Source organism: Rhinolophus ferrumequinum, chromosome 6 (assembly GCF_004115265.2).
Source record: "Rhinolophus ferrumequinum isolate MPI-CBG mRhiFer1 chromosome 6, mRhiFer1_v1.p, whole genome shotgun sequence".
Classification (NCBI taxonomy): Eukaryota; Metazoa; Chordata; class Mammalia; order Chiroptera; family Rhinolophidae; genus Rhinolophus; species Rhinolophus ferrumequinum.
The window spans coordinates 45522901-45637596 of NC_046289.1; the positions used below are offsets into that span (position 1 = coordinate 45522901).

Consider the following 114696-nt stretch of genomic DNA (forward strand, 5'->3'; position numbering starts at 1 on the left):
GTTCAAAGCAAATGACAAAGCCAGCCCAGGTCAAAGGAGTATGTAAATAGATTCCATCTCATAATGGTTGCAAAGAATTTGTGACTGTATTTCATCCACCATAGTATAGCTGAATTATATTAGACGGGAATATCTGTGGAATGAGGGTAATATAGGAAGTAAGGTAGGTGTACCAGGCAGGCAGAGCCAGACTGTTCTAGGCATGTTTTCACTGAAGAGCAATACAGTTTAGAGTGATTTCCATGGTGGGTCCTTTGAGCTGAGGGCCCATTACAAGGTCTACACCAAACCACTGGTTCCCAGAGGCAACTTTGAGTTGAAGACCTACTATGTCTGAGTGACTTTACCTCTCTGAGCCTCAGTTTTTCTTTGTAAAATGGGTGTGATCATCCCTGCCTCAGAGTTTGACTGTGAGGCTGAAGATGATGACCGTGAATGTGCTTTATAAATTATCGCATGCCACCTACATGTGACTAAACATATCATCTGAGACTTGAGAAGGAATAATCAAGTGGGCCTGGAGGCTCAGAGAGGGCAGGAGGGAGGAGACTGAGATGGGGCTTCAAAGATAAGGAGATTCCCCCTGGTGGGGAAGAAGTGCTGCATTTTAAGGTAGGAAGCTGGGGGATAAAACTCTAAAGGCACAGAGATGGAACAGTGACAGACTGCACTGAGGACAGAGAGGAGAACAAGGTCAGAGGGGGAGCTCTCCCACTACCCTGGACTTCAGGTCTCTGGTTTCTCAGGTACTGGGTCAGCAGCCCCTGATGGTTACTCAGACCTGCAGTCAAATCCTGCGGTCCCCAGGGATCATCGATGGCCTGTCCCTAGCCAGGCCTGCAAAGCCTCCCAGACCCCAGGGGGGGGGCGATGGTGGGATAATGGCAGAGGTGGTCAGACAGCATCTTAAGAAACAGAGCATCTTCCTCTGGAGCCATCAGCATCAGGTCAGACCCCTCCCAGTGTTTCCAAGCTCTTTTCCCCTCAGTAGGGTGAGGACCCCTGGCCATAAGCTTGGGTCACAGGTGGCCTGGCTACACTGGGCTCTAAGCCCCACCCAATCCCCTGGCCGGGGGGTGGGGGTGATTGATGGGTTTCCAGTGTGTTCCAGACAGGGGCTTGGAGCGGTTATAGACTAGCCTGGCCTACAGAAGCCCCAGATGGCCCCGGCCAGGCGTGGACAGACCAGACCTGTGGCTGCCTCCCAAGCCCTGCCTGCCTGTCTGTCTGTCTATCATGGGGTCCTGGCTGAGGAGAGCAGCAACTTCCCCCTCCAAGGAATCCTGGGAGGAGGAGTAGAGTAAACTCAGATTCCCCTATATCTAGGCCTGAGCAGCTCCCAGCTCAGGACCACCTGGGGACAGGAAAATCCTTGTGGCCTCCCAGTGCTCAGCCTACAGCCTGCCCCAAATAGGAGCTCAGTGAGGGTGTGTGGCAAGGACGAGCTGACACTGGCGTAGGGGCAAGGCCACAGGGGCCAGGGATCCATCTCCAGGCCCTGGCACGAGGCAGGAAGCCCAGCGTCTGCCAGATGAGCCTGGCACATGAGGCAGGCCCGGCAGCTCCTGATGTAGTGGGGCTAGTATACCCCCTCCCCATCTTCTGCCTTAGGTGGCGCTGTCTCTGTGTGGTCCATGAGCCAGCAGCATCAGTATTTACCCTAGGAGCGTGTTAAAAATGCAGAGACCCAGGCCTCACCTCAGACCTACTGAATCAGAAACTCTGTGAGTGGGGCCTAGCAATCTGTGTTTTAACAGGGCTTCCAGGGGATTTGACAGATGCTAAAACTGTGGAACTCAAACAGAGGGAAAGGCAGGTGAAGTCCCCAAGCATAGGCAGCTGCTTACACACCACATGTGGGTAAGGCTGGCTGTTCACACGCTGGTGGACACCATAACCCAGAATCAGACACATACACACTGACAGTCCAGGCTCTCAGAATGGTCCATGCAGGGGCTCTGGGGTCCAAATGGTCACAGATAGGCACCAGATGGAAGTAGGTAGGGTCAGGGAAAAACTGTTCTTACTAGGTGACAATCCTGTGCCCACAATTCTTTGGTTCCTTGCCCCTGCTGAGGTTCTCTGAGTGTGCTTTCAGAGGCCAGAGAAGCAGAGTACTTGTCCTATTCAGACCAGGCACCCCCAGCTGAAAGGCCCGGTGGCCTGTGTGCCTGAGAGAATTTGGAGTATGGGCCAGGGCCAGGGGAATGTGGGGGATCACAAGCAAGCTTAGCAGCACACACCACCCCCTGAGCCACAAAATGCTGTCCAGATGTATAATTCCCCCTGGCGCTTTCCCAAGGCTGCCCCCAGTACCCACCCAGCTCCCTACCCGTCTCTCTGTTCTGGCCTGTGGAGCCCCAAGCCGCTGTCCACTTGGCCCATCACCAGGCCCTGCAGCAATCTTCCCTGAAGGATCTGGAAGTGAAATCCCAGCCTCTGGGAGCTGCCTGGGATGTGGGGAGGGGAGGAGAAGGCTGAGCTTCCTCATGCTCAGATCTGGTTTCGCTGCTGCTTTCCGTGGCGCACTGCCACAGGCTGAGCCACCAGCTGTGCTATATAAGGCCCAGTGGCTGGACCGCTAGAGAGAAGAAGACTTGGACCCCCAAGCTGAGGAGTCCTGCTCAGGACACGGTGAGCTCCACTCCCTTTCTCCTCCCCCATCCCTGCACCCACTAACTGGCTCAGCTATCTCTGCCCTCCCTGAGCACCCTCAATTCCCCCAGAGAAGACTCTCCTTTCTGCTTTGGAGTTCTCTTACCCCATTGGCCCAAAGTCCTCTCCTTCTCCCATCTGAGACCAGGGGCCCTTAAATGGCCCCAGTCAGGGGTCTCTGTAACTCTGGGCGCCCTGCTTCTTCCTGTGGTCAGCCAGTCTGCTTTGTCTGAGAGTTCTGAGGAGTGTAGGCTTGGAGTCTAACTGGCAGAGCATATGCTGAGAGAAAGTTCCGTGGACTGCCAGAGGGAAATGGTTTTTCCACAAAGTTCCTCAGGCCACCTTGGCCTCTCAGACAGTCCCAGAGTGGCCTCAGACTGAATGCTGTGCAGGCCGGCGGCATGCTCTGCTCCCTGCTCAGAACCCGAGCTTGGCGTAAGACACATAATAGCTGGAGACCTTGGGGACAACCCATGCTTCTGTCCCCTGGGCTGAGAAACAGCTGGTGGTGGGGATAGCAGGCTTAGAGCTAGATGGTCTGCAATTGAGATTGGTCTGTTCTTCCCATGGGACCGCCAAATACTTTTTCATCTTTCTTCCAGAAAGGAGGATCTTCCCCTTTCTGACGATATTCTGGACTTTGGCCGTTGAAGGGAAACACTTTTGAGATCTCCAGGAACTAATCAGATCGGCTTGAACCAGAGCTATGGGAAGAGAAAAATGAGCAGGAGCCTGGGCCAACCCCACGAGGCCTTGTCTTTATTGCCGGCTGCTTTCCTCTTCCTGCTCCTGCAGCCTCTAAACCCACAGGCAGCGTTATTGGGGAGCCCTGGCCTCTCACAAGGCCCTCCTCCTATTCTCCTTCAGTGTGCTCCTGGCTGTGGAACTCCCAGCCAGGCCTCCACAACAAACGGGCCAGAAATGTGTTAAGCTGCAGCCTGTGCACATCTGGGAATGTGTTCTTGGAGGTGGTATGTCTAAAGCATCTGTGCCCTCCAGCTTGCTGGCCCCCTGAGGGGCCACTGTGGTTGGGTCCGGGGTCTTATGGCCCTAGTATGTATACCCTTTGTGCAAGAGTGTGAGCCCCACCAAAGGATAGCAAAAACGTGCCCCGACGCCCAGGTTCTTGGAAATGATTACTGGGTTACCAGAGGTTGCTGGGAGTGACCCCAGGCCCTTCCTCACTGGCAAGGAACCTACTCTCCCTTTGTGCCCCATGTTGATGTGGGGCTCTGGAGCCTCAAACCAGAGTGTGAATCCAGGTCTGGCCTCATCTGAACTCAGATTCTGAGCCTCTGCACTTCCCAAAGCTGCCTGCTTGGGAAGGTGTCACCCTCCCAGAAGATTTCATTCTGTACACCCTCCCACCCTTTACAGGTCAAGAAATAGTTCTGCTCAGGACATCAGAGGTGATTCAGAAATGTGGAACCTGACAAGCTTTGTTTCTTTTCAGGTCATTGATTCTGAGAAGATTCCTGGGAGCACGTTCCAGGGGCGACCTGACTCTGTGCAGTACCCTCAACCATCTCCTGTCATGCTCCCTACAGGGCCTGGGGGAACGATGGTGGGGACCAAGGCCTGGATGTTCTTCCTGGTTCTGGAAAGTCACTTCTGTGTTGGGTACAGGCTAGTATCTGCTGTCTCCCAAATCTCCCACTTGCCATAGTGAAGTCCTGTCTGGTCTGGGACCCAAATATGCATCTGCCTTAAGCCACAGCAATGACCTTAAGACCTGCGGCTGGTTTATAGATTTATTCAAATTTTATATCCTGCTTGTTTTCCCAAAGGATTTAGATAGTTCCCAATATTAAAACTCATGGAACAGAATCTTTAAATGAGGAGATGCGCTGTCATTCAGAGGGAGGGAAAAAAATAAGAGGGTTACCACCCCTGCATTATAAATTTAGCTCGAGCTTCCTGGCAGCCAATGCAAAAAGAAACCGCAAGAGATTACTGAACTCTCAGAATCAGGTTTGGGGTTTGGTCTGTTTTTAGTTTCATGAAAATGCTTCGGCCTAAAGCTCAATTTCATTTAGACCCTGCAGCCAAATTTTCACAGACAGCCAGAACCCTGTTTGGTTTCCTTGTCCCTCTGACTCCATCCTCTGGTGACACTGAGTTCTTGAAGGAACAGGTAGAGAGAATTTTCTTGGTGCACTCCCTGAGGCAATCGAAGTGTCAGAGCTCCTAGCACTCCCTGTATGCTCTCTTCCTATCTCCCTTTCTTTTCCCGATTTCTAACCACGTGCTCAGGTAAAGCAAAAATTGCTCAAAACCCTCCTTTAAAGCTGCGTGCCCTGCAGGCTTGTGACCACAGATGTAGAAACAAAGGCTGGCTCAGCATCTTGCCTAACCTTGTGTGTGCCCACCTCCTGCCTTCCTCTTTCACCCCGACAGCTGTTGTTTTGTGAAGGTGATTACATTCAACCAGCTTAGTGGCAATCAGAGTTTGTTTGATGAAAAAGCTGCTATCACCCCATTAATGGCGTAGAGAATTCTGATTTGACTCCTCACATGAGAGTTAATTGCCTTTCAAAGCTTTTGCAGGACTCTGCTGGCCTTTCTCCTTCCCATTCTGAGCCCCCAACCCAGCCTCAGGTGGGGTGGGATTTGAAGCTTCCCAGGCCCTGAGACCTTGCAACCAAGCTCAGGGACCCTGCCACCCTGGTGTCAGAAAATTGAGGACCACTGTCCCAATGAGGTCAAATGAGTACTTTAGGGGAAGATGGGCTCCCAAAGCCAAACTTTGCCAAGGAAAGGAAATGGACATCTTTTGTCCAGGCATTGAGCTAACGGGAGTTGCTAAACACTTACTCAGCAAAGCACTCTGCATTAGACATTGTTCTAAGTGGATTTTATGCATGAATTTAATATCCCCACAATCCTCTGAGGCAGGAACTATTATTGTCCTAATTTTGTGATGCAAGAGCAAGAGTCAGCTGAGTTAAGTATTTGGCCCAACGTCACACAGCTAGGAAGTGGCAGAGTTTCTGGAGCTCACACTTTCCATCTCTGTATACTTCAGAAATGTTCATGTTGCGTTAACCTCATGGACTCTTAGGCCAACCAGACCACCTGGGGATGTGGGAATTCATATCTCCACTTTATAGATGAGGACAATAAGGCTCGGTTCTGGTGAAAGGACAGACCCAGACGCTAATGTAAGAGCCCCCCACCCCCACTGGCTGCTCCACTGCATCCAAAGATCCATTTCTAGAACAAAAGCAAAAAGAGAATGACCATTTGTTGAGCATGCACTACATGCCGGGTCCCTTTCCATTTATTATCACCCTGAACATGCCCCGGAGCTCTACGATGTAGTGATTATTAATACAGCCCTATTTTATGGGAAAACAGATTTAGAGGAATAAAGATCTTAGAAGGTCACACAGCCAGTGAGTGGCAGAGTGGGGATTTGAACCCATGTCCAGAGCTTATGCTCCATCTAACACATCACACTGCTTCCTGCGTCTTGAGAGGCTGGTAGCAGGACCATTGCTGCGCCCCAGTAACTAATAGTCCTGATCTCTCACTTCTCCTCCTGGCCCTCAGGGAGGCAGATGATGCTCACACATTCGGTGAGAAGAGTCCGGCCAGGGAAGAGGACCTTCAGTAATCTCTGCAAGCCTGCTGATCCCCTGAAGAGTGAGTTGTGGCTGGAGCTGGGAGGGCTCACCAGGAAGGTGTTTACTGAGCTTGGGTGTGAAGTCAGAGTTCCATGGAAACCCACTTTTACAAGGTTTTTGGCCTACATCTCTGCCTAGGCAGAGGGACCTAGTTTATAGGACAATCCAGAATCACGCATCGGCCCGATATGTTCTACGACTTCTGTAGGACTTGCTGAGGCCAGAGCATAGGCTAGTGGGGAGAAAGGGGAGTGATGAGGATGGAGAGATAGCAGGGCCAGCTCATGGCACCCCAAATGACTGGCCAAGGGAGTTAAAGCTGGACGCAAAGCCACATGAAGAAAGCTCACCCTGACTACAGGGTCAAGAGGGTGGGGATGGAGTCATGGGGAAGACAGGCAGGAAGCTACTGACATGGTCCAGCCAGGCGGCTGAGAGCTTGAATGGAGCCCTTGACAGCAGAGGGCAGGAGATTGGAGAGATGCTGGAGAGACAGATGTGGTAGAGCCTGAGACCAATGGAGCTGGGGCGGGTGCATGAGACATATGGGGGATAACTCCCAGGAAATGAGCAGGAAAGGGAAACTGGAACTCACCTGGGCCCCAGGACCTGCTCCTTGCCCACCTGGCTCTACCTCTCAGGTCCTGGTGAGTGGACAACATGGTTCAACATTGACCACCCAGGCGGGAAGGGTGACTACGAGCGGCTGGATGCCATTCACTTCTACTATGGGGACCGTGTGTGCGCTCAGCCCCTGCGGCTGGAGGCCCGGACCACTGACTGGATACCTGCAGGCAGCACTGGCCAGGTGGTCCATAGCAGTCCCCATGAGGGCTTCTGGTGCCTCAACAGGGAGCATCGGCCTGGCCAGAACTGCTCCAATTACACTGTGCGCTTCCTCTGCCCACCAGGTGAGCCTGAAGGGCCCCCAATCCCCACCTCCCACCAGCCTTGGCACAGGGAGAGGCCAGGACCTGCCTCTGGCCATGGGAACTCTGGATATCACAATATACTGCTTCAACTCCTTACTGCTAACCCACCAATGTCATGAATGGTCTGTGTTTCTGGATGCTCTCCATTCAGTCCACTTCACTGGGTGCATGTGGCATGGTGGGAAAGACCACAGGCTCTCAACCTGGGCTGCTTGGTCCCACATCTGAGCCTGCCAGCTGATCTGATTTCCTTAGGCAAATTTCCTGACACTCTCTGTGCCTCAGGTTTCTCACATGTAGAACAGGGTTATATTTAAATCTTTATAGGATATATATATTTTTTAACTTTTATTTATTTTTTTAAGTGTGTTTTTCCAGGACCCATCAGCTCCAAGTCAAGTAGTTGTTTCAAGCTAGTTGTGGAGGGCGCAGCTCCCAGTGGCCCATGTGGGGATTGAACCGGCCACCTTATTGTTAAGAGCACCGTGCTCTAACCAACTGAGCTAACCGGCCACCCTATTCATAGGGTGTTCCTAAAAAACGAGGATTAAATAAGATAATGAGTGAAAGGAGCTTACCCAGGTGAACGTCATTAAATGTTCGTTTCTATTTAGTTCCCACGTGGCCAGGCCTGTGCTAGTTATCTACATCACTCGACGTTTACAACTGACCTGTGAAGACTCTCTAGGCTGATATGTTACTCCAGGTTCCGAGAGGTTAGGTAACTTCTCACACAAATCAACAATCGCTAATAAGTGGAGAGCTGGGGTTTGAATCCATGTCTGTGTTTGCAGAGTCCAAGAATGTATGCTCTTTAATGCCCTCCCTGCCCGCGCTGGATAATACAGAGCCAGTTGCAGGCCTGCCCACTTTATGGATGGGCACCCTCCCCTCTTGGGGTTTCCACCAGTGCATACAGCCTGACCCTGCAGGCCCGGCAGCGGTGGTGGTTCTCTGCAGTGGGAGCTCAGGCTGGGCAAGCGCCCTGGGCAAAGTCTGAGACCCTCATTCTTGCACCAGAGGTGAGGAGGGGTGGGCAGAAGCAGGCTTGATGTCTGAGTCGCTGAAGTCCCAGGCCCTGGTGGCTGTTTCCGCACTGATGGAAAGGGCAGATGGTGCTAACCCTACACACATCCCAGGACAGCGTATCAGAGTCCTTGGCCAACCAGTGCTTGGCCAACAAGCCCTTCTCAGGGCCGCCCCTAGCCCATATGGTGTCATTGTGTGAATTGCAGACACCACTTCCTCAAGACTCTTGACTTCCATCTGTTGGAAAAATCATTGCAGTAAATATAAGTATCAGTGACATCTATGATGTAAACAGAGGCCCTGCTTTCTGAGAAAAAACAGCCTTGGGAAGATTTCCTGACAGAGTCCCTGCGGGAGGGAAGTCAGACTGTCTGCCAATCCTGTTTTGCAGGTTCCCTGCGCCGAGACACAGAGCGCATCTGGAGCTCATGGTCTCCCTGGAGCAAGTGTTCTGCTGCTTGTGGTCACACTGGGGTCCAGACCCGAACACGCAGCTGCTTGGCAGAGACAGTGTCACTGTGCCGTGAGGCCACTGAGGAGGGTCGGCTCTGCATGGACCAGGCCTGTACAGGTACTGCCCTTGCTCCTGGTTCTGGGCAGGGCATGGGGCTGAGTTTGAAGAAGGCTAGAATAGAGGGTCAGAATGAGATGGATTCACGTGTTCATTCATTCATCCATCAAGTATTAACTGAGCAGCTATTTTGTGCTCTGATGGGAGATATAGAGGATAATGTGGGAGCATAGAGCAGGGTCTATTAACATAGCTTAGGGGAATCAAGGAAGGCTTCCTGGAGGTGTCATGAGCTAAGTCTTGAAGGATGGGCAGGAATTAGTCATGCAGGCTGATAAGGACAGTAACAAAGACCTAAGGAAGAGGGAAGCATACGTAAGTCAACAGGCTGAGATGTGGCTGAAGGAGGGCCAAAACCCATATAGGCCCTGCTAATGTGGTCCCTTCCTCCACAGCCTGTGACCTGATCTGCCCATGGGCCAGGTGAATGCTGACTGCGATGCCTGCATGTGCCAGGACTTTGTGCTGCATGGGGCTGTCTCCCTCCCTGGGGGTGCGCCAGCCTCAGGGGCCACTGTCTACCTGCTGACCAAGACGCCTAAGCTACTGACCCGGACGGACAGTAGTGGGAGGTTCCGAGTCCCTGGCTTGTGCCCAGATGGCAAAAGCATCCTGAAGATCACAAAGACCAAGTTTGCTCCTATCAAGCTCACAATGCCCAAGACTAGAGTGAAGTCAGCCACCATCAGTGCAGAGTTCACAAGGGCAGGTACTTAAGTTCTCTGGGACAGGGCTGGCCTTTTAAGTAAAGGGATTACAATGCTAAGAGCTGGTTTCCCAGCTTGCCCAGAGTAAAACGCAAAATCTTTACCGTGGCCTATAAGGCCCACCAACATCATATGCCCCCATCATTACTTCTCTGCTCTCTGCTCCTATTTCCCTCTTCTCTGCCCCATGAATCATTCTACTCCAGCCACAGTGTCCTTCTATCTGTTCTTCAAACATACAGGCACACTCCTGCCTCAGGGTCTTTGCACTTGCTACATACTTTGCTTCGTGTGTTCATCCCCCAGATATTGACATGACTTGCTCTCTCAAATGAGTTCTTCCCTGGGCCACCTTACCTAAAATAGTCATTACAGTACAATGTGAAGTTTGGAGGACACAGAGAGAGAAAGAGGCTGTACGAATTCAGAAATGGTATAGAATGGCCAGAAAATTCTGCTGGAGGCAGCAGAACAGGAATATTGCACTATTTAAAACAGCCAACTCTGGTTGTGCTTGAGATTGTAGTACTTGAGAATCTTGGCTGGAACAAGGTCCCCTTGATTCTTCACTGCTTCACCCAGATGCTGCTTGAGAGGCCATTGAAGCAGGTCTGCGTGGACCAAGCCTGTATAGGTACTACTCCCGGTCCTGGACAGGGTATGGGGCTGAAGCAGCCTAGAATAGGTTAGAGGGTAAGACTGAGATGGACTCATGCATCCATTCATTCATTCATCAAGTGTTAACTGAGCATCTGCTTTGTGCTCTGATGGGAAATACAAAAGGATAATGTGGGAGCACAGAGCAGGGTCAATTATCATAGCTTAGGGGAATCAAGGAAGGCTTACTAGAGAAGGTATCCTGAGCTAAGTCTTGAAGGATGGGCAGGAATTAGTCCTAAAGAGGAGGGGAAGCATATGTAAATCCACAGACTGCAAAGGAGGGCCGAAACCGAAACCCGCATAAGCCCTCCTGATGTGGTCCCTTCTTCCATCGCTTGTGACCTGACCTGCCCGTGGGCCAGGTTGAGGGGTTAGAAGGGGTAGATTCCATTCTAGACCAGTACCCTAACTAAGACATTTAGAGAGGGGCTGGTGGGGGGTGACATTTTAACACATGTCAAAGCACCTGAGATAACAAGGCTCTGGAGAATCTGTCATAAAGAAAAACCCCAAATACCATTTCTCATCTTCTGTCCCAGAGTCTCCATACATTGTGAAGAATCCCAAGACAAAAGCACGGAGAGCTGGGCAGAATGTGGCTCTGTGCTGTAAGGCCACGGGGAAGCCCAGTCCAGATAAGTATTTCTGGTGAGTATTCTGCCAGCTACCCTGCCCAATTCTCCTCTGGGCAACCAGAGCTTTCACGCATTGGGTCTGGTCTTATTAACCATAATAATAACCAACAGAATAAAGTTACAAGAAACACCCTGATGCAGAGCCTGGAAGTTGGCACTTATAAGTGGGTGCCAGCAAGGTTGAGGCTGACCAGACAACCAGCAAACCCTGTTGTGGTCCTCTTGAAGCTGGGTCCCCACAGAGCAGCTCTGGTCTTGGGATCCTGACTTGCATGTCCTTGAGACACAGAACAAGATTCCTCAGCCCAGCTTCCCCGACAAAGGCAAACAAGGTCAGAGTCCCCAGTGGCTGTGAGTCCTTTACCCTTCATGAACATTTTATAGCCATTATCTTGTTTAACCCTCCCAGAGATTCTGTGTAGTCATCTAGGAATCACTGCTCCCATTTTATTGACCAGGAAGCTGAAGCTAAGAGAGGTGAGATGATTTGTCCAAGGATCCAGTGAGTGGTAAGGCTGAGACTCAGTCAAGTCCCTTGATTACCAGGTCAATCAGTGCTCTTAAATGAGCCGAGTCAAAGGTGGTGTTGACATCGTCAGGGACCCATCCACCATCTGTCTCCCTGGCTGTTTGCTCCTGGCACTTCCCCCTCAGGCTGCATCTCTCCATCCCTTGCAGGTACCACAATAACACGCTGCTGGACCCCTCCCTCTATAAGCATGAGAGCAAGCTGGTGCTGAGGAACCTGCAGCGGGACCAGGCTGGGGAGTACTTCTGCAAGGCCCAGAGCGACTCAGGGGCTGCAAAGTCCCAGATCTCCCAGCTGACTGTCATAGGTAAGCCTGTCAGGGACCCTTGGAGCACCCCAGTGGGCATATTTGGACAGTAAAAACTTGGGTTTTTCTGTGCTGTGCTATGCCCTCCAGGACACAAAAATGTCACAGACCCCAATCTCACCCTCATGGAGCTGCCACTCCAGAAGTGGTGAAGAAATGTAAATAAGAGACAAGTAAGGTAGAAGAATGCAGCTAAAACAGGAGATAAGGGTCCATGTACTCTATAGATGAAAGACAGAGACCTTCCCGGTGGGCGTGACCATGGATGGCTGTCTGACGGAGCAGTATTTCAGCTGGGGCTTAAATAATGGTTCTCAGTTTTGGCTGCTAAGTTTTTAAACATATGGATGTCTGGGTCTTACCTCCAGGGAGTTTGATTTCATTGGTTTGGGATGTGGCCTGGACATGCAGTTTAAAAGCTTCCCTGGGTGATTCTAGTTTGTAGCCAAAGTTGTGAACCCCTCATCTTAAAGAATGACCAGGGGCTGTGTGTATGGAGATGGGGGCATTCCAGATTGAGGGAGCAGCGTGAGTAAAGGTATAGAAGTGGGAAACTGAGGGGGCTTTACAAAAAAGGGTGACCTGATTAGAGCTGGCTTCAAGAAGTGAGCTGGAGGGGGAGAGACTCGACACCAAGACAAATTAGGAACCTATACTTGGAAAGTGATGGAGAAGGAGGACAGCTTAGTAATTGGCCTAAACAAAACCAAACACAAGGCAGAGGAAGAGAAAATTTATTGGAAGGATTCTGGAATATTTCACGGACTCCAAGAAAGTTGAGCAACAGACCTCAAGACACAGGGCACTTGGACCTTGGCAACAGTGAAGCCCCATTAGCAGTGGTTCCCAACCCATAATACCAACGCTCCCCATTTGTCACAGTTATTTGTAATACTTAAAATTTTTAACACTTTAAATTTTAAAAATGTTTTTCTATTTTGAAGTAAACTTTAGAGTCCAGTTAGCTACCTAAAATTATCTAGTATATATGCCCATGGCCCTAACTATAACATAAAGGAGAAATAAAAAGAAAATAATTGTAATACAATTTTAATTTAATTAATTTTAATATATGTATTTCAATATATAAAAGCTTTGGCCTAATAACACAAGAATGCCAACTAAGAGGTCAGACACTTGCATTTGAATCCAGTCATCAAGAAGGTGACAGCTACAAATATTGATGGATACAGAGGTATCATTTTGGTGGTTCACATTTCTTGGGTAATATTGTAGGTACATGATTTTTCTGAGACAAGGAACAATTCTTAGTATTTTTCCAACTGAACAAAGTACAATCAGGAGCATTTGCGATTTGGCTCCCCAGCAATTGTCTTCAGTTTGGGCTCAAATAAACTTGAAAAAAAAAAAAGACCCACCAAAGTACAATCTTAGCTTCATTTTCATGATAGTTGCATTCTTGAAAAATTCAATGCATGGAAAAACCATGTAAAAATTCTAGGCTCTGATCATTTTAAATAGGTTTTCCACCTACATGAACGTCTGGTGGGACATGTGAAAGTCATGCAGGATACAGAAAAATTCTTTATGTAGAACAGTGCCAGGCTTTGTAGGACACAGAGCAGCAATGCCCCCACCCACTATATGCCAGTAGCACTCCCAATTTTGGTGGTAACTCAAAACATCCTCATAGATTTTCAGGATGCCTCCAATGAGGACCATTACTCTAGTGGTCTCAGTAACCAAATCTGTTTCCCCACATATAAAATGGGCTTAGTCATACTTGTTCCATCTCCTTCCGAGGAGTTCTGTGAGAGTCAGGATCGAGGATATGCAAGTATTTTGAGAACCATAAAGCACTGCAAAGGGGTGAGATTGAGGTGCCCTTTGTGTAGGAGATGAACTTACATTTCATATCCACACCATTTCCCTCCACAGCCCCTGATGAGACCCCTTGCAACCCAATCCCTGAGAGCTTCCTTATCCGGCTGCCCCACGATTGCTTCCAGAATGCCACCAACTCCTTCTACTATGACGTGGGCCGTTGCCCTGTCAAGACCTGTGCAGGGCAGCAGGATAATGGGATCAGGTGTTGGGATGCTGTGGAGTACTGCTGTGGCATCTCCAGAACAGAGGAGCGGGAGATCCAGTGCAATGGGTACACGCTACCCACCAAGGTGGCCATGGAGTGCAGCTGCCAGCGGTGTACAGAGACCCGGAGTATCGTGCGGGGCCGTGTCAGTGCCGCGGACAATGGGGAACCCATGCGCTTTGGCCACGTATACATGGGGAGCAACCGTGTGAGTATGACTGGCTACAAGGGCACTTTCACCCTCCATGTCCCCCAGGACACTGAGAGGCTGGTGCTCACCTTTGTGGACAGGCTGCAGAAGTTCGTCAACACCACCAAAGTGCTGCCCTTCAACAGGAAGGGGAGTGCGGTGTTCCATGAGATCAAGATGCTTCGGCGGAAAGAGCCCATCACCTTGGAGGCCATGGAGACCAACATTATCCCCCTAGGGGAGGTAGCTGGTGAAGACCCTGTTGCTGAGCTGGAGATCCCATCCAAGAGTTTCTACAGGCAGAACGGGGAGCCCTACACAGGAAAAGTAAAGGCCAGTGTGACCTTCCTGGACCCTCGCGATATTTCCACAGCCACAGCTACTCAGAGTGACCTGAACTTCATCAGTGATGAAGGAGACACCTTCCCCCTTCGGACATATGGCATGTTCTCTGTGGACTTCACAGATGAGGCCACCTCTGAGTCCCTTAATGTTGGCAAGGTGAAGGTCCACCTTGACTCAAACCAGGTCAAGATGCCAGAGCACGTGCCCACGATGAAACTCTGGTCACTCAACCCAGACACAGGGCTGTGGGAAGAGGAAGGTGACTTCAAATATGAAAGCCAAAGGCGGAACAAAAGAGAAGAGAGAACCTTCCTTGTGGGCAACATGGAGATCCGAGAGAGGAGGCTCTTTAACCTGGATGTCCCTGAAAGCAGGAGGTGCTTTATCAAGGTGAGGGCCTACAGGAGTGAGAGGTTCTTGCCTAGTGAGCAGATCCAGGGGGTCGTGGTCTCTGTGATCAACCTGGAGCCCAGGACTGGCTTCTCGTCCAACCCTAGGGCCTGGGGACGCTTTGACAGTGTCATCACGGGCCCCAACGGGGCCTGCCTTCCTGCATTCTGCGATGACCAGTCCCCCGATGCCTATTCTGCCTATGTCTTGGCAAGCCTGGCTGGGGAAGAACTGGAAGCAGTGGAGTCTTCTCCTAAATTCAACCCAAATGCAATTGGTGTCCCTCAGCCCTACCTCAACAAGCTCAGGTACCGTCGGACTGACCATGACGACCCACGGGTTAAGAAGACAGCTTTCCAGATCAGCATGGCTAAGCCAAGGCCCAACTCAGCTGAGGAGAGCAATGGGCCTATTTATGCCTTTGAGAACTTGCGGGCATGTGAGGAGGCACCGCCCAGTGCGGCTCACTTCCGGTTCTACCAGATCGAGGGGGATCGGTATGACTACAACACTGTCCCCTTCAATGAGGATGACCCCATGAGCTGGACTGAAGACTACCTGACATGGTGGCCCAAGCCAATGGAGTTCAGAGCCTGCTACATTAAGGTGAAGATTGTGGGGTCAGTGGAGGTGAATGTGCGATCCCGCAACATGGGGGGAACCCACCGGCAGACTGTGGGGAAGCTGTATGGAATCCGGGATGTGAAGAGCACACGGGATAGGGACCAGTCCAACGTCTCGTCTGCCTGTTTGGAGTTCAAGTGCAGTGGGATGCTCTATGACCAGGACCGTGTGGACCGCACACTGGTAAAGATCATCCCCCAGGGCAGCTGCCATCGAGCCAGTGTAAACTCCATGCTGCATGAGTACCTGGTCAACCACCTGCCACTGGCGGTCAACAATGACACCAGTGAGTACACCATGCTGGCGCCCCTGGATCCACTGGGCCACAACTATGGCATCTACACTGTCACTGACCAGGACCCTCGCGTGGCCAAGGAGATTGCGCTTGGCCGGTGCTTTGATGGCACATCTGATGGCTCCTCCAGAATCATGAAGAGCAACGTGGGAGTGGCTCTCACCTTTAACTGCATAGAGAAGCAGGTGGGTCGCCAGAGCGCCTTCCAGTACCTCCAAAGCACCCCAGCCAGGTCCCCTGCCACCCCCAGCACGATCCGAGGAAGAATGCCCTCCATGAGGCAGCAGCAGGCAAGTAGGGATGGCCAGCGCCAGCCTCAAAGGATGGTGTCGCTGAGGTTTCCTGGGGTTGCTCAGCAGCCTCTGAACAACTAAGTCTTGTGGTGCTTCTCTTCTCCACCCACCTCACGTGACAGCCATGGTGAGACTAACACACAAACTGTCACTTGGTTAATTTAAGCACATCTGTTCTGGTGCAATTTGCTTGTTTGTTTCTTCATGCCTTTATTTACTCTTTGTCCCATGATACTGATAGGCAAGTAGCCCCCAAAATGGCAAAATAAAGACTCTTTGATATGTTCTTTAAAAGAAACACAAGAAATTGGCCATTGGCAAACTCGGTGGCTTTGACTGTTCTTCATTTACTGCCATCAATGAAAATGTCCTTCCTTTTCTTTTTGCATGGTTTTGCCCACTTTTACAATCATGATAATCTGATGTTGAAGATCAAATAATCAATATAAAGCATATATCCTGGCCTTGCTCCACAGGACGTAAGCAAAGGCTCCACTGCAGTTCATACACATAAATGGTGGTGAAATAAAGGAATAAACTATAATATTTTTACTTAAAATATAAATAACTTATTTATTTCTTTGCTGAATCTGGAACTCTCGTGCACATTCAATGTTAAGCTATTAAATATAGGGTAATCATAGTTCTCTACCAAGTCTGGAAAGAACATCTTGTATTCACAACTGCACCAGGTTGCTAATTTTATTAGCATGTTTCCCTTTACATTTGCTTTTGTTCTTGCTAGAAGCCCAGTGTAGCCCAGAGCAGATGTCAATAAATGCACATTTTGTGCTTGATTTTGAGGCTGCTGTCCTGTCTTTTAACCATTAGTGAGCCAGCTGCTCAGAGAGACACATGGGACTCTGAAAAGCGGTCACAAGGTGGCATGAGCCACAGCCCCCCTAAGTTACAGGGCTGGGGAACTAGGCACACAACTCCACAGTCAAGTTTGTTCTCATGGATCGTATTTTCCACTTGTACAGAAGAGCAGAGATTCCTGGAGTTGTGAGCATGTTCTGGGCTCCTGAGCAAAGCTAAACTCGTGTCCGATTTTTTTTCTTTCTTTCTAATACTGGGGAGCTTATACAATGGCTTGGCCCAGGGTCCAGCAAGCTGGCCAAGCGGTCCTTCAGCAGTCCCTACAGCCTGCTGCCTCCTCCAGCTGGGCTGGCTGACCTCACTCAGAAATGATGGGCTTTTTCTTTTTTCCCCCCAAGCTCTTCTAAAGACACCCAACTTTTCCAGATGCCAGATCTCTGTTGTATGTAACAGCCCCTGCCCCTTGAATAAAACAACTGGTCCAAAAAGACAGGGTTTTGTTTTTGGAAAAGGTGTTTGGTTTGAATTAGTAAATCAGAGGTGGGTGGATGGTGTCAGAGTGATCTTGGAGGCCATCAACAGTCAGGCCCAGACTGCCCCTCTCCCAACCCCTCCAGAATCGGTCAGGGAGCAGGCCACAAGGAATGGTATATAATTATATAAAGAGTATGTAATCAGGACAAAAGGCTTGCCTTGATCCCCTGGCCAGCTCAGTGCAGCCCTTTTTGGCCACCTCTTACCTGGACTGGATTTGACTCTTGGATCAGCATCTGCCCAACTCCCAGGGGTTTGGTTCAGAATCAATTAGAAATTGCTCTGGCTGAGCACCCCTTCCCCTGGACCTCTGAGAAAGTGATCACATGCAGGACTGGGACCTCGTGGCCTTGTGATTACTCTTTGACCCACTTCCAGACTATGCTTACCAGGAAGCAGCTTTCACTGACTGCTTGTCTGGGGGGGGGGGGCGAGGAGGGGAGGTTGCCCCTGCTGAGGGGTCAGTGTTTAGCTATTTGCAGCACAGACGCCTTGCTGCTTCAGAAGTGAGTGCGTGCTGCGTTACCCTGACCTCCCAGCTCCCGTCCAATTCATGGAATGGGGGCACTGGGAAAGGCGAGCTGACTGGGCTCCCTTTCTGTTCTCCACTGAGGGTCTGAATAAATGAACTCCAGCTGATGGCAGCTGGTACCTGACTTTTTTCTTCACTCACCAAACATTTATTGAGTGCCTGCTCTATGCTAAGCCATGTGTGCAGGTAGACAGACCTTTATGAGTATATGAAATATACTACACAGAGTGGCACCAGACTTGGCGGGAGTGGTAGTCAGAGGAGGCTTCTTGGAGGAGGTTACATCTAATTTGAGATCTAAATGATAGCTAGCAGGAGGTGGCTTGCTCAAGGTGTGGATGTCAGGAGCAAGGGGCACAAGCAGAAACAGCTTGTGCAAAACCAGTGTGTGAAGGCTGGGAGGGAATGTTAGATACCTCTCTTTCAGACGAGGAAACGCTGTTGAGCTCATGACACCTAATTTCTAAGCATATTGCTTCCAAAGACAGATGTGCTGCTTGCTAGCTATGTGACTTTGTTCAAGTTGGTTTCCCCTGGACTTCATTTTCCTTACCTATAAATGAAAGAGTTGGTTGTATACCTAAAACTAATACAATGTTGTATGTCAATTACATCTAGGTAGGTAGGTAGATAGATAGATAGATAGATAGATAGATAGATAGATAGATAGATAGATACAAAAATATTTTTAAATGAAGGAGTTGGTCTAGATGAGAGTCTAAACCATCTCTAAAGTCCTTTCCATGATTTTCAGTGAGGCTGAGAGCACAGTTCCCAGGATGCCTTTGCTTCACCAAACTGCTGATGATTCACTGGGTGTTCCCTTCCCCTGCGGAGACTGTACACTGGATGGACAAAACGTTCATTTCAGAAAAGCCCTGGGGTTTCTGTCTCTGCCTGCTGTATACTGGCTGATCAGTCAGTTACTGCAAGTGGACTGTATGAGGATGGACACCAGCTGGCAGGGAGGGAGGAAGGGCACAGGCTAGAAAGCAGAGGGCCAGTCAGGCTGCTTCTGCTTCCAACCATGGAAGTTTTCCAGGCAGAATGCTCTCTAAAGTTTAGAGAGCTCTAGCAGCTAGGGTGCTAGAGGAAGATGTCACGAGGCTGTCAGGACAAGAACAGAGTCTTGAAAGATTGAGAAAACATAGACAAGCCAAGTTGGAGTCAGTGCAGGGGCAGTGCAGTTTCAGACCAGGGATTGGCCAGAACCAAGGAGTAGAGGTGGGACCCCACACTAGAAGGCTTTTGGTTAGCAGTAACAGATGTGCCAGCAGATATCAGGAAGGACTGGAAGCAGGAACTGCAAAACCATGAGGATCTAGGCCATCACTATCTCTCGCTTTATTCTCTTATTCTCTTTCACACTCACCGGTTTTTGCTCTCTTCCAGTCTCTAACTCAGTCTTGCTCTACATGCTCTGTGTCTCAAATTGTCTCTCTGACTCTGTTTCTCTGTCCTCTCTGGTCAGTCTATTTCTCAGTCTCTTCTCTCTGTAGGAACCTTTAATTTCTCTTTGCAGATCAGCTTTCTCTACTCCCCTGGGTTTATAGAAGAGGTGGCCATCTTCTCAAGTCAAAGAAGAGCCAAGCCCTAAGCTCAGATTCCTTGGAGAGAGAATCTGATTGGCTCAGTTTGAACCTGGGCTCCACCTATAGTCCAATCAATTGTGGCCATAGTGGGGGTTAGAGCATAAAGGGCAATCCTATTGTACAGTCATAGTTACTGGGGAGGTGGGGGCAATTCTCAAAGAAAGGGAATCCTGATGAATTGGGGAGAGACACCCCAAAAGGTGAATACTCCAGGGGATAGTGAGCAGATCGTTGGTGGCTTACTGGGAGTGTAAGGTTTTTCATTTCCAAACATCAGGGAATTTTAAATACATCAAATGAGATCTGAGTTGTACGTGTTCTTTGAAATCTGAAGTCTTGTCTTGCTTCATGACTTAGTACTTGGTCAGTTTTTGTAGTTTCCATGTGCGATTAAAAAAAAAAAGTGTATTCTTTAATCACTGGTGCAGGACTCTCTATAAGACCATTAACTCAAACTTGTTAGTTGTTCAGTAAATAAGGAGTGTGTTGAAATTGTCCACTAGATGATGCACTGATCAATTTCTCCCTGTGATTCCTCAATTTTGGCTTTCTATATTTTGAGGCTATTTTAATGGATGCCTATTTTGTATTGAATTTTCATGACTTCTTGTTAGTTGAATCTTTTATAGTTATGTAGTTATCTGTTCCATAATGCTTTCTTGTCTTAAAGCCTATTTTGTCTATTAATATAGCTCTCAACTTTCTTTTGGTTAGTATCTGCTGAATATATTTTTTACTTTTTAACTTTATGTGTCTTTTTAAAATGTGTTTCTTATAAACAGCATTAAGGCTGGATTTTAGTTTATTTTATCCAATCTAACAATCTGTCTTTTAACTAATGAGTCTAGTAAATACATATGGTGATTAGTTATATTTGGACTTGTTTTTACCATATCACTTAGTGGTGTTTTTTTTTTTTTAAATCACTTTTTTTCTCTTTTATTGTCAGCTTTCAGATTGAGTAATATTTTTTATTTGTTTTTTTTTCCTTATATTGATCTGGAAGTTTTATACTTTTTCTATTCTTTTAGTGCTTTTTTTTGAAATTTATACACACTGATTTTAACAAAATCAAAATTAAATTGTATCTTCACCTCCTCAAACAATACTTTAATTCTTTTCTTGACCCTCAAAATAAACATTTCATTATTATTATTATTATTATTATTTAAAGATTTTATTGGGGAAGGGGAATAGGACTTTATTGGGGAACAGTGTGTACTTCCAAGACTTTTTTACAAGTCAAGTTGTTGTCCTTTCAATCTTAGTTGTGGAGGGTGCAGCTCAACTCCAGGTCCAGTTGCCGTTGCTAGTTGCAGGGGGCGCAGCCCACCATCCCTTGCGGCAGTCAAAACAGGCAACCTTGTGGTTGAGAGGACACGCTCCAATCAACTGAGCCATCCGGGAGCTCAGCGGCAGCTCAGCTCAAGGTGCCGTGTTCAATTTTTAGTTGCAGTGGGTGCTGCCCACCATCCCTTGTGGGAGTCGAGGAATCGAACTGGCAACGTTGTGGTTGAGAGCCCACTGGCCCATGTGGGAATCGAACCAGCAGCCTTCGGAGTTAGGAGCATGGAGCTCTAACCATCTGAGCCACCGGGCCGGCCCCAACATTTCATTATTATTTTAAACCATATTTTTAAAGATTTATTTACAGCTTTATCACTGTGGACCTTGCTTTTAAGGTCATTTTTCTTCTTCCTGAAAAATATCTTTTAGAAATTATTTTGGTGAAAGTCTGTTGGTAGAACTATCAGATTTTTAAAATTGGAATATAATCTACATACCATAAAATTCACCATTTTAAAGTGTACAATTGAATGGCTTTTAGTATACTCACAAAGTTATAAAAACCTCCATGACTTTCTATTTCCAGAACATTTTCGTCCCAGGAAGAAACCTTGTACCCATTAACAGTCACTCACTATCCCTCCTCCCCCAAGGCCCTAGTAGCGACTTTGTCTTTATGGATCAGCCTATTCTGGACATCTCCTATAAATGCAATCATACCACGTATGATTTTTTTATTTGGTTCTTTCATTTAACATAATGTTTTCAAAGTTCATCCATATTGTAGCATGTATTAATACCAATATTCCACTACTTTTTATGGCTGAATAGTATACTGTTGTATGGACATACCACTTTTTATCTGTTAATCAGTTCAACATTTGAGTTGTGTCCACTTTTTATCTATTTTGAATAATGCTGGTATGAACATTCCTGTACACATTTTTGTATGAACATATCTTTTTCAATTCTCTTGCAAGGTCATGTAGTAACTCTGTTTTGAGGAACTAACAAATTGTTTTCCACAGCAGCTTCCCGTTTTATATTCTCAATACTGCAAGAGGGTCCTAATTTCTCCAAGTCCTTGCCAACACTTGGTGTTTCTGCTTTTTTAAGTTATAGCCATCTAGTGAGCATGAAGTGGTATCTCATTGTCGTTTTGATTTGCATTTACCTAATAGCTAAAAATGTTGAGCATCTTTTCATACGCTTATCGGTCATTTGTATATCTTCTTTGAAGAAATGTCTATTCAAATCCTTTGCCCATTGTCATAGTGTGTTTGGGCTGCTATAACAAAAATACCAAAGACAGGGTGGCTTATAAACAACAGAAAAGGATTTCTCACTGTTCTGGAGACTGGGAAGTCCAAGATCAAGGTGCTGACAGATTTGGTGTCTGGTGAGAGTCTGCTTCCTGGTTCATAAATGCATGGTAGAAAGGGTAAGGGAGCTTTCTCTGAAGCCTCCTTATAAGGGCACTAATCCCATTCATGAGGGTTCCAAACTCATGACCTAATCACTTCCCAAAAGTCCCACCCCCTAATATCATTACACTGGGGATTAGGTTTCAAAATATTAATTTTGGGGGGGCACAACAGTCGATAGCACCCATTTTTAAAATTGGGTTCTTTTTACTATTGAGTTTTAAGAGTTCTTTATATATTCTGAATACTAGACCTTTATTAATATTTGATATGCAAATATTTTATTCCATTCTGTGGGTTGTCTTTTCACTTCTTGATAGTGTCCTTTGAAGCACAAAAATGTTAAATTTTGATAAAGCCAAATTTATTTATTTATTTATTTATTTATTTATGATTGCTTATGCTTTTGTATGTTATCTAAGAAACTGTTGCCTAATCCAAAGTCATATGTGTAAACTTACAACTATATTTTCTTCTAAGAGTTATAGTTTTAGCACTTACATTTAGGTCTTTGATTCATTTTAATTTATGTACATGTACGAGGTTGGACAATTAATTTTGTGAACTCATCCTAGAAAAAGTGCTACATACCTCATTGCTGAATATCACTACGGTCACCTTAGAAGTGACTACGGTCACCCTTGGGAAGCTATGCACCGATGCCAGCACCTTGTCCATCATTCAAAGCAATTTTGGAACTTTTCCTGGAATGGCCATTAGAGCTGTCGTATTACCCTTGATGTCCTGAATGTCATCAAAATGTCTTCCTTTCAATATTTCCTTTATCTTCAGGTAAAGAAAGAAGTCATTGGGGGCCAGATCAGGTGAGTAGGGAGGGTGTTCCAATACAGTTATTTGTTTACTGGCTAAAAACTCCCTCATGGACAGTGTCGTGTGAGCTTGGTGCATTGTCGTGGTGCAAGAGCCATGAATTGTTGGTGAAAAGTTCAGGTTGTCTAACCTTTTCACGCAGCCTTTTCAGCACTTCCAAATAGTAAACTTGGTTACAGTTGTTACAAATTCATAATGAATAATCCCTCTGATATCAAAAAAGTTTAGCAACATCATTGCAACAAGTTCGCGAATTTGATTGGCAGAACTCATAAGCATTTGGATGCATATACTTGAAGAATTTTCTTACTTTTTGTGACCACAATAATACAATAAAAAGTGTGTTTCATCCAGGAGGATCTAATAGCGAGCCCCGCAGAGTCAATAATTAAATGCATCGCTCCAGAACCAGACTACCTGGGTTCAAATATTTGTTCTTTTAGTTATTGACAGTACAATCTTGGACAAGTTATATACCTCTGTGTGCTTCTGTTTCCTCAACTACAAACTTGAGAAAATAATATGTACCTCATGCGGCTGTTACGAGTATCAGTTGAATATATATATGAATGCAGTATGTATTTGTTACTGGTATATAGTAACCACTGTATAAGTGTTTACTGCTATTACCGTGTACCACACTACTGGAAATAGAAAAGACTGAAAATTTGTGTAGATTTAACAAAATAACACTTCATTTTTGTGGCACTAGGAAATTGGATTGTTCTACAGAAGTAGTTTTCTAGAAAATTCAATTTTATTTATTTCAGCTCCAAAACTTTTAAACTTTTGATTGATTTTAGGTATAAATCTTTCTAATAAAGTATATATTCTCTCTTTAAAAGCAGAAATAACATAATTCAATCTTTTCTTGATGCCTTAGGAACACAATTATGAACAACAATTATTATGTTGGTATAATAAAATGCCAATGAGGGCTGATATAGACGTAAGAAATTTGACCAAGACCAAAGGACTTCAGATTATATATTCTTTTTGTTGAGTTCTTGCATCCATTTTTCTGTTTCCTCCTTTTTTGTCAGGATCTGAGGGAACCCTTTGGCTGTGGTCAGCATGCCTGCTTCTAGCACCTCTCTCTAATTTACTCACTTGTACGGTGGGGATCCATATGACCAAATCAGTATTTAAAATGAGTAAATAAACTCAGAGTGACATTCTGAAGGCCTAGGTACATGCAAAGTACATGAACTTTGACATGCCAACTTTGCAACATCTCTTTGGTGACTCAGAAGCCTTTTCTCTCGTTTCCTCATTATTGACTGATTTAGCAATGGTACCACTTCACACACAGCCCAGTGGGTGTTAGTGTATAAATAAATATTGCTTGCAAGGAGTACATGATTACAATTCTAACTGAAGTAACTGTCACTTTTATTATCTAATATTATGGCTAGTACAAGTTAATTGCAAATTGAAAAGGACTTACAAATCAAGGGTCCCTATCCTCTCTCTTTAATCTCTCTTTTTCAGTGTTGCATTAGAAATCAAGGAAGCTCATTTCAATGGTAAGGTATAATGAGTAGGGTGAGGTCATCAACAAGCTGGCTAAGCAGCACAATTAAAAAGGAACTTTTTACAGACATAAAAGGAAAGCCAGAAATTACACATTGCACAGTAACAAACATCTTTATTATTTAGTAAGCGTCTACTTTGTATTATGGGTCAAAGAATCATTTATTCCTCGCATTAACCTTAGGAGATCAAGAACACCCCAATTTATAGTTGAAAAAACAGGCTGACGAAGTTGAGTAACTTGCTGGAAATTACACAGCTGGTAAGTGACTCAGCTGGGATCCACACAGCAACCAGTTCTCCTACCCTGACATCTGTGCCCTTTACAAAATACTAAACAAGCATTTCATAGCACTGTCTTCCAGATTTGGTATACCAAAAGTTCCAATGGATTAGCTTTGAGATCACTTCCCTCCCTACCGTCCTCCACCCCATGGAGTCAAAGAGGAAAGACCTGGAGAGTTAGTGCCATCTGCTGGGCATCTCCCTGAACATCAGGGTGAAGGACTGTCCTCTAACTGAGGACAACCAGGGCCTTGTGCTATCTGAGGTCACCACCAGCCCCCAAGGACAGGCCCACGAGGACGGTGAACATCGTCCTGTAGACCCCTTGGTCTCCCTACAATACCAAGACTGGACAGTGACTCCCTGAGGGAGAAAGTGTTGGCAAGTGGAGGAAGCTTAAAAAAGAGACCTTGAAAAAGAAAGGCAAAGGCTTCTACCCCCACAGTGGAAACACACCTTATTCATTTCTGCAAATACACCTTAGCATCAACTGATTCTAGTAGTTTAGCAATAAAAAATAGATTCCTGAACCCACTCCAGACTATTTTATCAAAAGCTGTAGGGGAGGGGCCTAGGTATATTTAACAAACACCACAGGTCCTTCTTAAGAGAAGGAGATATGGGGGAGGGGCATCACTGCCTTCATGGAATGGCAGCTTTTTAGTCCCTGATGTGAGATATTTCTGGGTAGGGAGTAGAGATGCTGCAGACCCTTAAAATCTTACAAGCTTTTGGAGGAGGATATAGGGAAGTAATGAAAACAGTAGTGATTAGGATATGAGTCCTTGTTCTGCTCTGACCTTGGACAATTCACTTAAACCCTCTGTTATCTTGACTTTCTCAGCTACAAAACTGGAATGCAGTTAATAACAATACCTCACTTCCTGTGATAATCAGATGAGAGATTAGAGTGAAAGCACCCTGTAAAGTTCTATAGAATACTTTATTGTAGTTTTTTGAGTCTCATACTACCTACAGATATAAGCACTTGGATGTTTTTTGTTTGTTTTTGTTCTTATCTTTTAAAATATAAATGTTGAGTTCCTGATATGTGTCTGGTAGAATCAATGAACCAATGTCTGCTGATCTGAAGGATCAGTGTTCAGCCATGAAAAAGAAAGTCTTCATTAGAATGATGCCTCAATGAGAGGCTGTACCAGAATCTCTGGTGGAGGTGAGATTTTTATGGTTATCAGAAGGAGTCTTAGGTTAAGAAAGAAAAGATTGAGAAATAGTTTTTAAATCGAGACTTGGACTCTCTCTCTCTGTTTCTGACTCATTCATTATTTGACCTTCGTCTAGTCCCTGCTTTTTTATAAGCCTGAAAAACCCAGATTTTTAAATTGCATGATTCCCTGATTCTAATCTTTAAAATAATTTTCACTTAGCAACTCATGATGTTCACGATCCTGAGAGGCAGAATCAAATATAAAAGGACTAGAAGACTTTTATGTAAAATGGGGACGTGTAAAGTTACATGCCTTCAGCTATGTCGTGCACAAAAGATAAATAACTCAAGGAGTGAAATTATTTGAGCTGGAAAATTACATTTGACTTTCTTTTTTAAACACAATTAACCTGTCAGAGAAGAGCTGAAAGTAGGTGTGATGTGGAAGTATTTTGTGCCAAAGAGCCGATAAGATGTTACCACAGGTATTTGCCATAGTTCTTCTTGATAGAAGATCTATTTTATCACAGGGAAAATCTCAAATGGCTCTGTTTCCAAATCCAGAACTTGAGGCGATGGGCTGATAAGAACCTGACCAGAGGTTATCCATGCAGTGCCAAGTGAGAGAGAAGGGTCCAGTCTGGAGTCTCATTGCTCTTTGCCCAGACACCAAGCTATGCTCCATCTCATGGCTACCTGCCCACACCTGTGAATTTCAGGTGAGGGAATATATACTTGCAAAGTGGAACATGCTCCTTTGTCAAACAGCCAAAAATGATCCTTTACTTTTGAACCCTTTCCAACACAAATGTTATTTTATTTAAACATGACACCCCTGTGTGCTCAAATACCAAAAGGGAAGTCTTGGTACATCCCCATGGTACAAGTTCTCCAATTTGAACACCACTATAAGACTTACAAAGAGTCTAATACAAAGTTAGTGTCACAATCCATGCTTTTTGGGTGCTGATCCTAATAATCTGGGTATATTCTGACCTACAGAGCGTAGTTTTGGGGTATTGCATTGCAACTACCAAAATCATGTTGCCTGTGTGACGAAACCATCACCAGGCTGATGCCAAAGCCATATGACCCTTGTTCACACTGCTGAGAAAAAGTTAAACTGAGTTGTGTACAGTCCCCTTTGTTTTGTACTTCCTAGGGCAAAGTCTACTCTCTGCTAGTCAGGCATCTCTTGGGAACTCCTTCTGGGACACTCAGTCAGTTGGGTTAACCATTGTATAAATTTGTAGAATTTATGTCTATAAACACTCACTTCTTTGTCAATTTTAATTGGCTGATTGTATGTCAGATTTTCTGAAGACACCATCCTAGGTTTCTGCTAAGAAACATATTGTTGCAAGATGAGTACTTAATCAAGTGTGTACTGAATTTCTGCGTACTCAGCTCAAGTAATAAAATACCTGCCTTCAAAGAGCTCATAGTCCAGATGGAATATAGGCTAACACACAAAACATTAGCCCATAAATAAAATGAAATGCTCAATTTTCCTGGGAATAATATAAGGATATATTACAAAATATAATGATATTCTTATGTTATCATACCAGTAATAATATATATATATTACTGTCTTATATTTCCCCACTAGAATGTAAGCTCCATGAGAGGCACATTTTTTTGGTTCAATGTTATTTCCTCAGTGCTCAATAATTGGTACTCAATAAATATTTGTTGACTGAATGAATGAAAAGTCAAGTTCTTAAAATAAACAGAAAGCAAAGGCTTCATGGAGTGTCCTCAGATGAGCCTTGACTTCATTAACCTTTTATTCATCTTGTTTTATACCAATCTATAGATTTTATAAACTTTTAAAAAAAATTTTATTGGGGAAGGGGGACAGGACTTTTATTGGGGAACAGTGTGTACTTCCAGGACTCTTTTTTCCAAGTCAAGTTGTTGTCCTTTCAATCTTAGTTGTGGAGGGTGCCGTTCAGCTTCAAGTTGTTGTCCTTTCAGTCTTAGTTGTGGAAGATGCAGCCCAGCTCCAGGTCCAGTTGCCGTTGGTAGTTACAGGGGATGCAGCCCACCATCCCCTGCGGGAGTCAAACCGGCAACGTTGTGGTTGAGAGGATGCGCTTCAACCAACTGAGCCATTCGGCAGCTCAGCGGCAGCTCAGTGGCAGCTCAGCTCAAGATGCCGTGTTCAATCTTAGTTGCAGGGGGCGCTGCCCACCATCCCTTGCAGGACTGGAGGAATTGAACTGACAACCTTGTGGTTGAGAGCCCACTGGCCCATGTGGGAATCGAACCAGCAGCCTTCAGAGTTAGGAGCACAGAGCGCCAACCGCCTGAGCCACCGGGCTGGCCCCCAATCTATAGCTTTTAGCAAACAACTTATTTCTGTAATAAGAAGGAAATGTGCATAGAATTGAAATAGAAGGTAAGGTGGGATGAATATTGAAATTGGGTGTTAGAGTCGATGTGATCTGCTTAGGTCATTGCTAATAAGAGAGGTTTGTCCTAGAATCAATGGTTTTCAAACATTGTTTTAAAGCAGAACTCCATTTTCAAACAAAACCCCAATAAATGAAACAGATAAAAGCAGAGCTGTTCTGACTGACACTGGGTGGCATGGAGGAGACAGGAGAGGTCCACCTTCTTAGTCTCCTCACCCCCACCACAGAGCTATGGCTTCTGAGGAATTCCAGGAACACAATTTAAAAACACTGGATGGAGAGAACTTTAGAATCTCTCCTTTCTCAAAATTCTATTAATGGAGGCAGCTGAGGAAGACCTGGGCTCCTTCTGGTGTCTGCCATTTTAAGCTGAGGAGTATAAGGGTGCAGCTCCCCCAGAGAGAAAAAAACACAACATGCATGGCCTGGGCCAAGGTCAATGCCCCTTCTCATGGCCAGACCCAGGGCACTAGAAGCCACATTTCTCTGATCCAAGATTGATGAGGGCTAAATAACTTGTGTGAACTGATCTTGACTTTAGCTTGACCTCTTCAACATCCCCCACCTTCCCACCAAGCTCAAAACAGGCATTCAAGTTCACCTGGCAATTTCTCTGGGCTTTCGAGTTAATCAGAATCTTAATAAAATAAATACTCAGCCTGGCGCCAACCCAGATGGGTAAAGAGTTTGATTAATTTCACTATCCTCCGCCTTGTATAGGGTCAATCTGCTTTATCTGTCCACAGATGGACCAGCCATGCAGGCAGCCGGCTCAAAGGGTAACGAGAGTTTAATGAAGGAACAACTTACCAGGGTGTGGTCAAGTTTAAGGGACCCTATAAAGAATCGTAAAGCATCCAGGGACTAGCAACAGCTGGAAGAGTTATCACCACTGGCTTGAAAAACCGAGAGCTGTCATCCAACAGTTGTTGCTAGAGAAACTAGGTAAAAATACCACTTCCACATTACAAGTGAGGAAACAAAGGATAAGATAAGGAACACAGGAGGTGGAATCCCGGGTGGAGGAACTTCTCCAAAGCATCTAGCGGGAGCCCAAGGCCTTTAAAGACTCCACCTGGGCCCAGCCAAGCCACCAGTTTCACTTTGATCCTCCCTCCCACCAATGGACAATGACCCGAAGGACTCTACTGTAACGGATTGAGACTACAACTCCCGAGCCTCATCTCTCCGTGTCTGGCTCAAACTTTTCAACACTAGGATAAAGCGGCTTCCGGAAGAATTGCGTTCCGGGACTTGTAGTTCCCAGACTTAGGGCCGGCTACAGCCGCAGCGTGCTCATTGGCGCTCAGGTCTCCTCCCCGTTCACTCCCCTTGCGTCGGTGTCTCACGTACGCACACGCAATGCGTGCCCACGCCTCCTCCTTAGGCCTAGGACGCAGGCGCGCGCAAGCTCCCGGGGCCGGGTAGGCGGGGGTGTGGAGGGGGGGGGAGGCGGAGATGGAGAGGGAGGGAGAGGGGTTAGGTGTCTACTGTATTGGGTAGACGGCAGTGGGGCACCAAAAGCGCGAAGGCCTGGCTGCCAGGCGGGTGAACTCTGCACTGGGCCTAGGGTCGGCGGGAGGGTCCGGAGCCAGTTCAGCGCGCCCTGCGAGTAGGAGTCGGGTCACTGAGACTCGGAGGGCAACAGGGGGCAAAGCCCCGACCTAGGCCCCGCGGAGATGTCCGGCTGCGGCGCTTGTAGTTGCGGAGCGGTAGCTGCGCGGCTCATCACTTCCTCGCTCGCCTCCGCTCAGAGAGGTAACGAAGTAGTCCCTCACGTGAACTTAGGGTCGTAAGTGTATAGACGGTGGGGACCCTGGGGAGAGCATGAGGCCTACCCTACCACGAGGGTATGTGGGGATGCGCAGCGCTTCGCCTGGCACCCCCCACTTTCCGCGTAGGTTGGGGCGCTGCCAACAGTGGAAGCAGCTGTTTCTCAAATTTGAAGTAAAACCCTGTGCTCCCCCGCCCGCGCTCTTTCAGGCCTCCTGACTTTGGGGTTTGCGAATGTGGCCACTTCGCAGAAACCCTGAAAGAGGCACAAAATGCTCCTTTAGTTATAAAAATGTCCCCAGACCCTACTCGGAGCTCCGCCAGGGACTGCCTCCTGCTCCGGCTGCGGCTCCTCTTCCGGAGCTGGGCCGGGTTCCCTTCGGGTCTGTCGCGGGCTCAGAGAAGGGCTCGGGAGACGGGCTGCTACTGTTGGGTTCTCGGGGGCCGCGGGGCGCCGAGCCGGTGGTTCCGGACGCAGGCCGCGCAAGACCCGAAGTGTCACTGTCATTGTGCGGCCGCTTACATTGGGACATAAACAGGGATCACAGTACTTCCTGGCGCTGGGAAAACCTTCAGGCTCTTAGGGAAGCAGCAGGGAGATTGGGACAATTCCCGAAGAAATTGTTTAAGTACTGTATCAGCGGTTGTTGGCCAGTTTTTCCAACTTGACAGTCCAAGATAGTTTAAGGGTGGCGCTTGTTTACCTTTCCTTTCTGTTTATCAGGAGTTGTGAAAGTGGCACTCCAGCCAAGAGGTTCCGGAAAAACCATTTTTTCTCTTCCCCAAATTTATATCAGACTATGAGGCTAGATAGAGCCTGTTATAATCCAAACTACTAGACAGATTCGTTTTATTTTGGTTCGTCAAGTTATGATCCTTGGATAAATAAAAGCCCCATTTCCTAATTTTTAGGTTAATTATAAAAAAGTTGTACTGTTTATTCAGTGTATATTTTCCGACAGTTTATTTCACAAAGAGGGATTAAATGAAGTAATGTGGGCAGGGACATTGTGTTAAAATGAAGTATAAATGTAAGGGAGTGAATTTAATCCCAAGATCTTGTTAAACCTGAACAGATAGATGCCCCTATTCTAGGAATTTGAGTTGCAAACACTCGAAAGTGACAGATATTTAAATTCGTTTATTTGACATATATTTGTTGAAGGGCCTACTATATGCCAGGCTCTGTTTTGGTGCTGGAAATAGAGTGGTGAATAAGTTCTGACCTTCAAGTTTAAATCTAGTGGAGTAGACAAAGAATGTCTCTAGGAGTGGATAAAGTATGTGTGTGTCCTCATTGCATAGGAAAGACTTCTTTGACAAAGTTCGTGATCTGTTCCAGTCAATTGTCCCTGAAAACTGAATCATAGGAAGTGTGTAGTTATTTTCTTTTCTTTTCAAAACAACCACTGCTTTAAAAGTTAAACATATCATTAGGTAAATCAACACAAATTAATGACTTATTTAGGAATTATTATCTATTTGTTTATCAGTTAATATAAGTTTGCTGGAGGTTTTCAGAAATAATGAACCATTGCTTTCACTGTAAAAGACCAAATTAAACTTAAAATGTGAGACATTACCCAAGATCATTACAGAATTTAATATTTTTACATGACAGTGAAATAGTAAAATAGTTTTCACATTGATTTAAGACTTTCCCAAGGCTTAATTTCACAAAATGTTTAATTTCCATAGTAAAAACTGAAAAGTCTACAAAAATATAGAAATGTTTTCTTTAAGGATTTGAAAAATTCTTATTTAGTTTCCTGGAAAGAGGAAGAAAGGTGAAAGAAAAATCAGAATTGGAATTTAGTTAGCTTATTCTTATTTTTCTTAATTAATAAATGGTAGAGTTAAGAATTTCAACAACATAATGTAAACAAACAAAGAAACTTAACCAAAATCATCGTCTGACAAGAAATTGTAAAGAATTAAGAATAAAAGGGGATATTTCAGAGCTCTTCTGAAGTGCAGTGCTATTCTCTGTTTCCATTGGTCTGTCATGTTAGAGTAAAAATTTTATATGGTAGTTTGAAAAATTATTTGGTAAATTGTCATACTAGGTACTGGATCTATTGCTTTTGCTGATGGGCTGTGTGTATCCAATTTAATGTGTTTTTCCTCATTAGTCTCTGAATATGAAACCTATAGTAAAGTAGAAATTTTAAATATTTTTTTCTGCCCAAATCGCTGGTATTTTTCAATTCTAATGTATATTTTTAAAAATGTACTTTGCCTTTGTAACAGTCAATTTGCTTTCTGACTATGTGATTCAGAAATGCTTGATTCCATTTAAAAGATTCTGAATGACAATATTCAGTCTGCATTTGTGAGATCATTGTTACCTCCCTTGATTTCTGGCTCATTTTTGTCCTTGTCTATTGAAAAGGTGTCATTTCATGAGAGTGTAGTGAAGATGCAATGGTGCTCAAACATGGTGTCCATAATTTTCATAATAGTTACATAATGTTCCTAGATTTTAATTTTAATTCTCTCTCTCCCTCTCTCTGCCTCCCTTCCCTCCCCCACTCCCTCTCTCCTCCCTCCTCCCTCTCTTTATCCTTCTTTGGGTAGGTAAATACAATACAATTTAAATAAGGGAAAGTGAATAAATGATAGAACATCTTTATTGCAAACTATTTCTTAATCAACATTTCTCTCTCTCTTTTTTTTTTTTTCTTTTTGGCATGTTCATCTTCAGACCAGTAGACTAGCCTAGGTGAAAATCCATCAAACATTTTTAAACTTGAGGAAAGCTATCATAGGAGTGATGTTATTTTTTTTTATTAAGAAGTAGTCCAAATTCATGAAACAATAACTTGGCATAAAATGACATTATGAGACTAATAAAAGCAATAAACATCTAATTTGCTGGAATTGTTTGTGAGTTTTTGTTGAATTTTTTTCCAATTTGTGTTAGAGGTTAGAGGCCAAGTGTTTAAGGGAGCATTTAACTTGATTTGCCATTTTATCAATTGTTATGCACTTAAATATTGTCACTGCAAATAGATAATCTAAAATTTTTCATTAGTTCTTTCACTTTATTTCTAAAATACAAAGATCAGTTTATCTTTTAAGCTGAATCATTTATATGTTTTTGGAAAATGCTTAATTCAAGATTGAATATAGGCAGTCAAATATTTAAAAGTTGAACAAATAACTCTTCTAGATCTTAATAACCCTAAAATCAGTGTACCTTATTCTAATGTCTTTTTAAAAACAGCTGCTCTGAAACTCAGAAAGCTTTATCTGTATGACAAAAGTTTTGTAAATGGTTTAACTTTTAACTGTCTTCTGTCTTTGCTGCCAGGTACTCTTTCGAAATGTACTTTATGGAAATACTTCCCTATTTGCCTTTTAGGGTTTTTTCACAGGCCTCCAAAGGGTTCAGGGATAGAATTCATAGGTTCTATGAACTTTATTTTCACTCATCTTTCAGTGAAATGTAGCATTTCCTTCAGTTCTGAATGTAGGCAACAAATCATAGTAGTACAGTATTTATAAAGTGTCACCAGTCAAAAATCACGAATATCTTCTTATCGCATTACAGTTGCAGAGATCTCAAAATATTGTTTATATTTTTCACTACTTTGAAATCATGGTAGTTATTAAAAGAGCTGTTAGATCATACTTAATTTTGTTAATGAAGAAGAATATTTTTAAAGAATTTTCATAACTACTTTAGTATAATTGGTTTCCTTTGTTAGATATTCTATACATTTTAAAAACATTATTCTGAGAAAGAGCTTGTCCATAGGCTTCACCAGACTGCCAAAGGGGTGCTTGGCTCAAAAAGAGTTAAAAACTCCTGATTAGTTTGCTGCAATGATTTCTGTGAAAATTTGTAGTGATGGATACAATTGGTGAGGGACTGGTCATTTAAATTGTTTAGTACAGTGGTTTAAATAGTGCGGTCCTCAGCCCAGCAGCCTCACCGGGGAACTTGTTAGAAATGTATTCTTGGGTCCCACCTCAGACCTGAATCAGAAGCAGGGACGACGATCCCCTGCAACCTTTTTCTAGCAAGCTTTCCAGGTGATTCTGATGCACATTTTTTAAAATTATTGAAGGACACAATTTTAAACCAGTTTTTGCATTTGAATAAATACATATGTTCATGATGTCTTAAAAGCCCTAGCAGGTATAGAAATAAAATTTTAAAGCCTGAATTGAGAACTTTGCAGGGAATAAAATGAGGGAGGCAAAAAAATCAGTTTTTAAAATTTATTTAAGTATTAACATTAACACTTCCCCGCTTTTGTTTTATTACCTCCTGACAGCACTCTGGTAAACTGCTAGGAAACTTCCTTCTTGGCGATTCATTAATTTAGGTTAGCTTATTCAAGGTTCTGAGTAGCCCTACAGTACTGAAATCTATGGAATTTTGTTTAACCTAGGACCATTTAATTTTCTTATGTAGGGAACACTCTTAAAGACCAGCTTGGGAAACGGTGGCTCACAGTAGGCAGTATGGCTCTTTTGCCATTGCCTATCATTTATTTTGGGGTTTAGTTTGTATTTTTGTGAGAAAAAACCAGGGGTCAGCAGACAGTGACCCTGCGGACCCAAACTGGCCGCACCCATTTGTTTTCTATATTATTTATTTTTGCTTTCCTGTTACACGCAGAGTATTTGGGACTGAGTCTATAGTGGCCCACAGAGCTAAAAATATTTATTATCCTGGTCCTTTACAGAAAAATTTACCAAATAATAACTTAAGTTCTTTTTAAGAATTTTAACTTCAAATATGGCAAAAGATTAAAATCTTTGAAAGCAGATGGTGGTAACACAGTGTTTACTGAATTATATTTTTTCTGTAGGATTGAATATTTCATTAAAATGTATTTTAATGAACAGTACATTATTATTACTATTTTTTAAAATTTTTTTGGGGGGGAATATTGGGGAACTGTTTTTCCAGGACCCATCAGTTCCAAGTCAAGTCATCGTTTTCAATCTAGTTGTGGAGGGCGCACAGGCAGGCCTGGAAAGGAAAGAAATATCTTTATTCACCTGGAATCTTCGAAGGCCCAGGTCTGGCCTGTTTCTGAGAGGGCTTTGCTACTATTTTCTCTACCAGTTTGTACTATTACTGTGAAAATTAGCTTTCTCAACCTCTTTTATGCTTAAGGGATTTTTGTTTCCAGGGAATTTATTGAAAACGTTAATGTTTGATGTGTAGACTAATAAATTTCATTATATTTTCAGGTATTTCTTGTGGTCGCATTCCCGTTTTAGGAAGGCTTGGGACCTTTGAAACTCAGATTCTACGGAGAGCTCCTTTTAGAACCTTTGCAGAAACACCAGCGTACTTTGCCTCAAAAGATGGGATAAGTAAAGATAGCTCTGGAGATGGAAATAAGGTATTTTATCTTTATTGGCATCTATCCACATACTTGAGTTCCCTCCTTTAAATAATTAAATGTAATAGTACTCTATGTTTTGGTTTATGTTTTCTGTGTGAAACATGAAATACATAAAATCTGAAAAATTTTAGGTAATTTTATTTTGTGTTTCAATTTGAACCATAAAATAGTTTTATAAGCATTGCACTTAGTAAGCAGTAATTAAATATTTTAATACCACAAAATAGTAAAGAAGCTTCATTGAGTAATCTGTGTAGTCATTCTCTAGGGTTGAATTAGGAGTATCTGTTGTGTCCTGCGCAACATGGGCAGTGAGGAAAGGAGAAGGGGCGGTGTTGGGTTAAGTTTTTAAGAAAGAAAGAAACAGACTTAATGCAGTTAAATCTCAGAGGGCCAAGGGTCTCACAGTCTGGCAAGAGACTGGAGCACAGAATCAGGCCAACTGGTGGCTTTTATTGATAATCATACAAGGGAGTAGCATTGTTTTTTACACGGTCTATGAGACTCATCATGTCACAAAAGTGAATCAAACCAATGATCCTGTCCACTGCCAGCCAGAGCAGAAAGCCCTATGATGACTTAGGTGAGGTATGCACCTCCCCGGGGACAGGTCTCTCACGTTGAAACTGTTCCCTCGAGCTAAGTGGAGAGAGCTGATCTTTATTGCTTTCATGATTTCTCTCACAATCAGGTGAGAGAGGAAAGCCAGAGTCAGCAGTGGCTTTTCTCAGGTGGGGGGAAGGGGAGGCAAGGCCTCTCCCCAGATCTTCCAAGGCAGCTCATTGGGGGTCCCCACACGGTTCCGCCTGGCTTGAGTTGTACCCCCTGTGGGGAATCTTACTTGTCATTGGCTGCAAACCATGTTTTGGGGACCAGACAGACATGAGGTGTAAACATGATAAAACAAAGTCCGAAAAAGGCACAGTCTCACAGACTCTTTTTTTTCCTCAAGGAAAGACATGGGGGGCGGGGGGGCAGTCGGCTAGGCTGCTGTGTGACAACAAGTATCCATTATTTCCTGTCTTACAACTCCTGATAGTATAAACCCCATTTCATCTTCTACCTAAAAATCTTGGATATCTGTATGAGTTAATGTTGGGCCACTCTGTTACAAGCAAGTAGATGATTGGTAATTGTATTGGGTTAGTGAATTATTACCAATTTTTTTATTATGTGAATTTGACTAACACTTGAGTTAATATTATATGTGAGACAAAATACTCGGTGCTTTCACATCCACATTTAATCCTAAAAATGACCCTCTGAAGTAGGTGATATTGTCCTCATTTTAAAGATGAAAAAAGTGAAAAAAGTTATATTCAAGAAAGTTAAGAGTCACTACTTGCCATGATAATAACTCCCAATTCAATTTCATTGAAATGCAGCTTTTTACTTTTTACTTATATTATGGTAACTTTTTTCCTAGTTCTTATTGAGTCATTGAAAGAAAGCTATTGGGATGGCTGGTTAGCTTAGTTGGTTAGAGCACAGTGCTCTTAACAACCAGGTTGCTGGTTCGATTCCCCACATGGGCCACTGTGAGCTCTGCCCTCCTCAGCTAGATTGAAACAACTACTGGACTTTGAGCTGATGGGTCCTGGAAAAACACTTAAAATAAATAAAAGTTTTTAAAAAACAAACAAACAAAACAAAAAAAAGAAAGCTATTTCTTATACCTACTGGCACTTACCATGTAAAGAAGGTATACAGATAAATATATGTATTTACTAGAATTGATTATTTTTGTGGTAAATACATCTTTTGATACCAGTGACAGAGATATAAATTAATAATTATATTCTAGAAATCGTAAAAATTATAAAGATTAATTATAAACTATATGTTTATATTTAAGTTACATACTGTGTTTCCCTGAAAATAAGACCTAGCTGGACAATGAGCTTTAATGCGTCTTTTGGAGCAAAAATGAATATAAGACCCAGTCTTATTTTACTATAATATAAGACTGAGTCTTATGTAATGTAATGTAATGTAAGACCAGGTTTTACGCATTAGAGCTGGTTGTCCGGCTAGGTCTTATTTTCAGGGAAACAGGGTATGCAGTGATGACCTGAAAGTAATACTTGACACTCTCTTTTTTCCCTCTTCCAAAAACATTAGAAATCAGCGGGTGAGGGAAGCAGTAAGAAATCGGGCTCTGGGAACTCTGGGAAAGGTGGAAACCAGCTGCGCTGTCCTAAATGTGGCGACTTGTGCACACATGTAGAGACCTTCGTGTGTAAGTTTTACTTATATTATTTTTATTTTTCTCTACCTTTGCTATAAATTGTTAACTGCATAGAAATATAGAAATTATACAAACCAGGGTTATTTTCTTCCTGAACTTACATGATTCTCTCTTATTTTCACCAGATACTAAAAATCCCCAGGAGTGGTAATATTTTGCACTGTGGTATAAGAGATAATTTAAGAAAACTATTTGCTTCTTTATTTTGCTTGTGTTTTTATTTTAAATTTGAATTTTGTGAGTTTCATGCATGTGACCATTAAACTATAGGAGAACCAAGCCTTATTTATCTGTATTTATTATTCTGTTCTTTGGATACCTGTTGAACATCTCATATAGCTACAGAGGTCAGTCATTCAAATATTAAGGTATTTTCACTCTCTGAGTACTTACTTAGCAGAGGAGCTATGTTCTCAGTTCTAGAAAGTGTCTGATAATTATTGATTCAAATACTCAGAGAAGGAGGAATTCAACAGTCCCACTTTTGCTGTACTCTGAAATGCAAAGATGTTACTACAGATACTTTGTTTAATGAATCAAATAACTTATTTCTTACATAATTAGAATTAATGGTGATGACGCAAGAGTAAATTACATTGTACTACCACATCAGCCTTCCTCTACAGTCCAATTATATGAAGGTTGATGGTCAGGTTTGGCAGAAGTTTCAGTTTCTGATGATTAGCTGGACAGGATTCTCTATATTCCAACCCAAATATTGAGGCTTCATATATAGTACTTTATCAGTAATATATTGGCCACTGGATGAAAAAGTACTACATGTAGCATGTTTTTACAGTTTTGGAAAGAGTTTTAAAGTAGTTTCAGTCCATAGCTGGAATGTTAGGTGTTCTCTTCATGGTTTTTGCCTAGTAAGAGATCAAAGAGAAAAATCAGCCTGAATGAATATTAATTTGGATCTCAACATAAAGTGAAAGTGACTTCTAAATTACATTTGCTGTTAACAAATTTGGTGAGATGTAGTAAAGTTCTAAAAAGTAGAGAATTGTTCAATTCATAATGGCAGTATTATATTACCTACAGAGAATGCCAAAAAAATATATACACATTTTAAGAAAGGAAAACTGTATTAAAATTGTAATACTCAATATATATCGATAACAAAAGATGGATACAAGTCATGTTTGACTTCTACAATTACAAGAGGTGCTCAAAGTGGTTACCATCAGCGTCTAGACACTTTTGATTATGGCGAACTATTGCTTGAGCAACGTTGACTAAAGTGTCCACTTACATATAATAATTTTTTTGCACCCCCTGGTATATTTTAATCAAGAGATTTCCTCCTTTTTTCCCCCCAGAGAAAGATTTCAACCTTCATAGACTTAAGTAATAATTTCTTAGATTAGGAAAGGAACTAACATTTGATAAATGCCAGTATATGTAATTTTATTCTCACAATCTTATTTTTGTCAGGACAGATATCCTCATTTTTATTAATGAAGGAGGTGAGGTTGAGCAAGTTTAAGTAACTCATCCAAGGTCACACAGAGCAACGAAGATTTGCTATTCAGAAGTTCCTATCTCATACATTTTTACCAGCTGGAACTCTTTAGGGATAAACTAGCTCCTCTTGAGTTTAAATTCACTTTTCTTCCATGCAGTGTTTGCAAAACCTGCCAGGTCACTGTTGTTTTAACAATGATTAAGTGATCACGGAGGGTGATTGTTAAACATACAGATTCCCTCCTTTCCTAGAGATTAAGAGTCTGTTGATGTTGGGTAGGGTCCTAGAATCTGTAAATTTAAGCAGTGAGACCAAATGTGGAAAACACTATACTTTAGTGTTATCTATTCAACTCAAGGCTCAGTGTAGTCTCTTTCCTTTGGGAGTTCTAAGGGGCAGGGGTGATGTGGGAGTAGAGAATGTAAAAGCAAAGAGTAAAAGCAGAGTACATACTTAATGTGTAATTTAGTAAGCAAACACCTCTTGTCAGACACTGCTAGGCTCAGAAAGTACACAGATGAACATGACATTGTCCCTGTCCTCTGGAGCTTTGCTGCAGGGGAGTAATAGGCCCCAGCAGTGAGACGAGGCCCTTCTCCCTTCGCTGACCCGTAATAGAAGGCTATTCAGAATGCATCCATTTGGAATGCAGAGGATCTTCTGTCTACTCATTGAAAATTGGGGCATCCTAGTTCGAAGGGTTTTGTTTTATCATAGGTTATCCATTTTGTTTGAATCTGCATTTATTTACTTATTAGTTAATAAATATCTTTTTATGTGCTTTTGGCCCCTTCTGGTTCTTTTGTGAGTGGCCTGTTTAAGTAATTGTCCACTTTTTTGTCATTTTTAATTGTTTTTAATTAACTGAGGAATACATGTGTATATCTCCCTTTATGAAAAAGTAGAACATTATGTATAAAGCTAAAGATATATTTCTGTAATATATCTTCTTCGAACAGAAAACTTTTTAAAAGCATAAATGATATCATTCATATTTTTGCAGATTGCTTTTTTTCCTTCCAACTCAGCAATGTTTTGAGAGCTATCTATGTTAATACGTAGATATACAAAGGTCTAGTCCTTTGTAAAATTTTTAATTTTTTATTGAGATATCAATCATTCACATACCATACAATTCACCCTTTGAAAGTGTACATTTCAGAGATTTTTAGTATATTCACCAAGTTGTACAATCATCACCACTATCTAATTCCAGAACATTTTCATCATCCCAAAAAGAAACCCCATCCACCTTTGCAGGCACTGTCTACTCCTTATCCTCCCAGCCCTGGCAACCATTAACCTACTTTCTGTCTTTATGGATTTATCTATTCTTGACACTTTAATAAATTGAATTATAAAATATGTGGCATTTCGTGTCTGGTTTCTTTCATGTAGCATGTTTTCAAGGTTCATTTGTGTTGCATCATTATGTATCAGTACTTCATTGTTTTTTATGGCGGAATAGTGGTATTTCATTGTTTGTCCATTCTCCATTGATGGACATTTGGGTTTCTCCTTGTTGGATATTATGAATAATGCTACTCTGAACATTTGTGTACAAGTTTTTGTTTTTACTTCTTTTGGATTTATGCTTAGGAATGGAATTGCTGGGTGAAATGGCAACTATGTTTAGCTATTTAAGGAACTGCCAGACTGTTTTCCACAGAGGCTGTACCATCAGTACAAACCCCGCTAACAATGTATATATATAAAGGTTCCAACTTCTCCACATCCTCTTCAACACATTATCTTTTTTTTATTGTAGCCATCACAGGGGTGTGCAGTAATATCTCATTGTGCTTTTGATTTACATTTCCCTAATGACTAAAAATGTTAACTGTCTTTTCAATGTGTTTATTGGCCATTTCTATAACTTTGGGGAAAAGACTATTTAAATCCTTTGTTCATTTTTAAATTGGGTTATTTTTTTTATTGTTGAGTTATAAGGTTTTTTTAATATATTCTGAATACTAGATCCTTAGCCAAACATGTGATTTGCAAATATTTTCTCTCATTCTATGGGTAGTTCTTTCCTTTTAAATACATGCTATATAGCAGGAGTCAGGAAACTTACTATAAAAGGCCAAATAATAAATATTTTAGGCTTTGTGGGCCATATGGTCTCTGTTGCAACTATTCTCCTTTGCTGTTACAGTGCAAAAGCAACCATAGACAATGTTAATGAATGAGGATTGCTGTGTTCCCATAAAATTTTGCATGTGGACACCAAAATTTGAATTTTATGTAACTTTCACTGCCATTTTTTTCTCCCTAAAATGTAAAAATTATTTTTTAGCTCATGGACCTTCAATCTCGCAAGTATATTTGTAGTGATTTTTATGTTTTCTTATAATGATATTACTCTTGCTTGACTTTGTTGAAATAAAACACCATTTTTATAGATACCATTATGAATGTATAGAAAATCATCAGAAATTAAAATAATATCCAAGAAAGTTTTGATTATAAGGACTAATGTATACTATTCATTAGTCCACTTAAAAAGTTAACTTGTCAAACATGAATATTTTTATTTAAGTTAGAGCCTTCAGTTGTTTTTATTTTTATGTATATAATATTTTTTGAAGACATACTGCACTTAACGTGTGTCATAGGGTGGGAATTAAACTTGTCTGCAGTGTTCTGGAGATTTTATGTTGGACCCTGAAACTTGTTCAGAATCATGAAGAACTTTCATTTAAACAAATCTCCTGAAAAAGTTTTTGCTAAGGTAGTCTTTCTGTTGTTGGTATACTATACAAGCATGTTTACTGGGATCAGTATTCTGTATATAAAGGCGTGTAGGATACTTGTAGTAATCATTTAAAGAAAAGAGCTATATTTATCCCCTGATAATTTAACAAAATTAAATTTTTGCCCTTTGTTTTTTAGGAGTAAAAAAAATGCATTTAATGCTTTTTTTAAAATAGCATTTTGATAAATAAAATTGAATCCTTGAACTTGGGTATATGTTGAACATGTTTCAATGTAAAATAATATAGCAAATATTCAAACAGAATTTAAGGAACCCTTCAGCATAAGCAGAGAGGGTTGTAATTTGTTGGTGTTAAATCTCTTTCCCTTTGACCTATTTGTTTTTTAGAGAATATCTTGTTCTTGTGTTCTCAGGCCAGATTTTCTTGTCATACAACCTGAACTAAATCAGAGGCTTCTCTGCCCTTTACATGCCCTGTTTACCATCAGTAACAGTTGTAAGCTGTTGCCTCATTATAAAATAAAGGCATTGACTCTCTTTCCCATTGATGGGAAATGGTGATAATGTATTTGGGCTTGTGTTAACTGAAGGTACTTAAAATAGCTTGATATTTGTCTTTCAGCATTTATAGGTGTTCAATAAATAGAAAACCTGGATGATCCTATCCCTCTCCTACTTTAAAATTTGGTACTAGAATTTATTCAGGATGTATTTTTGATTGGCCTTATGTTTAAGAACAAACATACAAGAATTAAATTGATTGAATTAATAATTAAATTTGTTTTTTAAATGTGGACTTGTCTATTTTTTTAATTTAAATTATTTTGTGAAGATTTAGGTATGCTTGCCAATGCAGTTTTTCCTGTAATCCAGAGATAGGTAGTTACATTGTCAAAGGAGATTCCTATAGTTTTTAAAATTCTTTTTCTTTGCAGTTTTACCTGTCTTGTTAGATTACACAAAAATATATTACTGAGACCTCCCAACATATAACTAACTCCTATTTTTTTCCTATGTATCTGTTAATAGTCTGTATGGGTTTCTCTACCATGCTACTTTCTGAGGTCTACTTTCTGGTTACTATTAATAGAGGTGGGTTTGGAGAAGGTTACGAGTGTATATCCATATGTTTACATCCTATAGTTGTGTTTTTAAACAAGAGAAAAGAAGAAATCACTTTTGTTTTAACACAGGATATTCTATAGCTGATGCGTTGCCATTAAAAAATCCTTTTTACCCTCCCTTTTAACTGCCCTTGTGTTGTTTTCAAAAACTATATGACTATCTTTTAATTAAGTCAGTACAACTGAGAATATTGTTATTTTGTTAGTGTCTCAGTGGTTTTCAGTCAAAGAAATAGGAATTAATGGAATAAAGATGAAAGTAAAGAAGGTATGAAATAATTTTATCTTTTTACCAAGTCAGGGTTTTTAAAATGTTCATAAGTTTGAAAAGAACCTAAATAATATACTTTTTTACATTTTTTAGGGATTAAAATAGATTTCTCTCTTTCAACTTTAGTGTATATTTAAAATTTTTCATAAGAAAATGTTGGAAAGATTAATTTATTTGTTTTACTTTTTTCCAGTTTTTTCATTCAAGTAGTTCAATAAAATAAATGATTATTTAATAGTCTTATCGTGATAGTTTTTAAAATTATCTTTAGTGTATGGAAAGCTGAAAGACTCTCAGCCAGTCTTTTTACTTAATGAAGTATACCATAAAATGAAAGAACCTAGTGAAAATGAACAAAATGTAGTTCACTGAACTCATCTATCATTATTATCTATCTTAGGTGTAAACAAGGCTGTTTGTTGTGGCTGTTGGAGTGAACTGTCAGCCTACTTTTTGTCAAGTACAGTAGTTTTCATTTGCAGTGAGTTTTTAAGGTGAAACACTATTTGAGTTACTTATTTTTCTCTTGTACAGCATCCACCCGTTTTGTGAAGTGTGAAAAATGTCATCATTTTTTTGTTGTGCTATCTGAAGCAGACTCAAAGAAAAGCATAATTAAAGAACCTGAATCAGCAGCAGAAGCTGTAAAATTGGCATTCCAACAGAAACCACCTCCTCCCCCCAAGAAGGTATAAGGTCTTGCTCAGTCTTATACGCATTTTATCTTGAAACCATTTCATTACTCCCCTTTCCCCAGTTTATGTTGGATCCTAATAGTAGAATCTAAATACATATTGTAAGTTCTTAATATGGACTATATCTGGCTAAATTGTTACTGATATCTAATACTTGGAATTTAGGTTTGGTGTCCATTGCTGTTTTTCCATGTCATGATTACTGTATTCAGTAGCAATGAAACATATGTGGATGATTATTAAAATAGTATCGATACAAAATTAATCTAAATTGATATCCTTAAAAGAGAGCAACTATGGACTTATTTTTGTTAGTTTGGGTCACTAAATAACACCAAACCTCAATTTCTCTCCATCAAATTAGTTTATTTTATGGTAAAATAGCCTCAGACTAACAACAGAAGCAAGTAATTTTTTCACGGCCAGTGTGCCAGCGTTCTCCTCTATAGCACTTTGGTTTTTGTGGTGTGGGCTCTTTCTAGGAGTCTTCGAACAGGTTGTGATTTGGTCATATGAAAGACAGCAGAGTGTACCACTGTCTCCATTGGGTACTTGGTGTGCACTTTCTGAGAACAGGAGCCCTGCTCCTGGGCTGTGCCCTGTGTTCTGGCCACGTCTCAGATGTTTGTACCCTTGGATTGTTTCTCATCTACATCAGTGTAGCTTTCTTCCACTGTGCTTAGATGCCAGTGCATTTGTTTCTTCCTCCAAATGGGCTATGGCAGATTTCATAATTCATGAGTATAATCTATGAGGAATATATTTTATTGGGGAACAGTTTGTTTTTCCAGGGCCCATCAGCTTCAAGTTGTTGTCCTTCAATCTAGTTGTGGAGGGTGCAGCTCAGCTCCAAGTCTAGTCGCCGTTTTCAATCTTTAGTTGCGGGGGGCGCAGCCCACCATCCCATGGGGGAATTGAACCAGCAACCTTGTTTGTTGAGAGCTTGTGCTCTAACCAGCTGAGCCATCCGACCGCCCCTCCATCAGCTCAGCGGCAGCTCGTTGTCTTCAGTCTAGTTGTGGAGGGCGCAGCTCAGTGGCTCATGTGAGAATCGAACCAGCAACCCCGTTGTTTAGAGCTCACGCTGTAACCAACCGAGCCATCCAGCTGCCCCAAAGATTTTTAAATAATCATAATATGGTCACTTATGGTCACTTATTTGTCGTGTAAAAATAAATAATGTAATGGAAAATAAAGCTATTAAGCTTTATATTCTCCACTAATTTGTGTAGACTTTAGACATCCAAGCCAAAGTTCTAGAAAATAAATGCAACTTAACTATTTTCCAGAGTTAATGAATATTAACAGTTAATTTCTATCTACTAAAAGCTGAAGGAATTTACCCCAGGTTCCAAACTGTTGGCAGTATCCAAGTATCAAATAGAGCTTTAGTTTCTACTAAAACTAAAGGTTTTAGATTGGCATGTAGATAAATAAGTAGCTTTAAAGTTAATATCTGAGAAAAAAGTAAACGTTTGTTAGTGAGTATTAAAACACATGGATACTGGTAGTATAAGGCTTTTGATCATATCATGCCTATTTTTGAAAAGGGTAGTTCAATAATACCTTATCTTTTTGAAGAATAATATTCATGTGATTGAAAAAGGTGTAGAAAGGATTTTATTAACTTTTAAAAATTAGGATCAATGACATTGTTTACAGAATGGAAACTGGCATAATACTAGAAGAGTATAGATACTTTGTTCGGCTAGAGAACAAATAAATTGTGTTTTTGTTCGTTTAGGGTTTGGGGCCTTGAATCATTGCTACATAATGTTATCCTGTCTTTGGCATTTTGTTTTTGATGAGTCTTTGTTTGAATTTAAAACTAAGTAAATATGCTCAGTATATAACTTTTTAATGTGTTTTTATGACAGCTCATATTAAATTAATTTTTCATACCCAATTATTTTTCAGATCTATAACTACCTCGACAAGTATGTTGTTGGCCAGTCATTTGCTAAGAAGGTGCTTTCAGTTGCTGTGTACAATCATTATAAGAGAATATATAATAATATCCCAGCTAATCTGAGACAGCAGGCAGAGGTTGAAAAGCAGACATCGTTAACACCTAGAGGTTAGTGTTTTGATATTTGGCCAAAATAGACATTACTATGCATGCCTAGAGATAGTCTCTATTTGCAACTTCTTGCTTTTGTCTTAAATGCTTTTAGTATATACAATTTTCAGAGTACAGTTCACTTCCCATTAGTAGATAATGAAATCATTTTGATAGGTTGCCAACAGCATTTTTTTAAAAAGTTAGTAGGTGTGGATAGAAAATACTAGAGTAAATAAACTTGTAGTTAAGTATTGTTTCTGAAAACTTTCGCTTTCATGTGCATGGATTCTTAGTCACAGAGTAAAGTGTATTTCTTATTCTTACCAAAGGTCTCAGTGAAAAATGTTTGAAAGTCACTGGAGTAGAGATTGAGAATTATCATTGAATTGTAGACTTCACTACATCTAGTTCCTCATGACCTTATTATCATTGCAATGCTCTGTCCAAGTAGCACTGTCCAAGTAGTCCAAGTAGCACTGCCTAGTCATGACGCACAGTGATTTTTTTTCTGGTTCCTTCCGTCAACAGATCAATAATTAAGCTCTTCTAGGTGCTGGAAAAGCAAATGGTTATATGGTATTTATAATTTGAGGGGTTTAAATTCTTATTGAAGACTTAAATTACTACTATTAAAATAGGTAACAACTTTGTATTTGACAAATATAAATGAGTTCTTCTCTTTTGGGTTCAGGATACAGAATTTCATTTGCCTAAATCAGAGACATGGAGATAGCTCTTACAGAAAATACGTAGCACTCTTTCCTTTTTCGGCCCCAGCTACAGAGTGCAAGGTTAAGGGAAAATTTGTAAATGATTCAAAGTATAATTCTATTAGTAATAGATTCTCATATGTAATCTCATGTGTAATCTCAATTTATGTGGACGATAATGTGTGTTATATTATTAGGATGATTTTATTAAAAAACTGTAGGGTAAAAGGGCTAAATATTGTAAGTTTTGTTGTTGTTGGCCAGGGAGCCCTGATTTCTTACTTAAACCTATAATCTATCATTTTACATGATTTTGGTCATCATTTTACAATTTGAGGGAGTTCTGCTAAAACTACAATATCTTTTGATTACTTTTAGTAGCTACTAAATATATAACTGGCTTAATGAAGACACTTGTTCACTTGTTGAGCTTATTGCAAAATAGTTAGGTGGTAGTATCAGTTACTTTATTTTTAGAAAGCATTCGTAATAACTAATGGAAGACTTGGAACCTTAATTTTTATAAAGTCCAAGTAGCACTGCCTAGTCATGACTCACAGTGATTTTTTTCTGGTTCCTTCCGTCAACAAATCAATAATTAAGCTCTTCTAGGTGCTGGAAAAGCAAATGGTTATATGGTATTTATAATATGAGGGGTTTATATTCTTATTGAAGACTTAAATTACTACTATTAAAATAGGTAACAACTTTGTATTTGACAAATATAAATATTAGCAATTGAGAAGCCATCATTAAGTATGTTTAGGTTTTTTAAATATAGAAAGGATTAGCATATAGATTCTTTCATAATGTTTTGAAAGCTAAAAAAAGTTTAAAAAAGCTAAAAAAAGTTAACACATTCTTTAAATATATTTGGAAGAGGACAAGAAATGGGATACTGCTTGTTTGTTCCCCTAAACAAATATGTAATGTTTTCATTTTGCCATTTTTATCCTCTTAGAGTTAGAAATAAGAAGACGAGAGGATGAATACAGATTTACAAGTAAGTGACCTCTTCTCAGGTCTTCCTCTGTAATCATTCTTCGTTTGAGATTTACTTCAGTGAAGTATGTCAGCAGTAGTAATGGTGGACATGTATTTGCTTGCCAAGAAAGATGTATATTATCTAAACATGTTTATCATGCACAGTATATATGATTTTGGAATAGTTTTTTGTAGCTAATTTTTGTAGTTTGTACATATTGGGTTATTTCAGATATTTGATTTTATCTTTTCTGTCTTGTGATATTTCTATTGTAGTGAGATAAAAAGTAGTTTGTATAGTTTTTCCCTATAAGTGTAGACCATATTAACAGGAGTTGTATTTTTAAAAATCTGTAGCTTGCTATTTAATATCTTTTTTTTTTTTTTTGCCGTACAATTAGAGTTGGCCTGCATAATTATAAGTGACAGAAATTTGGGGGGAGGCAGATTATCTTCTGGCTGCTCTTTGCCAGAAACCACACTGTTTATTTTTTGGTGTATATGAAACTTAATATAGACTTGCAAATTATGAGTAAGCCCCAACTAACTGTTTCTAGGGTCCAGCCATGGATTGCCCCTATAAGCATCAGATGGTCTGGTGGAGTGTGATACATCAAGGATAGTGGCCATTTTGGTTTTTTGCACCCATCCTTTTGGAGGTGGATGTAGCTACTGCACAGAGGGTGAAGGTTCTAGGAGTATGATATATCGTAAAAAGAGTCACATGGCCGTTTGTTTCAGTAATTAAAATAACAAACAAAAGTATATAATAAATAAACCAGTATGAACATTTTTCACTTATAAGTTTGATACCTTTACTTTGCCTTTGAAACAAGCAGTATTATATATCTACCATTTGAACTGTATTATACTGGGGGTGCCAAAAAAATGTATACACATGACTTGTATTCATCTTTTGTAATTGGTATATACTGAGTATTACAATTTTAATACAGTTTTTTCCTTTCTTAAAATGTGTATATTTTTTTTGGCACCTCTGTATATACAGGATGTACCATGAGAACATAACTAGTTTACCAACTCTGGCATGAGATTTATTATATGTAATAAAAATATTGTTTCTAGTTATTTTTAAACTGTATAGAAATTATTATACCATGCATGATAAAATTAAGGAACACAGGAAGTGCAATGGAATTAGATTATAAGAATGTAAGATCTAAATAATACACTTTAACTGAATGTATGATATATATTTTATAATCCAAAAATATAATCAAATGTGCTATTGATAGCATATTCATAAATTTGGGCAGATGGCTAGTGAAGTAAAGTCTATAATGGATCTTTTTGAAAGAAATTATAGACTTTTCTTTACTTTAGTTTTTTCTTTACTTTTCTTTAGTGATTTAATGTAATTTAAATGTTAACAAGTAATAGTGTTTAAAAATTTAGGTTCAAATATATGATGATGGAAGGAGAACTGACTCTGGGTGGTGAACGCACAATGTGATTTATAGATGATGTATAACAGAATTATGCACCTGAAATCTATGTAATTTTTACTAACAATTGTCACCCCAATAAACTTTAATTGAAAAAAAAAGAATTTAGGTAAAAGCAATTTATAATTACATATTTTGATTGACTTGGAAATTAATATTTTTAAAGCTTAAGTAGAATTTATTTTTATGTATAATTTAGTCTTGTCCTATGTGGGGTTTTAAGTTCTGAAGTTAGGGCATTAGGCCAAAATCATATAAAACAATATATTCTTGAAAGTTCCTTTGGAAATCACATGTTAGAGACCAACATACTACTCTTAGTAAGACTGATGATTTTTTTTCTCCGTCTTTGGATTGTATGTTTTTCTTAAGTTGAGAACCAGATGAAATATTTGGCTTGCATTTGAGGGCTATCTTATACAAATACTTAAGCAGTAAGAAAATTGCAATGCTATTAGTAAATTCTTCTTTGACACTTATAAAACTATCTGCCTGGCACTGTTCTAAGTGTTTTACGTGTATTAACTCATTTAATCTTCCCAAAACCTGTAAGACAGAAACTATTATTTTCACCTCCACTTTACAAATGAAAAAACTGAAGCACAGAAATTTTAAGTAATTTGTCCAGGGCCACGAAGCTGACGAGTTTCATGCAAATAACCACTATGCTAACCTGCCTGCACGTAGTCCTGCTCGGTAGAGATTTGGTTATGCAGTGAGAGATACGCAGGAAGAGGACAGGAGAGTTATCTCAAGTTTAGTCTGAGGCATATTTTCATAAAGTGGAAGAATTAACATCATCTGTTCTATACCATTTAAATTACTCCTCATTATATTTAACTTAAACCATTGAGTAAGTTAAATACATATGTCATGTGATTCCACTGTAGTTAATATGCTTCTTGCACTTTTATTCAAATTATTCACCTAAATAATTTTTCCCTCATGGTCAGACTTACATTTGAGCCAAGCCCCTTCCTATATTGTCACAATACCTAACTATATTTTGCTGAAATTTAAAAACAAAACAAAACCAAAAAAAAGTAAACAATTTTGTTAGGGATGACTAGCTAACTAATTGCACTCAAATAGGGGACTGCATTTCTTTTGCCTGATGTAGATTGTAATGAGGTGTAACATTGTGAATTAGTCACTAATCATTAACCCTCACATGTAGCAAAATTTAATTAAATTCAAATGTTTATTGAATGCCTATTATTTTTGATGAATAGAATAACCATTTGCCTTAAGTGTGACCCTAAGATAGTTTAAAAGGGACAGCCAGATGGAATAGGACAATAATGATAGCTGTGTCTGTTGGACATCTATTGATTTGATTAAAATAATAATGCATTAGAACTACTGATACTCTTAACCCATTTATTAGAAACAACCTAAAAATAAATTCAGAAAATACAAGCAAATGTGATATGAGCACAGATACCTCAAATGCTGGGAACCAGGAGCAATATGGATATTTACAAATCTGGACAATTGAAAATACTGTTGGGATTCTTTCCTTCAGCCGAAAGAGTGAGAATAAAAAAAATTTTTGTTTTGTTTTTGTTTTAGGGATCCCACTGATAAACTGATAGTTCACCAGCAATATCAATCCCATCTAGTTCATTGTATCTTTCCTAAAGGGACTAGAAGGATCCAGTGGAGTTTCTATGAAATCAGAGATTCAGAGAGGGCCATGGATAGTGAATCTTCCCATATTTGGTTTCTCTGGTAGACTCACAGAATCATTTTTAGATTTGGAAGAGACTATAGAGGTCATATGTGTCAATATTTTCACTTTACAGGTAAGGAAGCAGGTCCAGTAAGTTATGTGACTTGCCGTGGTCCTACAGCTACACAGTAACAGAACCGATACTACCTAGAACCAAGTTCCCTATTTCTTAGTTCAATGTTTTTCTTTCTCTACAATTTGCTTCTTTTCATTTGTACTGAAAAAAAATAATATACTTTGTTTATCTTTCAAAGTGCTTCCAAATCAGTTGCATTTTATTCTTACACCTTTCCACCACGTGTTTGAAATTGATAGGACAGGAATTACTGCCATTTTGTAGATTAGGAAACAGCACTAAGTTTATATGATTTACCCAAAATCATATAGCTATTTAGAGACAAAGAAAGGACCAAAGCTAAAGCTTTCTGACTCCTAACACTGTTTTCCTTCCGTTACACTGCCTTCCCTTGAGTGAAAGGGCATTTTTCATACAGGTTTACATAAATAAGGAAGGGAGGATAAAAAGTCCATTTCCTTTGTCTGAGGTTCCTTGAATACTCAATGTGTCTTGTACATTTGTCACTAGATAATTGGAAATTTTCTTCCTTTTAGGTAAGACAGAATGTCAAAATATGTAAATTTTTCTAAAGAATTGATTGGTTTTAGATGTAAGGTTTTATTGGGCATGTTTTCAAGTAAAATCAAATGAAGCTCTGGTAATTCTTTTGGCATTTTTTCAGAATTGCTTCAGATTGCTGGAATTAGTCCACATGGTAATGCTTTAGGAGCATCAATGCAGCAACAGGTAAATCAACAAATGCCTCAAGAAAAACGAGGAGGTGAAGTATTGGATTCTTCCCATGATGATATAAAACTTGAAAAGAGTAATATTTTGCTGCTGGGACCAACTGGGTCAGGTAAATAACTTCCTGAAAAAATGTGCTACTCATTTTAAAAAATAGAATATAAATGATTCTGTAACGTGTGTCTTGTGATTGGGAGATCCTGGCTCTTGAGAAGAAAACTCTAAGGCCAATCTTACAAATACGTTTTCAGTTATTTCTGCAGTCTTCAAGCTGAACATGAGGCATTGGTATTGCCATTTAGGCCAATTCCTTAACATCTTAACAGGCATGATAATAATAATAGTAGACCATTAGATCTAAATAATAGTGGAGAAAAGATGTAACAGTAATTTTTTTATTATATACTATTCAAATTCGTTTTGCATTTTTGTAGAGAAATTGTATATCTACATATTTTTTAAACTTTTAGTTACTGTTTCTATTTGTAGGTAAAACTCTGCTGGCACAAACTCTAGCTAAATGCCTTGATGTCCCCTTTGCTATCTGTGACTGTACGACTTTGACTCAGGCTGGATATGTAGGTGAAGATATTGAATCTGTGATTGCCAAACTGCTCCAAGATGCCAATTATAGTGTAGAAAAAGCACAACAAGGTATGTTTTCAGCATAGCTGTCTGTCCCCAGATGTAGTCTGTTGGGGAAGCAGTAATATTAAGAGCTAAAGTAATTCTTATTTTGAATCAAGGAGTAAAACTATATAGAAGGTATGTTAAACGTTTTCTAGCATAGTGACTAAAGGCCGCAAAGTTTGCTGTGCCTTATTGTCATTAGATGACTACTAGGGTGAAAACAGGCCAAACTACTATTCCATTAGATCCTTAATACTATCATTGCTTTTCCTGTTCTGACTGCTCTCCAGACTCCTGGGGTGGGGTGGGGGAGGGGCAAGGACAAGGGCAAGAGAAACAGATTAGCCTATTGACTTACAGGATGTCATAGATGCTGCATTTCTCCTTTCCCCATCTTTCATCTGTCTTTTGTTTACATGTAGAGCTTGATAGCTTCCTGTCCAAATTCTTTTAAGACAAGAATATAGTTGAGAAAAAGTAAGCCAGAGTCTTGCTAGCACTGCTTGTACCTCCTGCTTCCACACTGCACCTGCATTTTAGCTCCTAGAATAAAGAACCTGAAAACATTAGTGGGTAGATAACTATTTTCAGAGAGAAGTAGTTATTACACCCAAGTGATACTCTATAAAATAAATTATAAAACATTTGCATAAAATTTTGAATGGGAGCGAGACAATGTATTTTTATAATATTAAGCCATTGAATATATTAAGTGTGAAAGCTTGAATAACTTTGCTCTCTGCCTACCTAGTCTTTTAAAGTTGAGGTTATCTTGTGTGTATTTTTTTCATATTATAAATAGAATCCTCCTTAAATTATAGGAATTGTCTTTCTGGATGAAGTAGATAAGATTGGCAGTGTGCCAGGCATTCATCAGTTACGGGATGTAGGTGGAGAAGGCGTTCAGCAAGTAAGCAGTTGAATATTTTGTTCAAGCCCACTAAAAGGAAGGGAATACATCAACCTCCCAATATTGTACGTTTGGTTTCACATTCAATTAGATTTTGTTTTGTTTATTTCTCCCACCCCCAGACTCCACATACCATTTTAAAGTAGTTTAAATCCTAAGAGAAAGCTATTGGCGATTTTAAATACCAAATTACCTTTCTTAGGAAACTAAAAATATTTTAAAGAACAGAAAAAAATAAAATTTCATTTTTCTTAATTTTATTCCTCAAAGGCCCAGTTAAACATTTCTAGAGGACTCTTGAAGACAAGTTCTGGTTCTACCTAGACATAAATGAACTATGTACATGTGTCTTATTCTTTTCGCTTTGTTAGAAGATAGGGTAAAATAGTGTTTCATTCCTTGTAGAGTCATAATTGAAATTATAATGATATATTGGTCACCTTGACCTTTTACTGTTAACTAATTATGACATAAACTACAGGGTAAGGAAAATTGCTTTCTTTTTTTTACTAAGACATAGAGAGATGCAATCATACTTACAAAATGTGCTGAATAATTTTTTTTATAAAGGCATCTCAAAATACAGGTTTTCTCAAAGTTTAATACTAGGAGTAGAATAGAATTTTAATTTATATGAAAGACAAATCTCCAACTATTTTCAGATTTTGAATGTTCCCACAATGGTTGGGTACCATCTTACATAGTCATAATTCTGTCTTTATGTCAGAATTATGTTTTTACCATCAAAAACAACCTCTCAGATTGACTGTTTCCTGAATGTATTAGGAGTCCTGTAGCTATTCTAAATAAATTTATGAATTATTAATATGATAGTGCATTGGATTTTCATGTAGAAATGTGGGAGTTTTCTTCAGTTATGCTCATTGATCATAACCACATATTATTTTCCCCATTGAATCTCATTATCTAAAGTATAATAAATGATACACTTATGTGATGATGCTATAAATCATTCATTCTTTATTTAGGGCTTATTAAAACTACTAGAAGGGACGATAGTCAACGTTCCCGAAAAGAATTCCCGCAAGCTACGTGGAGAAACGGTACAAGTTGATACAACAAATATCCTGTTTGTTGCATCTGGTGCTTTCAATGGTTTAGACAGAATCATCAGCAGGAGGAAAAATGAAAAGGTAAGTTTTTCTGATGGGTTACTGGGATGGAGAGCATTTGAAGTTATAGAGGATGGATGCTCTGTTTCTGTTCTCATAACTTTGGCTGCCAGTTGTGGATTTTTAAGTTAGGCTTTCTTAGTGCATACCAAAAATATATTTCTAGTTATTTTTTAAATTTCAGAGTAGTAAATTGGAAGGTTTCTGAATATCATCTATATATGGGCATTTTTAAAGTATAACTTCATGATTTCAATTTTATATTTTATCTAAGGAGTTCTTTTATTATTTGAGGTAGGTACTGTATTAGTAAAATTTCTATTCATTCCTCTTGCCCAATTCACTGGAGCTCAATAAAGAGCTTGTCTCCATTGCCCCTGCCTATAAAGTCTCTCAAAGGTCACTGCGAACATTCACAAACAGAGGGGAAAAGTTTGGGGTTTGGAGGAAGGGTTGTGAATCCCATAGTTTTATAGATGTTTTTTAAACATTCTTATAAGCCTCGATTTTAACTGGAACTTTTTTCTTCATATCCTCAAGGTACATGCCCAGTACCTATTTGTTGACTGATTACAATGAAATGTAATGTCAAGATAGAAGCCCAAAACATACCTGTGTTTTCCATGTTTTTGTGTTTTGCTTAATAGCTACCCCCATATGGTCCCTTTTGTATAACATAATATTCTACCTAAAAGAATAGATCAGCTCATTGCTATATTGCTTGCTTTTAGTCTCCTTAGCCTTGCATGCACTAGTTTAGTAGTAATAAAAATACGCTGCTAATGGGACAGTTGCCTGTGATAGTTCCTTTATATAGACTAGATGAGAAGCTCCCATACAAATCCTAACAGAGTCACGTAATGCTGTTATTCCTCAGTACCAAGCCTTATTCATCATGGATAAGGTTATATTTTTATTTTTCATATTAGTTAATTTATGGGTGTTTTTCTTTTTTTTGCTTTTGAAATTCTGTATATATTAGCCTAACAAATTAGAAAGAAGAAATTATTTCTGTGTGTGTATATGTGTGAAACAGAGAGAGGAGTAGATAACTTTATTTTTGAAATTCTGTAACCAAAGGCAGGGAACATTTTCTGATATTTATAATAATTCCAAAAAGAATTTGAAGCTAGAAACATGTAGAAAAGAATAGTTAAAAATAATGTCAGAAAAGCAATCAGAAATATGTAGAAGGAAGGTTTAGGTCATATGAGGTCTTCAGGAGAGACAAAGATTTAAAAAGTTTGCCATATAGATCTTTATGAAAAGGAGGCATAAGAGAATCTTGAACAGTGATTTTATAGAGGATTAAACTTGTCATGTGACTACTGTTTTTGATAACCTTCATTGAAAGCCAGGGGTACAGTATTAAATAATGTACCTGTATTCTAACCATATCAAACTGCTACAGTCCTAAGTTTTATTCCTCTTGCCCTGCTCATGCTCTCTACTGTTGCAGTCTAGTTGGCAAATACGTGTTCATCTTTTAAGACTCAGCCTGTTAAATGATCAGGCAGTTCCTCTTCTTGATCACCTCCTGCCTTCACTCCCCTGTATGTGCCTCTTGTCCTGCTTTCCCCGCCACTGTTTCCTGTGCAGTTGTCCTTCATTGCACATAGGATCCTTGAATACCTTCATGTGTTCTCACTCGAAGTAAGCTCTTTTAGAGTAAGGGCTGTCTTTGGGTTTATATCCCCAATGTTTTATAATATGCTTAATAAATGTTTATATAATAAATAGTATATATTTATTACTATATACCCTTATATATATGCTTAGTAAATTTTTAAATTATTGACTGAAAGGTAGCTTGCTTTCTGACACACTAACTGTCCATGTACACAGCTTAGTGAATCAGTGGAATTTTTTTTTTTTTAAGATATTATTGGGGAGGGGAAACAGGACTTTATTGGGGAACAGTGTGTACTTACAGGACTTTTTCCAAGTTAAGTTGTTTTCCTTTCAATCTTAGTTGTGGAGGGTGCCATTCAGCTTCAAGTTGTTGTCCTTTCAATCTTAATTGTGGAGGGCGCAGCTCAGCTCCTGGTCCAGTTGCTGTTGCTAGTTGCAGGGGGCGCAGCCCACCATGCCTTGCAGGAGTCGAAACAGGCAACCTTGTGGTTGAGAGGACGCGCTCCAACCAACTGAGCCATCCGGGAGCTCAGTGGCAGCTCAGCTCAAGGTGCTATGTTCAATCTTAGTTGCAGGGGGCGCAGCCCACCATACCTTGCGGGAGTCGAGGAATCGAACCGGCATCCTTGTGGTTGAGATTCTGTACTCCAACCAACTGAGCCATCTGGGAGCTCAGCAGCAGCTCAGCTCAAGGTGCCGTGTTCAATCTTAATTGCAGGGGACAGAGCCCACCATCCCTTGCGGGAGTCAAGGAATCGAACCAGCTACCTTGTGGTTGAGAGCGCACAGGCCCATACGGGAATCATACTGGCAGCCTTCGGCATTAGGAGCACGGAGCTCCAACCGCCTGAGCCACCGGGCCGGGCCCCTGATTTTTAACTTAAGCTATTTTCTCACACATCATGTGCTTCTCTTATATTTTTGACAAAAGCTATACTACATATCAAAATTAAACTTTCTGATAATTTCCAAGAGTATGGTGGTTCTTTTATATGGATTTAAGCAAGATCCGTACACCTTATATACCCACCCTTTTGCAGCAAAGTTAGCATTTTTGTTTGATGTCATCCTTATATGTTCTTTCTAAAATCTAATCTTAAAGTATTCTGATTCATAGGTTGAAGTATGCAACCACAAATCATGATTTTAATAGAATGCTTAGCAGTGACTAAGACACTTGTGGATAATTTTTTTGTAAGGCTGCTTTTCGATAGGCACTACTCCTATTTACAGTATTACAAAATTAATTTTGGTTACACAATGAATACTGTCTCTGTTTTCATAGTTCTTACACATTTTGGAAACCACACTAGTCTAGAGGTCTTTTAAAAACCCTGCAACATCATTATCTGAGTTCTAAGGGAGTTCCCTTCATAGTTCTTACTTATCTACTTTTACTACTAGGATTCATTCTTTGAGCATTAGTTGTTATATAGTGGTTAGGTTCTCATTTCTGAAAGCAGATAGACCTGAGTTCGAATCCTGACTTTACCATTTATAGCAATGAGAACTTGGTCAAGGTACTTAACCTTTCTAGGCCCATGTTTTTTATTTATAAAATGTGAATGATAATAGAAATTTCTCCTGTTGTAAAGATCACATGAGATATGCATGCAAAGTACTTGGTACAATGCAACTTCATTCTGCTATTTATAACATCTGTCTTTTCTTTGGCAGTATCTTGGATTTGGAACACCATCTAATCTGGGGAAAGGCAGAAGGGCTGCAGCTGCTGCAGACCTTGCTAATCGAAGTGGCGAATCAAATACTCACCAAGACATTGAAGAAAAAGATCGATTATTACGTCATGTAGAAGCCAGAGATCTCATTGAATTTGGCATGATTCCTGAGTTTGTGGGACGGTTGCCTGTGGTAGTTCCTTTGCATAGCCTAGACGAGAAAACACTTGTACAAATACTAACTGAACCACGTAATGCTGTCATTCCTCAGTACCAGGCCTTATTCAGCATGGATAAGGTTAGATTTTTATTTTTTATACTTAGTTACTTTATGAGTTTTTGCTAGTGAAACTGCATAAATTAGCATAAGAAATAAAAAAGCAATCCTGCTTTTCATTTGAAATACCAGCCTATTCCTCATTAAATATGGATCTCGGAATCAGGAAAGGTACATTTAGGATTTGGCTTTATTTTTTTTCCTAACTAAAATCATCATTGTAACTTAAAGTCCAAGGATATATATAGAAATTATTCCAGCAACCTACTGTCAACCCCTCAAACCAGACACACGGGATTATCCTTTCAGCCCTGACATCCTAAATGCATTTGTTGTGACGTACCGTGTGTACTTTTATATACTTTTTTCTATAAAGTTCTATTAGCTCTCACATGTACTCTTCTGCAGCTAGTAACCTGGAGGTCACTCAAGCCCTCATATCCAATCAGGTAGCAAATGTTTTGGGTTTTATGAACTTAGTGTCTCTTAAATATCAGTCCCATTCTCTCCATTGCCACTGCCACTACCTCAAGTCAGACTCCTTTATCATTCTTCACCTGGACCCATGCATTTGGTTTCTAATTGGTTTTCCTGTGTCAAGTCTCTCTGACCATCATCACCAAAATACCATTATTTTTCACTTTACTTTCAGAGTAGATCGTTTTTAAATTAGTGAGCACAGTGCCCAGTAAACAGATACTAAGTTTTTAATAAATATTTATTGAATGAATAAACACAAAGCTATTATTTACTCCCCTCCTTAAAATCCTTCAGTGGCCTTATGTAGATGCCCCCGCTTTGGTGTTCCCTTAGCACTGTGTGTGTACACTATGCTGTAACTGCTAGTTTGCTGATTTGTCACCAACCAATAGACACAGAGGGTGTCTAATTCATCATTCTGTCTCTTAATATATAAACACACAGGGGTTCAGTAAGTGTTGAATAAAGTCCTAGAAAGTCCATGTTCATCAAGGGAAAAAAACCTCTTCAAAGACTAAGGACAAGCTTGTAATTCATAATACTGATACCTTCTTATAGATTAATTGATAGAAACTAGTGGTGGTTCTTGAAGGCAAGGTTTTGAAAAACCATGAGATATAAAATACCTCAATTAAGTTTAACATTTTTCTAGGGGTAGAAATTAATAACCAAAAGTTGTTTAATACCAAGATCTTGTGAATTCTGTTGTTCCAAAGTAGTGGGATTTTTTTTTTTTTTTTTGGTATATTCTCAATAATTTGAACTCTACTATTTTGAAATGGTGGTAATTTAGAGACTCGTCTAAAGTTTTATCTTTGTTCTATAGGATAAGAGGGCTAGTAACACTCTTTAAAATACATGTTTTCTAGTAAGAAATTGATAGTCTAAAAGTACTTTCGTCTGAAAGGGAATAGAATCAGTCAAGACAAAGATTCTGGCCTTGTGTTTCTAAGTACATATTAGTGAATCAGTGTACTTAACCCTCTGGAACTTTTCTCTGTAAAGTCAGGGCATTGGTCCCTTCTTGTTCTAAAACCAAGAATGGTGGTGGGTAGTAATAGTTAATAGATCAAACGCTGTATGGTTATATTAGGAAACTATCACCAAGTATTATCTGAGTTCTCATTTCTTTTGAATATATTTGTAGTGCGAACTGAATGTTACAGAGGATGCTTTGAAAGCCATAGCCAGGTTGGCATTGGAACGAAAAACAGGCGCACGAGGCCTTCGGTCCATAATGGTAAGTTGCTATTATTATATAACAATTAGATTATTTCTTTATTTGAGTTTTGAGAATATGAAGCCTCCATGTTTTTCCTTTGGAAACATATCCAGAGAATTAATGGGCCAAGTGTTTTTGTGATTTTTTTTTATCACAGATTATATTTTTCTTCTTTCTAAAAAGAAACTTTAAGGTGTTTGCAACAAAGGACACACATAATATGATTAATGAAGTAGAGAAAATCAGGATCAAAGGAGGGAGAATTTCAGAAAATTCTACACAGGCCTTTTACCTAAGCCACAGAGTGCTTTCTCAGACCCATTGAAATACTCATTCTTCTTGTTTATTTGTTTGAAATTAAGTTGCAGATAGGATGACATTGCATCCCTAAATTCTCCAGTGTGATATGAACTCACTATTTTTTTATTTTGTAATAAGTCCTAAAGACTCAGCCTATTTTCAGCCACCTTAGATTTCTCTCCCTTACTGGCAAGGTCTGGCTAGACAATGCCAGTTTGCCTACATACTCCCAAAGCAAGTGCATGTTCCTATTCTCTTTTTAAGGATTTCACTACTTAAGTTACTTATCTCAATAGGACTTTTTTATTGGAACTACACTTGCATCACAGACAGTCTGAGGTTATACTCTGTAATGAAGACCTAGACTTCAGGTGTTACTGATTAAGGACAGATTTATATAAATATGCAAACTAGAATAGTAGGTGAGAGAGTTGACTTTTTAAAGGAAATCTGATGTGTTCAATCAGTATTTTTCTTAAAATGGAATATAATCCAGCCCCTACTTACAGGCTTAACTGGTTTTCTTTAGTAAACAACTTTAGATCTACAGCAGCACTTGAGACAAATGCTTATTTGAAGTCATTCAAAATTGAAGAGCTTGGTAGAGATGATTTAGGATCAAATAATTTTCAAAGTAAGGATTACCAGTTCACTTCCTTAGTTATAGAATATGCCAGGAATGCTTCTGTGAAACGTCTGAATCCAAAAGTATAGTCTTTTGTGTATGCATGGTGACCCACGTAGGTAGAGCTAATGTGTTTCCCCGAAAATAAGACCTAGCCGGACCATCAGCTCTAATGCATCTTTTGGAGCAAAAATTAATATGAAACCTGGTCTTATTTTACTATAATATAAGACCAAGTATAATATAATATAATATGGTATGGTATAATATGGTGTAATATAGTATAATATATAATAGTACAGCCTTCCTTATAGAATGACTTCTCTCTGAATTTAGTTGGAATCTGTTTTAAAATGAAGAATATAAAAGCTTTTACATTGACTTTTTCAACATTCAGTTCCTGGTGCATAATAGGAACTCAGTAGTATTTGCTGAGTTAATGACTTAAATTTGTGGCCTTTAGAATACAAGTATTTCGTGTGTAACTTCAGTTTTCCGTGTCATTCATTACTTTTTCTTTAGGAAAAGCTGTTACTAGAACCAATGTTCGAAGTCCCTAATTCTGATATTGTATGTGTGGAGGTTAACAAAGAAGTAGTAGAAGGAAAAAAGGAACCAGGATACATCCGGTAATGTGTATTGTCAAGCTAGAACACATCTAAAACTTGATATCAGCTCTTTATTTCTGTGGTTTGTTGGTCTTTCATAAAAATTGCATTAAAATCCTTATAATCATAAGGGAAGCAATCTCATAAATTTTCTGTAGAAAAATGCTCTAATTTTGGTTTACAAAATATTTTTTGAGTCTTTTTGAAAATTGATCTTCAAAATTAGCCTCCACTTTTTTCTCTTGAGGAAGAAGTATCAAAAGAGACATAGAAGTAATCCAAATGAAGAGATTTAAATGAACTTTGCTGCTAATTCTGTAATTTGTGAATGACTTGTTTCATGTCTTTCACAAGACCAAAACGTTATAAATTTTTGGTCTTGGGACATAATTTTTCTCTCATTTATATCATAACAATTGACAAATTTGACACATCTTTTACTGCTTTAATTTTATCTTTATTCCGAGGATCAGCAAACTTTCTTGTAAAGGGCTAGATAAATGTTTTAGGGCCATACTGTCTGTACTGCAGCTACTCACACTGCCCTCATAGCATGATAGCAGCCATAGACAATCTGTAAATGAATGACCATGTCTGTGTTCCAGGAAATCTTTATTTACAAAAACAGATGATGAGCCATATTTGGACTGTAGGCTATAGTTTACTGACTTGATCTATTCAATAAATATTTATTATACAATGCTTGACATTAATGTTACCTACACAAAAACTAGGTTTCTGATTTAACTGTCACAAGGCATGTTTTGTTTGCTTATGTTCTAAGGTATTTTGGAGGCAGTTGATTGGTTTTGAACAACCTTAGTTATTCATAGAGACAAAATTTTTTGTTTTTATTGTCTAATAACAATATATAAAGGAATTATAGTCTTTATTATAATTTTATAATTTTGACTCATTTGAGTCAAGTCAGATTTGCTCAGAAGCTGTCATCTTCTTTACCATAGACATATGTTAAATGTCAAGCATTTGAGTTGAAATAATAGACTCTAATTTTGGTGGAGAAATGGATTTTTTAAGCCTTCACAATTGAAGCCTTGTCAGTTTATCCCAGTAATATATTTGTTGGGGAAAATTACTTGCAGCTCTTGGTTGTGTGGTCTTAAGTCTTTCCCATATTTCACCACTAAGCAACCTTAATATTCAAAATACTCTTAATATTTTCTTTTTTTTGTCTGACTTTTCTAGTAAGGTCAACTAACTTACTGAGTCTAGAAATATTGTATTTATCCCTCATTTTTATTTAAAAAATAAAAAACTGATGGCTTTTCATTATAGGGCTCCAACAAAAGAGTCCTCTGAAGAGGAGTATGACTCTGGAGTTGAAGAAGAAGGATGGCCTCGCCAAGCAGATGCTGCAAACAGCTAAACTGTCAGATGTCTGTCCTGTATATAAAGCTCTTCCTTCTTGTGTTTAGGATCATAACTGTCTCTACAGTCTGACATTAAAAGCATTGGATCTATCTTGGATATCATACATGGTCAGAAGCCTTTAGGATAAAAATCAGATCATGTATATTAGGTAACATTACATTGATTTATATGGAGGACATTATGTGGACTTCAATGACATAATGTTCAGAAATAAAAATGTATATTATTTTGGTTCAGTTTTTTAAAAATATGCTTAAACAAAATTCTTAGGAGTTCTTTTAAGCAATGCAGATGTTGCAATGACTGGATTTTACAATAATGTTACTCTACAAATGGGAAAATAAATTCTTTAAAATTGAAGATTGGGATACCATTCTTTAGTTTAACCTTTTCTACCCATAGTTGTTTCCTGAAAGTATTAGAATTTTATTCATCTTAAAAATTGGAAAGAGTAGTTTACAAATAGTTAAAAATTTCATGGAAAATATACCCCAGAGAACCATATTTTAATGATTTGTTTAGCTGTATTCTTACTCTTACCTACTAATGCATGACACTAACTTCCCAATTGGTACTATAAAAAAGGCCATTCTCTTGCTGACTTGTCTGATTTATTTGCCATCTTTAATGCATTTTAGTATCATGAGTGAACAGATGGAATGGAAGTCTGCCTTATTAAAACTTCAGAAAAAGACTACACCTAATTCTAAAAGTAGCATGCAGCATCAGTCATGATAACAGCCATGTGCTGAGCTAAATAAAATATCCTAATATTGTGCACTTACCTAAAGTGCTCAGCTAGTCGTTTTTTTTTTTTTCAGGCTGGCTTTTGTCTAGTTCTTTGGCTTCGTAGAACATTAAAAACCTGTGCTTTGCTATCAGCAGAATTTAATGTGTTCACACTAAAATATAAGTTATTAATCTTCATTATGTAACAAAACTAAACTAGGGGCAATTTAGGGGGCTTAAAAATGAAAATTATTTGTTTTCATAAATACTAAAATATTTGGGTACCTTTTAGCTTTTTCTTTTCTTCTATAATGTTGATACAATTTACTATTCATTCAGTTCAAACTTACTTGAAATGGCTTAAATCAGATTACATAGAAGTATTTGTTTTTATTTTTTGGTTTATGGACTCTTGAGCTTTCCTTTAACCCCCTTCGTCTTAGGAAGATAACCATCAACTATTAGCAAATTCTAAATACTGTTGATGAAGAGTTGCGCTTTCTATGATGTAGTAAGAGATGTGAGATCGCTATTTATGGCTGAGGTAGGACCGGAAATGCACTTTCGCAGAGTTTTAAGCCTGGTTACTATAGTATGGAACAGATATCCTTCTTAGTCTCCCTAGCAATGGTTAAACTTTTTCTCAGGAAGCCTTTCATATTATAATTGTTCATTATCTTCCTCTATGGCATCATCATTTTCCTTTTTGTAGAGTGAAAATTGGAGTAGCTACTAAATATATTAAGGATAATCCTCCAGAAATGGACTGGGAGATGTTTTAGTCACAACAACTTACATTTGTTTTTGGAAGTTGTTAACAAAGCATAATCAATGTTTTTAAATCAAACACAACTGAGTATTAACTACAATTTGTATCTTGAAACTTACGTTTTGTCATTTGAATAAAACAAAAGGACTAAATGAAAGCCAGTGTGGTGGTGTGTCCATAATGCAGTGCCATTTTTAAAAGGACACAGATATGAACTGCTTTATTCTAATGATTGGTTAATCCTTGGCACTTTCACATCTAGTAAATTCTAATTGCAGATTTCACAGACAAAAGTCTGTTATTAAAGTTTATGTTAAATATTTATTGAAAATCCTTACTTAAATATTCTGCATGGGCCCCACACGAGGGACACGGACCAAGCTTTTCGTGAAGTTTACTAGTGTAGTAGGGGAAGCAAACACAGCATCAGTGCATTTTAATAATGTAAGTGAGGTAGATACCAGGTGTGGTGGCCTGAAAGGTAGTGGTCCAGATAGATATGGAACAAGTAGAAATTTTCCAGAAAGCAGTAATGAAAATTAGATCAAAATCTCAGAGATGTGAAACAACTACTAGGGAACTTTAGGAGTTGAGAAATATGCAGCAGATATGACTTCACGTTACTGCTCTGAGATGACCATTTACTACATTCTCTCTCCTCTCCATTCAACTGAGGACTTTGCCTCATATTTCACCGAGAAATGATCAGAAGATGGACGTCATCTTCCCATCATCAAATCTATAAATCTCCGTTTCAGCACCCAAACTTTTTTCTCCAGTTACAGCCGAAGAATCCCTCTTACCAAAACTCAGTCACTCTACATCATTATGAGGGGATCCCATCATCTTCTCATTCCTCAAGGCCTTTAGTTCTTTTGTTAGTATCTCTACTACATGAATATTCATCTCCTTCCTTGTGAATCAGTCCCAGCAGCACCTAGACACTGCCTATTTCCTGGCCTATAGCAAACGTCCCGTTTATTTTTCACTTGTCTTTCCGACTATACCATAAGTTTTACTAGGGTGAAGAACATGCCTGTTTTGTTGACTAAAAGCACCCACCATAGTACTTTGTATATTTGGTGCTCCATACACTTTGAAACAAATAATAGAATATCTCGTATGCCGAGTTAAGTTGTAATTTGATGCAGAAATCATTAAAAGAGTTTAAAGCAGAAAACTTGGACATAATTAGCTGTGTTTTAGATTGTTGGGAAGGGGAGGCTCTGAGGAAAATGGGGAAAAACATGACTAGAGGCCTATTCCTGGACATTTCTCCAACACTTGCCCGTCTATCTCTTACCTCATCACTTTCTTCCTGTCTTTCAGATCAATTCTCGGCATACAAACAAAACAGAACTTCCTGAGCCCATATCCCCTCCATAGTAAACTTTATTTATTTGTTTATTCACGCTTTAAAAATTTAAGTGTGTACCGTTGTATGAGTGAACAGATCAATGGAAAAAAAATGTAAATTCCAGAAATCCCAAATATATTTGGGAATTTAATATTGGAAATGGTGATACTTCAAATTAGGAAACGTATTCAATAAATGGTAATGACAACTGAGTACCTAGAAAATACCGTTATAGCCATACCTTAAATTTTTTAAAGAAAAACTGAAGCCTTTAAATATGTAGAGTATTACATAATACATAGGATACAAGTAAATATTATGTAGAGTATTACAAAGAATTTCTGAGAAATATGAGAGGTCCCTTGGGAAGCTGGGTCAGGCACTGATTGGTTCTTTTCATGGTATTGAAATGGACTCTTATCCAAGGGGTCATCCATTACTTTTGCTTTTGAAAGTAAAGATCTAATCCTGTTAAGATGAAAAGACAAGCTATCAATTGGGAGAAAATATTGGCACGCTGCCTATTTTCCAGTATGTGGAATATATAAAGAACTGAAATCTCAACAGTAAAGTAACAATCTGATTAGAAATGGGCAAAAGATGTGATCAGACATTTCAGTGAAGAGGATTAACAGATGGCAGATAAGGATATGAAAAGATGTTCGACATAGTCATTAAGGAAGTGCAAATTAAAACCACAATGAGATATCACTACATACTTGTCAGGATGTTTAAAAATATAGTAACATGGCAAAAAGAGTTCAGAGAAACTATTAAGTAGATCACTCATCTATTGCAGGTGGGAATGTCCAATGGTACAGCTGCTCTGGAAAACAATTTCGCAGTTTTTAAAAAAACTAAACATGCAAGTGCCATATGACCCAGCAGTTGCATTCATGGATGTTTATTCCAGAGAAATTAAGGTTTATGTTCACACGAAAACGTGTACGTATATAAATTTTTATTCATGATAGACCCAAAGTAGAAACAACTCCAAAGTGGAACTATCCTTCAAAAGGTGAATGATTAAACAGCGTGGTTTAATTTTATCCACACTTTTCTGCAATAAAAAGGAATGCTTTGATACAACAACCTGGATGAATCTCCAGAGGATTATGCAGAGTGAAACAGCGAGTCCCAAAAGGTATTGTACTGAATGATTCCATTTATATTACATTCTTGAAAGGATGCAGTTACAGAAATGGAGAACAGGTTAGTTGTTACCAGAGGTGAAAGAAGGGAGGTGGATGTGGCTATAAAACGGCAAAGGAGGGATCTTGAAAGTGATGGAAATAAGTGTTCTGTATCTTGACTGTGTCAATGTCAACATCTTGGTTGTGATGATGTACTACAGTTTTGCAAGATATTACCATTCAGAGAAACTGGGTGAAGAGTATAGAGGATCTCCCTGTATTATTTCTTACAACTGTATATGAATCTACAGTGATCTCAAAATAGAGTATAATTTTAAAAACCTAATCTTGTAGCAGGGCCTCCCTTTCCCCTCCTGCTTAAAACCCTCCAGTGGTTTCCAATTCGTTCTTAAAATATGAGATCTGGGACGCTATTGTCTCTGTCCATCTCCCCGGATCACCAGGCTCTCCCTAGGCTTTCTGTGCTCCATCCACACTGGCATTCTTTTAGTTCCCCCACTAAACCTCCTCTGATCTGCTAGGGGGCTTTTGCAAATGCTGTTACCATATGAATTGTGCTGACCTCTCTTCTATTTAACTCCCACTCATCCTTCAGAGCTCAGATGAAGCCTCAAATCCTTAGGACAACCTTCCCCAACCTCTCTAAGTCAGATTCTCCTTGCCCCCTGTTTTCCTCTTTGGTAGTACTATATGTTCACCGCTACACTTTTACATTTGTTTGCATGTTTACTTAATTTGCTTTCTTTACTAGACAGGTAGTTCCACGAGGAGAGGAACTGGATCCGTTAGTCTCACTGTCTGCAAAGCGGCTATCTCCGCCCCTAGAACGCTCAGTTTAAGAACAGTATAATATTAAGAATTCAAGGGCTGAAAGAAGTCGGGCGCGTCACACTAGCGTCGCGCTTGGTTCTATGTCACTTCCTCCCGGAAGCCACATTCTTGGGAAATCAGATTCCTGTCACTTCTCAGAAACCCTCGGTGGTGGCCATGGCTCTGCCGCCCTACTTCGCCCCCGGTCGCCCGGGCCCGCCGCCCCCGCAGCCGCTCCCTCCCGCTCCCTTCGGCTGCCCGCCACCGCCACTGCCCTCCCCGGCTTTCCCGCCTCCTCTTCCCCAGCGGCCCGGTCCCTTCCCAGGGGCCTCCGCCCCCTTCCTCCAGCCCCCGCTGGCTCTCCAGCCCCGGGCCCCCGGGGAAACCTCCCGCGGCGGCGGTGGCTCCTTCTACCCGGTGCCGCCACCGCCGCTACCTCCGCCGCCTCCCCAGTGCCGGCCCTTCCCGGGGATCGACGCCGGCGAGCGCCCGCGGCCGCCGCCTCCAGGCCCGGGGCCGCCTTGGAGTCCGCGCTGGCCAGAGGCGCCGCCGCCGTCCGACGTGCTTGGGGACGCGGTCCTGCAGCGCCTGCGGGACCGGCAGTGGCTAGAGGCGGTGTTCGGAACCTCACGGCGGGCGGGCTGCCCGGTCCCCCCGCGCCGGGCCTCCGGGCCCAGCCTGGGCGAAGTGCGCGCTCGGTTGCGCGAGGCTCTACGCCTGGTACGGCGGTTGCGTGACCTGGGCGAGGCCCTGCGCGAGGCCGAGGCCGACGGCGCGGCCTGGGCACTGCTGTATGCCCAGGCCGCGCCGCTGCGCGCGGAACTGGCCCAGCGACTACAGCTGCTGACCCAGGCTGCCTATGTGGGCGAGGCGCGGCGGAGACTGGAGAAGGTCCGGCGCCGCCGGATGCGACTTCGCGAGAGGGCCCGGGAACGCGAGGCCGAGCGGGAGGCGGAGGCCGCGCGAGCAGCGGAGCGCGAGCAGGAGATTGACCGCTGGAGGGTCAAGTGCGTGCAGGAGGTGGAGGAGAAGAAGCGGGTAAGAGTCCCGGACGCGCCTTGGGAGTAGGGGTTTGGACCGTGAAGGGGCGTGAAGCTTTGCGGTGCCATTTCCCAGGGCTAAGCCTCTTTTTCCTCATCTGTAAAGTGAAAAGATAGCTTGCCCTTCCGACCTCGTATCTCCATGCTCATTGCGTGTTAATAATGTATAGTACACAGCATAAATGCTCCAAGTGCACACTGCAAAGCCCTGTAAACACAAAGTAGGATCACACAGAGGTGTTGCAGAGATGACACATCTCCTGTCTCCTGCTCCAACGTTCTGATATTCTGATACTAACATTCAAGACTAACACGCGTTTGGGTCCTTGTGCCTTGTACTGCTCTAGGTGGTTTTAAGAATACAAAATACAGAGATCTTGGGGCTTGCCTCAAGGAACATGTATATATGTATACTCTAATTGGCTGATGGGGGCAATAGTGATGATTTCCCCAGGATCCCTTTGCTTACAAGATTTAAACTACACATACCCAGGTTCAACAATGTGTTTTTGAGCACTTATATACGAGGCACTATGCTAAGGTCTTTACACACACCAGATCTTGAATCCTTGTAACAACCCTGACAGGTAGGTGGTATTTTCCCACTTTTACAGATTAGGAAATTAAGGCATGCAGAAGGTAACCTACCAGCAATGACAATGGTTTTGTGGCAGTTTCACTCCTTATTTGAGCCCAGGTTGTTGATCTCAAGCTCTTAAGTAGGGGCCAAGGTGAAACTGGAAATTGGTCAAATAGTTGTTTAAGACATTGTCATTACTTTTGAGTGCCTCTAGGCACTTCCCCCCCTCCGCTCTCCACTATCAGCTAGTGTTCTTCTCCTTCCCCTCCCTCGCCCCCTCCTCCTGTCTGCAGCTGCCTTAGAGTCTGATGTAACTACCTTCTGAAGTGTATTGATGGCAAGCTTTGTCTTCAAGCCCCCAGGAATGTCAGTGTTTTAAAGGCAAATACTTGGAGGCAAGGCCTTAATCTAAGGGAGTTTGAGTCAATTCAGACATTTAATGAGGGTCCATTATGTACCAGGCCAGCTGCTGGGGATAGAGATGAATAGGACATAGAGCTTGTCCTTGAGGGGCTTAGAGCCCCATGGGAGATCATGTCTGTACAGCATGGTGTATGTTCGGATTTGAACTATAGGTGCTGTAGGAGGCCAGAAAAGGAATATCTAATCTGCTGGGGGAACGTGTCGGGGAAGGCTGACATGATAAAGTGACATCTGAACTGAGTCTTGAAGGAAATGTCAAAGCCAAGTGAAAGCAACAGGTGCAGTTCCAGGAAGAGGGAGTAATACAAAGGAATGAAACACATGGTGTGGCTGAAATGGTGGGATTATAGGCCTGGTTTGACAAATGGGAAAGAGGGCTTTAGGCAAAAGCATCCTCCCTACCACCCACAGTGAGACAGAGTCCCTTGAGTAGTGGCTTGAGGAACCAGAGATATTTAGTCTACATGTGAACCAACTTAAGAAGAGTAGGAGAGGGTCTTCAGATGTTTGAAAGGCTGTCGACAAGATCCTTGGCAGTGGAGTTTTAGGCTGTCGCTGAGAGCATTGTAGAGTCCTGGGCCTTTCCAACCCTGTTCCTTGTCTTCTCTGCCAGCCTCAATCTTTGGTCCAGGTGTCTGCATTTTTGACGAGAGCCCCAACTTAACAAGGACAGTTGGGTGCAGATGTTCCTTGGACCACACTTTGAAGAACTCTACAAAACAAAGACCAGCACCCACATGGAAGCTTCAGAGAGGATAACCCCTTGGCTGGACCAGTGTAGAGGGGAGCTGTACATGGCCCAGGAAATTAACATGTAGATCCAGTAGAATCTCTTTTAACGCTGGGACTGTCTGATCCTCTGAGATCTCACTGCTGGACAGCTAATCTCTGCTGTAACGTTGTTCCTAATACTAGGTCTCATGGGCTCTTTCTCCTCCAGGAGCAGGAACTCAAAGCTGCTGCCGATGGTGTCTTATCTGAAGTGAGGAAAAAACAAGCAGACACCAAAAGAATGGTGGACATTCTTCGGGCCTTGGAGAAATTGAGGAAACTCAGGAAAGAGGCTGCAGCAAGGAAAGGTAACCGTGGCTGTGCATTTCTACTTGCATTTCTTCCTCTGTTCCACTGTTCCTTCCCTTTCTTTACTATAACACCTTCCTCTACCCCAAATTTTTGACAGAAAATGCTTGGCACCTTATTATTTTCATCCAATACGTTAATTGAGCTTGTCAGCTGTACCTCAGAACTTTCGAAGCAGGAACCCTTAGAAAATGTTTAGCCCTTGCTACCACAGGTTGAAAAGAGGCAGGTGTGGGAACCCATTGCATTCTCTTCCCCTTGACCCATCATTCCCACCCCAGGCATTCCTGGTCACACTTTCCTGAGTGAGGTTGACGTGGCTGGTCAACTTTACCCATGTGCCAAAGTGGAAGCTACCCTGTCCTTACTTGATGCTTCAGAAGGTGTGGGAAACGTGGCAGTGCTCCTTCAGATTCATTTCAACCTAAAGCATTGATTTGAAGAGGTACGAATGGTTGGACGGGGCAGGGAGTGCCCTGCAGACTGCATGGATGTCCTCCTGCTTACCTGCGTGTCACTTTTGGACTCAATAGTCTCCTCTTGCCTTTAGAGGGAACACTGGTTTTCTAGAAGTTACCCCAGTTATGCTTTTTATTTGCCTGCCTGGACCTTTGCTCTTGCCAGTCTGTTTGTCTGGAGGGCCCTCAGTCCCATCTTTGCCATTTTACGCTCTCACTATCCTTCAAAACCAAATTTAGATGCGACATTCTCCACCCTTCCTTGCTCTGGGCTGAGATGACCTCATCTGCACCTGGTTTGGATCACAGGCTGCCTTATTTAGTAGGTTGTAGGCCATTGACAGTCACCAGGAATATTTGAGAGCATACAAATGAGCAAATACCACAATAACAGATGATTCCCCTTGTGTGGTATAAAATATGAATAAAAGCTGCGATTCAGTCCCTTCATAAAGTCTTGTCAGGATGTGATTGTTCATTCAGCCAGCTCAGTGGTGAGCTTCTGCATGCCAGCCTTCAGAGTGTCTTGTTCGGATTCAGGCTTCCGAATCAGATGACCCCACAAGGCATTCCTGAGTTAGAGGAGAGTTTGCATCTACTATGTCTGCTCATGTCTCCTCCTTACGAGAATGCAAGACCTGAGGGCTACTATTTAATGTCCCCTACTCGATGCCCTCCATGAGGTGACGGTCAGCAATCTTTTGCCAAGTGAATTTACCATCATAAGTTGTCACTGTTAGTTTTCCTCACTTCTGTCCAAAAGAAGAAGGAAATTTTAGGAGGAATTATGATCTGTAAAAATAAGCAGACTCTGTGGAGTTAAATGACTTGAATGTAAAATGATTTGGTAACTAGTAACTGGTTGCATTGTGTACTTGAAAAGAAAATGAGCAGCTTTCTAACTTCTCTCTTCAAGGTGTATGCACCTCCAAGTAATTGCTGAGAGGCTGGATATGTAAGCAAGGCCACATCTCAAAGTGTCTTACAGGCTGGGCTAGACTTCTCACCCATGCTTAAAACTGAGGAGAACTATTGAAAGATTTTAAGCAGAGAATGAAATGATGACAAAGATCAGTGCTGGCAGAGCAGAGAAGGGTTTGGAGCATCTAGGAAGGAGGGAGAAAGGGAGAGAAACTGATAAGGTTGTTGGAGTCTGGGAGTGTGAACTAAGGGCCAGATGGTGAGTTGGAGAAAAGTAAGTGGACTTAAGAGATGTGAATAAAGGTGAGTGTGCGTGTGTGCGCGCACACATAAATAAATAACTTGGGGAACTCAGCACGTGGAGCTGAAGGGAAAAAATTACTTCCAGGTCCTAGCTTGATCTGCTGAATGAGTGATGATACCCTTTTAATTGACCAGGAAGAGAGAAGGAGAAACAGGCTTGGAGTTGACAAGTTCAGTTTGGGACCTGTTGAGTTTCAGGTACCTATGGTACATCTGGATAAGAGTTCATCAGCATATGACCAGACCTTAAGGTCATCATGTGGCGTGAGATGAGGGCCAAAAAGACAAAATCCTAGGGAATGTTGAAATTAAGATGAATAAAAAGGAGGCCATAAAAAAGATCAAGAGAGGTCAGAGAGATAGAAGGGAAAGGTAGACCCCCTCCCCCCTTCTAGAAAGTGGCAAATGTTCAGATTGTGCAATCTTGAGCAGGTTACTTAAACTTCTCTATGCCTTGGTTTCCTCATCTATAAGAAAGGGGTAATGATAGTACCTACCCATGGGGATTTGTGGTGGCTAAAGTAGTAAACCTGAGAAAAGTGCTTAAAATGGTCCTGGCACATACCGTATTTCCCTGAAAATAAGCCCTAACATGATTTTTTTCAGGATGCTCGTAATATAAGCCCTACCCCAAAAATAAGCCCTGGTTAAGATGGTCAGCCAGATGGACACATTTAGTACGTCCGTTGCAACACATGACGGACATATTGAATTATAAAATAGTAATATATAATTAAATATAAATAATATTGACATTAATACTTAAATGATATAAATTATAATTAAGTATTTGTAAATACCCAAGCAGGCACTTTTGGATGAGAGGTAAACGCCTATGTAAACAGATGAACTCGAGACTTATTGCCGAATGACCAATCACAGTACAGACACAATGCACGAATAATGTGCACAATTGATAATGAACGGACGTGGTTGTGTCTAATATGAATCTTCATAATTCAGTACGTCGTGTGTTGTAACGGACGTACTTAATGCACTTGTGTGAAATAAACGTTTTCGGAATTTTGGTGCCTCCAATTTTTCATTGCTTTTGTGTGGACCATCATTCTTAACTGTCATCATTTCTGTTGCCACTCCTGTCTCGTAAGTCTTCAATTAATACTTATTTAATGGTAGACTTAAAGGGAATAATATTTTGACCCCCAGACAAGATGAGTGCAAAAAGAAAGAGCTATTCCGTCGAGTACAAGAAAGGAATCGTGGAGGATTCCCGGGGCAAGAATCTTACGACTTTCTGTAAAGAGAAGAAGTTGGATCTCCGAATGGTCCGAAAATGGCGAGCAGAGTACGATAACCTCAGTAAACAGGTGGATGAGGGAAATGCTAAGAAGCACAAGTGTGGATCAGGTCGGCAACCATTATTTCCTGAGCTGGAAGACATCATCTGTGAATGGATTGCTGACAGGAGAGCAAAGGCTTTGGTTGTGCGCAGGGCTGATATTCAAATATTTGCCCTTGCAATGGCACCACAGTTAGAAATATCCCCAGAAGAATTCAAAGCATCACAACACTGGCTGGATGGCTTCCTTCAGCGATATCGTATGAACTGTCTCTAAGAAGATTGACAACACTGTTCAAGCTGGAAGATACTGAAGTTTTTAAACGTGCACTTCCATTCAAGTCCTTTGTTGATGGCATCGACTTTTCTAAATACCAACTCTCAAACATGATTGCTATGGATGAAATTGCAGTGTTTATGGGCCAAGGATCTCAAACAATAATTGATCAGAGGGGTGCCTCATCAATCTGCATTCCCTCCACTGGTTACAAAAGTGCACGTGTTACCTGTATTTTGGCAATTCGTCTGGATGGAAAGAAAGCCCCACCTCTAATCATCACTAAGGGCAAGAAAGAGAAGGTTGAACGTGTTTCAGGCATTTATGTTCTTGAAACCAAAAAAGCCTGGTGCACACAAGCAGTTATAAGGAAGTGGGTCGATTTAATGCTACCACTTGTTTAGCGAGGTGGCAAAAGAGGTCTGCTAGTCTGGGATTCACCCAGCACTTACCACGCTAAAGACATGAAGAACTTCCTTGCAGAGAGAAGAATAGATCAAATAATGTTTCCCACAGGAATGACTGCCTATTTCCAGACTCTTGATATTGCAATAAACAAGCTATTCAAGGACCATTTGCGCATGGAAATCAATGACTACATTGAAAATAGAATGGAGAGAAATCAGCATGGAAACTTTGTGAAGCCTAGCCTGCAAGAGGGGTTGTGACTTGGGTGAAGAATTCATGGAATAAAATCACTGACAGCTGTGTTGCCAGTGCACTACGAGCGGCTACATGGACAAGAAGTGCTCATTTAAGGAGAGCTCTACTGCCGGACATGAGAGATTGGGGCCAATGGTTCTACAGGAAATGGAGTGGCAAGAAATTCAAGCCGGAATTCGGGGTTTGGAGAGTTATGATGATGTTCCAGAAGAAGATGACATGATTGTGTTCGAATAAATGTAGATTTTTGTACATGAATAAATTAATAAATGTAGATTGTTGTACGTGAATATATGTAGATTGTTGTACATGAAAAAATAAGACAGCCCCTGAAAATAAGCCCTAATGCGTCTTTTGGAGCAAAAATTAATATAAGAGCCAGTCTTATTTTCGGGGAAATACGGTAGGACCCAACTTCCACTGGAATGAAAATGAAGGAGACAAGAATGGGTAGTAATGCTGATGGGTGAAGTCAGGGGCAGAAAGTCAAGGGAATTCCTGCCTGGTCGCCTATCTTCTCTGGGAAATAGGTTAGATGGTTTGCTCTGAGAGTCAATAGAGAAAGAAGTAGGACTTTCAGAAAGCAGTGAAATCACTGCTGTGAGAATGAGTGAAAGCCAAGCAGAGACCCACGGGAGTATGGTTGCAGGGAGGTTGCAGGGCCCAGCTGATGTAACCATATACTGGCAGCAGGTCACACCATCAAAATGGCTTTTCCAGGAGTACTCTGCAGCTGTCAGGTGAGCAGAGAGCACAGGCAGGGCTGTTAGGGTTTAGCTTTATGGCTGACCACAAGTTTTGGTGAGCACAAGTGGAAGAAAAGTGGTATCGGATACATTAGATTGGAAGTTTTAATGACGCTGACAGTCTCAGGGGAGAAGGAGGTAAGAATACTGGAAGGGTAGAAAGTGGTAGTCAGAGAAGAGAATAATTGGACATTTGGAACAGCCTTTGTGTCCAGGAGTAGGGAGTTTTAAGTAAATTATGGTACGCTGATTTGGTGAAACAGGATAGAACCTTTAAATAAGTGTAAAGACAAGAAAAGAATGTCGAGAGTTGACGTGGAAATTACACACATACTATGTTGAACTGTGTGAAGTTGCTAATACATGGAGAAAAACAACTGGAGGATCTACATGGGTAAATAGAAATGGTTGATTATGTTACTAGGATTAGGATTTTCTTCTTCTGTGTATCCAGTAATGTCACACTGCTTCTGTAATAAATACATTTTCCTTTAGAATCCCAAGACTAACAGGACGGACCACACCCACGTCACTCTGGGATGAATCACCTATTGTGGTAGTGAGTGCACAACTGCAATCCACTCAAGTAGTCATTACATTTAAAGAATTTTTTCCTTATGAAATTTTATGAAAAATTTCACACATTGCACAAAAATAGAACACCTGAATAAAATACCCATCATCAATTATGATGCCATTATCACACCTAACAAAATTAGTAATAAGTCTCTGACATCACCTAATAACTAGTCTAAAATCAAATTTTGCCAATTGTAGCTCTAGCTGTGTTAGCTATACTGTTAGGTGACCTCACAGTTAAATCAGGGTGACCAACCTTGCCAGGTTTCCTAGGACACTGAGCTGTTAGTGCGAAAACCAGGCAAACTGAAACATTTGGTCACCCTACTCTCAGCAGCAGACTCTGGGAGGTCAGTACGGTTAGTTAAGTATATTTCTTCACTATCCAAATATGCTCTGCCAGAACGCAGAGGGAAAATTGTTTATTCGCTGTGGGAGTCTCACAATGAAGGTGTTATAAAACAGTTCCTCCCTGTAGTGAGCTCACTCTCCAACTGAAGAATCAAAACCATTACAGTGAACCAAAATCAAAGGTTAACTGGTATGGTATGCTACGGAGAGAGGACTTAGAGGAAGTCAGGGTATAGTCAGATGAAGTGGAGACTCGAGGGGATGAAATTGAGCCTTGAAGATTGGCTAGAATCTACTTTGAGTGTGCTCCTTAGAACTCAGATTTGGGGATGGGAAACAGTTGTAACCAAAATGCCGTTTGGATCTCGTTGCCCAGGGGTCTGTCCTCCAGCCTCAGCAGATGCGACTTTTGAGCAGCATCTTCAGCGACTGAGAAAACTCATTAAAAAACGCTCTGAACTCTATGAGGCTGAAGAGAGAGCCCTCAGAGTTATGTTAGAAGGAGAACAAGAGGAAGAGAGGAAACGAGAACTGGAAAAGAAACAGAGGAAAGAAAAAGAGAAGATTTTACTTCAGAAACGTGAAATTGAATCCAAGTTATTTGGGGATCCAGGTAAGTTCTTCTGTAACCAGTGGAGAAAAGGAAAGTAGTAAATTGACAGTTCTTTTCCTCATGGATGATTTTTTTTTTATTTTTAATTTTTAATTTTATTTATTTATTTTTTGGGGGGAAACAGTGAACTCCAAGTCCAGTCGCCATTTTCAGTCTTTAGTTGTAGGGGGCTCAGCCCACCATCCCACGCGGGAATTGAACCGGCAACCTTGTTGCTGAGAGCTCAGGCTCTAACCAACTGAGCCATTTGGCCGCCCCCCTCATGGATGATCTTAACCTAAACTAAGAGGTGGTAGGCAACAAATGACACCTTCAGGATTTGCAATTCTAAACTACATCCCAGAAATCATGGATAAAGATGAAACACAAATTTATCATACGGTCATAATCATAGGCACAGTCACCTTGCCTTGAGAAATACACTCTAGATATGAAGTACAAAGACATGGTATCATGCCTTTTCTTTTTCAGATGAGTTCCCACTCGCTCACCTCCTGCAGCCTTTCCGACAGTATTACCTCCAAGCGGAGCACTCCCTGCCAGCGCTCATCCAGATAAGGTCAGAGGGGCAATCTCCATGTCATCTGTATCTTTTAAGTTCCTTATGGGTTTATATAGTTTCCAAGTTTAAAGGATGCCACGTATGTCTTGTTCAGTCCTCATTAATCCTTGAGAAGTCGATGTCCCTGTTTTACCGAGAAGAAATGAAACTCAGGTTGTGGCTTGCCCTTTTGTATTATCCCGTGCTTTAGCTGTTACATTGAGTTAAAGTATTGGCTTCTATTTCTTAGTTCTGTTCTGCTGCTAAACAGACTCTCCCTATCTACTTGCCTGTGGAGACTGTTTAAGACCCATGCTGACTTGTGAGTTCTTGGAGGTCAAAGCCAAGAGAGCTAGGAACAGGAGTCTCGTCTTCATCCGCAGTTACTAATGAGCTGGGTAAACTTTGCGGCAATCTGGGTCTCACTTTCCTCACCTATAAAATGAAAATGGTGGACCAGAATGTAGCCTTTAAGCTTTAGCAGTAGTACTCTTCCCAAATGCAGTCTTTGGAGAAATCAGTTTGTAACACAGAATGAATGAATGGATTCTGCAAGCATCTTAAATCTGTTATTGACTGGAGGCACTTTGTTAGTTTCTAGACTCCCCAGAGCATATAGGGCCTAAAGGTCTTCAAAGCCTGGCTTGAAAATCACTGAACTAAGTGATCTCTGAGGTTCCTTCCAAAGCTCCAACATTGCTCGTTAGCATACCAAGTTTATGTTCTGGGAAAAGTCTATTTCTGGCTAATATACAAGTTTTAGCTTTTAAACGTAAGTACAGTCAGTTCTTATTCACAGTAGCTGTGTTCTATAAAGGCACAATCGCTGAATTAGAGAATACTGAACTGCTGCTCCTAAAGAAAATACAGAGTTAGGTTCCTGTGAGCCTCTGGCCACAACATTTTCATTAACTGATCAATGCATACCATTGTCTTATGTTTATTTCTTTTGTAAAGACACCTTATTTAATCTATATCATTCATTAATTAACATTGAACTCATGGAAATTTATGCCTGAACATAGCTTATCTAACGTACATATATTCTCTGGTAGGCATATCACAGCCAGCACTTCAGTACTAGAATCAGGGGCCATTGTAAACAGCAAAATCTCCAGTAAAAAAGCACAAACGTGAAAAACGTACTAAATAGACTGCAAAAAGGACACTTGTTTACAGTATGAGAGCTGAAAACAAGAAGGTAGAGTGTCACCTTGTCCAGCCTCAGCTGGGAAAGTGTCTGCTGGTGACTCAGGTTTTTCACTGCTCTGTGTATGTCAGCAAGTGACCACACAAGAAGTACAAGTAATGATTTGGGGGTTACAAGTAAATTTTAGTGACTAGGCAAATTTATGAATATGGAATCTGCAAATAATGAGGATTGACTGTATATTCATTATTTGTTTATAAGATTATAGTTCTTTGGAGTTTTTCCCCCTTTATATGTACATTCAAGAAATAGAGTCTATTGCATTAGTCCTAGAAATCTAGTTCTGTAGTGGACTTACAGTACATCACTCATTGAAAAGCTAAGTCCTGACATAGAATATTTAGTTGCTGAACATCTTGCTTGGAATAAAACGAGTAAACAGTTGTTCTACAATGTTCTTATTAAGGCATGATTGGGATCAGTACCTGGTGCCATCTGATCATCCTAAAGGCAACTCCGTTCCCCAAGGATGGGTCCTTCCCCCGCTCCCCAGCAACGACATCTGGGCAACCGCCATTAAACTGCATTAGTAGAGATGCTCCAGGAGTGTGGTCCCGCCAACGCTCTTTCCAGCTCTAAATATTAGTGATGCTGCCATCTTCTTGTGCTGTAGACTAAACCACAACTTCTGAACTCTGCATGGTATGGTCCTACCTAGAGCTACATTTTCCTTCTGTGCTCTGTCCTGGCCAGAGGTGCCTCTTGAATCAGGAGATTAATATGGTTCTTCAGAAAAGGATCTAGGTGAACTGGGGGCTGTTACCACAGGCAGTGGCCCTGGTTCACTGAATTTGCCTCTGTTTTGAGGGGCTTGGTCCAGAGTGACCTGTTAATTTACTCAGCTTCCTTGTGTGGTGATGGGTAAGTACACTCCATACACTCAAGGTGTGCACTCGATAGTTTTAGCAGTCCTTCCCCCAGTACTGAGTGTGAAGGCAAGCTCGGCGAAAAACCTGCTTACCCTTCCTACCCAAAAGAGCCCCTAACTTCCAGGAAGAAAAATCAGAAATGCTTTATCTTTGGTTTTGTGAATCCCACTTTTGGTGCATCCTGCGAGGCTGTAGGCTGCAGACTGGGCTGCCAGGAAAGCTGGTGGTGTAGTCAGGTAGCCATGTGGAGAACGTGGAAAACCTGAAGAGAACCTGTACCCAAATTGGATTGCATTTTAATGGATGAGGCTACATATTCCCCATGTTAGAAGGACACTGATGAAAGCACCTGCTTTTTAAGTTCCTAGAGGTATAGTTGTTTAGATCCCCAAGGATAGAAATTTATTTCCCTGTGGAAGTGGGATCTTAACCTCACTTGCTCTGTCACATTATAGGGGCCGGTGTAAGTATGGAATTTTCTTAGGAACTCAAGCTCCAAAAACATCCATGTAGTTAAAGCTGAGAAAAAGCAGATAAAAGTAGTAAAATGTATTTTTTAATATTAATTAATAAATACTCTTGTGCCTGGAGATATCAATGATAAAACATGTCAGGTTTTTTTTGTTGTTTTGTGTTGCCTTTTGTCATTTATTGTTATTTATATTTCCAAAAAGCTAAATAAATATTTTTATTTTTTAGTTTGAGCCTTTGCCACTAATTTGTTGCCTCCCAAATCGCTACACACACTTTCACTCTGATAAAACACATTTTTATTCCAAACTTGAAAATTTATCAAATAGGCATTTGCTAAAAGCAAAGTGAATGTCAAACACTAAACTTCGCAGAAGCCAACTCTGGATAAGCAGGAAAGGACACCATCAGCTTTGGAAATGACTTCATGTAGTTGGAAGCTCTTGGGTGCAAGATGCGTTATCCCTATTCCTTTCTGTTGTTTAATGTGTATAATCTGCATTACAATTAAAAAGGATGCGAGCCACACTTCTCCAAAGTATGTCATAGCTCATAAACCTTAAAATCTGATGTGATAAGCCTCACAGAACCCCACAGGCCCGCGTATCCTTTTGTTATAAATTGTTATAAATCTCTACCATTTGCTCTCCGCCGAGATGCAGGAAGAGGAGTACAATGTACGTTTGGTGTCCAGATAGCCCAGCCGCTAGGACATCTGTATTGATGAGGGAGGGAGTGTGAAGCAGGGACTGACTCAGGAAAACTCAGGCAGCACAACCCAAGGAGAAGGCATTTAATGCCAGGTGGAAAAAAACGTTCCCTCTCCTCTCAGTCGGCTTAAGCAAAATTTTAATAAAGTGAGTACTGTTTTGGTTGGTTGTTAGTTTTTATTTTGTAAGTTTTTCCTGGTTTGTTGCCTTGTGTAGTGGTGGTGGTAGCAGCCACTGGTACATTATGGGTTTAGAAAGACTTACAGTTGTGTCTTTAACAAATTATACTTAGAATACTGACAGTGTCTTATCCCACAGTCTTGTTTTTTTTCCTAATGTGGAAAATTTGAAAAGTAAAAATTGTATAATAATTTTTTTCCATACACCCATCATCCAGCTTCAAGTAATTGTCAACTCATGGACAATATTGTTTCATGTGTACCCCCACCACTCTGGACTATTTTGAAGCAAATCCCAGATATCATATTACTTTATAAGTTTTTCAGTATATAGCTCTAAAAGATATTTAAAGACTTTTAACCACAGTGCCATATCGCACCTAAAAAAAATGAATAACTCTTAATATCAAAAATTTAGTCAGTGTTTAAATTTCCTTATCTCATAAATGTGTGTTTTCCACTTTGTTCAATCAAGATCTAGATGCAATTTGTGTATTGTTGTTCATTGATATGTCTGTTGTTTCTAATAATTGATAGGTCTCTCTCTGTCCTGTTAACTCCTGTGCCCTCTCCCTCGTAATTTATTACTTGAAGAAATTGGGTCGTTTTTTTCCCGATTTTTGCAGAATTCCCAGTCTGGATTTTGTTAATTGCATCCTTGTGATAGCATGTTCCTCTGTTCCCATATTTCTTATAATTTAGTGTTTAGAGCTGTACTGTCTGATACGGTAACTATGTGTGGCCACTGGGCACTTGAAATTGAGAGTTAGAATTGCAACTGAATTTCGAGATGTACAGTTACATACATGGCTCACATTTCTATTCAGCTGTGCTGATCCAGAGGCTTGATCACATTTAGATTGAAATTTTCTGGCAAGAATGTTTCATAAACCTGGTGTGGACTCCAGGAGGACTAATGTCCGGTCGTCTCTTTTTGTGATCTTGTGGTCATTGATGATCAATACCTAGATTCGTTCATTTGGGATTGCAAAATAGTGATAGTTTAATTCTGCCATTCTTTCCCCTCTCATCAACTATTTGGTTACCCTGGGGTACAATTTGTGTAGGAAAGGCAAGAGATAAATAATGTAATTTCCTTGACTTACTAGTTTTCAAAATAATGGTTTCCTAGTGTCCTCTAAAGGTGACTAGTGAATTTTGTTTTTAAGTATCATTATGAACTCAGATTGAAACATATTTGTCTTTCAACCCATTGGTATTGTTTTCTTTATCGTTTGCCTCACTTTTAGCCAGTGGGAGGGCCCTTAACTCAGCTCAGGAGGTTTCACTCAATCTCAGTATTTTGCTCCAACTTTGTCTTGAACATTTCCTACCCCAGGCGTGGAAGCAGTCATTTCTCCAATGATTCCTGCTTCCTCTTCAGTGGAAAAGGTATTTATAGGCCACAGTCTTCATGATAGAGGTGCTCCCCGTTCTTGATGGTCATTGTTAGTTGGTTCTTCTTTTCAATCAGAACTAGGAACTACAGTTCTGTTGAGCCTCCAGCCCTGTTCTAAATCGTGTCTTTTTTACACTTATGCCTAAATGGCTCTATATATTGAACATAAATTAATGAAAACAGAAAAATAAACTCATTTAAAGACTAACCGGAAATGTGTTGATTCATTATGTCCTATATGCAAAAATATTACTTATCATATTTCCCAGTAGAGGAGACCCTGGACTTGGAAGAAACTCCAACTAAAGCATTTATTTTTAAGAAATTAAGTAAATACAGGGAAGAATAGAAAATGAAAATAGAGATTAGTTATATGTTAAATTCTAAGAGTGTTTATTCCAAGTGGCTGTGTTTATGACGTCAAAGACTTTACTATAAGCCGACCAACTTAATCACTCTAAAACTCTTTATGTTCCTGTGTCCGCGTGACTTTTGTGCAAGGATGTGTATCAAGGAGCTTAGCTGGGATTATACCATCTGTTGGAGCAATTCACTCACCTCCACAAGTTTTGTCCACAGGGCAGCTATCCTGGGAATTACAAGGTAAGTACAAATTATGTCTTGCTCCATTTAAGTAAGTATAAAGGAATGTGAACGCTGTGAAGTATTAGCTGTGATATATTTTAAGGGCTAAAGATCACATGAGGCATTTCCAACTAAATCTTGTTTTTAATGCTTCTAACCAATAAGCTTTTCCTGTGTAATTTACTTTTGGGTGCACCCATACGTAGTTCCTGACTTGCCACATCTGGCTATCCATGAAGAATTGGTTTCCATTGCAGGTTCCATTTGTCTTTTGGAATAAACTGTGTTTTTCATAGTCTCTAAAGCAAAGATTGAAGTCTGAGGCACTTGGTATTAGAGTGCTTAACTGTGCAGAGCAGGACACACTTCTCAATTTTATTAACTCATGCTTGCCAGAATCTGGATAGCAGGATTTGAACTGTGTTCTAGGGAAATAATTTTTATTTACCGTTTGCCAGGTATGATGTTAAGTGCTGGAGACATAAAAAGAAGCAAACATTCCTGCCTTCCTGGAGTTAGAGTCTAGAGTAGAAGCTTTATGACTATACAGATAATTAGAGTCAGTTATAATTGTTGTAAGTGGTCAAAGAAAAAGTGCGTAGTCACCAATTTATATTTTTAATTGTTCAAATATTTTTTAAGTACCTTTGAGGCTCAGATAATTTGCTAAGTACAAGGACCATCGCAGTGAGCAAAATACCAAATACTTCCTAATATAGGTTTTGAGGAAGATAAATATAATCCAGCAATCATAAAAAATGTGCTGAGTGTTTTGAAAGACAGGTATGGTTCTAAAAGATTAATTAGGCCTTTTTTTTTTTAACTGAATGTTCTGTAATGCATTGAGGTGAAATAATCGAAAATATATAGTAGGGGCAATAATTATCATTCAGTTTACATAAGTATATGCCAGGTCACAAGGTAAATGTATTTCATACTGTGGGTCACAGTAAAAAAACAACAACTGGAAAGCCACTGTACGGTATGTACTAGGTGGACCTATCCAACCAAGTGTTGAAATCAAAAGATTTTTGGAGGAAGTGACGTTTCAGCATCTCTGAAGAATGAATAGCTATTATATAGTGGGGAAGAGACCAGGAAGAAGAATGCAGCAAGTTCTGTAATAGCCTGTGCAAAGGCCCTGTGTTGGGCCAAGCGGTGGGAGTGAGCATGGCGAGAGTCAGGCGAGAGTGCCGGGCAGGGGCCAGACAACGCACGGCTTCGGAAGCCCTTGTCAGGAGTCTGCTTTTCATTCGGAGAGAAGCTGGGAACCATTGGAGGCTTTTAAGCAGGGGAATGGCTTACTTTGCTGCTTTGAAATGATCCCTTTTGTCCCAGTGTGTGGAACAGAATAACAATAAGAGGACATGAGAGGATCCACGGACACCAGTTGCCCAAGTGAGGGATAAGAGGGCTTGGATTTCCATGACAGCAGTGGAGGCTGTATGAAATGGCTGGACTCCAGAGACTTAAGAGAGAAAACTTGGCAGGGATTTGAGATGGGTGGTGGTGAGTCCCACGCTTGAGCACCTTAGACATTCCTTGAGGTACAGAGTCCTGGGGGAGGAGGAACAGTTCAGGGGAGGGGAAAACCAGGAGTTCACTTTGAATATGCTGAGTTTGAGGCACCCTGGAGACATCTTGGAGGAGACACAGTTGTGTATAGGAGTTTGATCTCAGAAGAGAACTGGAGAATTTAATGTGTGAGTCACTGGCACACAGATTATTGAAGCTACGGGCAAGGATGAAAGTATAATGGAGACCTTTCAAAAAATAATAGTAACGTCAGCCTGGGTTCCATGTAGACTGATAGTAATCCCCACTCAGCCCACCCCGGGGACTGCAGTTGGAGAGGTCCTGGATTCTGCTGTTTACTGAGGCACCACAGACGGTGTTCCAAATACCCCCCTCCCCCACCCTCACCCCAGCCCTCCAGGCCCCTTTGAGTCAGCACTCAGCGTCAAGTTCAGGACCTCCCAGCTCTACCCTAATCTACCCACTCAATCTTACCGCACACTGCTCCCCGGCACACACTGCGAGTGAAGCAGCTTGTCTCCACCTCGCTTTGCCCTGCCTCTGCTCCCAGGCTCATGCTGTTCCCTCCCTGGAGTCATGCTCCGCCCTACCTTTTCCCTGCTCACAGCCTGTACCCACCTTCCAGCCCCGGTCAAGTCTCATCTTTCCTGAAGCTTCCCAACCCCCATAAGGACCAGAATACTTCCCTTCCTCTGAAGAATAGCATCACTTAATGGTCTGTACTTCTCATTTTGTGTTCAGAGGTGACCGTCATTTTAGAATATGTCCTAACTAGACCATGTCTTACACTGTAGCCCTGGCTCTTCTCAAGAAATGTATTTCCAGAAGCCTCCAACTTAAATTACTCCAGAAGCAAGTGCAGAACTGAGTAGAGACTATTAGGCTGCAGATGCTGGGTCAGAGGTGAGGGAGGAGGAGGTGGCCCTGTGCCTGCTCAGTGGACAGGCAGTTCATACTCGGGTCTCAATAAAACCGTGGTCCTTCCCCTTAGATCAAAATTCTACTGAGAGCTGAAAACGTGAGTGATAAATCCCAGAATGCCCAAGCTTGTTAACTTTCCTGTGTTCCCTACAAGCCCCTATACCTATACCTCAAAGTTCCCTGTAAGAACAGACTAATGGGGCAGATAACATACTGCTCACACTGGGACCTGTGTGATCCTGTAGCAGAGAGAGCCACTCTCAGTGTTCCGGGAACTGTCTTTTCAGTCTCATAGAAAGTAAGACACTGACAAGAACGAGCAGATAGCGGAGATGAGGGAATGAGGGGATTTCCCCATCTGTCCTCACTTGACCTTTCTACACTCGGACTACCTACTCTTCCTCATGATGCTCTCATGTGGGCATGGGGATGGGCCCAGTGACCCCTCGCAGCAGGGCTTTGCTCCATCCTGGTAGGGATGACAGCTTGTATTAAGCTAGAGGTATTCCCTGGGAAGCCCTGATTGTTTGCAAAATGCCAGACTGCAGTCAAGAGTCTAGATTTAAATATATATGATAGGCCATCATAAGCTTGAATTCTGTGTGAATAAGTGTTTTGATTTTTTAAGGCGACAGAATCTTTAATGTGGTTTAAAATACATTTAAAAAATCAAATCCCTGGATGTTGTGAATATTATTAGACTAATAGATATTACACTTGATCATAGCCAAAAGGTCCAGAAGCTAAGTGTGAATGAGGTTTTAATTCTTAGATCTCAGCTGTGGTAGGTACTATTGACTAATATTAATTGACTTTCTCACCACCAGTGCCTGAGAGTTCCTGATGGTCCACATACTCATCAACCCTTGATATTGTCAGGCGTTTTAATTTTAACTCCGTGTGTGTGTGTGTGTGTGTGTGTGTGTGTGGTGATATCTCATTGTTTTATTTTGCATTTTCCTATTGGCTAAGGTTAAGCAACTTAACATATTTACTGGCTATTTGGATATCCTCTTTTGTGACGTGTCTAATAAAATCTCTTGCCTATTTTTGTGTTGGGTCTTTTTCTTACTGATTTGTAGAAGTTCTCTGTATGTATTGGATTATGAGTCCTTTATGCTGCAAATATCTTCTCCCACTCTGTGAGATATATATATATATATGTTTTATTCTCTTAATGACATCTTTTGATGAATGGAAGTTCTTAACTTTAATGTAACCCAATTGATCATATTTTCTTTTACCATTACCGTAGTCTTTTTGTAACCTGTTTAAGAAATGTTTACCCATTCTAACACTATGAATGTGTTCTCCAATTTTATCTTCAGGCTTTACCTTTTTGCCTTTTACACTTACTTTTTACCTTTTACATTTAGATCTACAGTCTACCTAGAATTGATTTTTCTGTATGATGTGAGGTACAGGTCAGGATTTTTTTTTTCTGGGTGGATATCCAATTGATCCAGAACCATTTACTAAAAAGGCCTTCATTTTCCTACTGCTCTGCAGGGTCATAAATCAAGGATCTATATATGTGTGGGTCTGTTTCTGGACTTCCTTTTCTGTTCTACTGGTCTCTTTGTAAGTTCTCATGTCAGTACCACACTGTCTTAATTCCTGTAACTTTAAAGTACGCCTAAGTCTTGATATCTTACAACTATGTTGTTCCTTCTTCAAGATTGTCGTGGCTTTTCTTGGCTCTTTGCATTTCACATAAATTTTAGAATTAGTTTGCCAATTTACACCAAAAAACGTGATGGAATTTTGATACCTGGAATCTATAAATCAATTCAGGGAAAATTGATATCTTTAGTGAGTTTTACAATCTATGGACATGGTTTGTTGCTTGCATATAGAGATATAATTGATTTTTTTATATTAACCTTGTATCAAGGGATCTTGCTAAATTAACTAATTCTCAGAGTTTTATTCATAGATTATTTTGGATTTTTGACATATAATTATGTCATATGGAAATAATGGTGGTTTTATTTTCTTTTCAATCATCAAACTTTTCTTTTTTCCCCCCTCTCTTTTTGCACTGGCTAGTACCACCAGTACAATGTTGAACAGAAGAGATGATGGGGACATCCTTATCTCATGTCCAATTTTGTGGATATCTTTCAGTATTTCACCATTAAGTAGGATGTTTGCTTTAGCTGTTTTAGAGATATTCTTTAGTAGGTTAAGGAAATTCTTTTCTATTCCTAAGTTGCTGAAAAAGTTTTGTTGTTGTTTCTTAAAATCATGAATAGGTATTGATTTTATCAAGCACTCTTTATGCATCTATGGAAATAGATAATTATATAATTTTCATTTTCTTTTGATATTTATCTTTATCCCCATTGATTGGTTTTGGAAAGCCAATCTCTCATTCCTGAAAAAAACTCAACCTGGCAGTGTTGTATTTTTCTATCCATAATTATTTTTGTTAAGATTTTTTTTCATTTATGTTCATGAGAGATGGAGATGGGCCTCTAATTTTCTTGTCAGTTTTGGTATCAAGGTGATGCTGAAATCAAAATGAGTTAGAGAGTAGTCTTCCTTTCCTGGAAGAGTCTGTGTGATTTGGTATTTCTTCCTTAACCGTCTGCATGAAAACTCTTTTGATGCAATGCTTTAGAACTAGAGTTGTAGATCGTGTTTTGGGAAATGATGGTCTAGAGCAAGATTTAAACATGCAATAGTCAATTTCTGTCAGTTTGAATGCCCTTGTTTTTATTCATTTCCTCCCTCGTCTAGCACTGGCCAATTCACCTTTTCCTTCCTGGCTGTGTGGGACTCAGCTAAGTCACTACCCAGGAGAGTGCTGAGGCCATTTGAGGCCCGGTCCTCAGGTCGACGCTCTCTCCCTGCCACCAGTCAGCCTGCCCCAGCCTGGTGACACACCTCCACACTCCTCTGACAGAATGAGTGCCCTTGATGGTGTCCCATTCAAGGTGCCCAAGGCCTTTGTGACAGGCACAGAGCCCATCCCTGGGCCAGAGCTCAGTGTCCCAGCCTGCAGGGAGCTTCTGCTGGGTTCTATGGTAAGTGTATCTGACTGTCTGTCTCCCGATCCCTGGGTCTGTGAGTCTGCGGCTGAGCCTTCTGGGACCTTGTTCCTTGATTTAAAAGGGCAGCTAGGCCTGCTCTGGTATAGTCTGGGGAATTTGGACATAACCCAAGAGGAAAAGGTGTTTCATGAAGAAGGCTGGTTGCCTGGTAATGGAGATTACTTAGTGGGTCTTATTTTAGCCTTAGGATAACTGGAAGGCTGCCTGTATGAAGTGACTGAGAGTCATTGCAAGGAGTTTCCAGTTGCTCTCTCCCCTATCAGCCTGCTGCCGTGTCTAAAATTCCACCATTAGAATCACTCCTTTAGGCAATAGCTCCAGAATTCTCTGTTAAAATGTAGACAGTTACCTGGGTCACATTAGAAGGTGTTACTATTCCCCAGGCCCAAAGCACGTCTTCCCTGGAGGCAACTTTCAAGCACCCCGTGCCTCATGGCTCACACACTGAGATGTGATATGCGGTCATATCACTTACGGCCTCGGGATAAACATGACTAGTTAACTCCCTGGAGAGACAAGTTGACTTGAAGATTTAGGGGGAACCTGTTGCGTTTATATTATAACCGATGTATCATGGGGTAGAATATAAAATTCCCATGAATTTTTCAAAAATGAAACAAGATTGCAAAAACAGTGGAGCTGGTGTTGGGCCTCTTGGGATTGAGTCCTCAGACTCTTGTGTGCTCATCGCCACTGTCTGCGGGGTGCTTTGTAGAAAAGTTTGAGGATCTAGTTCCGCTCTCACTCATTTTGAGCATGAGGAACCTGAGGCCCACAGAAAGGACATGATTTGTCCAAAGTTAGTGGCAAAACTAAAAGCCAGGTCCTGACTCCAGATCATTTTGTATTAGCGAAGGGCAGGATTGGAACAGGAGAGACACAGGACAGGTATTGACGGAAGGCAAAAGAGGGTTGCTGGAACGGCGGAGCTGAGAGCGCCATCCAGGGTGCAGAGGCCTGGGCAGGGTCAGGTAGAGGGGCCGGAGAGGCCTGCGGGCACGGAAGCAGGATGCTCAGAGCAGGTTTGCTTCATCTGCAGACCCTGGAGTTACACTGAGGCTCCTCAGGACTGAAGTTTCCAGAACTGAAATAAGCTTTGTAAAGCCCAGAGCGCAGTGTCCAGGCCCCCATGCTCTGTGGGGCAGGAGCTCTCGCTCTCCCCAGGCAGCCTGTGCTGTGGGCTGACTCTGGCAGTAGGCCCCTGTTGTTCAAAAGAGGAACTTGCTTTACTTAGCTCCAGTGGGGGTGGATTATCACACTTTTCCCCTCCCTGCTGAGCTCAAGCCAAGCTGGAAAGAGGCTATTCTGAAGGTGAAGTCTCCTTGTAGCAGAAATGGGCACCCTTCTGCCAAGTCCATGTCTAATGTCCCAGCAATGTGCCGACCTTGGCTCTGCCCCCTGCTCTCAAGATGGGCACCTGCACTCTCTTAAGCCTGTTTCCCTTCCTGAGCCTCCATTTCTTTAACTGCTGGGCCAAACTAACAAATAGAGAAGCACGAGACTCCAAGTATGATTTACAGCCTCTCCTGATCAGTCCTTCAAGTTCACTGAGTTGTATTCCATTTACAACAATGTTATACGTGGTGATTAGATTACCAGATGAAGCTAACGTGGCCTAAAGAGAAAAATAATAACAGCTACCATTTATTGAGCACCTGCTATGCGCCAGGCCCGTGCTAGGTCCTCTTTATATATTTACTCTTCTCTCTCATTTTTATGATCCTTTTAGCAGTTGAGTATTCCTATCCCATGGCGTAGGAAATCAAAGCTCCCACCCGAGTGATCCCCAGGGTCACATGGCTTATGAGTGACACAGCCAGGATTCCAACACAAGTCTGTCAGAACCCCCTCTACCCTGCTCTTTTCCAAGGGGCTCTTCCTTCCATACTTAAAAGCCTCGGCAAGTCTATGTTTTGTTGTTTCATAGTTTCCCTTTAATTAGAGTTAATTTTCCTTCATTTAATTTTTTTTAATTAATCACTTTTTTTTTAATTGGGGTATATTAGGGAAGAGTGTGTTTCTCCAGGGCCCATCAGCTCCAAATCGTTGTCCTTTAGTCTAGTTGTGGAGGGCGCAGCTCAGTTCCAAGTCCAGTCACCATTTTCAATCTTTAGTTGCAGGGGGCACAGCCCACCATCCCATGCGGGAATTGAACCTTCAACCCTGTTGTTAACAGCTCGCGCTCTAACCAACTGAACTATCCGGCTGCCCCTCATTTAATTTTTTTAAAGAGAGAAAATATATTCACACAATTTAAAACTGAAAAAAATATAAAATGGTATAGAGCAGGGGTCGACATTTTTTTTGTAAAGCACCAGGTAGTAAAAACTCTGGCAATTACTCAACTCTGCTATTGAGGGAAAGAGCCATAGACGTTAGGGAAAGGAGAAAGTGGGCATGGCTGTGTTCCCACAACACTTTACTTACAAAAGCAAGGTGGGGGTCAGTTTGGCCCCAGGCAGTTTGCTGACCCTGCCACTAACCTTCCCATCTGCCCTGTTCCCCACCTGCACCCTGTCGCTGATGGCCTCTGTTACTCATTTTTAATGTATTCTTCTAGAGATTATTATGTGTGCATATATAAGCAAATATAGCTATTTCTTCCTCTTTTTTAACACCAAAGGTGGCATTTCATATACACTGTTCTTGATTTTTCCACTTATCATATTTTAAGATCTTCCATATCTGTACATAGAAAGCTTCTTCAGTTTTGTTTGTCATTGCAGAGTATTGCATTTTATGGATGCACCATACTTTAAAAACAGAGTCCCCTCTTGATGGACACTTAGGTTCTTCCCAGTCTTTTGCCATTACAGACAATGCCACAAGAAATGAGTATATGCAAATGTTCTTTTGAATTTGTTTGAATATATTGCCAAATTGCCCTCCATAGGAGTTATACTGATTTACATCCCAACCAGCACCCTACTAGATAGAGGCCTTTATCATCCGCACTTCCAACTGAGTATCTTCAGGCTTTGGGTCTTTGCCAAGGGGTAGGCGAATGGTATCTTGGTGTAGTTTTATTTTGCCTTCTCTTATCATGAGTGAGGTTAAGCAGCTTTTCCTGTGTTTAAGAGCCATCTGTATTTCCTTTTCCATGGACTGTCCATATTATCTTTTGTCCATTCTCCTGCTGGGCTGTTGGTCTTTTTCTTACCTATTTCTAGCACTCCCTGTATTAGTAAATTTAGCCCTTTGTCTGTGATGTGAGTGCTGTTTCCCCCTAGTTTGTCATCTGTCTGACCTTGCTTATAGGGTGTATTCGTCATGCAGATTTTACACATGTGCTTGTGTGCACTTTTATGGCTTCTGGATTTTGATTCAGAGTAAGAAAGCCTTTCCCCACTTGAGGTTATAAAGGATTTCTGTCCTATTTTCTTCTAATGCTTTTGTAGTTTTATATCACACATTTGAATCTTTCATCCTTTTGGAATTTATCCTTGTGTATATAATATGAGAATGCATCCAAAAATTTTTTGCCAGCTAGCTAACATTTATTGACTAATTCCTCTTTTTCCCATTGCTTGAGATGCCATCTTTATTATTTACTAAAGCCCCATAGATATTAAGGTCTATTTCTGGACTTTCTATCCCATACCCTCATCTGTGCCAGTACCATAGTTTTAATTATTGATATTTTGTAATACAGTAAAATATAATAAAACAGCTGGTAGGGTCAGCCTCCCCTTATTTATCTTTTTGTCTTTGGAGTGTTTCTGGCTATCTTTACTTGCTTTTCATATGAACTGTAGAATTCATGATGAGTTCCATAAATCACAAGTGTTGGTATTTTTATTGGGTCTTTGTATCATTTTATCCCATAAGTCCTGCTGGCTGTCTCTTTATCTCTTAGTCTCTTTCTCTACAAGTCTGTCTCATCAGTTCTGAAGTTTGTCTTTTTCCCGCCTCTGTTTTTTACAACTCGCCTATTTCACTCCAATCTCTTTCTCTAATCATTTATTCTGCACACATTTACTAATGTCCCCTCTGTGCCAGGTCTGCCCTGGACCCTGAGGATACAGAGAGGACTAAAATGCAGTCCTTGACCTCAGTCAGGAAGCCACACTGGGGCAGGCAGCTAAATTAGGTTCCTCTCACCAATGTCAGAGGTGGGAGGGGGCAGTGCCTATGACCTAGGGCATCTGTGTCTGTCTGTCTGTCTCCTCTTTCCCTCACACACACCACTTCCCCCAGCCTCTTTCTTCCTTAGTTGGCCATCATAGAGCATTGAAATTGCCTTTAAATATTTTTAATGGCATTTTATATTTCTGGTTCTTAATTTTAAAGGTAGGCAACAGGAATATTTTATTTTTGCCTCATTTATAAACTCTCAAGTTAGATTACTGATGTGGGCCCCAGATGGCTTTTTCAGGTGGCTGGATAAGCAGTGGAGAGAGCATCACAGTCAGATGGACAGAGGACTCTCAGCTCAGCCACTCACCACCAATCTGACCCCTAGCAAAAATTATATTTTCCTAACCTAATTTTCATAATCTGGAAATGGGAATAACACTAGAACCTACTAAGTAGCGTTCAACAAAGATTAGCGCATTTTCCATTTCCTGTGTCCCAAAGTAACTTCAGAGGGCAGCAAAAGGGATGGGCGCAGGTATTACTCGTTAGGGAGGTTTACGTGCCTGGGCAGGCCTCCAAGACTGACTGTTCTTTGGCAAATGGTGCTGGGCTCAAGTGAAAGCTTCTCTGCTAAGAACAAATTTTATTGGAGAAAGTTTTTAAGCCACTATCGTTCAATTACATACTGAATGGCAAAGGGACTTAGATACAAGGTCTTACTACATTTCATTCTCTTAACCTATTCCTCACTTAATCCCTCCTGCAGAATTTGCCATTAAATGTTTATTGATAGCCATCCACCACAGTGCTAGCTAAAACCGAGGGTGAGTGTGGGCTGTGATGGCTGCCTCGGGCTCAGAATCGGAAGCTGTGCAAGTCTGGCAAGTCTTTGGCTGAGCAGGGTCGGGGAGACCAGGGGTAGGGGTGTGCCCCGGACCCTGGTTTGTTTGGCCAAACGTCTCACATTGCCTTCTCTCGGCAGCACGACTTCAGCCTGGAGAGGAGGACACTCTTCTGGGTGGAGGCTGTCCTCCGGGAACCCTGCAAGTTCCAATGTGATGTCCCCGGGACCGCGTCGGCCCCTCCCGCCTGGCTCTTGCTGGTCAGCCCCGAACGCGGGCTACTGCCTGAGCCTGCCTTAGCCAAAGGCCCTGAGGCCCGACCCCAAGAGCGGCCCGAGGAAGAGGAGCAGGAAAAGGAAGAAGCCTCCTCTGCTAGCGAGGAAAAGCCGGGTCCTCGCAGCCCCCAGCCCAGCACTCCAGGGAGCCCCAGCCGGGGCCATCACGGGTGCTCGCTGGCCGTGCTGCGCGGAGTGAGATCAGAGCTGGCGGGGGCGCGGCGGCGGCTCTCGGAGGGCAGGGCGGCCGCCCGCCCCCGCGCCCTCCTGCACCGCGTCCGTCACCGCGCGCTGAGCCTCTGCCCCAGCTCGGCGCTGCCCGTGAACCCCACGCCCCCACTCGCCAGTGCACCCACGCCACCCCCGCGGCCCTCCACAGCTGGCGCCATGCCCCCGCGGAGCCACAAGCCCACGCTCGCGGTAAGGAACCTGCCCTCTCAGCCAAGGCTGACGCTCAGCAGTGAGGCCCCATAGTCGGGGTCCCCAGCCTCCTCAGTCCCCTCCTCTTCGCATTCCTCCTCCCTACCTTTTCCTGCTCTCACCTGGTCCTGGATCACGCTAGTCTAACTGCGGCCCTTTGCCAGAATCTTCCCTGCTCCGAGGGCCCCCATTCCCTGTTTCCCATTGTGCCTGCTTTCCCTTTTAGGGCACAAGTCGCACAACTGTAATTATTCAGTAGCTGTGTGTCTCTTCCAGTGGAACATGAGTTCTTTTAGGGCAGCGACTGGATCGCATTCATTTCCAGGGCCCCCAGCAGCAGACTTGGCCCATAGGGGGTGCTCAATGAATGTCTGTTGAATTAATGAATGTGACTCAAACCTAGGGCTTCCCAGTGGGCCAGGCTTGCGGTAGAATGGGTGAGCTGGAGGCTCAATCAAGCACTAGTCACGGTCCGTTAATTCCTGCGGGACACTGGGTTGGAAGAGACAAGATCAAAACCACAGGACAAGGAGAGCTGGCCAAGGGGGTGTGGGGCAAGGCGGTGCTGCCTCCTGTGGTGGGAGGGGTCAGGTGTTGAGAGACAGGTGAGGGTTGCTGCAGTCTGGGGAGACTTGAGGATGGAGTGAGTACGTGCTCCCAGAAGAACCGGGAGCAGAAGTGAACTGACCATGAAACCAGTGAAGCTTAAGCCTCAGGCCCCTCACTCTGTTCCTTCCAAGGCCTTGTACCTTGGAAGTTTATATTCACACTTGTGTGTCTTTCTTCTTTAAGAGATCCAAATTGTATAAGTCTCGAACTCCACAAAACCTGGATCCAGAGCAGATGGGGTAGGTCAGGACTGATAGCGCGAGGTGACAATTGGGCACAGCTCTCTGCCCCCAGCAGTCCCACAGGCAGACCAGGAGATGCAAAAGAATAAGGCCAACATGAAATTAAATCCAAAAGAGACCTGAGGTCCAGCTTTCCCATTACTGCTGTGTGACCTTAGGCACATCACTGAAGTGGTCTGAACCATCCCTTCTCTACCTGTAACGTAGGCCAGTAACCCCTCGCACAGGAGCAAACAGAGAAGAGGCTCTGTGAACTTGACCGGCCATGCCCATATCAAGGACCGGATATTGATGCCAGGATAGCTCTTGTCTGGTCTACTTTAAATTTAACCCTAACAACAACCTGGGGCGTGTGGGGGAGTGCGGGTTGGGGGGGATGGGGCAGATGTTCTGTAGAGGAGGAAATTGAGGCAGAAAGCAGCTAAGAATCTTTTTCAAGGTCACAAGAGTAGACTCAGATCCTAAGGATGTTTTCTACTCTGTGGATAAAGGGCAGACTCAAGGGTGAGGTCATGGTAGAGAAACCCCTGAGTGCAGATGGGGTTGGGTGGGGAATTCATATGTGTCACACACACACACACACACACACACACACACACACATACAGCCCCAGGAACCAGGGCAGCAGCTAGGCTTTCCTTAGGGAGGAGGGGACGAGGTGGTGTGTTCAGGGCTGGCAGACAGGTGCTTCTTCATGGGGGAAGAGTTAGGGGTGATGCTGGCCAGACTGATTGAAATGCCTTGAAGCCACTCACCTTAGCCCAGGGTCTGTGGGCGTTGCCCCAGCACCATAGCTGTGCCCAGTTTCTACCCTGCTCCATGCCCTGCCAAGCCTCAGCCCATCTAAATTCAAGAAGGTGGGGGGTCTGGCTGGGAAGATCGCCCTAGATTTGGGGTAAAGAACCCTGCATTTGATACTTAGTAGGGTTCAGGTCCCAAATGTGTGTTATTTACCAGGTCATTCGCTTCTCTGAACCTTGATTTCAATATCTGTAAAATGGGATGATAACAGGATGGACCTATCATATTTCTATTGCAGAGTTATTCTAAGCAATAAATGAAATATTATCATGTACTGGCAGTTTCTGTTGCCAGGCTCTTTGCTAATCACTTTTCTCATATTCTCATTTAAGCCTTGGAACAAACCTTGAGGTATCTAGTATAGTGTCCTCTATTTTACACATGAGTAAATTGAGTAAACAGTAGAGAGCTGAGGTTTGAACCCGGTCTTCAGGACTCCAAACTCTCCATAGTATTAGCCCCTATACTCTGTATAGAAGATGGCATGCAAAGGTACCTTTAAAAATGTCCTGCCCAGCCAGGTATTGTCTCCAGTGATAAATGACACATCAGCTTGTCTGTTTTTCAGCCCCTCATCCCATATACCTGCCTGCCACCTCTTGGGGGGACACCCCAGCCTCTCATCACCCACAGATTGTACCCTGATTCTGCTGACCTGCTATCTGCCCTGAGCCAAGAGGAGCAAGACCTCATCGGGCCAGTGGTCGCCCTGGGGTATCCCGTGCATAGGGCCATCATGGCTCTGCAGAAGACAGGGCGGCAGAGCCTGAGCCAGGTGAGTGGGGTCCAGAGCTGGGGGCTGTGGAGCTAGAGCCAGGAGAGTGGGGGGCCCAGAGCTGGAGGCTGTGGAGCTGGAGCCAGGCGAGTGGGGGGCCCAGAGCTGGGGGCTGTGGAGCTGGAGCCAGGAGAGTGGCCACATGATTTTATCTTTAATTTAAATAAATTTGCTTCCTTCTCTTTAGAGGCAGAATGTCACCCTGACATTAATTATTGGGAGTTGTGAACAAGTTTATAGACCCTAATGCTACCTTCTCCATAGCAGTTTATCAGGAATCCTCATGTCCATTTGGGGAGTCTCGATATTCTATTCCTATCCTGGTCTTTGCCCCAAATACAGGGTGCTGGAGCTTTGGGCAGCCAAGAATCTCTCCAGAACTGCCCAATAGAACTTTTTGCAGTGAGAGAGACATTTTATACCTGTGTGGTCCAACACAGTATCCACTAGCCATGTATGGTTACTTGAAATGTGGCTAGTGTGACTGAGAATTTTAATTGTAATTTAAATTAAAATTAAAATAGCCCCATAGGGCTACTTGCTAACACATTGGATGGAGCAGCTCTAATCACTTCCCTCAACAAATGGCTTACCCATACCCATATCCACTTCTCTCTCTTTCTATTCACGCATCCGTCCACCCATCTAGTCAACAGTTTTATGAGGCACTTCCTGGGTGTTTAGATGCAGTTAGGTGCCATGGTGGAAAACAAGGTATATAAAAACCACTGTTGTAGATTGGGTTCCCCAGGAAGCAGACTCTGATGGAGCTTGGCATGCAGGAGAGTTGTGAAGGAGACCCTTGGGATCAGCTCCTGGAGAAGGAAGTGGACGGAAGCAGGAGTGAGTAGATGGAGAAGTTGAGCTTTGTAGACCCAACCACAGCGTCAGCCAACCCCACAGCTCTGGAGAATTAATGGCCCTTCAGGGTCATCCTAACTGGGGCTGCCCACCCTGCCTGGACCTCAGTTTCCTCAACTGTGCAAGGAGGGCTTGGCTGGGTGGTTTTCCAAATGTGCTCAGAAAAGGTCTGTGTATCCTGGGGCAGGTGCTTGGACAGCTTAGAAGCTAAATCAGTTTGAAAACCATTAGTGTATATTATCCGTGCTTTCTGCCCAGCTCTGACGGTCTGCAGAAACCCAACCTGTCTCTTCTCCATGTATACCCATAATTCTTGTGGTCTGAAGCCTTTATTTGGCACCAACTCCCTATAAATCCTGCTTTGATTTGCCTGGCACTCACGATTTCCCATATCTGGTTTATCTCCCCCACTGAGCTGTGAGCTCCTTAAAGGTGGTTTTAATTCACTTTATAAACACAGCGTGTATTTATTGAGCCCCTCTGCCTGCCATGCTGGGTGCTGAGGACACAGTGGTGAATAAGACTGACACAACCCTTCACTCATGGAGCAAAAAGTTAGTGGATGAGCGAGATGAGAAAGACAAAATTGTATGTGCTGTGGTAGGGGAAGCACCAGGCATGGCACCTTGGAAACGGGGCAGAGAGGGTCCCAGGGAAGAGGAGTGAGGCCGGCCTTGGCAAGGGAGCCGGATATGCAGAGACCCAGGGGCTTGCGGGAGGAGCTGAGGTGACTGACAGGGGCAGGAGCAGGCCTTTCAGTCCTGGTTGGGAGGCAGCACTTGATCCTGAGGGCAAAAGCAGCCCCTGAGGACTAAGCAGGTAGTGACCTGCACAGGTTTTCAGCCCCGCGGGATCCTTGTCTGTCTCTTCCCCTTTCCAGCACCGGTGCAGGACTGTAGCATAGTGGGGGCTCATGCAGCCCTGGGTGGCAGAGATGTACGAGGCCAGACAATTAAGTTCACGAACTCATCCTAGAAAAAGTGCTACGTACTTTGCTGAGTATCACTGTGGTCACCTTCGAAGTACTCCCCTTGGGAAGCTATGCACTGATGCCAGTGCCTAGTCCACTCTTCAAAGCAATTTGGGAAATTTTTCTGGAATGGTCATCAGAGCTGTCGTCGTATTACCCTTGATGTCCTGAATGTCATCAAAATGTCTTCCTTTCAATATTTCCATTCTCTTCGGGTAAAGAAAGAAGTCATTGGGGGCCAGATCAGGTGAGTAGGGAGGGTGTTCCAGTACAGTTTGTTTACTGGCTAAAAACTCCCTCACAGACAGTGCTGTGTGAGCTGGTGCATTGTCGTGATGCAAGAGCCATGAATTGTTGGCAAGAAGTTCAGGTCGTTTTCGTCTAATTCAGGTCGTTTTCGTCTACCTTTTTCACGCAGCCTTTTCAGCACTTCCAAATAGTAAACTTGGTTAACTGTCCAGTTGGTACAAATTCATCATGAATAATCCCTTTGATATCAAAAAGGATTAGCAATATGGTTGCAACAAGTTCGTGAACTTAATTGTCCGACGTCGTATTTGTCTGGGGGTGGTGGGGGTGCACAGGTGTGGATGGGTAAGGAGTCACCTTCACACAGGTGGGTGCTCTCTAGGGAGGATGAGCAGGCTAGGGTGGGTGGTGGGTGAGACACCTGTGTCTCACTCCCCACTTGTGCTCTGGGAACACCTTAGCTCACCCTGACAGCCCTTTTCCTGGATTCCAGCGTGCAGTTTGGGACAGTTGTTGAGGATTTGCCGTCCACCTGTCTGCAGGCCCCTACAGGAGACCTCTATCCCTCTTCTATTGGCTCGTGGGCTTTCTGGGGCCATGTTGTATGCCAGGAGTTGGCTGGTCAGCCTGGCCCGAACTCAGGCCTTAATGGGGTCCTCAGCTGCCTACTCTACCCCATCTGCTGCCCTGCCTTTCCTCTTACCACCCCTCCTTCTTTGCCCTTTTCCGTGCCAGTTTCTCAGCTACCTCAGCGCCTGCGACCAGCTGCTGCAGCAGGGCTATGACGAGGGCCTGGTGGAGGAGGCCATGGAGATGTTCCAGTTCTCAGAGAGCCAGGTCAGCAGGCTGCCTGCCTGAGCTGCAGGAGCAGGGAGGAGGGCTTACACACACAGTAGCCTGGCGTGCAGGGGCACACGGCGCCAGAGCCAGCCTGGGGGCCATAAGGAGGTAGCCTGCTTGTTCAGCCCTGGGGAGAAGGAGACAGCCAAGGGAAATGAAGCGTGGGAAGGAGAAGGGTAAGTGTGGGGAGGGAAACTGGAGGCAAGGCTTTTGTGTTATTTAGATGAATCGATACAAAACGTGTTATTGAATGCCACCGCTTTGTTAGACACCCAGATGGGAGCCACAGACAGCACAAAGATGCCTGAACTCTGCTCAAGGAGTTTGCCACCTGCCTGCAACCCAGAAAACAGGCAGCTCTGCGCCCAGTAGTACATTCTGAGTGCCCAATGAATTTGACCTGTCCACAATCAGCAGCTGGTGCAGGCTCGCTGAGCAGCTCTTCACAGAGGCTAAAGGAGAGACCTGGGGGTGGGAGAGATACAGAGGAGGTGGGAGGGAGGAGAAACAGGGAAGTTTCAAGCACTGGGGCCAGAGAAGGAAGGAAAGTGGAGGCTGTGCTATGTAATACCTCGGCAGGGTTTGGGGCCTGGGCAGAGACCGCAGGCTGTGTATCCCCTGAATACCAGTATTTGGCCTCCTTCGTCCTGCCCCAGCAGCCAAGCACATACAGTCAGGAGTGAGCTGGAGGAGGGGAGTAAAACCAGCACCGAGCCAGTGGCCAGGCTGGGGCCTCCTTCCTTGCTACAGAAAGGGAGGTCTGAACCCATGTCACCCCAGAAGTCCAGGGAAAATGCAGGTGCTGCCCAGGAGCAGGGCCACCTGGCCTGAGGGGGCACAGCTTTCTGGGAGTAGATACAGAGGGCACCAGGCAGGGGGTTCCCCAGGTTGGAGGCCAAGCCTCCCAGAGTTCCAACTGCCCTCTCTGCCTCCCCTTTCTCAGGCAGGGGAATTCCTGCGCCTCTGGGAACAGTTCAGCGACATGGGCTTCCAGCAGGACCGGATCAAGGAGGTGCTGCTGGTCCATGGCAATCACCAAGAACAAGCCCTGGAGGAGCTGGTGGCCGGTGCCCAGTGACCACTGGGCACTGTGCGATGCCTGGGCATCCTAAACCTATGCTAGACCTGACAATCCCTTCTAACTGTAGACCACATAAGAATAACAAAACGATGCATGCTCTTTGTAAAAATGCAAACAATACCAAGGATGAGAGCAAATACTATAGGGGAGGCAAAACTTGACCCATCTTAGGTTTTCAGCAGGACCGATTCACAGGAGAAAAACTAACAGTTTGGTAAAGCATGCAGCACGCATCATGGGGGAGAAACCTCAATGAAAAGTAACTCAAAGCAGAAGCTTAGAATCCGGCTTATATAGCATCTTCAACAAAAGCACATTTGTAGAGAAATAACAGGATAAAGGAAATCAGTTTTAGGCTTCTAAGGATGGCGTACTGTTGGAAGGTAGATATATGGGAGGGAACTAATTGAGTAAGGTTTGTTTGCAGATTCCTCTGGCGCAAACCTAGGAGGATAAGAATCTATCTCCAGGCAAAGGGAATTTATATCCTTCTTTAGACAAAGAAGGGCAGGAAGAGCTTTTCTTGCATTTGCTGCTTCTTAACTGGCTTCAGCTCAAAATAGTTTTTATGTCAAAGAAGCACATTTTGGAGTCACATTCTGGTTTCCTTCAATACCAAATGAATGACCTTAAAAAGTTGAAAATGGTTGCCTATGGGGAGGGGCTGATGGGGGAGCATGGGTGAGGAGCTGTGTTTTTTCGTACAAGCCTTGTACAACTACCTGTTTTTAACTCTTTAAACTGTGTGCATTAGTAACTTTGATTTTAAGAAAATTAAAACAACAAAAAAAAAGATGGGCAATTCTTTTGGGTCCAGTGGGCTCCTGGTCTTGGTGTGGAAAGAACGTCTAGCTGTAGGTCCAAAGATCTAATTTCAGATTTTTGGTTCTGTTGATGACTGGCTGAAGACCTCTTTAGGCCTCAGTTTCCCCAGGAAAAGTAGAGAGATTAGACCTGGCTGCTATTCATGAGAACCCCCTGAGGAGTTTGTTGAAGAGAGCCAGGCCCCGCTCCTGGATAATCTGATTCAGAGAGTCCAACTTGGCAGCTCCTAGAAACCAGTTTTGCTTTTATAAGAAGCTCTCTTGGGATTCCTTTTTAAAAATTGTGTTTTATCTACCCCTTTCACCATTTCTCCCATACCCCACCCCCCAACCCTTACCGCCATCTCTGGCAACCACGAATCTATTCTCTGTATATGTGAACTTGGTTTTTATTTTTAGATTCCACATATGAGAACATATCGTATTTGTCTTTCTCTGTCTGACTTATTTTACTTAGCATAATGCCCTTGAGGTCCATTCATCTTGTCACTAATGGCAAGATTTCATTCTTTTTTATAGATGAATAATATTCCATTATATTATATATACATATACAATATATACATATATATTTATCTATTCATCTATTGATGGCCACTTAGGTTGTTTCTGTATCTTGACTATCATAAATAATGCTGCAATGAATTTGGGGGTGTATATATCTTTTTGAATTAGTGTTTTCGTTTCTTTGGATAAATACCCAGAAGTGGAATTGCTGGATCATATGATAGTTCTATTTTTAATTTTTTAAACAGAACCTCCATACTGTTTTCCATAGTGGCTGCACCAATTTACAATCCTACTGACAGAATAGCATTGTTCCTTTTCCTCCACATCCTCGCCAACACTTATTTCTTCTTTTTGATAACAGCCATTCCAACAGGTGTGATGTGATAATCTCATTGTGGTTTTGATTTGCATTTCCCTGATGATTAATGATGCTGAAGCATCTTTTCATGTACCTTTTGAGCATGGGCATCTGTGTGTCTTTTTGGGAAAATGTCTGTATAGATCTTCTGCCTATTTTTTCAATCAATTGGGTTTTTTTGCTGTTGAGTTGTTTGAGTTCTTTATATATTTTGGATTTTAACCCCTTATCAGATACATGATTTGTAAATATTTTCTCCCATTCATTAGGTTGCATTTTACTGATGGTTTCTTTGCTGTGCAGAAGCTTTTTAGTTTGATTGGGTCACACTTATTCATTTTTGCTTTCAGTAGCATATCCAAAATATCATTGCCAAGACCTGTGTCAAAAAGGTTACTGCTTGTTTTCTTCTAGGAGTTTTATGGTTTCAGGCCTTACATTCAAGTCTTTAATCCATTTTGAGTTAATTTTTGTGTATGCTATAAGATAATGGTCGAGTTTCATTCTTTTGCATGTGGCTGTCCAGTTTTCCCAATACCATTTATGGAAGAGACTGTCCTCCCATCAGATACTATTGGCTCATTTGTCATAAATTAATTGACCATATATGTGTGGGTTGATTTCTGGGTTCTCTATTCTGTTCCATTGATCTATGTGTCTGTTTTTATGCCAACATCTCTGGGGATTCTTATTCAGTGTAATAGGCCCATGTCCAGTGTGTGACCCTCAGGGACAGCCAGTCTGTGTCCCCTTCTGCTCTGACAATCTGTGGTCCTACATCAGTCTATCCTCATTTAGAGGAAGGGCAGATTGAGACCAGAGTTGTCTCCAGTCACCCCAGGCCTACCCTCTGGAGTGCCCCAGGGATTGAGGGGACCAGTTGCTAGAGCTGCCTGGGACTCAGGCAAACAGAGGTCAGACGCCAAGACACAGGTGCCCCTGCCCTTCCCAGCTGGCCCTGTGCAAAGGCCTGTAGCACTTACCACAGAATCAGAACTTCTTATCTGCTATACCTAGCAAACAGGTCTGGACCTGGAGCTGAAGTCTGTAAAAAAAAAAAAAAAAAAAAAAAAAATCTTCCAAGTTTCTCAGCTTCAACTCCGACACCTTATCTGAATGTACAGCGAGGATTCTGCACGCCTACATAGACCTAAACGGCAAGTCTGGGACTAACCCAGGTCTCCTGAGGTGCATCAAGCCCCTGCATGCTTTCCACTAAGCCTTGATGCCTGCCAACTTGAAATCACATTAAAAATCTTCTCTGGTCTTAAAACTTGCTTTGAATAACTTGTAACAATGCAAAGCTATTTGAGAAAATCAGCAAAATGTCATAAAGTTGGCCAAAAATAAAACCGCATTTGGAAAAGATAGTAAAATTCAATTTCGATTTCTAAGATGTAATGTTAAAGCCAAAGCTATTAATGTTTTGATTAAAGTAATCTGGCCTCAGTCTGCCACTTTATGAAGCCCCCTTGTTCAGTGGCAACCAATTGACAGGCCCCTCACGCACGTCACATGCCCTCCTCCCATACCACTCCACCCATCCTTCTGCCACCTACCCCAAACCTTCCCATCCCTAGAAAGCTCTTGCTTGATTAAAAAATGAAACATGAAGACATCATTTTTAGTTTAAAATACTCTTGGCCTGTAGAATAGTGTGGTAGTTAAAGGCAGGGGCTCTGAAGTCAGACCTGGGCTGAAACTACAGTCCTCTCACAAACTAGCTGTGTGACCTTTTGAAAGTCACATAACGTCTCTGTGCCTCAGTTCCTTACCCATCATAGAGGAATACTGAACTTCCCAACTAGGTTGATTGAACAGGATAGCACACAGGAAGCTGTGGCATGGTATCTAGTAGCTATTTACTTATTTATACATATTTATACCCTGCCTTCTTCAGGTAATGAGCACCTCCTTTATTCCAATCCTCCTCCTCATCATTGCTATGGTTAACAAATCTCCAGTATTTATAGCTGAATTCAGAAAATCTGGGAGAACCTCTTCCTATCTCTGGTCAGATGGTTTAAGGAGGTGGCTGGAGTAAAGGATTCTGGGAGTGCACTCAGCCCTGCACTAGACCCTCTGAGAAGAAGTTGCCCCTGCATTCCAGGTGCTACAGCCCAGCTGATGAGCCACAACTACTACCACCTGGGAGAAGGTTAATCTACAGCTAATACTAAGGGTCAGGTAGCTGCTTTTGGTGGCCCCTGGAAATAGCAGATGACACAGTCAGCTCCCTGAGGGCAGGGTCTCGACAAGGCCTCTGGCTTCCTTGGAGAGGAAGCCAGGATGGCAGAGTCAAGGCAACAGGTGGTGAAACAAGGCCTGGCCCAAGGCTGCAGAATGAAGCAAGTTCTGCCTTGCTTCTTTCACTTCGGTACCTTTATACTCTGTCTCCTCTCCTATGTCCCCACTGTGTTCCATCAGAGGCCCAGTGCCAGCAGGTAGAAGATGGCCTCCTGACTCTGATGTCGGGGAGGTTGGGGTGGGGGGTGTTTTATAAACTATTTCAGGCTGAAATCTCAAGTTCTTGATGTGTTTCCTTCCCAGGGAAATATGCATATTGCCCCCATCTAGCTGACCCTTCTGCCTCCTCATAGGGACCTTTGTGATTACGCTGGGCACCCCAGGATAGTCTGGAATAATCTCCCATCTCAAAATCCTTCACTTAATCATATCTGCAGAGTCCCTTTTACCATGTAAGGTAACAATTCCAGGGATTAGGAGGTGGACATCTTCAGGGAACCATTCAGCCTAGCACAGAGGGGCAATGCTTGACCCAAACTAATATATAACTAATGGAGGAGTTTCAGGCAGTCACATAAGGGAGTTTTGTTGTGTTTCTGTATTACTCTTTATACAAGGGACATTTCTATTTTGGAGCAGAATGACGGTAGAGCAGGCCTTACCTAGAGGTCAGGGTCTCAGGCAAGGCTGGACCCTCCCCAGGCTCAAACTGATACAGCTGGCTCCACTTCTCTCTCGCCTCTGCTAGGAGCCTCTGGGGCTCTTGCTTCAACTTGAGTCAACGTCCTGCAGCTGACAACATTCTCCTGGTACTGGATGCAGGGCCAGCTGAAGGGCTGCCAGAGCCTTGTCTTGGCCCTGACCCTTCCACTCTGGGGATGCTGGAGGGGGGATGCACCTTAGTTTCTAGCTGTCCTCCCAGGATCAAGTGGAGAAGGCAGGAGCTTACTCTTCCCGGTCCCTCCTCCCCCCTCGGTCCCCTTCCTTCCTGCATCCTCCCAGCCCCTCTCCCTAGCCTGACCTCTAGCTGCCCTGTCCTCCTGTCTTATCTGGTGATTAGAGAATTCCTTTATGGGAGCCTGCAGGGAACACGCTTTGCCTTTTAAGAGGATTTAGGGAGAGGACAATGCTTAATCATGAATAGTGGCTCATAAATGATGGGGTTTGGAGCCCAGTAAAAGCTGGCAAAGGGGAGGGGTGACCCTCCCAGCTCTTCTTCTCATCTGACCATCGCTGCTATCTATAGGTAAGACTCACTGCCAGGACGATTTGGGGTTGTGGGGAGCTCAGGAAACTCTTGTTTTTAATTTTTATTGGGGAATATTGGGGAACAGTGTTTTTCCAGGACCCATCAGCTCCAAGTCAAGTCGTTGTTTTCAATCTAGTTGTGGAGGGCACAGCTCACTGGCTCATGTGGGAACTGAAATGGCGACCTTGGTGTTATGAGCACCGCACTTTAACCACTGAGCCAACCGGCCGCCCCCCTCCGAAAGTCTTTTCTAATGAGGGTTGGGGGAGGCTTCTAGAGCCCCTCCCTCAGTACAAGGACCTCCTGCTGCACACTCTTCCTACCCTCAGATCCTAAGGGCCAGAGCTGTATTCCCAGACATGCTGTGGTCAGAGGAATGCTTGGACAACCAGGACTCTCCTAGAAACTCTCACACGCACTCACCCCCACTGTCCTCAAGGGGTGTAAACCCCCTGCCCCAGGCATTATCTGGAGTTTGGCAAGTGCTGGGGACAAGGGTGACCCTAAACGGAGCAAGAAGGGATTGCTCAGCTCAACTCAAAGGCAGGGCCCACTCAACCACCAAATCCTTTGTTAAGCCCCGACTGTGCACTCAGCCCTGCACTAGATCCTCTGAGAAGAAGTTGCCCCTGCATTCCAGGTGCTACAGCCCAGCCGATGAGCCACAACTACTACCAAAGAACCATTCACTTGCTAATTTTCCACCCAGCAAACCTTTATTGCATACCAGCTGGGTGCCAGGCCCTGCGGGGGCCCAGGAGTAGGGGAAGGTGGGAAGAATGAGAAATGGCCTGTCCTGAAGTGAAAGGTTTTCCAGTGCAAGGCTGGGTGGTGTGGGTCAGCGTCCAGGTGGCTGAGAGCAGTCAGTGCCTGTGCTGGTGACGATGGCAGTGAAGGCAGAGGGACAGGCGGGCTCTGGCCCAATGAGGGCCCGTGGACGTGGCACTTTGCCAACTCCGCCTGTAGAACTGGGTCCTAGCCAGTACCCCTGCGGGCTCCACTCCCAGGCCAGCATTGGGGCACCCACCCCCACCCCAGCATCCTGCTCTCCAGGCGGGTAGCCCTGCCTCCTGCCCACTCTCCTCCTGAACCTGTCCTTATAAGGCCACCCACTCAGGAGACGTGCGTTCTGTGTCCTCTGGGAAGTTGCCCACACAACGTCATCTGCTATTTCATTGCTCGAGATTTTTAACCTATGATTTTTTTGTCATTAAGAAAATGTTTTCAGGGTAAACAGAGACATTAACTGGGTGCTGGGTAAGAGAGCGGAAGAATAGAATACAGGGGGCTGGGGAGCCAGGGATGAAGGGCATGGCTGAATTCCCTTAGCAGCCGAACAGTTCCATGAACCTCAGCAGGCGCTGAGCTGGGCGCTGGAGTAGACGGGGTGGGGAGTTCCTCAGGGACTCTACTATGGGAACAGACATCATACGCCACAAATTCTGGTGCAGCGAAGGTGGCCTCCGGGCAGATGTGAGACCCCACACTACAGGAGCTTGAGCCAGGCTGAGAGATCAGCCTCCAGTTGGCACAAGGCATCTTCTAAGAGGGGGCACCACTGAGCCAGGCCTTGCAGGGGGGGCAGGAGTTCTTTGCATGAGAAGTAGAGAAAGGACATTCCAGGCAGCAGTTGGCCTGCATGCGACAACCTGGGGCGAGAGGGGGAATGGGGAGCTCCTTGGTGAGCCTGGAAGGTGGGGTCTGAGCCTTGAGGAGTCTGGACTTCATGCTGCAGCCAGGGAGCAAAGGAATGAACACAGTGGAGCCAACAGGAGTGAAAGAAGGGAGACCATGGCGGTGACTCCTGTTTCCCGGCCACCCACCTGGGGGCTGTGTTTCCTTATTCTTAAGTGACACCCAGTGAACTTGGAAAGAGGTACCTTTCCTGCCATTGTGGGTCATCTTATGTATGTGGTCAGTCAAAGTGGCCTGTCTTCCCCATGGCACATGTCACACAGGGCCAGGCCGACTCTGGCACGTGACCCTGGAGTCCCTCAGAGGGACTGTAAACGTTCCTGCTGCTGGAAACCCTTTCCCAGCCAGGTGCGCTGGCCTTCCCAGTCAACTGGAGCTACCAAAGTCCTTCCAATAGGAGAATCCTGTTCTCTTTAACGTTGCTGACAATCAAAGCCCCCTGCGGTATGCAGTGAGAGACCGTGAGTAAAGGTGGTGGCCAAATGGGGCACGGAGTGTGTCCTGCCATTCCTGGCACCTAGAGGAAGGTCTAAGACAGTGAAGCAGGATGAGGAAAGTTGACTGGAGCAGGATGAGGAAAGGAGGCTTGGAAGTCTGGGTTCTCGCTGAGAGGGCTTATCTCATAAGGGAATTGCCACTGGGTCCCGTAACTGCCAAGGGGCCATCTCGTCTCCTTCATTCCACCGTGAAGCCCTGGGGGCAGGGACTGAACCTGGTTTGTCTCTCTGCCCTGGCACAGTTGGGGGTTAGAGGAAGTGCTCAGAAGTGTTTGCTCAGTGAAGAGGATGAAAAGAAGGGAAGGAAGGAAAGAGAGAGAGAGGGAAACCCCTGAAAGTAAGTCCTCTGAGGAGTGGCCCATGCTGAAAGGTAACTGGCTTCCAAAGATGTTTCACCAAATTGCCAGGCGAAAGCCTCACCAGGACGTATTAAGGGAAGCGCCGGGTACTTGGGATGACAATATGAGTGAGGTGATTTCAGGGGACAGAGGCAGCCTTCCCTCAGTTCCTTAGTGGCCACTCCCTCAGAGCCTGGAGGGACCCCACTGCTGGGACTGGTGGCTGCAGGGAGGGTCCTAGTGTTATTCTGCACAAGACCCCCTAGTGCCCCGTGGAAGGAACAGAAGTCCACGTTGGTTCATGACCTCTGTGATGTGCTCCTTTGGGGAGCACATGGCGTCTTTTTGATTGCAGCAGGGCTGGACAGAGACAAGCGTGGGTCCATGTGGGAGCAGGGCCAAGGAGATGGGTCAGTGGCAGTCCAGAGCTGTTTTCAGCGTTCAAGGTAGGTCACTGCTTCTGAAGCTAAGAGAAGCATTTTGAGTTCCCCAGGGATGCAGGGCCTTCAGTTACCGCGGTGGAGCTCAAGGGTCATAAGGATGGATGATACTTTCTCAGTACCTGGTGAAAGGACTCACGTGCCTACCCTTTCCCCTCACCTGTCCAATGTCCCTAAGATGGTGTGGGTTCAAGGGGTTATATCCTGGAGACAGTGCCTAACCAGGAGGAATGATGGGAGATGATTTTAAGACCAAAAGTCCCTCTTTGGGGCTCCCAATCACACCATGTAGCCATTAATTGCCTTCTCTATCTGACGCCAGACCAATGGCTACCGCCAAGATAAACCACTGCCCTCACCTGAGGGTAGAGAGCTTTCTGGTTTATTGACACGTGTGGCCTGGGCACTGTCTAAGCTCCTTCTGTGTACTGGCTCACTCACCTCCCAATAGCCTTCACCGATAGATGCCACCTAAGGCTCAGAGAGATAGAGGTTAACAGCTGCCCAAGGTCATGTGGTTAGAAAGTGCTAGAGCTGGGAGAGAACCCAGAAAGTCTGAGCTAGAAGCTGGAGCACCCCGACTCCCCTCATGTTGGGCCTGCACACAGGTCCCTTACCTGACCACACAGCGAATGAGTGCACCAGACATGGGCTGTCATCTTCAGTGATGCAAAGTGGGGCTCAGAGAGGTAGTGCAGCCAGCCCCAACTCACCCACCAAATGGGTAGCAGGGCTGGGCCTAGAGTGAGGGGCTCCAGGGCTCCTCCTCTGTGCCCTGCAGGAGCCCCTGGTTAAACCTGGTAAAGGTCAGGTCTGGCCAGGGCAGTAGAGAACCAGGCCCTACCTAGAGGTGAGACCTGCAGACCTGCCTGGTCGCCCCCTTGGGAGGGGGCAGCAGAAGCTGTGCTCCCTGGAGCGCATGCATCTGGTTCTGTTTCCATTCCCAGCCACTCCTCAGAGAGCTTATAAAGGTCACTTTTTTCCCCTCAAATTCAAGTGGCTTGGGAGGCAAGGCCCAAACTTCCGGTCACTGCGGCACCACCCCTTCTGGTAAGACATTCCTCTGGTTCCCATCACTGTGTCATCAGGCCAAGGCAGTGAGATAGATGTTTTCCAGTATTCTTCGCTGTGCTCTAACGGAACCACTCAGTGACAAATGCCCAGAGAGATGAGGGCCGGAGGACACAGGGCACATATCTTGGCAGGAAAGAGATGGCACACTCAAATTGGGTCATTAGAGGAGAACTGAGGAAAGAGACGATCTACAAAGGCTGGAAGGCTACTATAGGGGGAGTGTAAGGCGAGCGACAGTGCAGCTCTCACCTCTCCTACACCTGGAGTGGGGGGACGGCCACCACCTGGAGACAGAGAGCTGTACAGAAAGGGCCACCTGACAGAAACCGTGACTCTGGTTAGTGGAGGAAAAAAGGTCAGTGTGGGGCAGCCCTGCAGCGTGGGGTGAAGTCCCCTGACCTCCCACTCCTCCCCACCCCCACCTTCTGCGGGAGCCAGAGTCAAGAGGGCCCAATGATATGACTCCAAAGGGCAGCCTCCTGGGGGATGGAGCAGAAGGGGCACGTGGGTCTGGAGGGGCAGGCAGGAGCCGTGCAGTACAGGGCAGGGGGAGAGGCTTGGTACTGGAATTCAGGAAGCATGGTATCTGTCTTCCATACTCACCGCCTGGAGCATTTGCTGTGACTCCCCACTTCCTACAGAGTAAGGCCCAAGTTCACAGCCTGGCATTCAAGGTTCTTGACACTCAGGCTCCAACTGCCTCCCTACTGGGAGAGCTACAGGTACTTGACACAATCTATCTGCACCACAACTCTGCATACGGTAAATCTCATCATCATCAACCTTTGATATGGAAACTGAGTTTGCCTGAGATGACACAGCTGGCACGATGGAGCTGGATTATGAACCCAGGTCCCCTGCTGCCCGGATGCTCACCTGTTCTGGCATCCTGAGTGGTAAGTGCAGAGACTGCAGGACCGAGTGCAGCTCATGCCACCCGTGCCTGCTTCACAGAAAGGGTGTCAATAAAGGCGGCAGGAGGAGGAGTAAAGAAGAGGGGAGGAGAAAGGAATATGGAAGGAGAGCATAACATATACCGGCCTGTAGGTTCTCATTTCACTCTCATAACTGTCAGAGCCAGGGTTTGCCTGGCAGGCGGAGCATCCTCTGCAGAGCAGTGCCTATAAGACGCTCAGTCCCTTGTTTCCACCCCAACCCAATGCTCCATCCTCTCAGAACACCTGAAATCCCCTGTTCATCATAACTGTGGGGTGGCACATCTGTGGAAGGCCCCTGTTAGAATGAAAATGTTACTTGAAAGACAAATATACTGAGCCAATGGCATCAGGCTGCCCTTAGAGTTGTCAAAATTGTGTGTCTTCGTCGTGTGTGTGTGTGTGTGTGTGTGTCTGAGAGAGAGAGAGAGAGAGAGAGAGAGAGAGAGAGAGAGAGAGAGAGAGAGAGAGAGGGAGAGGGAGAGGGAGAGGGAGAGGGAGAGAGAGAGAGAGAGAGAGAGAGAGAGAGAGAGAGAGAGAGAGAGATTTGAAGAGGTCAGGGGCCCAAATACCACCCCGAGAGAACAACTCCTTTGTCTCTAACTCCTGAATGAAAGCAGAGTGCTGAAAGAATGGGACACAAGAGGGGGTGAGACTTACTGGAAAAAATAAGGATGGAGGTCTGGAATCAGGAGGGCAGGTCTGATGGATCATTTTGGGGAACTTCCCTCATGAATGTCCGGGAAAACAGCACAAAAGATGCAGCGTGGTGTGGTGAGAAGAGGATTCTAGAGACATGGGTTTGGGCTTGGGGTGGTCCACTGCATTGCTGTGTGTCTCCAGGTGAGTTACTGGCCCCACCTTGGCTTCCCTTTCCTCCCTGTAAAAAGAGAGGTGTTGAATGAGATGCTTACACCCTGCTCTAAGACCCGTGGCTCTTTTTAAAAAAGGCCCCCTTTACCTTTTGTTAGCTGCTGAGATGCCAGAGAGAGAGGCTCCCTCTGTTCATGCTCCCCTACTCCAGCAGGGGCAGAACCAGGAGGGCTGTAGAGGACACTGCTGGGGTGAGCCCGGGGAGACCCCCTCTGTGGGTGTGCCCTATCCTGTGCCCATGACTGGCATGCACCAAGGTGGCCTGTCTGCCCACAGCTGGGTCTCCCACCAGCACAGTTCATTTGCTGCCGGTCCAGGGAAGTGACAGCAACTTGAAGCAAAGCAATTAGGATGAAAAAGAGGCCCAGATGCTTGGGGCCAAAGGAAAATAAACAGACTGGCCCTTTGTGTATTCCACTGCCAAGAGGAGCAATTCTTCACGGAGTGATTAGCACTTCCAATTCCAGTCTCCTCCCCTCCACTGAAGGCAGAGAAATAACCAATAGCTGCTGCTGTTCTTGGCTCCCGCTCTCCCCAGAGTGTAAGGTGGACCTGGACCTGACAGTTTATCACCTCCTCATGAAGGTCTCCCTGAATCACTACCCACCTCCACCCCTGCAGAAATGATCGCCTTTCCTCTGAGATCCAACAGCCTCTCTCCATGGATTTTGATTGATACATCAATTCATTCGTTCTTCTGACATCCACTGAGCACCACTCGTTCATTCAATATTTACTGAGTCCCTACTATGTTCTAGTCACTGTTCTGTGTCCTGGCTGATACTGCAGTGAACAAACAAAAGCTGTGCCCTCGTGGAGCTCAGTTTTAGTAGGAGGAACAGACATTAAACAGGTAAAAATATAGCACAGTAGATGATGCTAGATGCTATGGAAGGAAGTGAAGCAAGAAAAGGGACTAGGGGATGCCGAGAAGGGAGAGGTAGATTTTAAGTAGGGTGATCAGGAACAGCCTCAGAATGGAGTGGCATCTGAGCAAAGGCCTGTAGGAGGTGGGGAGTGAGCCAGGTGACTCAGTGAGGGAGGTGTGCCCAGGGGGACCTCATGCAGCGGCCCTGAGGTGGGAGTGTGCACTGTTTGTTTGAATTGCAGTGAGGTTGAGGGGCACATGGTGAGATATGGAGAAGAGGAAATAGGGCAGGGGGTCCTAGAAGGACTTTGGCTTTCCCTCAAGTGAGAGAAGGAGCGCCTAAGGGTCTGAGCAGAGCAACAAAGTCCAGCTGGCATTTCATTCAGATGGCTCTGGCTGCCACTGCGCAGACTGAAGGAGGCCGTTGGCTTCTCCTTCTGCCTCTGTCAGGCAGGCTTTGTAAGCAGAACAGGATCATTTCCAGGGAGAGGAAAGCAGGACATCCAGAGTCAGAGTCAAGGAGAAAGCCTGTGGACTGCTGGAGAGCTCCAGAGTTGGGCTGCAGGGCTGTCATGGAGGTTCAGGAAAATGCTTCTTGCTGCGTTAAGCTCTCCGTGTGTGTGTGTGTGTGTGTGTGTGTGTGTGTGTGTGTGTGTGAGAGAGAGAGAGAGAGAGAGAGAGAGAGAGAGACAGAGAGAGACAGAGAGAGAGAGACAGAGAGAGAGAGAGAGAGAGCGCACGCGCACGGGTAGATATCTGGAAGGACAGACTTCTCAGAGTGGGCCTCTGGGCTGGGACAGAGAGATTTCCTTACCTGCAAACCAGGCATGGTAACCCTCCCTGCCAAGCATGGTGGGCTGTGGGAGGAACAATGGAGCCTGACCTGTGAAGCCAGAGGAGAAAGTGGGCTTCATTATGAAAACTTCCCCCTCACTTCATGAGAGGAAGGGAGTATCTGTGATCCTGCAAACACCCCCAGGGCCTTACCCAGTCGTTAACACCCTTGTGAAGTGGGCCATTAGTCTCCCAGCTAGACTGCAAGGCAAGAGAACCCAGGACCAGGAATTTTCCTATCAGAGGAGGGAAAGGGCTGGGTCCAGGGAAGTGGATGAACCCCCAGAAGAGGAGGTGCTGAGAGAAATCTAACAGAGGGGAGTGTTAAGGAGACTGGCAGAAACACTGTCAGTCTCAGAACGTCAGCCCACTGGGGAGGCAGCAACAGAAAATAAGCCTGTGGCCCCGGGTTCAATGCCGGCTCTGCTACTTCCTAGTGTGCCTCTTCAGTCTGGTAACCTTTGGGTGTTTGGGGTTTTGTTTTTCTTTAGGAGGGGAGTGGGAGTGCTGCCGAGCTGCCTACCATTTTAAAGTCTTACAAAGCTTAAGTACCTCAACTGTAGGAAAGTTCTCTATGAATGCTGTTATTATTATGCACAGAAGACAACTCAGAAAGGGCTACTCTGGATCAAGGAACGAGGAAACCATCAGGAACCCGCAGGTCCCATCTGGGCTGGTCCATGCAGCCAGCTGCAAAAGCCAACAAACACAAAACTCTGTGCGTGAAGAGAGCAAATGAGCTGATGGATCTCGAGACTGCAAGTCTCAGGGTGGTCAACATTGGAGTGAGCAAGGCAGAGAGCACTTTGTACTGTTAAGTAGGCAAAAGGAGGATGCATGTCCTTTCAGTGTCACTCTGGGGCAGGACTGAACAGTTACCTCATTTTCTAGGGCAATGTACCTTTGTTTTACAGTTTACCACTGATTGGGGTCCTGACTTTGTGGAGTTACATGCTAACATGTAGCTGCATGTATGCGAGGTCAGACAATTCAGTTCGCCAACTCATCCTAAAAAAAGTGCTACCGTGTTTCCCCGAAAATAAGACCAGATCTTGTATTAATTTTTGCTCCAAAAGACGCATTAGGGCGTATTTTCAGGGGATGTCTTATTTTGTCATGTCCAATAATCTACATTTATTCAAATACAGTCATGTCATCTTCTTCTGGAACATCGCCGTAACGTACTAAATGCGTCCGTCTGGCTGATGATCTTAACTGGGGCGTATTTTCGGGGTAGGTCTTATTTTCAGGGAAACATGGTACATACCTCATTGCTGAAAATCACTACAGTCACCTTCGAAGTACTCCCCTTGGGAAGCTATGCACCGATGCCAGCACCCAGTCCACCCTTCAGAGCAATTTTGGAACTCTTTTTCTGGAATGGCCATCAGAGCTGTCGTCATATTACCCTTGATATCCTGAATGTCATCAAAATGTCTTCTTTTCAATATTTCCTTTATCTTCGGATAAAGAAAGAAGTCATTGAGGGCCAGATCAGGTGAGAAGGGAGGGTGTTCCAATACAGTTATTAGTTTACTGGCTAAAAACTCCCTCACAGACAGTGTGTGTGAGCTGGTGCATTGTCGTGATGCAAGAGCCATGAATTGTTGGCGAAAAGTTCAGGTTGTCTAATTTTTTCACGCAGCCTTTTCAGCACTTCCAAATAGTACACTTGGTTAACTGTTTGTCAAATTCATAATGA

At 42.7% G+C, this 114696-nt stretch overlaps 4 protein-coding genes across 6 annotated transcripts; all 4 read left to right on the forward strand.

Annotated features, from left to right (window-relative positions):
- The first annotated feature begins 2530 nt into the window (after window positions 1-2530).
- CILP (cartilage intermediate layer protein) lies at window positions 2531-16644 on the forward strand. Its single transcript, XM_033109386.1, is given in 11 exon segments — window positions 2531-2634; window positions 4109-4258; window positions 4260-4275; window positions 6208-6300; window positions 6923-7192; window positions 8634-8813; window positions 9209-9223; window positions 9226-9522; window positions 10720-10828; window positions 11494-11651; window positions 13551-16644. Coding segments are annotated over 10 exon segments (3579 nt in total). The 5' UTR covers window positions 2531-2634; window positions 4109-4189; the 3' UTR covers window positions 15923-16644.
- Window positions 16645-29728: 13084 nt separating this feature from the next.
- On the forward strand, window positions 29729-64235 carry CLPX (caseinolytic mitochondrial matrix peptidase chaperone subunit X). The gene is made up of 14 exons (XM_033108676.1): window positions 29729-30024; window positions 35251-35405; window positions 37530-37647; window positions 43773-43927; window positions 45851-46010; window positions 47667-47708; window positions 51628-51804; window positions 52182-52346; window positions 53144-53232; window positions 54222-54386; window positions 57675-57974; window positions 59581-59673; window positions 61103-61209; window positions 62485-64235. Exons 1-14 carry the CDS (start codon window positions 29946-29948, stop codon window positions 62573-62575), a joined length of 1896 nt encoding a protein of 631 aa, XP_032964567.1. The 5' UTR covers window positions 29729-29945; the 3' UTR covers window positions 62576-64235.
- Window positions 64236-66306: 2071 nt separating this feature from the next.
- On the forward strand, window positions 66307-80152 carry PDCD7 (programmed cell death 7). 3 transcript variants are annotated; one of them, XM_033109325.1, is made up of 6 exons: window positions 66307-68164; window positions 68201-68437; window positions 70383-70521; window positions 76497-76733; window positions 77205-77292; window positions 78891-80152. In XM_033109325.1, exons 1-6 carry the CDS (start codon window positions 67577-67579, stop codon window positions 79012-79014), a joined length of 1413 nt encoding a protein of 470 aa, XP_032965216.1. In that variant the 5' UTR covers window positions 66307-67576; the 3' UTR covers window positions 79015-80152. The 3 variants fall into 3 exon arrangements, with proteins under 3 accessions (XP_032965216.1, XP_032965217.1, XP_032965215.1); XM_033109326.1 differs by having other exon boundaries at window positions 66308-68158; window positions 78891-80150; XM_033109324.1 differs by having other exon boundaries at window positions 66309-68437; window positions 78891-80148.
- A 7911-nt stretch (window positions 80153-88063) lies between these two features.
- UBAP1L (ubiquitin associated protein 1 like) lies at window positions 88064-101508 on the forward strand. Its single transcript, XM_033107616.1, has 5 exons — window positions 88064-88183; window positions 93270-93824; window positions 96045-96251; window positions 99067-99168; window positions 100115-101508. The coding sequence occupies exons 1-5, from the start codon at window positions 88064-88066 to the stop codon at window positions 100247-100249; spliced, it is 1119 nt and encodes a 372-aa protein (XP_032963507.1). The 3' UTR covers window positions 100250-101508.
- Window positions 101509-114696: the final 13188 nt, after the last annotated feature.

What these genes read in the sequence shown, in the direction of transcription:
- CLPX (XM_033108676.1), top strand. Translation starts at nt 29,946, where the DNA reads ATGTCCGGCTGCGGCGCTTGTAGTTGCGGAGCGGTAGCTGCGCGGCTC. An exon ending in GCAGGAGGAAAAATGAAAAG is followed by an intron (nt 54,387 to 57,674) that starts GTAAGTTTTTCT and finishes TTTCTTTGGCAG; the next exon opens with TATCTTGGATTTGGAACACC. An exon ending in GAGGCCTTCGGTCCATAATG is followed by an intron (nt 59,674 to 61,102) that starts GTAAGTTGCTAT and finishes CTTTTTCTTTAG; the next exon opens with GAAAAGCTGTTACTAGAACC.
- PDCD7 (XM_033109324.1), top strand. Translation starts at nt 67,577, where the DNA reads ATGGCTCTGCCGCCCTACTTCGCCCCCGGTCGCCCGGGCCCGCCGCCC. An exon ending in AGGTGGAGGAGAAGAAGCGG is followed by an intron (nt 68,438 to 70,382) that starts GTAAGAGTCCCG and finishes TTTCTCCTCCAG; the next exon opens with GAGCAGGAACTCAAAGCTGC. An exon ending in CCAGCGCTCATCCAGATAAG is followed by an intron (nt 77,293 to 78,890) that starts GTCAGAGGGGCA and finishes GTTCTTATTAAG; the next exon opens with GCATGATTGGGATCAGTACC.
- UBAP1L (XM_033107616.1), top strand. Translation starts at nt 88,064, where the DNA reads ATGAGTGCCCTTGATGGTGTCCCATTCAAGGTGCCCAAGGCCTTTGTG. An exon ending in AGCTTCTGCTGGGTTCTATG is followed by an intron (nt 88,184 to 93,269) that starts GTAAGTGTATCT and finishes TTCTCTCGGCAG; the next exon opens with CACGACTTCAGCCTGGAGAG. An exon ending in GGCGGCAGAGCCTGAGCCAG is followed by an intron (nt 96,252 to 99,066) that starts GTGAGTGGGGTC and finishes TTTCCGTGCCAG; the next exon opens with TTTCTCAGCTACCTCAGCGC.